Source organism: Haemaphysalis longicornis, unplaced genomic scaffold, assembly GCF_048455015.1.
Source record: "Haemaphysalis longicornis isolate Haplotype H1 unplaced genomic scaffold, Haemaphysalis longicornis Haplotype H1 scaffold_16, whole genome shotgun sequence".
Taxonomy (NCBI): domain Eukaryota; kingdom Metazoa; phylum Arthropoda; class Arachnida; order Ixodida; family Ixodidae; genus Haemaphysalis; species Haemaphysalis longicornis.
This window is the reverse complement of record NW_027526266.1, coordinates 21,730,689-21,874,095: the sequence shown is the minus strand read 5'-3', so window position 1 is coordinate 21,874,095 and position 143,407 is coordinate 21,730,689. Positions and strand designations below refer to the sequence as shown.

General features: G+C 48.8%; 3 protein-coding genes and 3 pseudogenes across 5 annotated transcripts; 5 read left to right on the top strand and 1 right to left on the bottom strand.

The window, feature by feature from the left end:
* The first annotated feature begins 1,001 nt into the window (after positions 1-1,001).
* Positions 1,002-4,943, top strand: LOC144166060 (uncharacterized). The gene is made up of 5 exons (XM_077695718.1): positions 1,002-1,129; positions 2,372-2,494; positions 2,974-3,124; positions 4,211-4,345; positions 4,860-4,943. The coding sequence occupies exons 1-5, from the start codon at positions 1,002-1,004 to the stop codon at positions 4,941-4,943; spliced, it is 621 nt and encodes a 206-aa protein (XP_077551844.1).
* A 356-nt stretch (positions 4,944-5,299) lies between these two features.
* On the top strand, positions 5,300-15,024 carry LOC144166059 (uncharacterized; annotated as a pseudogene).
* Positions 15,025-26,722: 11,698 nt separating this feature from the next.
* On the top strand, positions 26,723-38,910 carry LOC144166058 (uncharacterized; annotated as a pseudogene).
* On the top strand, positions 34,107-36,355 carry LOC144166177 (uncharacterized; annotated as a pseudogene).
* A 40,235-nt stretch (positions 38,911-79,145) lies between the features above and the next one.
* On the bottom strand, positions 79,146-100,248 carry LOC144166175 (uncharacterized). Of its 3 annotated transcripts, none has more exons than XM_077695775.1 (6): positions 100,173-100,248; positions 99,732-99,796; positions 95,722-96,067; positions 93,074-93,281; positions 89,867-89,993; positions 79,146-80,830 (listed from the first exon to the last, which is right to left on the bottom strand). In XM_077695775.1, exons 2-6 carry the CDS (start codon positions 99,792-99,794, stop codon positions 80,519-80,521), a joined length of 1,056 nt encoding a protein of 351 aa, XP_077551901.1. In that variant the 5' UTR covers positions 99,795-99,796; positions 100,173-100,248; the 3' UTR covers positions 79,146-80,518. The 3 variants fall into 3 exon arrangements, with proteins under 3 accessions (XP_077551901.1, XP_077551900.1, XP_077551902.1); XM_077695774.1 differs by having other exon boundaries at positions 79,146-80,833; positions 100,173-100,247; XM_077695776.1 differs by lacking the exon at positions 100,173-100,248 and adding an exon at positions 99,993-100,011 and having other exon boundaries at positions 79,146-80,833.
* A 668-nt stretch (positions 100,249-100,916) lies between these two features.
* LOC144166176 (sodium/calcium exchanger regulatory protein 1-like) lies at positions 100,917-139,208 on the top strand. Its single transcript, XM_077695777.1, has 4 exons — positions 100,917-101,079; positions 118,044-118,216; positions 137,303-137,401; positions 138,643-139,208. The coding sequence occupies exons 1-4, from the start codon at positions 101,007-101,009 to the stop codon at positions 138,691-138,693; spliced, it is 396 nt and encodes a 131-aa protein (XP_077551903.1). The 5' UTR covers positions 100,917-101,006; the 3' UTR covers positions 138,694-139,208.
* The last annotated feature ends 4,199 nt before the right edge of the window (positions 139,209-143,407 follow it).

Sequence of the window (143,407 nt, the reverse complement as noted above, 5' to 3'; positions counted from 1 at the left end):
CACCGAGCGGACGGCAGGAAACATTGAATAATACTTTTTATAATTTTTGGTTCAACAAGCTGCGGGTCACTCAGAAGCTCCAGGTTCATAGGAAGTCGCTTCAGCACGCTTTTGATACAAGCTAAAATGAACTTGCGGCACCTTTCCAACAGAAAAAACTTTGTCTGAATCTCTGAGCGAAGATTTTTCAAGACAGTCGAGAAAAAAAAAAACCTCCAAAGCCGCATGCCATGACATGCAATATGTGCTGCTTCCATTCCGTGCTCTCAGGCTCTGCATAGCCAGGCATTTAAACTCTCGCTATAAGCGCTTTCACAAAAGAAATCAATTCCTCATTTAGCCTGACAGGGTCTGGGTCCTCGCACTGAAAGAGCTTGTTCATTCGCTCGAATTAGTCAATGATCGGGCTTAGAAATAGAACAAAAAATGGCACCATCTCCACTCCGTAGATGATGGCGAGGGTGCGGAGTACGGGGACTCGAAATGACATCCAAGTTGCGCCCCGAGTGACATCCCATTTGCTCCCCGACCGTCATTCGATTTCAGCTGTGAGTTGCACCTGGATTATTCCCTAAATGTAACTGCAGATCACGGCTCAAATAGAATTTGTCTTGATTTTCGCTTGATGGTGGTGTGCGCACGCATGGACGCAGACGGACATTAGGAGGTCTTAAGGTACTGCGCACCGTTACAGGCGAGGGAGTAAGCCGTTTGAATCTCGCCTACTAACGCAGGGTCGTAGCCCAGTGGGTAAGACGACACAGGCTCGAATCCTGCCGATGCCTGTGTGATTTTTTGCGATTGTAAATGCTATGCGCACGGACGCAGATGGGCCAGATATGAAGACATCAGCGATACCGTCGCCACTGGCACAGGCCCTGGTTCAGCCCATGAAGAAACGAGAACGAAATCTCTGCAGTACGAATATCTTTTGTGCTGCATTGTACATGGACCACCGCTATCGCCTTCTTCTGAAGCCTGATGAAGAATATCAAGCGAGGATGCATCTGTGCAAAACCTGGAAGCGAATCACAGCCTTCACAGGCCTTCAGCAGAAGCAATGTAGCAGCTGCATTTCAGAGATCACCGCTGCACCCACTTCTGAAGAACCGGAGGACGCCCTCAAAGCGTAATGGAAAACGAAGGAAGCTGAGGCTGGCACTGAGTCGCGTTTGACAAGTGAGCCAGGATTATCGGACACGGTACTTTTGCTAGAAATGCTTGACAAAGAGCGGCGCCTTCCAAGAAGCACAAACATGTTGAAATTTTGGGAACAGCGCAAAGAGTGGCAACTGGCCCTTGGTGTGCCAGCCACACACGTCAGCGTGGAGAGGGCATTTTCGACACAAAAGTTTGTTTGGTCGTATCAGCGGTCTCGCTTGTCGGAGAGTACACTCAATGATCTGCTTATTCTGAAATCGTGCTCACTCCCTTAAGGATAAGGTGGGATTCAAATACGAGGAAAAATAAATACTACGTTTTTGTTGTTACTTTGCTTCGAAGTTTCTTGCAGAGTCCCTCTTAATCATATCGTAGTTTTGGGACGTAAACACCCAATTATGAAGTTCCTAATTAAATAATTGATCAATTATTAGTTTAAGATTTTATTAAGTACTCTATTACTGTTTATTTTATAAACGAACCATTACAAACCGTTTTTTTTTTCGTCCCGGAACAGAAACGGAACGGAACTTTTTTCTAAGGAACGAAACAAAAAAAGGAACGAAAAACATTTCATTCCGTTTTGACCTTGTGTGGGAAGGGCCAGGGCAGCCTAAGCTAGTCAGTCGGCGTTCATATGGCAGTACCTTGACGTCTCCTTTCCTACAATGTGGTTTGGAAGATAGTGACATAGGTAAATCCTATGCCTATGTTGCAAACGTTAAGATCTCTGTTTCTGATGTCCTAGTGTTCTCAAAAAATGACGAGCTGCTGTTTGGTGAGGTGGAGAGCATTGTACTTTGGCAAGACATCTTTTTTTGTTCTGCTGAAGACACCGCACAGTGCAGTATTCAGGCCTGAACTGCTTCTTTATCCGTGGCCACTGTTCGTGCACAAAAAAAGTGGGTGGTTATTTATATGTCACACCTAAATGTTTGCACGAGTCCCCACTGTAAATCTGACTTAGCTGTGCATGTTGGAGTCCAAACTGTAACGATGCAATATTCTTTTATTGCTTACCTACTGCAACTTTGTCCAAAACAGTCACAAAGTGATTGATTCTGTCAACGAAATGCTTACACGACTCACCGCACCCAGTAACTTTGTGCCCTCGGTGTGTTGCAAATTTGTATATCCATAATGCAAATTTATTATTTGCATTGTGTACACTGTGCGACTTTTGGAGATTAAAGCGTCTTCTTTGCCCTAGGTCTCAAAACTTGCCTCCATTCTCCGAGTGTGCGAGGCCAATTCTTGAAGGAAAAAACGTGCCTGAAAATCTCCGAAAAAAGCTTCACCCCCAGCTTCGGGCGGAAATCGCACTGTTCTTGGAGTAAGTTGTACATTCTATTCGTTTAGGCTTGAAGGAGCCGTTATATGTACAGCTTCAATAAATAGCACACATTGGGCGCTTAACTCTTGAGTGCTTTTGATAAATGATGCCATAGCTTGTTGAGCTGCCGTGTTGCATAGTCTCTTGAGATTCGGTACAAAACTTGCATTTCAAAGACATCTCATAAAATCTAGAAGCAACGAATTGCTAAGATTTTGGATGGATGTTCTCAAAAGGTTGTTGAGTCATAAAATAGGCCAAGGTAAATACAATTTAAGTTAATGACCCTTTCAACTGTACTTTGAATTTTAATGCGTAGCATTCTTTGCCGAGTACCCTCACAGCTAGGGCCGTGTAATGACCTGCATTTCTACAAAAATGCAGATTTTGCGGAAGTTCGCATCGCAAGCTAATCTACGTACTTTAGTGAGAATGTCTACAGATGTAATGGTTTTGTGTTTTTATGCAAATATTTGCAGTGAGAGTGACGTTATAACCAGCAGCAACACAGCTGAGTGCCGTTGCATGCACAAAGCACTTGGTGATGTACTTTTACAGAAGTATCCCCACTTCACTTGGGATGAACCCAGGCCAGGCAGTTGTTTGCAGCAGACACAGAGCCAGATTTATGTAAGTTGTACAACTAGGGTAATATAAAGGACATACCTGGTTAATATCAGGATAACAAAATTTGGGGCGAGGAATAAATGCGGATAGTGAACAATAGTGTAGTAAAAGTCCACGAGGAAAGCCTTTGTCATGGGAGTGACAAATAATCACTGAAATAAAGCAAGGTGGTCTGGCATTCATTGCCTTGGCCGGTTTTAGTTTACCAGTTGAATGCTTTTATGAAAATCTGAAAGCATAATTTTTCGGTGAGGGATGTGATGCAATGTCTTATACTTAGGGAAGTAGCCATGGGGGCTTTTTCTTTTTCCTCAAACATTTTTTCAGGCAGCGCGAAAGCAAGTTTTAGTGTTATGTTCGGAGACAATTTTCCCTTTTTACAACATATATCTCCTAAAAAAGTTTCTGGCTACGGCCTTGGCATGAAGCCTTCTTTTGTAATAACACTTTAGTTGTGTGCAGTAGCTCTCGTATTCTTAAGAGATGTGAAATGCTTCGTCCTACTATAGGTGTTCCATACTTGTTTGTTGCAGAGTGTTTTTATAAAAGCCCGTCTTTAGCAAGGAAGGTTAAAAAACACACAACGAAGAAACATGCCGAAACCGTTCCTGCTGAACCACTTCAACCACCAGTGGTGGTCACAAAGTTTTAGTGTTATGTTCGGAGACAATTTTCCCTTTTTACAACATATATCTCCTAAAAAAGTTTCTGGCTGCGGCCTTGGCATGAAGCCTTCTTTTGTAATAACACTTTAGTTGTGTGCAGTAGCTCTCGTATTCTTAAGAGATGTGAAATGCTTCGTCCTACTAGAGGTGTTCCATACTTGTTTGTTGCAGAGTGTTTTTTTAGAAGGCTGTCTCCAGCAAGGAAGGTTAAAAAAACACAGAACGAAGAAACATGCCAAAACCATTCCTGCTGAACCACTTCCACTACCAGTGGCGGTCACAAAGGAAAATGACCACTCCGAGTCGAAAGTTTGTTTTGTATTAATCTCATTAAGGTTAGAATTACTGTTGCATATGCATTTGCCTTACTCCAATGCATCTAGCTCGTAGAACATTTGTGTTACAAGTGTTTCATTCATTTCAGGTGTTAAGTTCATCCAGCATGAGCGGGATTACGTATGACATGAACCGAGTGAGAACCCTCCTGGAGATTACCATGGAAGACCGGCGCAGATCGCACACAGATCCATTGCCACAGTATTTTTTGGTGGAAGAAATTGTGAGTGCTGTGGAGAAGCGAAGAGCATGTAACCTATATAAAGGTACACATGCTGAAAGTTAAAATGTCGCACTGTGCATTGATCCCCTTCTACGTCGTGTGACAGAATGCCAATACATTCGCGGATTCCCTCTGCCGCAACAGGGTCAGGTTAAGACCACCACGTATGCCGCCCGGATGTCCCTGTATTTGCGGAGCGCAGACAGCTCCGTGGCGTTCCTACGGCTCCTCGGTGCCTACGGCGAGCTGTCCGGAGCCCAGCTAAATGGGCAAAAACAAAGCCATTCGCTTGGGTCGTTTGCATCGGGCCTGCCTGGTGGAGTGGAATGGGTGGACGGGGTGAGAGTGTTGGGCGTCATTTTCCACCCTTCTGGGGATGTTTCGAACAGGACTTGGACGGAACTCCTTGAGAATGCGGAGTGGTGCCTGTCCACTGCGGCGCAGTGTCAGCTGACGCTGTCAAAACGAGGCTATGTGATTAGGTCGTGTGCCTCGGCCGCGCTTTTTGACGCAGCTCGAGTGGCTATGCCCGCCAACAAGAGTGATGCGGCAGCTGACTACGAAGTTCGGGGCCTTCTTTTGGGCCAGCAAAACATAACGGGTGGCGCGCGAGTTCCAAAAAGTACGGGCGGCTTCGGTATTCCCTGTGTCCCCACTGTGTGCAGTATATTGGCACTGCAAGGTGTACTTAATGTGGTACATGATCGCGAGTTCTCACGGAGGGCTCCTGTCGAGTACTTTCTGAGGACGGCTGTTCTATTGCGAACGTGGCATCGGCCCCTCAGCCGAGCAGCCGCCTCTTTTTTACACGTCATCGGCACCTTCACGAAGCTGAGAGAGCAGCTGTCTGAATCGGAGATAACAGGAATGCAGCCAACTAAACATCTGTGAGCGACTGGCTGTCGGACAGCTTAGCGATGCACAGCTGGGGAAGACGAGGGGAGCCAGGTAGAAATGACTGACCTCTTCAGTGGTTCCCTCAGACGTGAGGGACTTTGGATGGAAGCAAGGCTGGATCGCCTGGCAGCATGGGGGGTGGCGCCCAACTCCCAGTGGCCCCAGTGCGGCCAGGTCGAAACTTTAAAACACGCTATGTACGATTGCCAGGTGGCAAAGACGTTCTGGCGTCTTTTGTGCAGGATGTTTTGCGTGAGGCTTGGCACTTGCACAAAGACGCGCGACGCTTTGGTAACCTTTCTGTTGCGTGTGGGAGCATTGGTCTTGTAAAGAAGGCGCGGCTATGCGTCCCTAACGGCGCGGCCCCAACGAGCCATGTACCCAATGCTCTGGAAAGTCCATGCCCGTCTGGCGGAGCACCTGGAGGCGGAGCTGTCTGCGCTGGGGGAGGAAGCTTTTCTCCGGCGCTGGTCGACCCGCTTTATCACGGTGCGAAACCAATGAGTGCACATAGAAATAGTGCCGTACTAACCAGTCAGTTGTGTTTCTTATTTGTCACTTGTGCTATTCAGCCTACACGATTGCAATGTAACATGCGGTTTTGTATATGAGCTGCTGTGTATCTTGACGTATGTTACCTTCGATGAACTAAAATTCTCTTCATCGCCTTTTACTAAAGATTACCATAGGGAGGGGAGCCTATAGGCCAATTTTCGGAGGCCTTGCCCGTTTGGGCGAGGCCTAATCCAGAAATCCACAAGCGGAACATGTTTCTCACCACCGGTGCGTCACCCCGGTGTTTCCTGCCCAGGGTGTGCGGGTGGGCGTATTAACGCCTTTGCCTACTTGCTCTGTAACCTACGGAAAAACCAAATTCAAAGCGATGGATGCGTGCACATGGTGTTCTGTACGCCTGCTGTGCGTTGTGCTATACAGGTCCCACTTCCCTTACACATGGTATAGCGAGTCTGGAGGATGGTAATTAAATTAATGTAGTTCTTTCACTGTGGAATTGAGCACGGATACCATAATCCGACAAAGCAAGAAAGGAGGGTCTTCCAAGCGCTACAGTCGAGCTCGCGGGTTGCGAGGAGAGCCTCAGAAGCAAAACATAACGTGCCTTTAACTTGGTCACTTAATAGCGCATAGCGAACGGAAATAACGCATAGCGAACTAAAATAGCGCATAGCGAAACTTTAGTATGCGGAGTCCCCTCAGCGTGTCGTTTACCTCTTCTGTGAAAGACAGATACACTTCTGTGGACCAGGTCAATGCAGGCAGGCTGGTTGACGAGCTACGAGAAAAGGACCCCGCAGGAAAATACTTTTTTCAGCCCTACAAAAACCAGAGACAGCATGAAACACTTGCACCAGAGATAAATGCCGACGAGGACGACATACTTGAGGGAATGGCAAATAAATGCGAACAAACATTGATGTTTTGTATGCAGACTGCATTCACGAAGATGGCCATGGAGAAGTACTCGGGTGATGTCTTGTGCCTGGATGCAACGAACAAAACAACAGACTATTCACTCCCCGTTTTTTCTTGTGGTAAAAACACCAACATGCTACGTGATTGTAGGTGTGTTCATTGTTCAATTCGAAACGTCAGAGTGCACTTCGGCAGCCCCAGAGATTTTCAAATCATGGTGCCCTAGTTTCAACCCAAAGTACTGGATGATCGATTATTCCAAAGCGGAAATGAATGCCATGAAGTCAACTTTTCCAAGAGGCAAGATAGCACTGTGCGATTTTCACAGACAGCAAGCTTGGGACCGGTGGCTCAGGAAAAAATAAAATGGCACTGACCGAGAGAGATCAGGCATTGTTGTATTTGCGTCAGTTGGCCAGAGCACACACTGCCGAAGAATTCACCGCAGCGGTCGCACAAATGAAGGGCAGCGACCTGTGGGCTACCAGCCCTGCCTTTCAAAGCTACGTAGAAGGCCACTGAGTGCGATGTGGGCAGCCTGCTTCAAGCCTGGTCTATGTGTTACAACCAACAACGGCACTGAGGCCCAAAACAAAATGCTCAAGGAGCGCTCTCTCAAGTCAGAAAGTGGCCGACGCAGCTTGACTGGCCTCATCCAGACCCTGAGGACATTTCTATCAGACAGGGAGCAGCACTTCCATAGAGAAAATTTGAAGGTTTCATCTGATTACAGGCTGTATCATGATGCAGTGCCAGAGTACTTGCATAACCGACCACGTAGTGTGGTGCTTCACATCACGAGCAGGCTTGCTGCGGCTAGTGACATCGACCAGAAGTCTGTGACGCCAGGACCCTGTCAAGGCACTTTCTATGTGAAAAGTTCTAGCTCTGAGGAAGTTTCTCATTGTGTAGGTTTTGCCACACCAAACTGCACCTGCCATGATTTTAGAAAGCACGGGCTTCCATGCAAGCATTTTTGTGCCATCTTTTTGTGTGATAAGGACTGGGGTTTCGATAAGCTTCCCGAATAGGGTTGCCACCTGACCGGTTTTGGACCGGCCCAGCCGGTTTTTCAGACAGCGGGCCGTTGCCGGTCTGTACCGAAAACCGGCCGACATTGGGCTGGTTTTTTGGCCATCGTGCCACGGTCATTTCTTTTCTGCCTTTTGTAAGCGCAAATACAGCAACTACGACAACAAATTTATGTGTCGACAAGCTGTGCAAAGACACGCCAGCAGAGCAAATGCACGGCCGAGCATGGAAGGGGACCAAAGGGAGGAACAACAACACAATGGAATGCCACCGGCGCGATAAGCCATTGTTACTCGTCAGTGCAGCACATTCAGAGCAATAGCCAAAACCTCAATCACCTTCAGGGCAAACGTTATGTTGCTTTCTCTGCAGGAAAACGCTACAATAAATGGAATTGCACGTCAATAACAAAAACATGGCGTCTTTTTTTCAACACAAATTCAACCTTCTATTTCCCCCCCCCCCTGAATTGCCGTTTTTTTCTTTGGGGAAAGGTGGCAACCCTATGCCCGAAGGGTATCGAAATGGACCTTTAATGGCTCTTGATGATCACGTCATGGCAGAAAGCCATGGGTCCGAGGAGCATGACACTGGTGATGCTAGCAATAATTACGTAGACACTGCAATCACCAGTGAGACTTCTGAAAGTGGGCCAGATTTGGAAAGGGCATCTTCTTCCAGTGTGGGCACAATCAAATCAAAAGTACTCGGGGAATTTGATAAAGCGAAAAATCTGGCTTACTACTGCACAGACCGCAAAGTTTTAGAGAATGTACTCGAACAGCTGCAAGAATGCTCTGCACAGCTTCAGTTGGGCACTCGAGCAAGTGAAGGCCTAAATCTGAGAGGCTCACCAACAAAAGGTTGTTCCGGAACAAAGCGCAGACATAGCCATCATAAAGAACCTGATGATGTGTCAGAACTGAAAACATCCACTCCAGCAAACAAAGAACACTGGAGATCCAAGGGGCGCGTCGGTAGCAAAGCTGAGATGCTGCGAAAAACATACAACAAAGCTCCGTAAGGTGAAAAATAATGTCTCTTACGGTGAAAAATAATGTCTCCATTTGTTTTAAATTAATAGCCAAGTGGAATGATGTCATGACTGCAGTGCTATGTACATTATTTCCTTGTGCAATTCTTTTATTGCTGCAGCTGATTTCCCAGAACAGTGTTTTCGTGAAACTGTTAGATATTTTTGTTTCTGTTATTGCTTCATTTTTTCTTCCGTGCTTTATTTTTAGCCACACCATTCAAGTTAGTTTTAGTCATTTCCATCTGTGGATTTTTAACTACTTCTGGTTTGTGAAACAAGTGATATGACTGTGTGCGCCTTTGCCTATCCAACTGTTCTAATTTATCTCACTGGTACAACCTAAGTATCTATCCTGCTTCAAAATGTGATTGGCATCCATCCTTCTATAAGAAAGGAGGAATTTTTACTAATAATTTACCTTCCCCTATTAATCGCTGCAGCATGCGTTCTTCTAACAGACATCCATCTAGTTATGTTGTACTTCTGAATGTGTTTTCATGAAATCATTGTGCTTTTTCTACAACGGGCAATCAATAAATGCAGCAGACGTCGCGACCTCCAAGGCACCACGAAGTCACGCACGGCACCACGGCATACTTCGCACCTTCTCTTTCCGTTTCAGTGTAGCTAGAACACTGTACTTTACGTCATGTTAGCCAATGGCATTGTTTTATGTTAGCACAGCCCACGGCGAATCCGCCGAACAAGGCCCGGTGCGCACAAACGCAATGCGTGCGTGCGCAAGAAAGAAACACGCAGCAAAAAAAAAAAAAGTTCGTGACGTCACACATAATGGCCATGCCTTCGCCCTCATGCGCCCGCCGAAAAACGTCTCCCTTCCGTCCGATAGTCCGCCATTTATTTCGCCTCAAAGGATTTTCAAAAATTCAAAAAGCTTCACAACCAAAAGTTGTCAAAACAGACCAAGCAAGTTGTCTGCAACGTGTACGCGCAAGTGAGACTGACGCAACCAGGGCCCGTTTGCCCGTAAGCATAAGTTCCCGATTAAGTTCCCGCTTACGAATAAGACGCCAATAAGTCGAAGTCGGCCACGGCAAATAAGCCAGTTGCCAGAAAACCCGACGGAAACGCTACCTTAACTGAGCGTTTGTATCAGTTTCGGGCAAACGACTTATTACCTACACAGCGCTAAAGTCGTAGTTGAGAACTTAATCCCACACTTATCGCGTTCGGGCAAACGGGCCCAGGAATCTCCGTCGTTTCCGCGTCTCGTTCGGTTAGCCAGCTTAGCGGCGTAAGCGAGCGTACGGTCGCACGGCTCAAGAATGAGGTTTCGCGTGGCACCCCGAAGTCCTCAAAGCGCAAAAGGCTTCGTTTGTCGACTGGGAAAGCGCCTGCAGTTACAGGAAAGACAAGAGTACAGCGGTACGACAGCTTCACCCGTGCTGCTCTCCGACGGAAAGTGCATCAGTACTTCATTCGCAACGAGGCACCAACTGCAGAAAAGATCCTCAGCGATGTGACCAGCAACCCCGACATGGGGCTGCCGAAGCTGAGTGCCAGAACGATGCATCGGCTTCTGAATGAGATTGGATTTGCTTTCGGAAGTGAAAACGTAACTCTGCGCTTCTGGAAAGGGATGACATCTTCGTGTGGCGGTGGAAATATCTGCGGACCATTCGAGAAATGCGAAAGCAGAAATGGTACGTGGTTACTGTTTCGATTTGGCGGACAGATAGACAAATGTCAATTCGGACGATTAAAATAACAAATTTCGTACGTAACATTATTTGACAGTTGAAATGTAACAAGAAAAAATAACTATGGAAGTTCTCGCACAGCCAAATATTTTATTGCTGAGAGTTACTTAACAACACCGCTGCGCATGCATACTGGCGTTCGCTTTATTTTTTTCATGGCGTTTTTCTGTATCCCTGCCTCTTGTTCGTATTTTGCATGCTATTCTGGTTCAGCAAGTGAAGGGACAAGTGTGCATCGACATGTTATTAGTATAATGTATGGATAGCGCTCACTGACTGGATTTCGTTAGCCATGCGGGTGGTGTACGTTCTGCGAACCTTTTTTATTTTGGTATTTTGCGGTGCCACCAAAAAACTAAACATACCTGCCTGCGTAGTAGAATGATGTTAGGTGCAAGCAATAAATGCCTTCTCTGTCTTAACTAACCCCTCTCCCCAAAGAAAAACTGACACGTATTCCTTTCATTTTCGCAGGACTATATACTACCTCAACGAGACTTGGGTCAATGCTGGGCACACCAAGGGCACGGTGTGGGAGGACACCAGTGTCATCCCGTAAAGACGCCTTTCGCAACAGTCTAACTACTGGGCTTCGTGCACCAAGTGGCAAAGGTGGTCGGCTCATCGTCCTTCATGCTGGAAGTGAGAAGGGCTTTGTGGACGGGGCATGTCTCATTTTCCATGTGTTAAAGAGTGCTTCCACTAACTACCACAGTGAAATGGATGGCCCACGTTTTGAGAAGTGGTTCGCAGAACAACTTCTACCCAACATTGAGCCACACAGTGTTATTGTCATGGACAATGCTCCGTACCAGTGCTCAGACCGAAAAGCTGCCCTCGACGTCGTGGCGCAAGGCCGACATTCAGTCTTGGTTGACTGCAAAAACCACCCCGTGGTGTGATGACCAGTTGAAGCCCAAGCTCCCTCGGCTGGTTAATGAGAACAAACACAAGTTTTTTGGATACCGGATTGAAGCCCTGGCCAGAGTTGCTGGTCATGACATTGTTCGGCTTCCTCCTTACCACTGTGATTTCAACCCTATTGAAACGGTGAGGAGCCAGGTTAAGGCATACATCGCTGCCAACAACACTTCATTGACTCTCGCTGAAGTTGAACGACTACTCAACGAAGCCATCGCCCTCGTGACTCGCAAAAACTGGGTCCGGGACTGCGCTCATGTGGAACGTCTTGAGAAAGAGGCCTGGGAGCGGGATGGTGCAATCGACACCAGAATCGACAACGTCATGATTCCGCTAGGTTCCGACTCCAGCAGCTCTAGTGACTGCAGTGACAGCGAAATGAGCAGTGTAGAGCAACTGTGATGAAACCGGTGTGCACTGACTTATGTGGTGCTGGTCGTGTGTGGCGAGTGACAAGCCGCTTTGTTTACGGTTCTGGTGACCGGAAGCTTGGAAGTACGCTCTGTTGGTTTATGTGGTGCTGCTTTTGTGTGGCAATTTATAGAACCCCCTATTTACCTTTCCAATGCCCAGCAGCTTGGAAGTACGCTTTGTTGGTTATGTGGTGCTGGCCTTGTGTGGCAAGTGACGAGGTACTTTGTTTTCCTTTCTGGTGGAGAAGCTTGGAAGTACGCTCTGTTGGTTTATGTGGTGCTGCTTGTGTGCAACAACTTACAGGACACCTTTTTTACCTGTTCTGATGCCCAGCTACTTAGGAGGCAGCTGCTGATACGTGTAGGCGAACGATTCATCCTCCTCCCATATCTTGCGTTTCCTTGTGTATTTTATTTTAGTGTCAGTGCTCTGTTTATATTTCGGACTTCTGCTCCCACTTACGTCGAGCTGGCGAACGTGCTCCCACGGTCGTCTCGTTGCTTGGCGTCCCGTGTGCCGTGTTTATGACCAACCGAGCAGCGGCGCCAAGACATCCGACACCGGCAGCTCAAGTGGTCTGGCTCCAGGGCGCGAGACGGACTGCGCCCAGGCAGTCGAGCGTTTGAGCGTCAGCGAGTGTGCGTGTGGTGAGACCTGAGTGGATCATTAGAAAGCGTATGTGAGCGAAAAGAACGGCGCCGCACAGGCACGTTTCTCAGTTTTGTACGAACCCAAGACAATAATTAAACAGTTTGTTTTTGCCCTCTCCCATAAATCATACGGAAGCTATTCTTCGATCGTCCGTCTTCAAGCAAGAAAACGACCTGAGTGAAAGTAATTCAAGAAAGTTAACATTTTTCAGAAGTGATATTGATCGGACTCCAAAATCGGCCAAGTCTACGCCTTGAAAAACAACCGGTGTCCCCGACAGCCTCCATCGAAGTGTCAGCAGCTAAAACGTTCTCGGCAACAAAGAACAACCGGCCATGGGTTGTGAGTTGACCAAGAACCCTTTTTACGAACTGAAAGACCTTAGAGCGAGCCGTTTGAGCGTGCTGTGTTAAGAGGTTTTTGTAGTGTGTGCGTATTTCTTAGTATGGGAGCCTGTTAGGTGTTTAGACCAGTGCGTTCAGTGTAAATTGTAATGAGTGTCGACTGAGCTAAGCTTTCACTTTTCAGCTTCAGTGCAAGAGCTAGGAGTGAGTGTGGGATGCTAATTGGGAGTTTTTCGCATGGTTATGTTACTCGAAGTGCGTTCGGAAGTGTGTCCGTTTTGAAAGAGAGCTTTGTTGCGCGAGTGATCACTTTTGTTAGCAACTGTTGTTAGTAGACGCGCAAGAGTTTTACACAGCCAGTTGAGTTTTTGTTTATTCTGGGATTTCAGGTTTTTAGACATTTGTTTGGGGTGAGAACTGTTTGAGACGACTGTTTAGAAGGTGTGACATGGCGGAAGACAGCGAGCAAACGTTCTTGGTGAGCGACCTCATGAAAGCAATAATCAAAAAAGATAAACTCATCCCAGAATTGCTCGTTGAGTGAAACTAAACAGCAGGTGCTGTGTCGACCTTTCAGGTAATGCCAGACCTCAGTAAGGCAATTCGCGACTTCACAGCTGAAGGTGATTCAGCTTTGGCAAGCGACTGGCTAGAAAATTTGAACAGGACGGCAACACTGCACAAGTGGCCGCCAGAGTTCAAATTAGAGATTGCAAACTCCCACTTGGCTGGACCGGCTTTGGATTGGTTCTGTAGCCGTCGTTTGAGGATAAAATCGTGAGAGGATTTTGAGACCCGCTTCCGACGCAGTTTTATCAGTCAAACGAATGCAGCAGAAAGGTACGAGAGGATGAAAGAACGTGTCCAGCAGAGGAATGAGACCACCACGGCGTACTTTCATACTAAGGTACGACTGTGCACCGAGGCGCGTCTCGCCTTTCTGGAGACCCGCGAGCAGGTCCTGGTAGGCTTGAGATCAAGCAGTTTGTGTTCCATGTTGATGGGTCGCACACATGGCGATGAAGACGACCTACTCCACGACATCGAGGAGTATGAGCGTGTGGATAGGCGATGACAAGAGCGCCTTGATGTTGCAAAGGCAAGCAAAAAGGAGGAGTTCGTGCATGGACAGGATCCGGGACAGACATACCGAAAAAAATCAACTGGGCCCCCGACCAAGGACACAAGACCGCCGCTCAAGAACGACAAAGGTGAGTTGAAGTGCTACAACTGTAACAACTACGGCCCCATTGCCAGAGACTGCGCTGAACCGAGGCGTGAGCTGAAATGCCTGCGGTGCAGAAAATCTGGGCACACACAACGCCACTGCAAGGAACAGACCATCCTGAAAACGGCCCACGACAGCATCATGGCTGGCCACTTGGGTGTGGAGAAAACGAAGGACCAGATACTGGAAGACTTTTTCTGGCCAGGTATCACAGCAGACAAGAAGAGGTTCGTCGCTTCGGCGCGGAGAAACCCCGGGACTGGGATCGCTACCTAGCTCCACTGCTCTTCGCGTACAGAGAAGCGCCGCAAGCAAATTCTCTCCCTTCGAGCTACTGTACGGCCGCCACATCTGAGGTCCCCTGTCCATCCTTAAGGAGATATGGAGTAACGAAAGTCTGGATGAGGAGACCAAAACTACATATCAACATGTTCTCGACCTTCGTAACAGGCTGGAAGAAACCTGTCGCGTAGCGCACGAAGAACTCGAGAAGGCAGGAGCCCGTTGTGCGAAGCTGTACAACCGAGACACGAGGAATCGACGATTCCAGACCGGAGACAAAGTCTTAGTCCTGCTCCCGACAGAACACAACAAGCTCCTTCTCCACCGGAAAGGACCATTCGAGGTGAAAGAAAGAAAAGGGGAAGCTGACTACGTCATCGAGACACCCAGTGGGCCCAAAATCTTTCACGCCAACCTGTTGAAGAAGTACGAAGAAAGGAAACCCAACCCCGAAAAGACGGTGTGCAACGCGATATGCGGCGTATCCAAACCGAGGGAAGAGAGCAACATACCGGTTCCGGACTTTGTTAAGACGGAAGGCATCGCTGACCTCAAACTTTCGCCACACCTTACAACAACGCAAAAGGCCCAAATTGAGGCAGAACTGAAGCAACATTCCAAGATTTTCTTGAATGTTCCGGGAAAAACTAATTTGGTTGAATGTCACCTGGAGCTCACCACCGACACCCCGGTTCATGTGAAACAATACCCACTGCCGTTCGCTACGGTGGAGAACATGGAGAAGGAAGTACAGGACATGAAGGCCCTGGAAATTGTAGAAAAATCGGTGTCCCCGTATAACTCCCAGGTGCTGCTAGTGAAAAAGCCCGACCACACCAATCGGTTTGTCATAGACTACCGAAAACTCAACATACTAGTCGCCTCTTCAGAACCAATGCCCCGAGCCGATGCCGTATTTGCGGCCGCAGGCGGCAAAAAGTACTTTTCCAAATTAGACTTTGTAAAGGGGTACTGGCAAATTCCTCTTTCGGAGGAGTCCAAACCCAAAACTGCCTTTTCCACAACGTCGGGACTTTATCAGCTCCGCTACATCCCATTCGGAATCAAAACCGCTCCCGCCGTCTTCGGCAAGCTGATGCGACGAATCGTCAACGGTGTCCCCGCTGTTAATCATTACTACGACGACGTGTTAATTGCCAACAGCACGTGAGAAGAGCACGTTGCATCACTCTGAGAACTTTTCAGCAGAATTGAAGCGGTTGGACTGACCGTACGCCCAAGCAAGTGTGACTTCGGGGCAACAGAGATCGACTTCCTCGGACATCGAATTGGACGAGGAGAACTAGCACCGCTGGAAAAGAACCTGGAAAAGATCCAGACAGCACCAGCACCGAAAACAAAACGACAAGTTCGCGCATTCCTCGGCCTAACAGGCTATTATCGCGAATTTATTCCAAACTCGTTCCTACGTACGAGTATACTGGATCTCACCACCACAGCACACGCACGCAGCCCGAGTCCTGCGTTCCCTCTGGGACTTCGCACGCGAGGCTGACATTCTGAGCCGGTCTTAATTTTACCCCCTCCTTTTACGCCCTACCATTCTTATAGGCCTCTGAGCCAGCCCTTTCCCTAATAAAGTTACATCTATCTATCTATTCCAAACTATGCCGAGATCAGCGCGCCGCTAGCCGAACTCACCAAAAAAGGGGAAAACAACATCATCAAGTGGAGTACCGCTCAAGAAGAAGCCTTCAAAGAGCTCAAACGGCGCATCTTAGCCCTCCTATAACCTAGACTCCCGGACTTCACAAAGACATTTGTGCTCCGCACTGACGCCTCTCAAACCAGGCTCGGCGCTGTGCTCATGCAACGCTGCGAGGGCACGCTTCACCCTATAGCATACGCCAGCAGGAAACTTGTGCCACGAGAGGTCTCTTACAGCACTATTGAAAGAGAATGTCTTGCCCTGGTTTGGGGAGTCCAAAAGTTCAACGCCTACTTGTACGGGCGGCCGTTCATCGTGCAAACCGATCACCAGCCGCTCCGTTACATTCAGCAAGCTAAACAGCTGAACAGTAGAGTCCTCCGCTGGAGTCTGCTTTTACAGGAATACCAGCTCACAGTTGAACATATTAAATGGAGCGAGAATGTGGGAGCAGACTACCTAAGCAGAGTGTAAACCCATGTATACCTGTAATTCTGTACTGCGAGTAGAATTTTTAGGTTGTAACTTCACAAGGCGGGGCGTGACCTTTGCATTCGCGGCTTCTATATTGTACCAAACACAAAGTTTGTAATATGTGCATTACTGATTGTACAGTACATTTGTTGTGTATGATTGGCGTTAACTAGTTGTGGCGTTCGTGAACTTTGCATGCGGTTGCTTCTTATTGTTTGTGAACAGCATATTAGTTATGGTTCTTATGAATTTCATTGTACCGGTGCATTGTAGGGATTTATGGGTACTAAATCAATTTGTACATAGGCTGTGTATTTAGGAGAAATCGGTGCCAAACCCATGTGATGTACGGAAACTATGTACGCGTCATTATGTGTTATCCAGAACCATTAGTCTGTACTTGATTTTGTGTTAGTACACACTGTTTTGCTCGCTAAGTGTGAACAACGCGTACGCACAACTTTGTAAGTTTTGGGAATATTATTGCAAAATATTCTGAAACTGGGGGCTGTGTCACAAACTTGAGCGTACAACGTCCAAAAATACCGTATAGCTTTTTCATATTATGGCACAGCGCCTAATTCTTGTTACAGTCGTCCGATTCATTCAGTTCGGTTCTATTCGCCCCGAGAAAACACTGGAACTCTCTCGAACAAAGCGGCGGTAACGCGGCCACTCACCGGCTCGCCGGCAAGAAAATACCAAAATAAAAGCTCTGCCGCTCAGCTTTCACCGAAGCTTCGAGTTCTTTCGAGGGGGCGAGCGTGGCTTTGCCAGTGCTAAGACACGCCGATGATTCCACAAGGGAGAAAGAGGGAAGTTGTGCGCTCGACAGCGGCTGACGCGTTGTGCCCTCTCTCTCCGCGCCGGCGCAGTTATAAACAGAGAATCCGCGCCGAAGCAAGTTAGCTACGTTTGGACGTCGTGATGTGACAACGGCACCTGCCAGTTTGTGCACCACACCATCGGCGACCCGCGCCCTGGAGGATTCCAACGTACTCTCGGGCCTCGAATCACCGTGATCGTCTCGGACAGCCTGACGCTTCACAGGTAGCCGAATCGCCTCCGACAGCGGTGCATCGTCCAAAACTGTTTGTTTTCTTTTTAGTTAACTGCTCTATTTTGTAATATCTATTTGTTAACGCTCCTGATTGTATAATTTTTGCCTAATTTGGAACTGTTTCTCGCATTTGTATTCCTTCTAGGTTACCTCTCGGTTACGTTATATGTCCTCGTGCTTGTACAGTGTTTTGCCTGTCCAAGTATAAGTATTTCTTTTGTTGTTTGTTCAAGGCTCTGACTCATTCTTACCGCTCTGGTCGGCGAAAGCCACACATCAGACGGCCACCCCCTTCGTCACCCGTGCCCTGTAGATTCGGTGGGGTTTTTTGCTCCCTTGAGTCGACTCCCCACACCTTCTAGCGGAGTCAAATTCACAGTGAGACACCGTCGTCTTTCGGAACGAATAGACAACATAGAGAGGCGGCAAAACGGCAACATAGACCAACTCGCTGCCCGGCTTGATGCACGACTCAACGAACTTGAACGATTCCTATATGAGAAGCTGGGGTCCCCGACCCCCGTCACAGTCAACTGCAACCCACACACGCCCCAACAGTCATCATGAACAGGTCCGCCCAAGCAAGACTCAAGATCTGGCACTGGAACGCCAACGGCCTCCAGTGCCGCAGGGCACTCCTACAACACCTACAGACCATGGACTCCCCGCCGGACATCATCATGGTGCAGGAAACTCACATGGAGCGGGTACCGGCACTCCCGGGTTACCGCATGCACACTACACCCCCCAGTGCTCGCACCAGCTCCAAGGGCGCTGCGCACGGAGTCTGCACCTTCATCAAGAAAGGCATCACCCACATTCCACATGACCGCTTCCTCGATCAAGACACGGCCCTCGAGCTAAGCGTGACCGAGGTGGTGGTCAGCAAGAAGACACAGGAAACATTATACCTGATCAACCTATACATCAACCCGCAGCACAGAAGTCAGCGCTTCCGAACGTTATTCAACAAGACCCTACGCAAGGCTTCGGGCCATCCAATACTCATAGCTGGCGATTTTAACGCCCACCACAAGGAGCTTGGGTACGGGCTTACCACGGCCAAGGGTAGGAACCTACTTGAAGAAGCCAGAAAAGCCGAATTCAGGCTCATCACCAATCCACAACAACCGTCCCGCATCGGCACCTCGACAGCCCGAGATACCACCCCCGACCTCGCCTTCGTCCATCTGCCAGACGACAGAGCGGCGAGCTGGAAAAACACGGGCCACAACCTTGGCAGCGACCACTATATCATTGAAGTCGAGATCCCCCTTCGAGTAACGGGAGCATCCGTGGCTAAACGTACTCATAAGATGATAGACTGGCACGCCTTTCGTCAGCAAGACGTCCCGCCGACCATCGACGACATCGAACGGTGGACGGAGTGCCTGGTAGACGCTGCAAAGCGAGTTACCACAGAGATTGTGACGGACGACTCCATACCAAGCATGGACCCTCGACTAGCACACATGATAGAGGCACGCCGATCCCTACAACGGAGGTGGAAAAAGTGCCGACACAATCGTAACTTACGCAAACGGATCGCCCGCCTCGGCCGCGAGATTGAACAATACAGCCGGCAGCTCTGCACCCAACAATGGCACGCAATTTGCAATGAGGCAGACGGTCAACTCCACGCGAGCCGAACGTGGAAGCTGCTCCGCCACCTCAGAGATGAGACACAGAGCAAATCGTACCAACAACACCGGCTGTCTCAGATTTTACACACGGCGTCCAAGACCCTAGGCACAGAGGAGATCCGTAAACGCCTAAACGACCGATACCTGCCCATCACCCCGAGCGTCGAGCACCTGAACTATCGGGGGACGGCCAACCCCGAGCTAGACGGCGACATAGAGGAGTGGGAGGTCCGCCGCGCAGTACAAGAACTCAACTGCAAGTCGGCGGCCGGGCCAGACCAAATACACAACAAGGCTCTCCGGAACCTAAATAATACTGCCATAACGGCCCGTACCAGATACTACAACGACTGCTGGCGCTCGGGCTCGCTACCCAAACAGTGGAAGACTGCCCGAACAATACTAATATTGAAGCCCAACAAGCCGCCTGGCATCGAAAACCTGCGCCAAATCTCTCTGACATCGTGCGCGGGTAAGGTGCTCGAGCATGTCCTTAACAACCGCTGGCAGAGCTACCTTGAAGATCACAACATTTACCCGGACACGATGCTTGGCTTCCGAGCGAAACTAAGTACGCAGGATGCCATGCTCCTCCTACAACACGACTTGCTCGAGTCCCCCAGCAGAACCGACTGCAGGGCAGTGCTCGGCCTCGACCTCAAAAGCGCATTTGATAACGTGCTTCACTCCGCTATCCTGGCACAGGTCAACCGACTAGGGCTGGGAGAGCGGACATACAACTACATCCGGGCATTCCTGTCTCACCGAACGGCACGCATCCATGTCGGCCATCTGCAACTGGACGAGAGGGAGCTGGGCAGCGTCGGCACGCCACAGGGGTCCATCATTTCCCCCTTCCTCTTCAACATCGTCATGATCCCGGTAGCCGAACGCCTCGCCCGACTGCCGAACGTCCATCACACGATGTACGCCGACGACATCACGCTCTGGGTGACCGGCGGCACCAACGGGCACATTGAAGAAGCACTGCAGGAAGCGATCTACGAGGTCGAGGACTGCTTGAAGAACACGGGTCTCCGCTGCTCCCCGCACAAATCGGAACTGCTCATACTACCGCCTCCTGGAAACCGAAAGAAAATAGCCGAGAGAGAAGCTCGCAACATAACCCTCCGCACCGAGGACGGCACGACAATACCACACGTCAGCAACCTCCGAGTGCTCGGCCTCCACATAGACTCAGGCGACACCAACCACACGGCCCTGGACAAAATGATAACGAAGATGGGCATTGCGACCCGTCTAATCAAGCGGGTCTCCACCCGCCGCGAAGGCATGCTGCAGTCGTTCGTGATGAGCCACGTCTCGTACGTCGGCGCATTTCACCGATGGCTGCAGCACGAGCGGGACAAAATTAATGCAGCCATACACAAATCAGTCAAGACCGCCCTGGGACTCCTATCATGCACGAGCAATCAGGCCCTGGCATCCCTCGGCGTACACAATACCCTGGAAGAGGTATGCGAAGCCCAGCGCACCGCACAGCTCGTCCGCCTCGGAACCACGAGAACGGGCCGCCAGATCCTACAGCAAGTCGGCCTCCGCCCACCGCTCGAGGAAGACACTGAAGAACACAGAAGGAAAATTCCCATTGCCATCGCCAGACAGCTGGTGGTCTCACCGCTCCCGCGCAATGTCCACCCGGACCGCAACAAGGAGCGAAGGCAAGCCAGAGCCCGCACGCTCGCGGAAACATACGACACAGATAACACAGCGGTGTACGTGGACGTCGCCCATATTCCGGACAAACCTCGCACTTTCGTGGCCACCGTGATCCGCGCCACAGATGGAAGCACAGCGAACACCTGCAGTCTCCGCGCACCCAATGCGGAGCAGGCAGAAGAAGCCGCCATCGCACTGGCGCTGCGAAGCGACCACAATACCACGACTATACTGAGCGACTCCCGGTCGGCCGTCGCCAACTTTGCCAAAAACAACATTGGGGAAACGGCGGCCCGCCTGCTCCCCGTACAGAAGTCCACAGCGACCACCATCAGATGGTTCCCGGCCCACGTCGGACCCATCGCCGGAGGCACGGCCAACCGTAACGAGAGGGCAGACACCGTCGCACGCGAGCTCACGCACCGTGCGGCGCCCCCCCTGCACCCCGACTGCGGAAGGTGTCGACCTCCAAACGGAACCACTGACCGCCTACGGCGACATCTTGCTGTGGTACAGAGAAGAACGCCGGACGCTGCCCCCGCCTCACCCGAGGCTAAGCAGACGCGAGGGTGTCCTCCTACACCAATTACAAACTCGTACGGTGTTGATGCCGGCCCTCGCTCGGCATGTGTGCCCAGACTTCTACATAAGTGATCGGTGCAGTGTGTGCGCGAATGGACCCGCAACTCTTGCCCACATCATGTGGGGTTGTGATGTGACGCCGAACAGTGCTGAGCCGGACTCACTGCCTCCGGAGGTAGTCAATCACATCAGCTCGCCGGACCCGTCGGTGCAGCTGCTCGCCGTCCAGCGGCTCGGGAACGCCCTGGCCCGGCAAGAGCGAACGGGGGGCCCTCCAATGGGAGCGGTCCCGCCTAGTAGCCGGGACCGGGCCACAGGCTCACACCCGAGGTCCACGTAACCGGACAGGTTACACAGATAGGGTGCGGTGAAGCCCTGCGTGGCCTGATCTGCACCTGCGTGCCGGACAAATGAAATAAAGTCCTGTTCTCTCTGTCTCTAGCAGCGCACCCGAGTAAGGAAACGGTGACAGAGGTCAGACACCCCCGAAAGGTAACAGCACACTCTCATGAAACGGAATTTACAGAAATGTTCACTGACATGAGGATGGGCAGTGTCACTTTGTCATGTTTGGGGTGCAATGTGTGGTACATCTATGTTGTTTTCACATTTATCATGAAGACATTACTGTACACCGTACTCAGTGACTGCGAATAACTGCTAAAAGAGCCAGAAATGTTTGTTTGGAAATACTTGGCTGCGTGGCTTTAGTGCTCAAGTGGGCTTGAAAGATGTTTGTTTGGAAATACTTGGCTGCGTGGCTTTAGTGCTCAAGTGGGCTTGAAAGATGGGGCCACGGTTTTAAAGGTTTACTCCTGTGACTGGCGTTCGTGTGCATGTTTGTGGTTGTGTGACTACTTGGAGTGGCTTCCAGATTTTGTCCGGCTGATTATGCAGGAAATAAATAAATGAAACAAAACACATTCTTTCTTCTGCTTCAATTTTTCACGTAGCACACATTATTCTTTCTGACTAATGCTCACGGTGTACCGATCTCAAGCTGTTTGCAATTGGCAGTGGCAGCCCCGAGTGTCGGAGTTTTACTGCTGGTTCTGGAATTGTGTGTGCAAATCCTGGCCATAGCCACAAAATTGTACATTTTTGCGAAATTTTGGAGCACTTTGGCAATGGTGGGGTGTCACGTCGCCGCCAAATGAAAATTGGTGAATTGGACGGGCAGCACCATCACTGGTGAACCCACGTTTTGGGCTTGGGAACAAGTAAGAGCACGGTGAGGCCAACATCAAATTTACAGCCATGAATACCAGTCAGCTATTTTTTAATGTAAAGCCAGCCATGCTCCCACAACATTGATGTAGGTATGTTGATGAGGAATGTTGGAATGTTGATGAGGAGTTAGCGGCTATACGCAGCCAACGCGAATTCTGTTGCCTGGTTTGGAAGCCAATTGCAATTTTGCTGACAGGCCCAGTTGCGGGGTTCTGGAGACTGCTTTTTTCAGCAAGTGAGCCAAGAAGTGTGCGAGTGATCACACGTTAAAAATGAAAAGGGGGTGGCTTAACCACCAATCGGAGAACGGCTCAACATATTGGCGTTTGGAAAAGTTAGCTAATGCAATGTACTGTACGATGTCAGTGACCACATCACTGGCAAAATGTTTAGTGACCAATTGTTTTTAAAGTTTACGACCAGCACTAACTGTGCAGGTGTTTAGACAGCGTTACGTTTTTCAGCCATCCAAGTGCTGACACGCCTTTATGCTGTAAATAGGCAACTCAGCCAGTGCAGTACGACTACTATCCTCAGGTATGAAACCTGCGAGACACGCCCAAGTAGCGAGTAGTGTAGCGAGACAAGCCCGAAAGCCTGCATGATGTTCATCAAAGATATTGGAATAGGAAGGAGTGGGGATTGAGCGCAGGATTCATGGGTTCTGCAGAGCAAGCTTCCCCTATTGGCGGTGAGCGCGAACACAGGCGGCGCTGCGAAGCGCGCCTCCGTGACGTCGGCTTAGGGATTCTCGCATTTGTCGTCTGCTTCACTCAGGCTCGCTCTCCCTGCGGTTTATAGCGCTCGGTTTTGCGTGTGCGTAAGAATTTGCGCGCCAGAATTTGCGTGTGCGTAACTTTTTGTCATAATAATAGGATTTAAATCGCATACACTAGCTCAAGGCGCGAGTCAAAATATAGTTTTGGATACCGTTACGGAAGAAACATTGCCGGCGTCGCCCCATTCCTTGCGAAGCCGGTCCTTTGCGGAGCGCGAAGATTCGGAGCTAGGCGTCAGCGTCTGTATTAAGTAATCTTTCGAAGAAAGGGAATAGCCAGCTGCTAGCAAGCGACAACAGCGAAAATACAAGACCAAAACAAACTGTAGGCCTTCAGGGATGTCGGCTTTGGCAGAAGGCATTGCGATTCCCGATAATCATATGCAAGGTAAAACAGTTTTTGTAACCTTGCCGAACGCTCGAAAGCATTGTATCACATCACTTTACGTTGTCCTGGCATGGCAGTATGCCAACATGCACTATGGGCTGCAATAACTGTCAGCTAAGTTCCAAATAACCCACTGTGTGTATAGGCTGGTTTTATACCAGGCTTCTAATCAGTATGGAGGTTTATTGAGCAAAACGAGTCACGTCTACGGTAAAGATAAAGTAACAACATGTTCGTCAGACCTTGAGGGACATTTCGTTAAATATCCCGCAGCTATATCTTCCCAATATTCGGATATGCGTTATAGGAAAACTGCACTCACGAGGAGGAGGAGTGGAGGGAGGAGGAGAAAACTTTATTTAACAATGAAATCGAGCTGATTAGTGGGCCGGGTCCTCAGTCCAGGACAAGATAGTAAGAGTAATTTTCTTCAATCCATAGAACGCCATCCTGAATAGAATCAGATTTTTTCGTTGCGCTTCGAAGGGTTGGAAAACCAAGAAAGAGCTGCTTGGAAATATTCATGTTTCTATTCTTGTAATATCTGCGCGTATACTGTTTATTGCGTTAGTTATCGAGTATATCATGCCTTCAACGCCGTAATCATGTTATCATTGTTCGGGTTTAGAGTCAACTCGTTATGATAACAATAGTTACGATAGAATTTCGGAGCACAAAAGCCGCCTTCGAGTACTCTGGACAACGTTGTCTGGGGTGCGATCAGGGTGGCGTAGCACAAACGTTCTCATTGTATTTGCATGTGAATAAACAACGCACGCTGCGGATATGCACCTTCTTGCATGGAGCCGTAACGAAAGCCAATTTGTGAAGAAGGGAATGTATGCTATACAACGTGAAGAAAATATCCACACTATATCTTTGTGAGCCTCCCAAACATCCCAAAACCTCCTAATAAGACGTTTGTGACGGTGCAGAAAAATTAGTAAGTTGGGCACAGAAAAAAAAAAACATTTATCTCATACAACTCAACAAAAACGAAAGAAAATGAAGGAAGCCATTTCATTTGCTGCTGTGCGATGCGCGTGTAGGGGCCCGTTGCTTGGTACGTAGCATTAGACTGTTGAGTTTTCATAAGAGCATCTCAAAAATACTGCAGGGGAGCTTACGCATTTTGAATACATATCGAGGAGCTCTGAGCGCTCATCCTCGCGAATAAGCTAGAAATGGCGAGCTACACACGATCTTCTCACCGATGCTCTGAAGAAAGTTGTTCTCTATCTCCTCGCATGTTGCAAATTTGTGGGAGATACAGCTTGAAATTATCTAGATGTGTCAGAAGATGGGAAAAATAATTGAATTACTAGAAGTATGCTTTTTAATGCACTAAATATCAACGCGGGCGATTTCTAGCACAGGCACTGCTGCCCCTCACAAGCGGAGTGTAGCAGACGACAGTGGCGCGAGTCCCTAAGCTGACGTCAGAGCCAGGGGGCGCCACTCAAACATCTCACCGCCAATACGCTTTCCGAGCTGCGGGTCACCGAAACTTCTTGGGGCCTGCCTAACTCAGTGCGATCCAAATATGATTTCACTTCGCGCCGCAGCGTGCGCGTGCTGCCCTAACGATATAGCGAGCCTGTGCTATGTAAGCACACTACACGTGCCAGTTGTGCTGCCCAGTTTTTGGCTAAAGAAGAGTTTAAATATCAGTGCCTGCCCTCAAAACTGCAGCGCTGACAAAATTGACGGCATTTCTGGGCGGTTCAGAGTTCGACGGTACCGTCCACGCTATAATATAGTAAGTCGGTCCGAGTTCTCCAGTAAAAGTGTGAAGGCTTTTTGCTTAGAATCAAATGTAACGTAGAGAAGGAGACGTCAATATGCCTGCATGATTGGTGATTGCAGTTCAGCACACTCAACCAAAGAGCTCATGCGAAGAAACGATCTCTAGCAAATGCGTATGCGTCACGCTGAAACCAAAACTAGTTTACTGGGAACTACTTTGGCGCAGTAACCTAAAGCAGTTCCCCCCCCCCCCGCGTAGCTTTGTTTCCATTGCCACAGAAAGTTGTCCCCGAGTATAGCGAGCTTTGTAATTGCGCCTAGTCGATGCATACACGACCACCCGCACTCGGCGCGAACACAAGTAAAAATCTACGGCTAGCATTTGGTCGTCCAAACCAAAGGTAAAAAAGGCCCTATTGTGCAAACTATCCCGCCAAAAGACGACCCCCACAACCCATGCGAGTCACTCAAACTTAAAAAGGCCTGTACTGAAAACTTCTCTCGAAACAATGAGATGTCACGAGGAGTTGTACTCCTGTACGAAAAGAATGCCAAAATTTGGTGCTCTAGCTTAGTGCCTGATTTCCCTTTGCTTGTCTGGCCTTCGAAATTCCTGAACATTCAGTGAGAAAATGCACCAGCATTAAAGAGACACTGAAGTGAATTTGTCAAGCTCCCGTTTATCGCTTGCACTGCGTAGACTGGCTCAAATTAACACACTTTTCGATCGTTTATCCGGTTGACAAGTCGGCAATTATTTTATGAAGCTCGAAAGAAGAAAAACTACCATGCACGGTCTGCGGCGGCCGCACCAACTAAACGCTGGGACGATGGGAGGAGGTGCACCGTGATTGGACGATGTCCAAGGTTAGCATTCAAACAACTTTCGTTTTCGATTCTGTAAAACAACATGCTTGACATCCGACGTTATCTGATGGGCATTCTCGATATCTCAGTAACTGTCATACCATGCCATGTTGTCGGCTGTAAAATGCCTAAGATAAGCCTCCCAGGACGGCTTGGAATCGTAGCAATCACTAGCCGAGGCCTACGCAGTGGATGAACGCCCTCCGCGTCCCCACAGATGCTCAAATGCCATGCGCTTTTGTTCCATATTTGGAGCTTGCCTCACTCATGCCTGTATAGTAAAAAGCATGTTCGCACCAGGCCACGATGGAAGAATACTTAGGTGAAAGGACGGCGCGCTCTCTGCACTCTGATGAGAGGAACAAACACCGTTCTAGTAACTCGGCACGACGAGAAAGGGCGTGCGAGATTGTGGACCAACCTTCGCCGCCTGTTCGCCGCCAACTAGCACTAGTTCTCGCACGCCTGCCAGCGCGCGTTTTAGCTGCTGACTCCTTCGCGGAGAAGTGCATTAATATTTGCTTTGTTTGTGTGCATTATGATCAGCCCAAAGCTTTATGCCGTTGCACGATGGTGAAGTGCTTTGTGCCTCTCTGCAACAGCGGCTACAAGTTGTGTGACACGAAGTATTCGCTCTTCAAACCTCCGAATGATGAAGCGGGACTGGAAGCGTGGAGGCGGGCGATACCGCGCAAAGACAGAGTGCTTCAGAAGAATGACCGTGTGCGTGAGTGACATTTTGCACCACATTTCATTCTCAGGACTTGGAGTGCTGAAGTTGACCGCCGGGTGCTCATGTCGGGTACGAGAAGGGCGGGTCTCGCGAAAGGTGCGGTGCCGACTATTTTCGAAGGGGCGCCGAAATACTTGTCGAAGAAAGTAAAGAGCCCTCGGAAGCCGGTACGGCGACAGCCTCGTGCTGTTGCTCCCCGCTGTACTGTTTCGAAGTCTACGAGCTCCTGCGAAGTTGAATCGGTGCGTTCTGGCGGTGCTGACGGAGCGCCAACGACTGATCGCGCTGCAACAAGCGTTGTCGACGGCTGCGGCTGTGAAGTGGAGAATATGGTCGCAGACGCAAGCAAGACCGTTCGAGATTTTATTCAACTCTGCTCCTAGCATGTGCCTTCCTGGACCATCGTGGGCAGCTCACCGAATCGATGTCAAGGGAATCAAGGACGTTCTATTCAATGACGCTTGTATTCGGTACAGTGGTGCGTCCAGTGCCGTGTTTACGAAGACGACACTGCATGTAAAACGCAACATGTCTGTTCAAGCATGTTTTGGGTAAGCCAGTTGAATGCAGCACTGTTGGAATCAATTCATTTGCCAGTTCAGTTTCCGAAGTAGACGCAATGTTAACTGCTGTTGATAACGTGAGTGTTTGTTGTGGAAAGCCTAGTTTGGAAAGTTTTCCTACTGTGCTTCCGGAGTGTGCCTCTGTCAATTGCCAAGGAAAATGGAGGCACAATAAGTGCCCATTAGTGACAACTGGAGGTGGTATATGTAGGACATGCAGCGGTCTCTCAGACACTCTTAGGATACATGCCGAGCGACAAGCTATGAGGATTAAACAGAAGCGCCCTTTGAAACGCATACGATTGCCACCACTCCGCAGAATTACATTGCCTGCGCAGCATGAAAGACTCGATGCCTTGCGCTTTTCCAGAACTGCGCTGCAACGCTCGCGAGCGAGGCTTTTGAAGCGCAACAAGCTTTTGACGAAACAGCTTGAGGAGAGCAAGAAGGAAATGATGAAAATACAAGATGAAGATGTCGCAGAGAAGTTGCAAGCTCTTGATATGCCACCAGCTCAGCTACTTCTTCTAAAGGAATGTATTTCTGCTGCCAAGTGCACGGCAAAAACAAACAGAAGATACACAGACGATTGGCTTCTACTGTGCCTTCTTCTAAATATACGAAGCCCTGCTACATATTCCTTCTTGCGAGGCAATAACATATTACCCCTTCCTTGTGTATCCACAATTAGGAAGTACATTAGTATGGTTGGCCTCAAACATGGATTTGATGAGGATTTTTTTTAAAGCTTTTAAGGTGAAAGTCTCCAAGAAAACGTCTTTCCAAAAGAGGGGAATGCTCATTTTTGACGAGATACATGTCAGAAAAGAGATAACGGAGAGCAGGGTGTTCAAAGCAATGAGCTTGCTGATCATGGTCTCGTATTTGCCTTTTCTCCTTTTGGCGAGAGCTACTTACAGCCAGTAGCTGTTTTTGCTTCGAAAGGACCAACAAAAAGCACTCTTCTTGCACAGCTACTCCTCCAGTGCATTGTGCACTTAGAGCGTGCTGGCGTTTTTGTTGATGGAATAGTGTGCGATGGTGCTTCAACCAACCGGGCTATGTGGAAACAGCTCGGGATCAGTGGTGCATTGGGGAATGTTGCTAATGCATTTGAGCATCCACTTGACGTGTCTAGAAAAGTGTATGTCCTGTCAGATGTTCCTCATCTCTTTGTCTGAACGACTACTTGTGTGAACGACTGCTTTGTAATTCATTGAGTCAAATGAATCGCTTTCTATTGGATGTTTTGAGCGTTTTGATGGACAATGCACAGTCAAATAAATAATTGCAGCCTTGTACTTATCTTCAGACACTAAAAACAAGTTCTAGTGAAGATGTTTTGTCCAAGACTGTGCATATCTCCTTGGTGGTTATGCAAAACAGCTGGCGCATCATTTTCTCTATCATTTGACATGTGGTCACTAAACTGCTTGACGCCATACTCGCAAGTAAGTTCACTAGGTGGACATAGTGAAGATAAGGGCAGTGGAAACACCTTGTTAAAATGGACGGAGCCTCATTGATGCTTTCGATTGTTTTCATTAGGATGGACACGAAAACTATAAAGCATTTTCGGTGATTCGTCGCCACACCACATGTTACGTAAATTAAACCGAAGCGCTTACTGTAGCTACGAACTATCACGCTCAGAATTTTGAAGGTCGCAAGTGATCAGTAATTTAGTCGCCTGAAATGTGTCAGGTTATGAGGAGTCTGCCGTGCTCTGGCGACCTCTAGCCACGCAACTAGACACGGTGTGACAGCAACGCAGCAATAAAAAGTTGTCAGTAAACATGGGTCCCTCAATATTTTTATCGTGGCTTGTACGTGCGGTTGTTTAACACAGCTTGAACAAGTGATGGAACACGCGGTTATTTCGCCTGTACCTGCATTCTTCAAACGGGACGTACAGAAGCCATTAGGGAACGTATCTATCATGCACGTAGGACGGCCGACAAAAGATATTGGAAAATATCAGCACGAGAGCCAGCGCGGAAACTCGTTCACCCGCCCTCCGCGCTCAGGCGCGACACCGGAACAGCCGCAGCGCTGAGGGCCACAGTTCGGCGCGCCACCGGCGGCACTTTTGAAAGCAGAGCGTTGCTGTGGCAGGGCTGGCGGCGTCGTTCGCTCACCTAAGTATTCTTCCATCGTGGTCGTGCCGAACTGCAACAGTGGCTACGCATCCTGCAAAGAAAAGGTAATTACCTTTAAAGTTCCCAGTGACCCAGTGCCATTGGAAGTGTGGGCTCGTGCTATTCCCAGGAAAGATTGGAAGCTTACTGGAAGCATGACTATGTTTGCGAAAAGCACTTCTCGGAAAGCGGCATAGAGAGGCGGCGGTATTACGGCGAGCTTGGTGCCGAAGTCCTTCTAGACAAACCTAAACGGCCTGTCCTGCCACCAGACGCTGTGCCGTCAATATTTCCGAACTGTCCCAACTACTTGTCTTCTGTTCGCAAAAAGAGAAAGACAACTCGACCCGTCGTGACGTGCGCGAAGCATTCCAAGACGGAGACCTCGGCTGTTCAAGATGCCAACATGCACGCTACTGGAGACGGTGAGGACAATGAGGTGGTGTGTCCTGTCACCTCCCACGTTGTTCATGAGCCCGCGGTCGGCAGCGCTAGCACCAGTGCTTCGAACTGTGAGGAAACAAGCAGCGGCATCTCCGGTGTTGCAACGAATGACAGACTCTGCGCCGTTACTGCTGGTGTTGCGGACGTGCATCCGCAAATCGAGACTCCGAAATTGAAGTCACCTGAGATGCGCTTGTTAGATAAGTTAGCAGGCAAACAAGAAATCCTCATGCCCAGCGTTGCTTAAAGCCGACAAGACATCGTAGAAGGAGCAGCCAGCATCTGCTTTGTAGAGATGAAGAAGCCATCACCAACGATCCCATTATTTGTAAACAAGTCTCAAATTCATTGTTTGCAAAGGGAGCATAAATGTGACGGAGTACGTCCTACAGCGCGAGGTCAACAGCATGGTAGTGAACGTTCCCACAGGTACCCAGCATGCTATTGACGTTACGCAAATGCTCGACACTTTCCACAAGAAACCTGTATGTCAGAGTGGTCCTGCACACGAAAAATTTCCTGAGATAACACTCGAATGCGGCTCCGTCGATGCGACTGGATTTTGGCGGCATAGAAGATGTTCCATTCTCCTTGATGGCCTAGAAGATCAATGCAGTGCGTGTAAGACGTTGTCCAACACATTACCGGTCTACAAAATTCGAAAGGAAAAGAGCAAGCGTGGCCTCCGCGATCGGCTGCCAGCGGCACACCGTTGCTCCGGCCGTCCCATTTGGCGCGGAAGCAAGGGGAGCGGTGTAATTTTGCTAACTCCGACACACACCGCGAGGCGGCGCCGTTAGCCTCAGGTTGAAGTGAGGCTCATCTGACCGACACTGACTGCGATTTCAGGTGTTCGTCAGTCTTCGTTGTCGAGTTTTCACTGCAGACAAACCTTGAGTATGCGCTCGATGTGTTTTCACTCATTCCTGCAAGCAGTACAAAGTTAAAGTACGTACGTTTTTTAAAAGGCACATGTTCGTTTTGCATGCAGCCGGTTTGGTAACGTGTAAGTCGAATGAGGCAGCCCAAACTCCTTTCGCATTTCGTGCAGATTGAATGCCAGTGTGCTGAATTCTTTTGTCACTTTTACGGCCTTTTCGCGAGCTATCACGGCGCTTTACCTTCTGATGCCTTGCAGGCTGTTTTGAAAAGTACTTGGCCACAGTGTGCGCGTGTTGTTTCACGTTCGCGTGCGCACGCGTGCATGTTACGTGTGTGTGTGCATGCGGGTGTGTGCATGTGTATATGGGTGGGTTCGCGGGCATGTTTGTGTGAGTGTGTGTGTGTGTAGGTTCGCACGTGCACGCGCGGGTGTGTGCATGCGTGTGTGTGTGCCTGTGTTTCTGGGTGTGTTCGCGCTGCGTGTCAATGTGTGTGTGTGTGTAGGTTTGCACGTGCGCGCGTGTGTATGTAGGTGGGTTCGTGGCGCGTGTTAATGCGTGTGTGTAGGTTCGCACGTGCGTATGTGGGTGAATTCGCGGTGCGTGTTCGTGTGTGTGTGTGTAGGTGCGCGCGCGTGCGTGCGTATGTGGGTGGGTTGGCGGCGCGTGTTAATGAGTGTGTGTGTGTAGGTTCGTACGTGCGCGTGCATGTGTGAATGTGTGTGCGCGTGCCCGCGCGTGTCTGTGAGACAGAGAGAGAGAGCAGCGTAGTATCGATAAGTGCTCGAGTTTTGTTTATAGGCAGGTGATTGTAATAGTCGAGAGCTCTAAGCTAGTCTTCCGCGTGAACGAAGCGATCGCGTGTATGAAGCGCCAATTTTTTCTTGAGTCTTGGTTTACTATGATGTAGATGTTCCAGGTGTGCTTAGTGGTCTTACGTAGCTACCGCAATATCGCTGCCTCATTATTTGCTGTGAATGAAAATTAAAAGTTTTTCTGGCGTGCATTACACACCACTATGCGCTCTGCTTCTGTATTTTTTTTCAGAAGAATGTATTGCAGCGTGCCTTTCTGCAAGTCGGACAGGAAAAGAAAGCTTGGAATAAGTTTTCATGAATTTCCTGTGAACGATGACCATCGACAAGCGTGGCTGAAGGCGATATCAAGAAAAGATTTTGTCCCAAATGACAAATCATCGAGCAGTGTCGGCTGCAGCCTTCATTTTACGGATTCAGACTACACTTCGGGGTCCACAAAGCTTCGCCGCCTCAAACGGGATGCTGTTCCGAGCATATTTTCGGGATACCCAACCTACACGCACCCACAAAAGCCACCAAAAAGGCGTAAATTAGAGTGAAAGGTACAGGACTTCCCTTCAGACAAAGAAAAGGCATCAAGTTTATCAAGTTGCCATGCCAAAATGACTGGTTCAGCCTGTGACAGTGGAACCACCACAGGCCATTCGTCAAATTCTGATTGCTCGTTGCCATCAGTCCCTGAAGGAAACACAGAGGCAAGTTTTCAAGGTGCGGGCCATGATGGAGGCCATCTGCCACAGTCTTCTGTAAGCCATGTGTCAATATTTAGCCCCAAGGCAGATCAGTTGGCTACAGGTGCGAAAACAAGTGCACAAGAGGCAGTTGGTGAACTGCAGCGGCCTACTACTAACTCAGTTGAATGTTCAGCGCAAACTTGTGATGACCTCCTTCCACGCAAGCAGTCAGATGTAAGGGCAATCAACAAAATGAGGGTGCAGTTGTTCAGAAAAGCAGATACTGTAAAGAGACTGCAGCGAGAAAACAGCCGCCTAAAAAAGAAGCTCAGTGGTTATGAGAACAACACCGTCCACTCGGCAATCAGAAAATGCTTGGAGAAGGTTGGCACGGCCCAGTTCTGCCTAGAAGATTGCTTAGTGGAGCAGATCACCAATGCAACAAAGCAACGACCCGCGTGGTCCCCAGACTTTGTACGGGAATGTGTACTATTGTACTACTTGTCCCCCAAGGCGTACCACTACATACGCAATCGAGGCTTGCTTAAACTGCCTTCGAAAAACACCCTTCTTCGGTATGTCGGAAAGTCGAACGGTGAAAGTGGGGTCACACCTCTAATGAAGGAACGTTTAAAGCAAGAGGTGGGCAACCTGGAAGAGCAAGCCCGGCTTTGCTCAATTATTGTAGATAAGATGGCCATAAGCTCCAAATACATTTACGATCGCAAAATGGATTGCTTTTTCGGGCAGCAAACTGCAAAAGAAAACAGTGCAGCAGCAGAGAACATCAGCAACATCATGCTTGCCAACAAGGTGCTATGTTTTGTTGCTACAGGATTGTCCACAGCATACAAGATACCTTGTGGCTTCTTCTTCACGACCCGTCTAAGTGGCAAGCTTTCGTACCAGCTTACAAAAGAGGTAATCTCTGAAGTCGAAAAGTGTGGTCTATGTGTCATCCGGATTGTCACAGATAATCACAAAATTAATGTTACGATGGCTCACTCAAGCCTGTTGTCACTCATCCATGTGACCCAGAAAGAAGCTTATTTGTGTCCTTCGACCAGTGCCATATTATAAAAAATGTGCGAAGCCTTCTGCTTGAGGGGGAGATGACAGACGGAAGCCAACCAATAACGAGACAGTTTGTCAAGCAGCTGTATGACCTACAAAAGAACGAGGTTGTCAAGCCAGTTTGCTTCCTCACGCAGAAGCACGTAGAACCAACGAACTTTGAGAAGATGCACATCGGCAGAGCGGTGCAGCTGTTTTCAGACGATGTCACCTCGGCACTTTCTTTTTTGAAGGAATGCCCGAGTCACCACCCTCAGGCAGAGAAGTTCAGGGATGCAGAGGCAACAATATTGTTCATGAAGATGATGCAAAAGTGGTTCGCCATCCACAATGTGGCCAACCAAACTGCGCATGTGCACATGAGACAGCCTGACCAGATGCACTTCTTTTGCGCGACTGACCAACGCCTGCAGTGGCTGGAAAAGGACTTCCCAGACTACCTCGAGGCTCTCAACAATGCCTGTAAAAGTAGTGGGAAGAAGTTTCTAAGTGCACAGACCTACGAAGCTATTTTGCTGACGAGCAAATCTACGGTTTTGTGTGTAAAGTTCCTTCTCGAGAGCGGTTTCTTTTATGTTTTGACGAGGGACCTCTCAAACGACCCTGTGGAGCTCCTCTTCAGTTCTCTACGGCAAATGGCCAGTGGCAATGACTGCCTGGATGCAAGAGCCGTGACGTTTAGCCTGGAGAGGATCTTGAGGACTGGCAACCTCTACCTCTGCCCATCCCAGTCTTCAAACGTCGAGAACGGGCAGGCTGTCTTGAGGTAGGTACGTGTGATCTGCACTTTATGCTTTAGGACAAGTGCTCATGGTTGGGCAGGTTGCCTTTGCTTCATAACAGGACCCCTATAATTTTTCACGGCCTCACACATCTCAGATAGCGCGCGTTGTGTGTAGCTACTACTGTTTTAGCCTGCCTACTGATGGAGATTGTAAAGTTTGGGCCACGTGAGCACCCAATGTCATCTGCTCATATAGACAATGTTTAAAGAGTATAGAGGGCTGCTGCTCACAAGTGGTTGCGTCTATTTTACGTGTTTTGCAGCATACATGGCGCTTCCATGAGCGTGACGTTCCCTGTACTGGATGTTCCAGCTGAAGCAACAGCACAAGCTGCCACACGTTTCGACTGAGACATCTTAAGTTGCCCTAGCCAGGTATGCCGCATCAAATGTTTTTGAAGACCTAATGCTTGCTTGCCTGACTGCTGTTCTTTTGCAGCCAGCAGCCTTTTCTCTAATACATATTTTGCACTTCTTTTTTTAGTTGCACTGCACCTCAAGATTTTGTGATGGAAATCGACGGGCTGTTTACGCCACTGAAGGCGCTGCCTTGTAAGTAGATGAGTAGAGGCTCATTGGAGTATTATTAAATGTAAGATAAGCCACCATCTTCATTTGCTTTATCTGAAGGCTATAAAGGCAGATTGTTAGCAATGCACCAAAATTAAAGTTGATGAGGGCTGGGTCGAAACACAATTAGTGCTGCATTTGCATTACACACAAGATCTGTCTTTTTGGGCTGTTTAAAGTTTGCTCCGTTTACTTTGCTCTCAAACACAATTTTTATGCTCTCGCTGGATGCTTTTTATTCTGGTGTTTCTTCTCATAATGGGTATTTTCTTTTTCGGTACAGCGGCCACCGTCAACCATAGTGAATGCTATACAGTGTAGCCCATTTATAACGAACCCACTTACAGCGATATAGCGGTTATAACGAAGTGATCTTGATTTCCCGTCCCAATTATAGCGGTCTTTTAATGGTCCAGATATAGCGAAAAAGCGGTTATAGCGAAGAAATTTCAGATTCCCGCTTACTTTGTTATAACCGGGCTGCACTGTACTCGGTTACAACTCAAGAATGGCACCACCTCATGTAGGGTATCACTCCGCCAAAGCACCGGACCCGTGCCGATCAGTGCGCACGCGTTTTGGAAGAGGTTTGCTATGAATGCGCGATATCGTCTGCCTTGTCTCACGCAGTTTGTTTGTCGTCACTGGAGTCGTTTACAAGCATATTAAGTCCACAAAATCACGGGAACGGCTCACGCCATATTCAAAATATTCCCAGTAATGCCCTACTTGCGCCGCACGGAGAAACATCCGGCTACGGTGATGAGGCACAGCGGCAACTTCCGGTGCCGTTCTTAAGTTGACACCGAGTATAGCATTGCTTACATAGCCGGGTTTGTGGCAAAAGCAGTCGAGGAGCGGAGAACATGTACCTTCTGCTCTTCCCTCCATCAATCAGGTGCATCCAGTCCTCTGCTAATGGTCAAGGGGTGGCCTAACTTTCCCAAAGCCTGAATTTGTCATGGTACTTGTGACCATTACGAAGGCTGTTGACATTGCCCTGCCGCACATAAAAAAGAGCAATGTGCGTCAGCAGCTGGGTGGACTGATTTTGCCTCATCTTGAACACTGCCCCCTTTTTGTATGCCCAGCAAGAGATGAGCATGGTGCGAGCACACTGTCAGTGGTCTTCGACAAGTTTATGAAGCCACTCTTGTCCAATGTCGGCGCGGCTGTGACAGACAGGGCAGCTCAGCAGCTCACCGGAAAAAGCTTGCATGTAAGCCACTGTACCGGAAAGGGCTCCGTGTGTAAAATTGCGCAACGCATGAAAAACATGGCGCAGACTATGTGCCTCTGTTTTTAGGTTGTTTCTGTAAACGAAGCCTCATGTATAAACTTGTATGCAAGTCACTACTCTGCAATGTGCTCCGTGTGTAAAATTGTGCAACGCATAAAAAACATGGTGCATACTATGTCCCTCTGTTTTTGGGTTGTTTCTGTAAATGAAGTCTCATGTATAAACTTGTATGCAAGTCACTACTCTGCAATGTGCTCCGTGTACAGAACTGCGCAATGCAAAAAAACATGCTGCAAACTGTCCTTTTTTTTTTCTTGCTGTAAATAAAGTATAACGTGTCCTGTAATGATTTTGTTTGTTCTCTTGCCCAGATGTAGCTTCGGTGCATTAGCCTCCAATGTTTTTGGCAACCACGGGAAAAATGTTCTGCTGAGTTCAAGGGCGCGGGTTCGATTCGCGGCCGCTTTTCTGCTGGAGGCAAAAGCGAAAGCGCCCGTGTGTTCCAGATTTCAGCGCTCGTTAAAAATCTCCAGGCGTATGGGTGTCAGTGGGAGGGGGGAGGGGGTGCAAAAGAGGCACTTGCTCCCCCCCTCACCCAAACCATTCTAACACTTTACCCCATGCCCTCTCCCTCTTCCTTCACGCAACAATAGATTTGCCCCCTCAAGGTAAAATCCTGCCGACGCCCATAACCAGGTGGTCACAATTAATCCGGAGCCCTCTACTACAGCGCGCCTCATCGCCTATGTAGCGTCGACGCGTTAAACCTCATAATCAATAAAAAATTGACGCCAGGCAACTTCAACGATAATAAGCATTGCAGGAAGTTTGTCTTACCCAACACTGGATTGCAAGAACGCTTTGTAAGACACCTATGCGCCGTGAAAGATTACACTTCACTTAACAATTTTTCTCTTGAATGAATGCAAACAAAAAAAGTGATATCGTTGGTACACACACAAAAAAAATCAATGCACTGCGCTCTTTCTATCACACGCTCTTTCACATACTAAAATAACAAATACAAGTTTTCCAGAAATAAAACAAGACGCCTTATCTTTTTAAATATGTGTGACCACAAAAATAAAAATTACTGACGTGCAATGAATTAACTTACGCTTCACAGCGGCCCTAGTCAACGTCAAAAAATTAAACGGCTAATAATTAATGGCACCTGTAACTACTTCTATCTACTGCATTGATGAGCGGTTCTAATTTTGTATTATACGTCTCACACAGGCTGCGAAGGCCGAGTTTTCCTCCTGTGCGCCCGCCCACGCCACGGAAAGCGACCTTAGGCCACGCCCCCTTTTCAACTTACGCTCACTCCGGACGATTGGGATGGCCGGAGCAACGGCGCGCCGCCGGCAGCCGATCGCGGAGGCCACGATGCAAGAAGCAGACACAAGTACGACTTTCCTTGAGTCCAGCAAAAAAAAAATTAAGATTGAAGCCTTGCGAAGGCATACTGCCTGCTACCGCTCAAAGAAACGACTTTTGGGGACGAAGAAAGCACTCGAAGCTGACCTAGTCAAATGCAAAGAGCAGCTGAAGGAAGTGAACGAGAACATCTTGGACGAGTTCATGCAAAAGGCATGCTTTCCAGAGACGCACAAGTATGCTCCTGAAGGAATGTGTAAAAGCTGCTAAAACTGTGTCGAAACAAGGAATGTGTTACAATCAAGACTGGTTGTTACTGCGCCTACTTCTACACATCCGGACGTCCTCCGGCTACAGATTTCTGCGCGACAATAACATTTTGCCTCTGCCTTGCGTGAAAACAATCAGAAAGTACCTCGCCATGGTTGGAATGCAATGTGGTTTTGATGCTGATTGCTTCGAAGCATTAAAAACAAAGCTGGACTCGAAAACTGACTTCGAGAGACATGGCATGCTTCTGTTTGACGAAATCGTGGTGAGGGAGAGGAAGAGTGTCAGCTCCAAAACGCTAACCTACACGGGTCTCGTGGACCACGGTGAGAAAGATCAGCAATGCTCCGAGCTGGCAAATCATGCGCTAGTCTTTATGTTTTGCCCATTTGGGGACAGTTATGCGCAGCCGATTGGTGTATTTGCATCAAAGGGAGCAACTAAAGCCACAGTACTAAGCCAGTTGGTTCTTCAAGCCATTGTCATGCTAGAAAACGCTGGCGCACAAGTTGATGGCATTGTCTGTGACGGAGCGGCAAGCAACTAATAGAAAAATGTGGACGCACCTGGGCGTCAGCGGCAAACTCGATGAGGCGAACAATTTTTTAGAGCACCCCTTAAGTGGGGAGCGCAAGGTATTCGTCTTTTCTGATGTGCCGCATCTATTCAAGTGCATCAGGAACAGGGTACTTAGGCAGCGCCTTGTCAAGGTGAATGGCCTGTGGGTGAAGTGGTCTTTGTACACAGCTGTGTATAAGACTGCAAGAACGTGGGAAGCTTAAAAGTTTGCCCAAAGATTACGGAACACCACATTTAACCGTCAAAAATGGAGCTCATGCGCGTAAAACTGCCAACGCAAGTCTTCAGCCGGTCGATGTCTTCGGGTCTCAAATTCTACGCTGACCGGGCGCCATTATGAAAGGAAGTTTTCTCACTCAAACAACTGCGGAAGGCCTTCGTGTCACGATGATTTCAACTCTCGAGCTAACAGAGTATCTGTTAAGCAAGTGCAATTTCAAGTACGTCCTGACGGCGAAATTCAATCAGGACCCCCCCTTGAGAGATTCTTCGGAAAGGCAAGACAAGCAGCGTGTGACAACGACCATCCGGGACATGCACACATTCCCGCAGTTGTACCGCATGCTTTCAGTCCTATAGCCTGCTAAAACCACCCAAATTCGGAAATTGTGAAGTGATTGAAGAAAAGTCAGCCCTTGACCTCCCAGAATTCCGGAAAATCTTTCAGAAAGCTGGTACTGACCCTTCACATCTCGCACAGCTGAAGGCAAAGTTAGATGGGCTTATCGAAACAGGAGACTGGGATGGCACTGTCGAGGATAACGAAACCACTGCCAAAGTCGCTGACGCGGTTCTGTATTATATCACAGGGTTCCTTGCTAAGCATGGAACTGCCACAACCCATAGCTACGGCCATCAACAACAGCATCAAGGGATCTGTAACAGTGTACTGGATACCTGGGCATGAAGGAATGGCAGGCAACGAAAAAGCTAATCAGCTGGCCCGAGAAGCCGCAGCCCGGGCTCCTGCCAATTTCGAACCAAATCAAATGCTCATGGTCCCAACAGCACCCAAATTGAAGGACTACTCCACGGGAAGGAGGGAACTTCCACAGCTCTCTGACACGCTCACAAGACACCAAGCAACCCTAATAAGACAAGCTCAAACAGACACCTTGGACACTCCAGCTAGACTACACAAGATATGGAGAGATCCTGACACACCACCCCCTACTTGCTCTACCTGTAACGTCATACTCGACCAAGATCACATAATCTGGAACTGCACAACCATACACAACACTACAAACACACCCAACAAAGGATGGCTGACCGCAACAAACACCACCGAAGAGCAAAGGCAACTGGCGGCGTACATAAGGCAGCGGCTTGAAGACGTCACCAGAGGTCCTCTGGAATGCGAGGACTAAACAGGCCTGCGTGCATATTTTTAATAAAAGCTTTTCTCTCTCTCTCTCCGGGAGGATGAAGGCGATGCTGCCCTGTGAACTCTGTGGGCAGTCACTTTCTTCCGTGGCACCAAAATTATCCCAAACATCCCTAACACTACACAAATCAAGAGGGGGTTTGACTCATCCCAATACACGGCTGTACGACCTGATTCGTTGTGCGGAAGACTTCTTCACGAAGAACATGGATGACTACGACGTCTTCTGGGGAACCACTCATCACGTCCTGAAAAATTTCAATCTAACGTTTCCGTGCCGTGAGCACAAAAATGACGCGGTAGCAAAAATCCTTCACTACTATGTGGGAATGCGCATGAGGCAGCACTGCGCAAGTGAAGCACGAAACAAGAAGAAATCATCCCAGCAGAAGAAGATGTCGAGGCTAGCAAATGACTGATGGTTGTGCTGAAAAATGTGGCTTTGCAAAGTTTTGCAAGCATGGTTCCTTTTTTGTTTCTTTTCTGTTGCTTACTATTGCACCATGGAGCAAGAACAAGACGTAAATTTTTCTCGTTGAGCCTCCTGTATAAACTTCATCCGTGCATAAAAAAACAATTGTAAAGTTGAGCACTTCCTTGCGTCTTTTTCGGCGGCGCGTGTTCATTATCCTTTCAGTTGGTGCTTGAATTTCTGGCATGAAACACGAGCTTCCGAAATGAAACTGTGGAGCCGTTGCTAAAAAGATTAGCAATGAGTTAGTGCTGTGATATCGCAGACTTCGAAAAGCAGGGTGTTAAATGATGAATCGGGACGCTCCGGAAAACTCCCTGCCTTCTCGCAGTGTTAGATAGCAGCAGCAGCAGCAAAAAAGAAAGGAATGAGTCGTTATGTTTGGAAATAGACGCACAGGACACAGCAGTAGGCGTAGTGCACAGTGCGCACTCTTTTTTTTACCAGCGTCCACGGAGCAAGAATACTTTCTCCATGACAGCGGCCCCCGAATCGTCAGACACCGGAAGCGATACTATCGCAGGTGGTCGCAGTTAACAGCAATGATCATAATCAATGCCTTCAACTATAGGAGGCAGGGCGGGGAAGTTAGGGCAGCCTAAATATGAACTAATGCCATAGAGGGTAAGAACCATTATTTACTGGAACTAATCATACTTAGCTTCTCAACTGTAGGTTTTGCGTTTTTAAAAAATCAAAGCCCTTTCGTCTTTCGGCAAAGATGTCTGGAACGCAAAGATTTTTCCTGCCGCAAACCGACCCGAATGAAAGTCTAGTCACGTGAAGTCGGCGTCGTCTGCCCATTACGGCAGCCGCCTATGTGCCGACTGACTTTGAACCGGTGAACCTCTTCGGAAAGCGCGCTGCGCGCATTTTCCCTTTGGCGCCCCGTGACAGAGGGCGCGTCGGTGCCGTGCCCAGCGCCGTGACTTTATCGCGCCGCCGGAGCAAGCCCTGTTGCGCCTCCTGAATAATTCTTGCTCCGTGGGTTCAGCACACTAAACCACAGAGCTCATGCGAAGAAACGAACTGTAGCAAATACGTATGCGTCACGCCAAAACCGAAACTAGTTTACTGGGAACTACTTTGGCACAGTAACACAAAGCAGTTCCTTCCCCCCCCCCCCCCCCTTTGCGTAGCTTTGTCTCCATTGCCACAAAAAGTTGTCCCCGAGTATAGTGATCTTTGTAATTGCGCCTAGTCGGTGCATACACGACGACCACCCGCACTCGGCGCAAACACAAGTAAAAATCTACGGCTAGCATTTGATCGTCCAAACCAAAGGTAAAAAAAGGCCCTAATGCACAAACTATCCCGCAAAAAGACGACCCCCCACACCCCATGCGAGAGAGTCACTCAAACTCAAAAAGGCCTGTACTGAAAACTTCTCTCGAAACAAAGAGATGTCGCGAGTTGTACTCCTGTAAGAAAAGAATGCCAAGATTCGGTGCTCCAGCTTAGTGCCCGATTTCACTTTGCTTGTCTGGCCTTCGAAATTCCTGAGCATTCAAAGTGAGAAAATGCACCATCATTAAAGGGACACTGAAGTGGATTTGTGAAGCTCCCGTTTTTGCGTGCACTGCGTAGACTGGCTGAAATGAACACACTTTTCATCATTTATCCGGCTGATAAGTCAGTAATTATTTTACAAAGCGCGAAAGAAAAAATACCATGCGCTGTTTGCAGCGGCCGCACCAACTGTGACGACGGGAGGAGACGCACCGTGATTGGACGATGTCCAAGGTTAGCATTCAAACAACTTTCGGTTTCGATTCTGTAAAACAACATGCTTGACATCCGACGGCATCGTTGGATGGGCATTCTCGATATCTCAGTAATCGTCGTCCCGAGCTTTAAATGCATAAGATAAGCCTCCCAGGACGGCTTGGAATCGTAGCAATCACTTGGAATCGTAGCAATCACTAGCCGAAACCTACGCAGTGGATGAACGCCCTCCGCATCCCCGCAGACGCTCAAATGCCATGCGCTTTTCCCCCATATTTGGAGCTTGCCTCGCTCATGCCTGTATCGTAAAAAGCATGTTCGCACCAGGCCAAGGGTCTGTTGATTCTGGCCTGTACCCACTGCTCGCAAGCAGTCGGTGCTTATAGCAACAGCACGCCAACGAGAACTCGCTAGCGCGTCAGTGTCAGCCTGCACGCGTCCTGTGAACTAGTTCGTGGAGCATTCTACGTTACGACCCAAAAATGGTGAACTCGGTATTGAAAACATCAGCTGAAAACGAAAAAGGCAACTTATAAAAAGAAAAAAGAATGTACCCTCAGGGATTCGAACTCGTGACTTGCAATAACATACCTAGCGCTTCAGACCACTCGGCCACAGGCGAGCGCTGCTGACCTTGGAAATATAAGGTATACAATGTATAACCAACTTACACTTTTATTTAGTTTTAGCATTTCAAGCAGATTAGGTGACTATTTGTTGTATTGCGCTCGTACAGTAGGCGTCCCCCAAATTTCCACAATATCTCACGTCTAGCAATTGCATTTCTTAGACAGAAAAGCGTTCGCAGATGTGTGGTCGTGCTGCTGACCGCAGTGCTTGTTCGCCCAGCGCGCAAAAAAGTGCTTCCTGCTCCCTAGTTTTACGCTGTACGGTAAAAGTTTCAGTTGATTTTATTTACTTAGTACCTATATTGACTTCGCTGACTCTTCTCCTGCCTTCAAGTGGCCTTGGATTTTCTACTAGCGTACCAGTCAGACAAGTGTCGCATGTGCGCTTGTGTGGAGCGACCTGGACTTGGAGCTTGATACAGTGTACAAACTAGCAAAGTAAAGAAAGGCACATCCTTCCATCCACGAACGTGTCTTGGCCTAGTTTCAACTGAGTGAACGAATTGCGCAATTCAACTGAGTGAACGAAAAAGACTAAACGCTGGGCCGACTGACTCTGTCGGAAGGTCGGCGAACCGTGCAGTAGTGTAGTCAATTGTCGGCTGATCTCCTCCTGACGTCACACGAAAACGCCACAGAAAATGGATGAGGGTGTAGAGAGGAGGACGGCATTTTCGAATTGATTTTTCTACTAAATAAATTCGCGTAAACGCCCTCAGAGTGGTCGAAACATGGCCTATGGACTCAGGACTACAACATGCGCTAGTAATCCCGCTATGTTTACAAATCACTTCAGTGTAAGTTTAAAATTATTAGTGGACTACTCGTAGTTGACGTTCTTTTCTTTCACAATGTGGTCTTGTCCGGTGGCTCAGACATGCATAATTTCTTACTCTTTTGATATTTCGAGTCCGCAGCCAAGAAACTCCCGTGGTTAATCCGGTCCAGGCTCTCGGGGTTCTTCGTCTCGTTGAGAAGGCCGGCGACTAAGCTGACTGGGTTTACCAGCCGTAGAACATTGGGGACGGTTGACACCTTCGCTGCCCCGGCCGGCTTGAGAACCTTCGTGGATTGGCTAGCTTTCGCCGCCTTGGTCTTGGCGCTCTTGCCAGCCTGAGCGTTTGTGCGAAGGGGCACTCCACGTGCTCGAAGTTGGCGGGTAGCGTCTGCTGGCTCTGGATCAGACGCCTCGGTTCGTTGCGATGTCAAGTCGCTGGAAGAGGACGTCAGGTCACCGAGAGATGACTCCGGGTTGACGCGCTGCTCATCGTTGTTCTCTGGGGTGCTGCCTGCGTTGGTGTCGGCAGCTCTGCAGACGGCCAGGGACGCCCCAGGTCATGCCCCGGGTGATACTGCCTCCTCCTCCTCCCCGTCAATGAACTCTCGAACTCGTCGATGACCAGCGCGTCTGACGACTCTGGCTACGGCTCGGGATCAGCAGGCTTTCCCACGCCGCCGGCCGGAGGTAGCTCAGGAAACTCACCAGCCGCTGCTACGGCATAGGAGCGTGACCTCAGGCAGTCAGACGACGCGTGCCGGCCCCCGCAACGACGGCACGAGGCGCTGCACTCGGCGCAGTCATGGCCGTAGTCCAGCCAACGGTGACATCACGGGGTCCGCACCGCGAGCACACGCGCTTGACCCCCTTATATTCGCACTGCACGCGGCAGCGCTTCACGATCATGAAGTTGGGTATGGACTTGATCATTTCAATTCTTCCTTGCCACGTGCCGGTGCCGACGTAATGGCGGACCCTAGAACGTCAGATCAATTTGCCGTACGGGGCTAGCAGGGCTAGCGCTGCTTAAGGTCACAGTCAGCTACGTACAGTTCTAGTCTGTACATCGTTACGTACAGGACTGGGGGTCCAACGCACGCGACGGCACACGGGACGCCGTTTAACATGACGGCTCCTCGCTCGTTCAGCTTTGCCGCTGCAGCAGCCGTCTTCACGGATGCGCAGAACTTGTAGTTACCCTGGTGTTGCACGGACTCCAGGCCGCGAGGCCCGCCGATTTCTTCAAATGAATCTGTGACGTCGTCAACGAAGGCATCTTTCGGTGCGGAGAAGAAGAAGCAGTGCGCCTTCCAGAGGCGGCTGCCACCCAGACGCCATGACTGCTCGGGCTTACAGGGGAGAGCAGATGGCGGCGTAGTCTTCACGGCCACGGCAGCCACGGCGCGAACTTCGGCGGTCGCCGCATCGGGAAGGGCAGCATGGCGTCGTCCGCGTGGAGTTGAAGGCGACAGACGAAAGAATGTTCCATCGTTTTGCGTAAACCGCCACACAAACGCGGCGAAAGCTGCCGCGTGCGACGGTCACGACGAACAGAGGTTATTTGTATGAAACTCTATGGTTACCACAGAACAGGGAGCATTGTGCCATCACAGAACAGGGATACCATGGAGGATCTTTCTTGCAGCCATGGAGCTTGCAGCCAATTTGAATTGAAGCGGCAGAGGCCCCCTGGTGGTGTTAAAAGCTACCTCAACCAACACGTAAAGGAGAAAATAGAATATTTGTAATAATAAGCGTACAAAATTACTGTATTATGTGTAATAGTTGTATTAAATGAAATGAAATGATTATTTACGTATACATCTGCCATTGACTGAACGGTTTTTTTTTTGTTAGGTCGCGGCGCGGGCTTTTTAAAGTTGGCTGCGTCTGCTGCAACCCGGGGCTTCCGAGCCGATTCCCGCCGAACTGGCTGCTGCGCCCCACGGAAGTGACGTACGTCAACAAAAAATGTGCGCAATTGCATTACACTGCAATTATTTTAATAGTATTGCATATATTTTTGGCAGTGACACACTAATATTATAACATAAATATTTATTTTTAGCCTGAGTTTATTGTATTTTAATATGACGTCACCTAGTTACCGGCACGTCATAAACATGCTTTGTAGATGTTTGCATTATACTTTTCTCTGCGAAACTTGAGTTTGTTACTGGTTTCGACACTCGCGTAGAAGAAGTTGTGTGAACAAAGCACTTTTTATAAATTCACAACGTGTTTTACGGATGACCTGCGGACGAGCGGCATGGAGAAGAGGCCGAATTCGATCGAAGAGCGAATTTTGGCCCCGTGCTGGCATACGTACTGGTAGAGTTCACTCTAGTACGGGCTTGTCTGTTCCGTGGTACGGCTGTTCCGAGTTTGTTCCGTTGGCCTGTTTCAAATATTCGGATTCGCGCAGTGCCGAGGCAAGCAAGAATGTACGAGCGTCAGCGTTGTGTGGAGTCGCTCACGAGTGGTGCGGTGCTGCGCTGTGTTTTCGTTTCATATGAGGTGTTCAGCTCCAAGCCTGTGTCTCGCGCTTGTATCGTCTGCACTAATTCACAGTCCTCAAAGTCCGATGACTATTCGTGGCAGCAACGCGAAGTGCTGGTCAGCGCTTGCGCAGAGCGCCATGTTTTCATGTCAAATACGTACGTATCAGAACCAAATGTTGCCCCAAAATGTGCAGTAAGGTACGAAGCACTGTGTTGCCTTCAAAACGTGACCGATGTGTGGTGCGTCGTAGTTTTCCAGAGGTTTATTGTTTGTGTGAGGCTGCTGGCGCCGCAGTCATCGATGCTATCATCACAGTCATCGTTATACACGGTGTTGTGTCGGTATCACAACGCGAGGCAAATATTTTGATACTGCTCCGCACTCGACTTGCAAGTGTCCAGATTCGTGTCGCAGCAGGAATGTATATGTGAATAATCTACAGCCCCATCAGTTAGCAATGGTGCGTCGCAGTGACAGCGAGTTCTCGTTCGTGCGCTTCAACTTGCCGTGATCCCTGTCGTTACAAGCGTGGCCAAAAAATGCGTCGGATATCTGTCGTGAGTTTCTGTGGCATTTTCCGTGTGTGTTGTGTTCGTGTGCTCCAAAATTTACGATGTCGCCCAACGTACGTGATCGTGCCCATTTATGACAGGCTAGGTGATGCGTCAGTGGCTTCAGCAATAACAGGTGCTACGTGCTGTGTTGAACTGTTATATCTACATTCTAAGCATACCATCTAGGTGACTCTGCGTAGCTGCTGTTTCTATTTGCTCTAACCTCATTTGCCTTGTTCATCTTTTTCGCAGGGTATTTTTATTTACGTGTGCATGCAGCATATTAGCACTAAATCAACCTTACACACTTACCTGTACATGGCATAACCCTCTTTGCAATCACGTGTGCATGTGCTACTGTTACCCTGCAGTATTTCGTCAACTACTGTGCATGCTAGCAAAGATTGTTTACATGTAGTTATGAACCATTGCTAATAGCCGGAATTTCCTTTAGTATTACTAACATACCTCTTTCTTTCTCACCTGCTGGCTTCGTGTTGCTTTTAGAAGGAATTGATGATTTAACGCTGCGTCTAAAGATATGTTGGACAAACTTGCAAAAAACGTAATACACGGGATATACCTGCTAAATTTCTCAGTGGCACAAAGCACGTACACTGATCGCACAGGCTAAAAGTATGTCTGACGTGCTCCACACTCTTCGTCTGCCCCTCAACGCAGTCTGCTTGATTTTTATCCAACTGGCAAAACCACTTCTGCTCACTGACGAGCCAGGGTCACTGTCACGCCCACTTCACAACATATGGTGAAAGCAGTCTGTTCTGATTTTTACCAAACAAACCAAACCACTTCCACTCACTGACTAGCCGTGAAGAGTCACTGCTAATAATTAATCGTTACTAATAATTTCAAAAATCCAGATGTAACTCTAGTGATGGTGAAGGCTGTAGTGGAAGTCTGAGGTGGGCGACTTTGACGGCGCTTGTGGGTTTCAGTGCACTTGGACTAAGAACGGCTCTCACGGGGTGGAAGCTCTAGCATCCTTCTGCTCGCAAATCCATAAAATATTTCTCTGTCTATTTGTTTAGTGCAATGCATAGTTGACGCCATTGAAAAACACCATCAGAGAAACATGAGAAAGCATTGCTTTTGCCTCTGTGGAATGAACCAAGGCGGACCCGCTAGGTATCTGCATCTAAGCATACACTGGGTGCTACTGCGCAGCCGACTGGTACCCGTTGGCAAACCTGCTTCCCACACAACAACGCAAACACATGCCTGTTGCATGCGGCCTTCGCGTATTTTGTTTGTCTGCGTGGAATGGAATGGCTGTGCCAGCAGGAAGCAGCAGGAAACAGTCGCCAGAAAAAATTTCCATCGGCAGACTCGCATACTTGAATGGCAACTGGCAGGCTCCATGGTTCGACACAGTGGTTAATTCCAGTGTGCCACCGATGCAACAAGTCTCTCCATAGTATCAGGAGATTCGAATATAGGTTAACAAGGGCGGTGCGACAACTGTCGTTGTGCTGAAAAATGCCGCAACAGAGGCTGTACTGTCCACAGATTTTTTGTTGCCACTCCCATCCCACTGAGTTTTGCCAGCTTCTACGTTTACCCCGTATCATTTCAATTTAACTGATGTTTGCTGGTGTTTGACAGATATGCACCAGTAAAGTGTATGCACCATGCACCAGTAAAGTGTGTCTGCCGTCTTTAGCGCTAAATTCATGTTCTCAAGGGGAAAGTGAGTTTAACGAGGTTGTGGACCTGAAAGCTGGCCGTGCTCATGTGGGTCGTAGCAGAAAAGTTGCAGCATGGTGTTGTGCTGTTTTTGCTATGTTGATGTTATAAAGCGCATGTGGTATTTATATGGGTCATAGGTCTCAAACAAGGCACTAGTTGGAAGTCGTTTCTGTCTCTTCCCTTTGTTACACTTGGTAGTCGTGCTCTTTGTTTGCGAGAATTGTTCAAAACTAGCTAGTGTAATTACAATTATAGAACTAATTTTCTGGGAAGGAAATGCTGCCTTGTGCCTACTAAAGGATATACCCTCTTTTGGCTACACCCATCGTAAGACAAGATAGCAACGCAGTACTCTACACAGCCCGTGCACAAGCTGCTGCCTTGCATTGGTCTGACCCACAAAATTGACAGGAACAGCTCCCCAGGACTGATCCCAAGCAAAGGTTCTGGCTTGCTCATGCCCCTCAACTGCACAGAAGTCAATGAAACCTTGCTACACAGGCTGCGGCTTAAAGTAGCATTGACCTGAAAGTATCTGCACACAATCGGACGCGAGGACAGCCCAGACTGCCTTCTGTGTAAGGCTGTACAGAGACAATTGATAATTTGCATAGTGTTTGACCAAGATATACCAGTGGGTGAAAAGACCTTGAAGCAGCCTTACTACGCTTGAATGCTTACCCTCTGTCTGAACGAAAGATTTTGGGCATGTGGGCTGACACGAAGAAGCAAGATCGAGCTGTCAAATCGCTGCTTGTCCTGTCTGGACTTTTGGGTCTAGGTGGTGAAATTTCACGAACTGCGAAACTTTTTTTTATGGTCGGTAAATATGTTATGCGAATTATACAGTGATGTAGTCTGTTTCTGCGCCCCATTGCATGTTATACATGCTTTAAGTGTACAAAGTTCATTGGTTGATTTCACTGTTATTTCTCATACCCTCAGTATTCACTACCTTCCTTGCCCCAGCGGGATTTAAGTAGCAGGCCCAAGTTCAGTTTCTCAGGCTGGCCTCTTCTCCTTTCAAAAATCTTTTACTCTCTCTACCTCTCTCTTGCCAGCATGCCAGGTGCTTGTAACGGTTTACTAGGATTCGCAACGATCAACATACGATAAAAATTACTTATGACTACTTTCATTGCTGAAGTTCACTGCGCTCAGTGTACTAGGGTGTTTGGCGCAGAATAGTAATTATGACTGCAGACAGCCTATAGACAACCTACAGTTCTTAAAGCCCACATTGAAATCTTGCCACACACTCGTACTTGCCTTCACTTCGATAAGGCTGTCACAAATTGGTTGATCAGCTGAACATGCTGGAAGGGATGTTTTTCTACACTCTGAATTAATGTTTGATCAACGTGCATACATTAAAGCATTTGGCATGGTTCTTCCTTTTTATCCCTTAACACCCAGTGCAACCAATGGGCTGGTCAAAGCTGTGGCTTGTCATATGTGTTTCGAGTACATAATGGTGCATTCTGCTTGTTGCCAAAGCCAACTGCAGAAGAGTTCTTAAGCCCTAATGCAGTGCTGGCAATGGTCTTTTGTGGGCTATAAAAGCAAAATGTACCGGTTGTCGATCAAATAAAGTGAGTCAATTTTAAATGTTTCTTCCCAATGCCTGATGTGTTTTCTTTTATGTTGTGTGTTTGCTTAGTCCTGTTGGGAACAGAAGGGCAGGTATGGCTCATGTGTTGGCCATGAGACTAATCAGCATTTGAAGGTTCATGGGACAGGTACAACTTGTACAGCTGTTGAGCGAACGGATATAACTATTACATTTTCGATTTTCTTGCAACATGTTACTAGCATACAACAATTACGATTTATAATTTAGCTGCAGTTTTTTTACGACAATACTGCTATTGTGCTCATTATAAAATTAATAATTGAATATTCAAGAACAGTTATACAATGTCAAAGGTGTTTCATTTAAATGTTGCTGGTGTTAAGACCCAAAAGATAAGTTTGTAGTATAGTGTTCTGAAGCAGCACCATGAATATGAGGCATGCCATGGTGGAGGGCAATGAATAAACTTATACCACCTGGAAGTGTTCAATCAACAACAAGATCACTTGCTCACGGACAGCTGTGTTTTCCGCCTCCTTCACAAAAACTGGTATGCCCGGGAAACCTGCTGCCTCGTGTTCAGTAGTGCAACACCTCAGCCCATGGGCTGCTACTTTGGATTGGTGTTTGTGTTGACATTAAATACATTTAATGCTCTTAAATTCCGCATAAATTTTTACGAGTGCCCTTCCGTGCGCATAGATTGACGGCCAGCAACAACAGCAGAGCTGTTGTTGCTGGCCGTAATGAGTGAAGTGAAGTGAAAGAGACTTTAATGATCGCCGTAATGTGTGCGGCGTCATCAGAAAACATCGTGTCATAGTTACTCGCGCCGTTTACCGCGCACGCGTTTTGCGATGAGCGTCCGGCATCGTCCTGGCTTGCTCGTGGCACTCGCAAAAATACCAAGGAAACAGTCACGTGCGTCCGCGGCACAAGGAAGAGCACAAGACTGCTCGCAGACGCCCAGCTCGCGAAGCCGGTTCTAGCGCGTGCCGACGCGTTCCACTCTTGGAGGAATGGGAAAGCCTGCGGACAATACGATCCGGGTCAGCCAGTCATGCATGCGGAAGATAGATGGATATGACGATGACTACTACTGCCACAGTGAGAAGCGACGACGGAACACATAAATAAACTGGTGTGTCATTCAGTGCTTACATAAAAAGAAATCCTCCAGCTTCGCCTTGTACACTTAGTGCAAGTTTCACCAATTTTAAAGACGAAGCTTGTGTAACATCAAACGCGAAAAGTGACCGTATATATACGTGGCCGTCGGCGGGGCCACCGCTGTATGGACTATAATGTACGACTTGAACTCATTTCGCCAGAGCAGCAGCCAAATCCTCTCACCACGTCGCTAAACCGGCACCTTGGCAGAATGGAACCTTGCTGCCACGTGCTGCCATGTGCATGTGGCAGCACGTATACGCGTAAACGGATGCGCACACATAGCTTTACTGCGGGGGAACTTCAGCGTGATGAGCATCCAGTCTACTTGTCAGAAAACGAAGGCCTGAGTGCTTCTTTCTTTTTGGGCAATAACAAACGTCACATGGTTGGCCGGTTCTTCAGCACTTGCAGTGGTGGGCTGTTGGACAGCTGCTGCTATATGACCCGAAGCTACACACTTACATGACGTTTGTATACGTAATTATGTGCAACAACGCTGTTATCAATTTGGTGTTGACAGGAGCTGTGGGCACAGTTTATGTGAAAGACCATTGTTGGCGCTACATTTGCTGCCCTTACCAGCGTGTGGTACAGAGCTGTGCTCTCGCTGTTTATTGATTACGAGCACAATTTTTACAACGGTGTGTGAAGTTGGTGAAATGAAGTACAGTGTATCTCCTGGATTGGTCGGTGCTTCCTGCTTTGGCGTGGTTCTTCCCAGGCCATCACTAACAAGGGTGGCAATGGGAAGCCAAAAGCCAAATTTTTGGACACTTTATGATCAGTACTTGTAGCACTGCAGTGTATCCCTTGCAACTTTGGAAGCTCGTAAAAGTTGGTACAACACGACCAAATATACAGAGTTGTAGGCATGACGAAATGAGGCATTAACAGTGTTTACTCCAGACATCTTTTTGTCACATCCAATAAACTTTAATTCAGGCCTCTTTTGTACCAGCTGTGCTGATTTCACCCCCCAAAATAAGGCACCTGCTGGTCTTTCTATGCACAGAAAGATATGGTGAGGTTGCAAAACATTTCAGGCTGCTGCGCCAGAACTATACGGACAAAAACGCTGGTGTTCAGCGGCGCGTACTAGAGTGCACTAAATAAGCTTATTTAGTGGAAGATCCAGTGAGCACCAGTAATCTAGGCCCAAGAGAACTCTTGTCAAATGAGGGCCTTTAAAGGTGTATTCCTTCCGCCTATTCTTCTCCCCACAAAAGCCACAGATTCTATGATCTAAATGGGAGCGCAAGCAGCCTTCGTGCAACACTATTTAGACCTTTGCCGGCAACCTCTTCAGCCAGTGCCCACGTTTGAGGACACAGACCCATTCTTCCCTATTGAGCCACAGCAGATCAAACCTAATGGCGTGAAATGGCGCGCGCACATACCTTTCAAAATAAATATAAAGAAAGAAGTGCGGACAATCCTCCGAATCATCCACTCGGAGTGGTTTTGCCTTGCCCGCAGGTGCGCCGTAGATAACACAACACCGAACGACAGCCGATGTACCAAGGAGGAGAGTTATCAGCCTGCACCACGACCGGCTTACGGCGCGTAAACAATGAAAAGCACAGCCGCCGGCACGGCCACTTTGCACGGCCGGCGTGGTATTTGGTACTAGTTTCGGCGATCAACAACAACGACCAAATCCAAGAAATAATAACAAAAAAACAGGTGACGTCACTTCCGTGGGGCGCTCCAGCCAGCTCCGATCGGGCGAGGCTGGAGCGCCCCGGGGGAAAGGATCCCCGGGGTGCAGCAGCCTTTGCCTTTAAAGTTTCCTGCGATTCTGGTAAAGTCAACGTTTACATACTCTTTATCTATAAACGTTGGGTGAAGTCCCTTAATTGGCATTGAACTTTTGCCTAGACATTTTTCTACCAACGTTAAATCTGCGTTATTTTGCTTATACAGGGTGATCAAAGTTAAGTCGACAGTTTTTTTTTTTTTTTTAATAGGCGCATAGATTTACGTGAAGGCCACCTCTACAGTGAGGTTATGCGCCCAGGGGGACACATAATTGGGAGGTAATTATTGATGAGGTGGCTTAAGTAACTAAAATTGATTAATGAACCTTTTAGTGGCTAAAGTAACCAGGCTTCTTTGTATTGGGAAGTTAGACGCAATCGCGTTTCTACGCAGTTGTAATTGGCAGAATTCGTCTAGCGCATCCGTACTCCGAGATGTCGAACTGCGAAGTTTAATTGCCGCTCGCATGATTACGCATGCAAGACACAGAAGACTGGCGCACAGCTCCTCCCTTTGTTCTGTGTTTCGATAGCGGCTCGGAATACTGCACATCGCGAACGCCAGCCAAGAATGAATGGGTGCCAGTTACCACTTTTGCCTATGCCTGCACCCCTTTGTCGAACTAAACACCCTACACAGCAGGCACGTCACAGAAGGGAGGAGTTTTGCGCCGGTGCAGACTGTCTTGCATGCGTAATCTTGCGAACGGCTATTAAACTTCGCCGTTTGAAATCTCGGACTACGGATGCGCTAGAAGAATTCTGCCAATTGATACTGCGTAGAAACATGATTGCGCCAAACTTTCCAATACACACATGCCTGCTTACTGTAGCCACTAAATAGTTAATAATAAGTTTTAGTTAATTAAGCCTCCGTATGAATAATTGCCTCTTAGTTATGTGTCCCCCTGGGCGCATAACCTCACTGTAGAGTTTGCACCCCGAACATCACATAGCCAGGAGAAAAAAACGGGCTGAAGCGCTCCACAAAATACACAGCAATAACCCAAATACCATCTATGTGGACGCAGCAGAATACAGGCACCATGATGCATACGCAGTCGCTATAACGGACCTCTCTAAAAGACTTCTAAACTCGGCAACTATACGAGCCACCCGCCCAGAAACGGCGGAAGAGGCGGCCATAGCCTTAGCCTTAATACGGAATCCCACCCCCAAGACAATCATTTCTGATTCAAAGACCGCAATTCAAAATTTCGCCACTGGCCGATTATCGCGAGTGGCACTCAAAATTCTGGGACAATGTCCACCCATATCCCCAGGCCAGACAATTCACTTGACCTGGGCACCCGCACATTCCGGCCTCGAGGGAAACGAGACGGCCCACGAACACGCCCGAGGGCTCACAATCCGGGCAGGGCCTAATCTCTATCCCTATCACGGGGCGCGGTCTGCGAGGGATCGCCTGGTCACATTTAATGAAATCACCACACACTACCGCCTCTCCCGCCGGATCTACCCACCGGCGGACCAGCAATTAGATAACCGCAAAGCTCATATTTGGCGTTTGCTACAAACGAACACTTTCCCCAACCCAGCCCGTCTTACCCACGTACACCCAAGTCTCTACCCCACTTCAGCCTGCCACCTATGCGGTGAACACGCCACCCTATCTCACATAATATAGGCATGCCCCCAGGATCCGTTCCCACTGATCACCACTGAGGAGCACTGGGAGGCCGCGCTCCGCAGCTCCGATCCGGACCTTCAGGTCCGGCTAATCGACAGGGCTGAGGAGGTCGCTGGTGAGTGGATGCCACCGGCTACAAGCGCGACCTGAATGGCATTAACCGAAATAAAGTTTTTCTGTCTGTCTGTCTGTCTGTCTTCACGTAAATCTAGGCCTTTTTTTTTTCGCCCTTGTTGACTTAACTTGATCACCCTGTATATTCTCAGGCGCTACAGTTGAGCCCGCTTCGAACACAGCGGGAAAAGGAAATCAGTTCGTTATATCCGCGTTTCGCTATATATGTGGGCACAAAATCTATGTATCCAAATGGTGACGGGAAACGAAGATTTGTTAGTTATAGCCGCTATTTCGTTTTTACCGGGTTCGCTATTTTTATATGGTTGGCACTCCTCGCAGCAACAAGAACGACGTCTGCTTCCGTGAACGCCGCCAGCCCTTTTCGCAGAAAGTAATTTTCATTAACAAATATAGCTTGCCGAGTGACTCAGCTGTGCGTTTTGCGAGCCATACAATGGACCTCTCCCGGGGTACGTCACGCGGCGGCCGTGACGTCACGGAAAGCGCACGTGCTGGGTGTGGCCGGGAGGGTGGTTGGCAAAACATTCGGACCGGCGCGCGGGGCGTATGCAGTGAGGCTGCATTAGACGCGCGCTGAAGTTGATTTTTAAGTGCGAATGCACTTCTTAAGCGAGCCTGAATCGTCCGCCGCCGTCGTCCGCATAGCAACAGCTGCGGGTTCGCGCGCTCCTCGTCTCCCTTAGCAACGGGGGGAGATGGGCGCGCGCTACTCTCCTCCTCCTCTCTCCGCTCAGTGACTGCGGGTGTTGGGCGCCTCCTCTCCACTTCGGGCGGGAGAGCTCTCGCTCGCGTAGCGGACGCTCCGCATTCCGACGCGTGAGGGCGCTCGTGTAGCCCTCGCCGTAACGGCGGGCGCTACTCTCCTCCTCCTCTCTCCGCTCAGTGACTGCGGGTGTTGGGCGCCTCCTCTCCACTTCGGGTGGGAGAGCTCTCGCTCGCGTAGCGGGCGCTCCGCATTCCGACGCGTGAGGGCGCTCGTGTAGCGGCCGCGTGGCGCGGGAGGGTATTAGGTTCTGTGGTATTAGTCGAGCGCGCGCCGTCGTCGAGAGCGGTCGCTGGTCCTGCATCTCGATAACGATGATGGCGGACCGGGCAACGGTACCAGCAATAACGAGTGAAATATCTTTCTTTGTAGTTGTGTGCGGGTGTGTAATTTCTCGACTACTCATTAAGATCACGATATCCACCGTAATCGCGCAATCAACAACCGTGCATTCGCACTTACACACTCTCCCCCTCGGGGAAGTGCGAGGGAATTTTTTTGTTTATGTGTTGGCTTTTCTGATGCCGGTGGGCTGCTGTGCTCTGGACGTCTGGGCTAAGCAAATCTTGCGAGCAGAATCAGCGGCATCAGACTTTTCAGAGTCCCCAAAGAGGTAAATTCGGCGTGTATTGTGGATGCGCGCAATGTGCCGAAGAGGCTGGCAGCCAAAGGAGCGACATGGTCTACTCTTGCTCATAACAAGATTTCCCATTCTCGAACTTCTGCTGTTCTCCAAAGCGCAGTCATACCGTCTACATTGGCAGTCCGTGCTGGTTCGTGCCATGAAATTATGCTGTTTATCAACCATCTGCTATCATGCAGCACCAGCAGAAATATGGTCAAGGAAAATAGTGCAGGGGGTAGGGAGCAGAGGGAAATTTTCTTGCTGCTAAATATTGTCATGTTTTGAGGAGGTAGAGTAGTGTATTAAAAACACACTGAATGCCTCACCTGCTTAGGCGACGCGAAATAAATGTTTCGACGAGGGATCCGCGATAGCCGCCAGATCGACAACGACAAGTTTGGTCTTATGGGGGATCTTGGTTGGTTGTAGGGTTTAACGCGCCGACGCAACGCAGGCGATGAGGCGCGCCGTAGTGGAGGGCTCCGGATTAATTTTGACCACCTGGGGATCTTTAAAGTGCGCCGAAATTTCGTACACACGGGCGTTTTTGCTTTTCGCCTCCATCAGAAAAGCGGCCGCCGCGGTCGGGAATCGAACCCGCGACCTCGTGCTCAGCAGCGCAACGCTTATGGGGGGATCTGTTCGAGACGAACGAAATTCTTTGCTTGTAAGTGCAATAAATTTTTACCTTGATCAATTATATTCTGTCTTGAGGATGCGGCAAAACAGAGATGCTTGCCGTGCTCACATGTAGCATCGTGCCTTCGGCGCGAGATGGGCCGCTCACGCGACTCGAAAAAAACTCGAAAAATGTGTTTGCCCTAAGCAAACAGACTCAGTGAATGTATTCTTTTGTTGCGGCCTCCCGACGCTGGCGTATGCAGCGGGCGTACAAGGACACTAACTTTAACTATCATATAATAATGACTACCGAAAATTATTTCAGTGCACTGTCGCAAGATAAGCACTAACCATATGTGGCTGCTATGTTACTCTCACAATGACGATGAACCATTTCGCGAATTCACTGGGGAAAAAGGTAACAAAACAATCGGTCAATCACGTAGAGAACGAGAACATCATCGCGATATTTTTATTGGTATAATTTTTGGCTTTTGCTCTTCGTATTTTTGTTTCGTTTCTGCTAATCTTACTTTTTAATTCTTTCATGCTTTACCTTTCCTTTTTCCCCTCGACATGAAATCGTGTGTCCGCCACTGTCTACGGGCGACGCAAAGGGACCAAGAACAGGGAGCGTATACATACGCTGCCTGAGGCACCGCGCTTAGCTTAAAGGGTCCTGAAATACCTTCCGCCGATGCATGGATGTACATGCACCCAAATAAAGCAATGTATTTGCAATCTCCTCCCGCAAGAATTTTGTTAAAGCGATGAGTATTAGCTGAGAAATCGTAAATCAAAAACCGCGCATTATCGTCGCTCCGAGTTTCCTCCTCCTTTCGACTTACCCTCCGCTGTTGACGGAGCGCGAGCCTTGCCTCCCATGATGCTGCGCTCCGCAGCGGTGACGTACTTCCGCTATTGCGCTGCTCAGACTGTCGTCTGCTACGGGCAAGCTTTGTTGACACCATGAATCCCGCACGCACTCCGCTCAAGGCTGGAAAAGCGAACGAAAAATCTGGCCGCATGTATGCGGCGGCCTGGCCTTGCCCTTTCGCGGTGTACAGCCGGTAAAATGTTTGTCTATAACAGCGATTTCAACTTCAACCAGCTACATCCGAAAACTGCCGAAACATACTCGTTCCAAACGAGTCGGAGGCAAAAGCGAAGGGCTAAGACTTCAGAATTCCGCAGTAGTTTTATTCAAATTCCGCTCCGGCGGGGCAGGATAGGGCTGAGAGTACAAACGCTGTGTTATAGACAAGCCTTTTACCGGCTGTACGTTGCTGGCGGCACATGACTTTTTATCGGCGGCGAACTCGCAGCCGCACGGGGAGGGTCGTGCGCTCGTTCCCTTGATGCACCGCGCACTGTTTATCCAAAAAGCGCCGTATCAGATGTGGCCCCGCTGGTGCCGGGTCTTATTTTGCGGCGGTGGTAATTCCTGCCGGCGGCATGTGAAAAAGACATTTTGAACCGATACAGAACCCGTGCACAAAACGCTCCAATCATGTGACCAGTTCAGCTTGGGGCGACGCGTGGTGGAGAGCGGCAACGTTGGCAAAACATTCTCCGCCGCGGCTCTGAGCTTTCTAGCGCTCGAGCGAGCGCCATTTCTTTGACAATCTCAAACATCGGTTTTCTTGGCAACAAGGCACAAACCGCTCCAGAAGTCAGTTACGGTTCCGTGATCCCGGTTCAGCCTGGGTCCCCACCTCGCGACATGTGGGCACTGCAGGCGTACCACCCACTCCTATTGGGAAGTGCGAGATGCGTTTGGCATTACAGGAGGCGATGGTGTATGTGTTGTGGACGCCTTTGTTTCGCGATGAAATGCGACGTTGTGCTTCTGCGGGTGGATAGTTCTTCCCATGGTCTGGATAACCTTTCTCGAGTGACGTACGACTCAACCTCGCATGGCGTATGTGCAGTGTGCGTGGCTAAAAGCCATCGGCTTGTGCGCCAGAGTTAAGTGACTTGCTGTTCGTCCCCGCAAACCGCGCGCGAGGTGAGTACCGAATTTACGACGGGCAGGAGGCAACCCATCCTCTGTCAATCGTGGTTCAGACTTTCAACGCATGTTGTGACGTTGTATTCGTTAGAAACGCATCTCTGGATTGTTTTGAAGCTGAATAAAATGTATGCGTCGAACCCGGGCATTCGGCTCAGGGCGTTCTCTGCGATTGCACGAAAGAAGTGCCACGGGGCTTGAACGCTTTCTTTATGGAACGTACTCAGGTAAGAGAATATCCATGTCGTGTTATGGCCGTGTTGCATTCAATACAAACGGTTAAGCGTTTGTTTTACACTTGTTTCGGTTGTCGTAAAATGCCCAAGCACTCCGGCACTCCGCTGGCAGATCAGCCGGCGAGCCGACGCTGAGCAGACGACTCATCTCTTTGCCGGAAGTGCGTGAAAAAGCCGCCCAATAGCAGGATGTCTAGCTCATGACGAACATCTGGGAATCGATGATGTAGACATGTGAAGATGGCGGCGTCCAAAAACACGAAGGAAAGGGTGAGAAAAAAACGACAAACTTTGCAACAAAAGTGTGAGCTTTCCGCTGCGCGTAAAAGAGTAATACTTGGCACAGAGGACGTTGACGACCCAATCTAACGGTTGCGCTAGTTCATTTAGTGTGCTCAAAATGCCTTTCAGGGCCCCTTTAAGCAGACCTCGAAATCAACAATGAATTAGCTTTCCTTGGCATGTGTCCGAACACAAAGAATCTTAAAAAAAACATTCTTGGAATGCGTCGCAAGAGCACCAACCTTCAGAATGACTCGTTTAGGCTGTTCTGTCGCGCACTGATTATCCGAAAGCGTCGCCCTTCAGTTGACCTTACGGTAAACGAAAGTGTTGCGGAGGTTGTAGATGCGGAAAGCTACATGGAGGTGCGACGGCCATAGCTAGGATAGCTAGACCCCCTCCTGCAATTTAGGCGGCCAGTGACGGCCCGAACCAACGGCACATCGTTCCTTTCGGGCGCCGTGCGGCCAGGCCGAGCCGTCGGCGCAGGCGCTTTCTGCCAACCGCCACCGCACTTCGCGGCCGCCAGCAGGCGCCACCCGTCGCGCACGTGCGCTTCGTGACGTCACGGTGTTTACATACAGGGAGAGGTCCATTTGCTGCTTGATATGTGCTAAAAGAAATGTTTCATGCGTGCCCGCCTTTCTTGCTTTGTCGGCTACATTAATTTGATTACCATCCTTAAGCCCCGCTATAACATGTCGAAGGGGAACTGAACGCAACGCACAGCAGGCGTACGACGCTCCGAGTGCACGCATGCTAACTTTGAAATTGGTTGCAAGCACCCATCGCGCTGAAATTTGTTCTGATTTTGGACTTCGAGATTAGGCCTCGCCCAAACGGGCAGGCCTCCCAAAAATTCGTGAGTTACACAAATGCTCTGCATTTAAAATTGGCCACCAAGTATGCTTCATACGACGCCCTTCAACGTGGTGTCTTTAGAAGCAACAGTGGATACTTGAGGTTTATACAGGAATGCAGAATAGTAACTACGTAAATGCACACATGCTACATGCAATTTTATTTTATATTTTATTCGGCATAAGGGTTTAATTACAATATTTATATAGCGACGAATTTGTATTATTAAACGCGTATTTGTTATAATACAGTAGTCTTACGTTCCAACGAACTCGAAAGGACGCAATAAGTTGTTCGTATTATCAGAAAGTCGTCTTAAGCGGATGTTTTTTGCATTGTGGACGTTACAAGAGAGCAGAAATGTTGTTCGTCTTAACCGAGTTCGTCTTAATTGGAGTCCGCTGTGTTCGCATCAAAAAACTCATATGCTAGCGCCGATTAGCCTAGCCAAAGCCAGCGCATATCGAGACACGAATTGTCGGATCAGGTGTTCGTGGCTAGGATGAGGTAAATGCGCCGAATGTCTGGCGCTTTACGTTTGCATTTATTTATCTCGATCGTAGATGTGGCGACGACGTTTCTCGCTTCCGACGGCGCGTTTCGACGAGCGGCGTGCGGCACCACCGCTCACCGCCCGTTTCAATTTGGCGCCGCGGCGCCCTGGAAGCAGACGACGCGCCTCCGTTGCTATAGCGACGGGGCGCATGCGCAGAGAGCAGTGGAAGTGCGAAACATCCCCCTCGCGAGGGGCACGATCAAATGCAGAGCATTTCCGGGGGCGCACGACGTTAAGTTGTTTGCGTTAGGTTAATGTTGTTGCACTTGTGGCAACTGCTGACGAGAGAGCGCTCGTCAACAGTAATTTGAATGAGTCAACGATATAAGGCGCGTTCGTAGCCTCCCATTCTGTGTCGGCTTTGTGGCGCAGTGGGTAGAGCACCATGTACATTGCGTTCCGCCCGCAGGGTCGAGGGATCGAAACCGGGCGCCGGATAGTATTTTCTTTTATATAGTGTAGGGGGAAGGGTGCGGACTACGACTACGGACGTCAACGCGGGTGACATCGTGAGTTACTGAAATGCTCTGCATTTAATATACATCCCGGGTTACCCGGGTTTATGCGGTCAACGTTTGGCGTGGGATTGCTGGCTGCATCTCGTTTACAACGGCAGTACCATGACTGGCGCGTCGGGCGTGGGCCATTGTGCGGGCGTGGTGATGTGGTTTTCGGCATACGTTCGCCCACCCTTTTGACTGATGTTTTGTGTGTCTATTTTGATTGTTCATATCTGCATTTGTGTCCCCCTTCTGGTGCAGTCGCGCACATGAGGGCGAGCCCTATCAACCCGAAGTGCCTTGCTCCGCGTCAAGCTGCCACGCTAATCAGTTGTTTGTTCGCTTGTTTGTGAGTGTTTTTGCTGGAAGTAAGCCGGGTGAATAAGTGAGAACGCTGATCATTAACTCAACGAGCTGTCGAGGGCTACCGTCGTGTTAGCTCAATCGAGCGGCCGCGCCGAGGTGGACTGTCTCTACTTTGACGAACTCACAGTAGGCTACGCGTAAAAACCGCGCCGTCGCCTACATGAACGCAAAAACAATACTCTACCGGCAAAAACACAAACGCGCCCAGTTCTCACTGCTCAAACTCGCTAATCTCAACCGTAGCAGCCGGACTCGCTACCTTTTTTTGCTGGAATGCGCCAGGGGAAGTGAAATTTCCCTCTCAACTACAACGGTGACTAGGAATGGGCAATGCTGCTCTCTTAAAGGGACACTGAAGTGAATTTGTCAAGCTTCCGTTTTTGCTTGCATTGCATAGACCGGCTCAAATTGGCACTTTTCATCGTTTGTCCGGTTGACAAGTCGGCAATTATTTTACAAAGCGCGAAAGAAGAAAAACTACCATGCGCGGTTTGCGGCGGCCGCACCAACTAAAGGCTGTGACGACGGGAGGAGACGCACCGTGATTGGACGATGTCCAAGGTTAGCATTCAAACAAGTTTCGGTTTCGGTTTTGTAAAAACACATGCTTTACATCCGACAGCATCGTTGGATGGGCATTCTCGATGTCTCAGTGATCGTTGTACCGCGCTTATGCCATGTGTCGGCTGTTAAATGCATAAGCCTCCCAGGACGGCTTGGAATCGTAGCAATCACTAGCCGAGGCATACGCAGTGGACGAACCCTCTCCACGTCCCCGCAGACGCTCAAATGCCATGCGCGTTTCCTCCATATTTGGAGCTTGCCTCACTCATGCCTGTATCGTAAAAAGCGTGTTCGCACCAGCGTGTTTCCGTCTCCAAAACGCTGTAACGCCAAAACTTCCGGTGACGTCACACAAAAATAAAAAACAAAAAACAAATACGCAAAAGCCGTTTATGCATTAAGTAGTAATAATGATAATCATAAAAAGTAAAAATATTGCTGCGCGTGTAAGCATTTGCATCGAAACGTTTCACGCATTACCGAAAGTGGGGCGGATGCGCCACGAGCGCCTACTAGTAGTACAAAGCACCCGTAAAAAAAAAAAGAAACAATGGCGTTTTTTGATGTGTGCGATTTGTCCACGAAGTTTGTGTAGGAACTGTTACGAATGTAGTGCATCATAAGGCTCTAAAGTCGTCTGCGCCGTGTGTGTCTTGCCAAGTCGTCATTTGTACGTGAGGAAGTCGTGGTGGGCTGTTTTTACTCGGAGCGTCGTCACCTATCTCCTGCCGAGAACGTCCTGGCTTCATTTGTTGCTGGTGTGTTGTGTGTCTGTGTAAAATCTCCCTGATGGAATTTGAGTGGCTCTGTTCTACGACAGCAGTGGTGACAAGCTACAAGGGTTCTTTTTCTGGCTGTGAACATGGGCTCACCCGACGTTAAACGTGAGGCCTACGTAGCTGGTGTTACAACTCACATTCTAGTTCACTCTACTGACAACGGAAGGTATCCTTTACGGAGTGGTTTCGCAGGTTGCTCTGGGTGGTAGTACAATCGGAGCAACGATGCGTTTTTATCCTGTACACAATCGTCTGAGACTGCGTATCTTACAAACAAAGCAGGTGGCGCGACGGGGTATCCAAAATGGAGGACGGGACGATGATCGGGACGTCGCGCAAGCGCGCGCGTCTGGAGGAAAAAGCCGATCCGGGCCCATTAGTGTCTCTTCACACCATCTTTTCCCTTGCCGATGAGACACGAAGGTGCTTTGCCGAAGGCGAAGCAGTCTCTAACGCCAGTCACTCGGTGTTTTGCGGCATCAGGGAGGCAACCGATGTCATGCTGAGCATCGAGGGATTGTGCCTGCAATCGTGACCAGCCAACCGCACTGCGTGAACGTTTGTTGGCACTGCAGGTTCTATAAAGGATGCTACACTTCCATCCATGCTCGCAAAATTGTTCAAGCACACCTTACGAATATTTATTAGGCGCCAAGCAGAGCTCGGTAGACGCAACCGAGGATTCAGCTTTTGTTATTGCCACTTGCGCCATTGTGTCGGGTTAAGTGCGAATAATGCGAGTAAATTATAATTTTGTTGGCTGTTTTTACAAGAAAAGATCCAACGGCGTTTATGCAGGTTACAGGTAATAATAACAATACCGAAACTAAATATCAAACGCTGAAGCCTCTACGGCAGGGCCTGTTACATCAGCTGTGCTGTGTTTTCAGCGCGCTGTCGGAAACTACGATGCCTCAGTAACAAGTTTATTTATTTATTACAAATACCTACATCGTCCACTCCTGTGGGGGGTTTGATAAAGAAAAAAAGCAGTAAATTCAAAACAGCAATCACACATAATGCTAAAAAGAGAACGAAGCGCAAACAACCCAACAAAGCACAAAATGCAACTGGAATGCAGCATTTATTAAAATAAACCAGCACGATAATGAAAGAACAATGACGTTCTCCTATTAGTTCTTGGCTTCACTTTCTTCTCGTGCGTGCGCATAGGAATGTTATGTGGCGGCACGTCGCCTTTCTTCAACGACGGTTTCAGTGGCTGCCGAGCATCTATTAATAAACGACAGACTCAACTTGCACGAGAAAGACACCATCAATAACGAGAGAGCGAACTAAACTTACGGATATTGCTCCAGAAGAAGTCAGCTTTCTGGAAGTGACTACTGCAAACCCCATTGTGTGGCTGACACCTAATGCGGAGCATAGTTATTCAAACCTTTCAGGCTTTTTTATCTCTAGGAAAGGCATAAACACTGGCTTTTCCCGGTACTGAGCGATTTCTATACTGCGGTGCACAGCACATTCGATTGCTTTTTGGTTTTGCGGTCTCAATCCCCACGTTTCCGAACGCTCCGCCTGCCTTCGCCCGGGACGCCGATCATCTACAAACAGCTTCGGAAAAAAGGCGCGCGGCGGCGCCACCGTTGCTGGAAAGTGCGAATAGAGTGTTTCATGACTGCTATGGACTATGGTTGTTCGTAAGCATAAGTAGTTATGTCGGCTGTACAGATACACTGCACTGCACATCGTGTGTGTGTGTGTGTGTGTGTGCGCGCGCGTGTGTGCGCGCGTACGCATATTACAGAGGTGGTACCACATGTTGGCATCGACGGATAATATGGCGGCACCTGGTGCTTCTGCGGGCCACTACATCTTTCCCTCCCGGGGAACAAACAATCATTAGACTAGACAGTCCTGTCTGAACAAATCACAAATACGGTCACCGTTTCTGTGCAGAAATCACCAATACAGTAACTGTCTGTATGAGCCCTGACAGCTGTCGAATCACTGCACGTAATCTTGGAAGTGCACTGGAGGTCTGCGATTTCTCCTGGGCCGGTCAGGTGGTGGCCCTGGCATTGAGTCCGTTTCCCTCTACCGGTTTTCTGCACTCCTCAATGCCAGAGCCTGGAGCCAGACTTTGTGGCTGCGAACCTTGCGGCTGTGGTGGGCTCGGTGGAACATGTGGTGGTACAGCGCGTGAAGACTCAAGTTGACCTGCGGATGAACTCGCAGATTGTGTTTGTGGCGGACCCCCAGGTGCAGTGATCCAAGTCTTCAATGGTGCAGCTCTACTTTGGTAGTCCGTCAACGGGGGCATGTTGTACGTGCAAGAGTGGTCCTTAGTTTCTTGCCCTGGTGATGCCTCTTTTGGTACCGCCGATAGCTGTGAAGCGTTCCAAGTTCTACCGTCTTCCACATAGAAGGACCAGCGGCCAATTTTTTTGAGGATCTTTAATAGTGGTCCATAACTTGGAGCCAGGAACAGGTTCAGGAACTGGTTTCTTCACTCGTATGTAGGTGCCAACTTGGAACTTGGGGACTCTTGCAGCTCGCTGTTGTTCAGCGTATTCCTTACTTTTTCGTTCACACTCTGCGACTCTTTTTCCGAGCGGACTCATCTCCCGTGAAGGATTTGTGCTGAAGTTAGCTGTTAGCTGACCAATGACGTCCAAAGAAGTTCTCATGTGTCGGCCATGTAGAAGAACGGCCGGGGAGAGACCGGTGGTGCTGCGAGGGGTGGCTCTGTATACTCCCAAGTACTCAGTCACAGTTTCCTTCACTGGACGCTGCTCCAGCAGAGCCGGTTGAATGTATGACTTCAGTACACGATCAAATCTCAACGAGATCACTTGCCTGTGGGTTGTACACGGCAGAAAAGATGTGGTTGATTCCACGGTCTTCAAGGAAGGACTCAAATTCCCTTGATGTGAAGTCGACCGTGAACAGACACTATTTCAGTAGGGTAACCCTCACGTACGAAGAGTGCTAGAAGCAACTTCGTCACCGTGTGAGTGGTAACGTCAGTGCAAAAAGCCACTTCTGGCCATTTTGAAAAATAATCAACTACTGAAATGGCAAATCGGTAGTCTCCAGGTGCACGCTGAAAAGGAGCAACAACGTCAATAGCTATCTTGTCTCAAGGTTTGTCAGGAAGAGGAATTGGCTGAAGTGGTGTGGGTGAGATCTTGGCACTTTTTTCCGCGTGCTGACAAATGGAACTGCGGATAGCTGTTTCATCATGTTTGCCTAACCCTGGCCATCATACTTCTCTCATAGGCATTGTTTGGTTTTCACGATACGAGGGTGGGATTTGTGAACCAGCTGGACAAAAGTCGCTGTGAGTTTGACAGGAACTACGATGCGCTTAGTACGGAAGAGCATGCCATCAACTGCTGTCAACTCCTTTTGGACTTCATAGTATGGAGTCAGCTTAGGTGCCCGATTCTTGCGGGGCGGCCACGATGTCTGCACGTAATGGGAAACTTCTCGGAGAGTGTTATCCTCCACTGTCGCTTGTCTCAGTTCATCGATGTACAGACGTCACCAGAGACTATTTCTTCAGACTCGCGGGGTTTCGTGGTGGGCGGTGACAACTTGTTTGAGTGCTGTGGATGCATTTTGGGGCCTTGTGTCAACGTTTTACTTGGTTTGTGTCAATGTTTGGCCATAGTAAGGCAGTGTAATTCTGTGCCACAATCTGGAGACCAAAAGCTTGTACGGCATCAATACCCAGAAGTGATGTTCCACCTTTGGTAATGTGGAAGGTCACTACAGCTGTTTCCGATTTGTGCACAGTGAGGGCAGGGAACTGTCTTCCACGCCCGCGACGCAAACTTCGACAGTACTGTTGAAAGTGACCTCGAGGTGGCCACACGTGAAGCAGGTTCAACCGCTGGCTACGGAGGTAGACAGTTGTCAGTTTTGTGCGCCGCAATTTCCACACGCGGCTCTGTTTCCGGAGTACGGGATGACAGCGCCACTACATAGGACACTACAGTAGTATTCTTTACAAATTTATGAAAAAGGAACCAAAGACATTGCTGGATTTGGACCCCGTCATTGCAGAAATCTGAAAGTATGTGGCCCCGCGGCATTACTTGATGTGTTTTTGATAAATTGATTTTAAAAATCCACATACACGCAGTGTTTTATTATGCCTGCTACGCGGCTGGTTCGTTGTTCCCGTTGCTAATGAAGGTGGCATCAAAGGGGCCGACTAAGGGTGTACTGATCTCAAATTGCTGTTATTTTGTTGGCAGTGTTGGATTCTGTCTGAAGTGTTGTCAGCTATTAAAGTTATTTTGGAATTGTGCAGTGCATTTCTGAGGAATGAACCCAGCAATTTATCTTTCCTTTATTTTTCTTCAGAGTTTATAGAATGACCTTCGTGAGCAATAAAAATGTGCTTTTGAAATTGTGCTTCATAGTGATGGCTGGAGTTTCATGATTACATTTTGGTGCTTGTGCAGTTTAACAGTAGAGTATAAATTTTTCCAAAGGAGTTTACAAAGTGTATTGGCAAACAGTCAGGTGTCCAGCGTCCCCTTACAACGATAGAGCCATTATTCTACCAAGTGGGACAATTTTTTCAGAGACTTCCCATAAATATAATGTTTGGTTAGATTCAACACCTCTTCCATACACTTGGAAGTTATTATTGTTCTAGCAACTATGACGAGTTGGAGGGGCTTCAGAGTGCTGTGTCACTGATTTTCAAGCATGCACAGTTGCATCTGATTATGCAGCTGCGGTAAGAATAGAAAATGATGCGGCATATCAGAATATTTCAGGACCTAAGTGCTTCATGTTGCTGCATTTCAAGAATATTCTGGCTGTACAGCTGCAGTAAAAATAGGAACCAGTTGCCCAGCAGGTTGCAATGGTTTGATGTCAGTCCTTCGAGGTGCTAATGTTGCTCCTTTGCAGAGGTGGGCTGTTGCTTCTGACTAGAAGGCTACGGCAAGAATTGCAGACTTATGTAGTACGCGGGAATGGATTCATGTGAGGCCCTCGGGCTGTAAAGCCGCTGCTTCTCAAGCGCACCTCTTGTTTACAGCCATGAAGCCGCAGTGAGAGAACATGCCAGAGACTGTGAAGTTGGTGCTTCTCATGAACACAAGTGTAATTTTTGTATAGGACCCACACCTCCACCATGACCTTTGCCAGCTCTCCCAGTATTGGCGTTTTCAATGTGCGTGCACAGCCTGGACAGCTTTCATGGTGCGGAAAACACTACTCGAACACTGCGCCATGAAATAATTTTCTTTGTGTTGTGCGACGGCTTATGAAGATACGGCATCACTTTCACCTTGTTTTCATCGGGCCTCTGCACTTTCGTTTTGCCTTTTAAACTTGATACGGAGGCAGTCTGCAACCGCCTTAAGCACTGGTGTCAGAAAACCCTCTGCAGAAAACCCTATGAGTCTGGCGGTCAATGTGTTCCTGGATTACGTGGACACAACTTTTCTGCAGTGCACTGCAGAAACGAAACGTGGCTATGCCTCATCAGCGATGGCTCAGAGGTACTGCACTCGCCTCATATGGGGGAAGTACTGGGTTCGAATCTGCACACCGCCGGGCACCCACTGGTTTCTTTAATGGGTACAGGTGTCCCTGGTCAAGTGCGGACCTTTGAAAGGATAACTCGCGCCTGGAAAGCTGCCTTTACCCGTGCGAGGGGCTTCCGACCTTTGTCAATCTGGTGGGGCCTCGGCCTTCTACAACACCGCATTGCCGATGGGAGGAAGAGTCTGGCGGCATGTCCTACCACAGGCGGTTACTGAGTAGAGTGTGCAGCGTAGCTGTGGAAGTCGCCATGTGCATTCGTGTGCCTTGGTGGTGCCGGGCACCTATTGAGAAAATAGGTACAAGCCTGGTGCTCGGCCCTTGTTACCACTAGAAGATGCTCCTGGCGTGTGACTACACTTGAAAAGTTGACCCAGCTTGTACAGGAAATCACCTCTATGCAATGAGGTGGCTGGAAAGTGCAATTTTTTTTTTTTTGGTTTGTGTCCCCACACGATTGATCAAATCAATATAAGAAAAAGGGACTGCTAGCTCACATCTTCACCTCAAAAATTGCAATTAATGGGACAAAAAGTCTACGCAAATTGTAGCGAAAACTGGAAAGCGGCAATAAAGTACATAAGTAGTTTACTGAAACACTGGCACTGTCGCCAGTTACTGAAATTTTAGACATTGGAGCTGAGCTGGTGGTAGATAGTGGCATTGGAGCTGTAGAGAATAAGTGAAAAAAGTTTTGTCAGTTGCACCTGCATGATTTCGGTGACACAGGTTTTGGGAATTACATTCTCAGATGTAGGCTATAATTTATATTTTACGCACCTGCAATGCAGCCTACTAGGGAATGGTGCTATGAGATGCCCCATACCCTACACTGAACCAACAAAGTGACGTGACTCTGGTCTCTGAACCACTGTTAGATGGTACAGACAATAAACAAAACCGTTCGCGAATGACAGTCAACAGGTGCAGTTTAATTTTAACGCTCTCTTTATCTACTTTTGCTGCTAACCTTCCAATTTTGACACATACGCGTTCTGGGGAAATAGAAATTTCGAGAAATGTGAGCACGGCCCCTGCAAAAATGGTCCCAACTCAGATGCTGCAGTATTATTCCAATATTATTCCTGCGATTATATCACCGTTTGTTAGCGGGCTGAGAAAGAAATCGTGCAATGTACTTTCCGCCCTTGCATTTCAGAAATACAATACCCAGAACTACAACTTTTTCGGAGGCTGTGTTTTTGTTCGTGAACTTCGATTTCGAGAAAGCCCTTGCTTATATCGTTCCGTCCAGGCGGAACGCCAAACAGCGTTCCCGGCTCACAACTCTGTGTGCATTTTTACCATACCGCTACCGCTCACTGTTAATTAGTAAATACCCTCAATAAAAACATCGCTAATTACAGCTTCGGCGACGGGCCTCGGGGCAAGCAACCGCACTGAAATGGTCCATGTGAAAAGCTTGGCATACTGCTGAAAAACAATGCGATCACAACCATTGTCACTCGAGAATGTAAACACAAGCAGCGCGCCATCGCCTCCTGTACGATGATCGCGCTCGCACGCTGTTTATTAGTATTATTTTTTTTATAACTGCTACAGACACACAACACACCAGCAACAAATGAAGCCAGGACGTTCTCGGCAGGAGATAGGTGACGACGCTCCGAGTAAAAACAGCCCACCACGACTTCCTCACGTACAAATGACGACTTGGCAAGACACACACGGCGCAGACGACTTTAGAGCCTTATCGGCCTTATGATGCACTACATTCGTAACAGTTCCTACACAAACTTCATGGACAAATCGCATAATGATCGCACACGCACACATCAAAAGACGCCATTGTTTCTTTTTCTTTTCTTTTTTTTACGGGTGCTTTGTACCACTAGTAGGCGCTCGTGGCGCATCCGCCACGAGCGGAGGACCAGACAGCTGACCAAGCGGTACGGAAAGTCGGTAGGGGAAAGCGGGGTTTACACAACAGTTAAAAAGCAGGTAAAGGCAGCAGAGGCGACGAAGTGGGCACAGAGAATGGAAGCGAAAAAAACCCTGGAGACTTATAGGGCAGAGAAACGGGAAATTAAGAAGGAGGGATTCTATGGCAATACGAGAGGCAGTGCGTTGCTCTTCGAGGCACGGGCAGGGTGCCTGAGAACCCGGGCATACACGGGTAGCTACAGGCAGCAGGATGAAACGTGTGCATGCTGCGGCAGTGATCGGGAAACTATCATGGAGGAAGAAATGGAAACTATGGACCATATTGTCAGGAGCTGCACTAGGGTCCTAGCTGCACAGAGATACGGCCACCGCGGGGTGAGACGGAAACGACGCTGGCGGAGGCTTTGGGATTTGGGGCGAGGGGGAACCTCAACCTCAAAGCCATAGAGGTGACGAAGAGGCGACTGGAGTGGTGGTGGAGGAAAAGTAGGGAAGGGATGGGTACGCAGGCGGAGTAATCATGCGGACGAGAATGTAGAACAGCGAGGGGAGAAAAAAGGGGGGTGGGGGCGATGAGTTTAAAACAGAAAAGAGGGAGAGATGGGAGGGAGGAAGCAAATCTATAGGTTAGCTGGGAGTAGGGCAAGTAAACGTAATAAAACAGGCAAGTCGGTTGCTGACAACCGACGCCCCGATTCAAAGGGAAAGCCACTAATCATCATCATCATCATCACCCCACTTTCGTTAATGCGTGAAACGTTTCGATGCAAATGCTTACACGCGCAGCAATATTTTTACTTTTTATGATTATCCTTATTACTACTTAATGCATAGACAGCTTCTGCGTATTTGTTTTTTGTTTTTTATTTTTGTGTGACGTCACCGGAAGTTTTGGCGGAAACACGCTTCGCACCAGGCCAAGGGTCGGTTGATTCTGGCCTGTGCCCACTGCCCGCAAGTAGTCGGTGCTTGTGGCAACAGCCCGCCAACGAGAACTCGCTAGCACGCCTGCGCGCGTTCTTTGAACTAGTTCGTGGAGCAGCGAACGTTACGGCCTAAAAAACGTCAACCCAGTAAAGAAAACATCGGCCGAAAACGAAAAAGTCAACTGATAAAAAAGGAATGCCCCCGTGGGGTCAAACTCGTGACTTGCAAAACACTTGCAGAATCAAACCTAGCGCTCCAGACCACTCGGCCACGGGCGAGCGCTGCTAAATTTGGAAATATAAGGTATATAATGTATAACCAGTTTACACTTTTATTTAGTTTTAGCATTTCAAGCAGCTTATGTGACTATTTCTTGTATTGCGCTCGTGTAAGCGTCCCCCAAACTTCCACAATATCTCACGTCTAGCAAGACGGAAAAGCGTTCGCAGATGGGTAGTCGTGTGGCTGAGTGCTGTGCTTGTTCGCCCAGTGCAACAAAGTTCTTCCTGCAGCGTAGTTTTGCGCTGTACGGTAAAAGTATCAGTTTATTTTATTTCCGTAGTACCTATATTGACTTCGCCGACTCTTCTCCCGCCTTCAAGTGGCCTTATGTTTTCCTACTGGCGTACCAGTCAGCGAAGCGTACGTCGCATGTGCGCTTGTGCAGTGGTTGTGTGAAGCTACCTTGACTTAGAGCTAGATACAGTGTACAAACTAACCCAGTAAAGAAAGGCACATTCTTCCATTGACAAACGTGTCCTGGCTTCGTTTCAACTGAGTGAACAAACTGCGAAGACCCGTCGGCGGCCAGCGGACGAAACGCTGGGCAGACTGACTCTGTCGGAAGGCCGACGAGCCGTGCAGTAGCGCAGCCATTTGCCAGCTCATCTCCTGCTGACGTCACACGAAAACGCCGCAGAAAATTGGGGAGGGTGCAGAGAGGAGGACAGCATTTTCGAATTGATTTTTCTACTCAATAAATTCGCGTAAACGCGCTCAGAGTGGTCGAAACAGAGCCTAGGGACTCTGGACTACAATTAGCGCTCGTAATCCCGCAATGTTTACAAATCACTTCGGTGTCCCTTTAAGAGAGAGAGAGAGAGAGAGAGAGAGAAACGAACTCCGACCAACAGCTTCGGGCTTTGCTTAAAGAAACAGAATTTCTCCTAGTGAAAAATGCTGGGGCCCTACTAAGCAAGGTTTACCTCAACAACTGTTATGAACTCCACCGGCAATGACCAGTCTGCCGACAATTAAACTAACTCATCTCCCAACCGACCACAAACTGCTGTGCAGTGTTGGAAAAAGAGGCATCCACCACCGCCAATTTAAGTGGAGCTCTTATATGCAGTTCTCTATGGATCCCCGTGGCCTGAACTGTATCCAGACTATCACTCGAACAAGCTGTGAGTGGAAATTTAATAAAGCTTCTCTCTCTCTCTCTCTCTCTCTCTCTCTCTCTCTCTCTCTCTCTCTCTCTCTCTCTCTCTCTCTCTCTCTCTCTCTCTCTCTCTCTCTCTCTCTCTCTCAAAACATGCATATTGAAGTGCACGTTATAATGACTGAGCCAAAAAATTCGAGGTGCTCGTCAAACCAGGCTCGTAATGTTTAGTGTGAGAGCAAGTTGCATCTATCCCAGCAGGGTTAAGGGCAGCATACTTGAGCTGAAGTTCTGGAGGCATTCCTGTCAACTTTGGTGTATGCAAGGCTCGTACCATAATGGCACTCATGCCGCCCAGCTTCAATAAGTGCGCTGGCAGCAATGAACCACTCCAGAATTGTAGTGCTTGGCGCGTTTCTGTAGCCACTCGTAGTCGCAACATTTGCAGACAAGTTTGTAATTTTCCAAGTACATTTGAAGATGTACTGGCCTGACCTTCTTGCAGGGCTTTCATAAGGCTAATGTTATCTGTGCTACGAAAGCTATCTTGAGAAGCAAGCGAGCGTACAGTTTGAATAATTCAAAGCTCAGGCCTGCTCAAAATGTGCAAGAACCTGAATGTTGTGGTGCAGCGTGTGTTGCGCAACGCGCAAATGAATTGTGAAAAATTTGCACAAGCGCCACGTGCCACGTTTCTGCAATTCATGAGTGTGCAAAACACGGCTGTAACTGGTGCACGCCGAGCTGAGCTTACTGCACTTCTGTGAAGATGCACGGTAGCATTTTGTTCCAACATTTGCCTTCATCTGACACTCTTTTCGTGTGCTGTTGAACCTCATTATAATGAACACTGATATAGCGAACTATCGGCTCTAGCGAACTAAATACGAATTTGGTTGGTCACGCTTCATTTCAACGACACTTATTCTTTTATAATGAAAATGAAGCTGTGAGAGCTGTGCACACTATCGGATATGACAAAGAAATATTTGACCAGTAGGCTGAGAAGCTACTTGAAAAACTCCCGCCGTCCGAAACTGCAGAAGTAGAAAAGGCCCCTTTGTTCGTGGACTCTGGAAAGCTTCATCCTGCTGAGTGCTGTGAATGGTCACCAGACAATAGCCACCAAAATAGAAACTGAGGCCTGTTTTGTCAAATGAACTTTGTTCTGTTGTAATTTTACGTTTCTTGTTCTGGTTCACTGAGCTTGAAATTACACAAGGAAAAAGATAAGGGTTACCTTGTTTATAGAAGGCTCGAAGATTAAAATAATGTGTATTTGTATCAAGAATTTTCGCAGGAGCCAGATTACCGACTGGTTTGAACCGTTTTTAACGCTGCTGTTACAACGAATATCGAATATAAAGAGCAAAATTACTGTCTCGATAGTACTTTGTTATAGCGAGGTTCGACTGTAGCAAGAAATGGTTAGTTGGCCTGTTCCTGCCTCTCCAAGTACAAGCCATGCATCTTAGTCATTCTGAGTGCCTGCGAAGGAGAGCTGTTACCGAAAAAACTGCCCCTGGTACACGTACCACTCGACCCCGAGTAGTTGAAATTTAGGGTAGCATTTCGGCTGGCGTACCCGCAAATTTTCCCGCCATTTTTCTCGCGGGGCTACCATGGTTGCCAGACCAGGAATGCCCTCCCCGCTAAAAGAGCGGCTGCAGGTGGTCGCCAGTTTCAGTCCGCTCTGGTTACAAACCCCTGCGCGCTCGCGCCGCGGGCTCTGGCTCGGGCCCGGGTGCGGATCTGTCAGTCCGCTCTGGTTGCAAACCCTTGCTCGCTCGCGCCGTGGCTGCTCGCTCCCGCCACGGCTCGGGCTCTGGCCCGGATTCGTTCTTTTTTTTTTTTTCGCTTCGTCCCTAGGGGAGGTACTACAAACGTATGGGGCCCGTAAAGGCCGCGAGAAAAGGCCGTAAAGGCCGCGGGAAATTGCGGGAAAATTGGGTGAGATTGCGGGAAAACCCAGGCCAGAGCCCGAGCCGCGGAGCGAGCGAGCAGGGGTTTGCAACCAGAGCGGACTGACAGATCCGCGGCCTTTACGGGCCCCAATACGTTTGTAGTACCTCCCCTGGGGACAAAGCGGGAAAAAAAAAACGAACCCGGGCCCGCGCCAGAGCCCGCGGCGCGAGCGCGCAGGGGTTTGTAACGAGAGCGGACTGACAGATCCGTGACCATAAACTGGCGACCACCTGCAGCCGCTCTTTTAGCGGGGAGGGCATTCGTGGTCTGGCAACCATAGTAGCTCCGCGAGAAAAATGGCGGTAAAATTTGCGGGTACGCCAGCCGAAATGCTACCAAATTTAGTTGCTCACGTGTCGTAGATAATACTACTAGTATTACCATTTATTAACTTGTGAATGAAAGCAAGCATCTTTTGAAAGTACCAAAGGCTTGGACTTTTAGGCAAGTGCCCTTACCTTCAAGAGGCATTGCTCTGTACTGCTTGAGAAGAAACAATACAGCACAGTTGTATTTGTACATGAAATGGTGTGAAACTTGCAAGCCCAGGAGGGTTATTTACTGAAGCAAATTTTCCACATAAGTAAATCTTGAAACGTGTGTACAAATATGTGAACGAACAAAAATTTGTGCCCCAGCAACGAATGTTAATGCTTTTGCACGCAAGAACAAACCTTCCGCAAAAGAAGAAAAAGTTATCCACGAAACAGAAAATGTGGAAGTTGCCTTTGCGTGAAATGTCACATTAGCTTGTAAACCTGAAGAAAGCTTTATTGCCAGTTGTAGCACACAGACCCATGTAGCTCAAAATTTGACAAATAGAGAATAAGTTTTAATTGAAACGAAAAAGGCTTCTTATTCTGAAGGCGGTATCTAGACTGCCATGTGACGGTACGATAAGCACTCCACTAAAGCAATGTCCACCGCCTTTTCGCAATAAAATTGTCCTGTCTGACACTATGCCGCCGCTCTCTCTAAGTAATTTAACGTAACCTAACATACCGTACCACACCCTCACAAACAGACAGCACTCACTCAAAACACCGAAAACTAGCCCGAGCCACAGAAATTACTATTTAAAGTAAAGATGTAAATAAAAAATAAAGGCAAAAGCCGGACTCAAACCACCATCCTTATTGGTATCAGGAACCCAAGACGGAACCTCTACACCCCAACGGCACACACTCTAGCTGGTGCCAGCTTAGTCTTGTTTTGTCAATTTGCAGAAAATTCTGTGCGGCTAACCGATCATATATCAGTTGGCTATCTTGCGGATACACTTAAACCTGGATATAACGTACAAAGTTGACAAAAAGTCGCACTTTTTCGTTACATGTAGGTTTCGAATTAAAGCTCGCGGGAATGAAGCAGAAACGAAACCAATGCTTGTTCAAGGATATATTTCACACTGAAAAACTGCGTGATTCTCACTTGCTGCTACTACACGGCCCCCAAATTCAGAAATATAACTAAGTACTATCACTTTTGCTTGTTGATACTTGTCGGTGCCTTGACGCGTTTGAAGAACCAAATAATGTTGAAAGGGTGCCTTTTCGCGAACTTCATGCTTTTTTTCTGCAGTTAAAATTGTTGAAGGGATGCTAGCTGGGACACTGTACCGGGCGGTGACGTTCTTCTTTCTCGCCGGCAGAGACGGCATTTAAAATTGCCAGCTTGTCTTGAAAAGAAATCTTCGTATTCAGGCAGCAGAACTCATCATCCACGAACCCACACCACATATCAGGGGACACACACGACTACACACTGACAGGCAGGCCTAGCACCCAACCGACACCGCACTCACACGTGAAAACACCCGAGGGATTGTGGTGCGGTCGAAATTCGCTAAATTAGTGCATTTCTCGAGCCGATTTTTCAGAAAAAATTAGATTTTCAGATTTTTCAGAAACCTTGACTCATCAGGGTAGCGAATTTGTTGCATCCAGGTTAACCGTCGCAACTCCTTCGTCACATAGAGGTCACAAACACATGGGCTTCAATGAAGGTGGAAATGGGGAATTGAAAAACTTTGTTAAATCCAGGAATTTCTTACATATATAGGTTCGTTACATCCAGGTTTAAGTGCACCATATCCTTGCTTTGCTCAGTGTACCATTGCAATGTCGCATGAATTGTCTGTCGATTGTAGTGTCAACAAGGCAAATGTAATATACTATTTACCGGTGAATTATTCGATCACCATTTGCACCTGTGCACTTGTGTGACTGTCTTCACATAAAACATAAAGCAAAATGGATTCACTTGCCTCACATTGTTTAAATTGATAAAACATATCAGAAAGAAAAAATTGACTTAATGTCATGTCACCATCCCACACTTGCAAAGTTCGTTGAATTGAGCAATGGAAAGTTTTGGAGAGCGCCATAGGTTGCGCCAATCTTCTAAGGTATCGGCTGCGACTTGCAGGTAACGTTAAATGCCCACTCAGCCCCCCGTGTAGAGCAATGCTGGCAGAAAGCCCTACCCTACAAATGCATTTGTCTGACCAACTAGTATGTAGGAGACCTCCCTTTGTAGAAGGGATAGGAACTTTTATCAAATGATGGGCAACACAATCTCTCACACCTGTCTTTCATCCTAGAACATATCGACTTCTATAAGGTTGGTTATAGACTCTATTGGGTTTAGGTTTGCTTAGATGATATTACGTTACTTTAAAGCAGGCTTTTTAAGTAGGTGATGCGACAGAGCGTCCTGCAGGCAGACTCTCCCAGAGGAGGGGGGGAGGGAGGAAAAAAGTTTATATTTTTTTAGTGGTTAGGTGGCACTACACCGAAGTCTTGTGCCGGTGTGCAACAGTTCCAGACAGGGTCAGCAGGGGTGGGACCCTCGGCCCAGGGCTCCAACGGCCTCTGCTGCTTTGCGTGCCCTCTGAATCAGACCGATCTGGCCTTCGCAGCAGTCCCTGGCCACCAGTGCCTCCCATTGCCCAGCATTATAATTTCCGATTTTGGCAACAGCCATTGTGCTTGGGCGATCCCACGTGGTGTGGTAGAGGGTGGGTTTTTCTTGATGGCACAATGAGCATGCGTCTGCGTATCGAGTCGGATAAATTTTACTTAGCACGTCCAGGTTTGGGAACGTGCCTGCCTGCAGCTGTCTCCACTCGGTGGCTGCTGGCCTCGTCAGGGATGTGTGGCGGAGGGTACCTCTCCCTGATACCCCTGCAGTATGCCAATCGGGCCTGAGTGTTCTGGGGGACTGGCAAGGGTTCCTCGAGGTCGGAATCACCGGGTGCTCGGTTGGTAGTATAGCCCCGAGCTACCCTGTCCGCCTCTATCCCCAAGCACGCCGGGGCCCACAGGATCCTGTGTTCAATCTTACATGGATGCTCAGGGTAGGTGGCACACCCAGCGCCACCTACCAATTCTCTTGGAAAAACCCCTTCTAGTTTACTTGGGCAATTGCTAAAAGATTAGATTAAATTGCAGGGTTTAAGTGCCAAAGCTATGTATGGCCTAGGAATATAATTGGGGTTTCGGAGTGAACGGCCAGGGTTGGAGCCAGATAACGGGTACATTTTTTTCTCAGGCCACCGATATTTTTTCACTCTAGAATGTCTTCTTAGATCAGTTGTACAAATTCCTTCCAAAAATAAGAGTTGTGCTACGGCTTAGGTTGGTTTAAGGGCTGCGCATGGCTTACTAACGTTCTGCATCGCACTGGAAGTGCTGGCTAGCTCGCACCTCCCTGGGAACGGAACATTGCGCGACAGCAGCCTTTGGAAGCTCATAGCTACTAGTCTACCAACTGCAACTTAACCACGACATGCCACGTACAACCAGCAACGACAGCAGCAGTGAAAAGCTCATATACGACTCGCGATTCCCATTGGCAGAGATGTTAATGCACCTGTCCATGCATTACCTTCCACAAGTTGTGAATTGGAGCTCACAAATTTGCATAACTTAGGTGTTCCCAAAACATTTATGCCCTGGTAGGCAACAAAATCCACAAGTCACAATACTAAGTCCCCCCCCCCCCCTACCGGGGGTTCAATGAGAGTCCCTGAGCGTCAATTACATTTAAGTACATGGTTCTCTAATGACATCCAGCCTCGTCTACTCTCCACAAGTTGCATCTCCAATTACACTTATAGCGTCTGCACCTCGACTATGACACCCCCAATCACTGCCACCCAGACATGGGCCAACTGCTAATGCGAACCATCTCTCCCGCCATAAACACCCTCGTTATTTATACTGAAATATTCAGGATGCAGCAGCCTTCTCTCAAAAGCATGAACAGCAGCTTAATTCCAAGTCGCCATTCTTGTGCAGTCTCCCCACACGCTTGGCTCTGGACGTCACACCCCACAATTTCCTTTTTTTTTGCATTTGGTTTGATTCACACTTTCTAAACCTGTTCATGAACTGTTATGCTACTTGGCTTTGCCGAGCAGGTACTGAAAAGCAACAGAATGAAGCCGCACAAACCCTTATTAATAACTTCGGGTGACACCCAGCTGCTGTGCAACAAACCTTGCCTAGAAAGTGTTCAGGTAAGATGTTTCCCTGAAGGTTCTTAAATGGTCACAGTGAGTACATGGGCTAGACTTGGGCAGTGGTCATTGCAGGTCACTGCAGTGTGCGGTGTTCAAGTTCAACAAGACAGGAATGCACAAATCGATAGTTTCTTTAAACAACGCGAAAAAAAAAAAAAGGTTTTATTGCGCTTTTCAGCGAACAGAGACAAAAGCAAACATGGGAATGAGAACTGTTGTGATGTGCATGTTGTGCAATGTTCTATTTACAGTCGTAAAAAGTGACAACGTTTCGAGTAGTGGTTGCTTGACCAGAATGACGCTCGTGCCAATACATGGCCTGGGAGGCCATTACAATTTACAGGAGGCAAACGCTTATACAACAGCAACACGGCACTGCTTGACCACTTCCTTTCAAACAGTGTCCCAAAAAAAAAAAAAAAAAACCCTTCGTTTTCAAGGATACTCATCTTTCTAAAGACAACCTGCCTTCAACTTATAAATCAGAAAGAAAAAGGAACCCTTCCGAAATCTTTGGATAAGGAAAACCTGAGCACTTGCAGTATGAGAAATACCAAGTATTTTTGCAACAGTACTCACACAGGTAAACAGACAGTCAGAACTTCAAAAGCTCACAGGCCAAACAAAAATCGGTAAGTTGTTACCTCAAACTTCATTCTTTTTTTTTTCTAACTCCACAAGACAAACGGGTGCTTTCAGCAATGGTGTTACAAACAGCACTTGCATCCGTGTTTCACACTCATTGACATCGCTTCATCACACGATGAGTGGTAGATTCCAGCCAATCTTGCATATCGAATACTGTAGGCCTTGCCATCACGAAAGCGAGAATTCCGGCTGTTTTTTTAGCAAGTGTCAGCACCAAAACCTGTCACCACCCTGCACTTCAACCAAGCAAAACACTGGTTACACAAGCAAGTTTCCCTCTGTGTGCCTGCGTTTTTGCCAAACCTTACTGTACAGAAAGAAAATTATCAACAGCACACAGTGCCACTTTGCCTCGCAAAGCAGCCCGCTGAAAAAAAACTGAGCTAAAGCTAAAACGTCTCCCCCAAAGTCTTGTCCCGCACGTTCTCACACAGCAAACTGAAGACCAACGTCTCGTTTGCTTCGACTCCCCACCAAACGTTTGACGACATCTTGCTCGGCCAGGAGGCACCAACGTATCCAAAGAGACTACAGCAGTTTTCCTCGCAAGTCAATCGGCGCAACCAACAGCACTGCCTCTCGCTTTGTCGACACAGCCCTGCACCGAGCCCGGAACAGGATCAGAGCCAAAATGACTCCCTAAGCACGCGAGAACTTTACAAAACAATTAGGACGCATAGTTCCCACCTCCTTTCACCACCTAGAGGAGGAAAGAAGTCGAGGCTCTCCTCTCGCACACACACGAATGACCACGTCAGAGAAAGAACCCCGTCCTGAAGTCAAGTCCCTGCCCAGAACAGGCTCTGGGTCCACATGATTTCACTGCTGCAAACGCCACCCCCTTCCACACCCCCTTCACTTGGGGTGGAGGCTGGCGGCCTGCTGCTGGTAGTAGGCGGCCACCTGGGAGCTGTAGCCGAGGCCGACGCCCCGGTGCGTGTGGGTGGAGACGCGGGCCGCCTCGTACTGCTGGTCCAGGTCGTGGAAGAGCTTCTCCTGCTGCTTGAGGAGCGGGTTGGCGGCGGGGTCCGGCTTGTCCGTGGGCGGCGGCGGGTCCCCCCGGATGCCCATCAGCTTGCGGAACTTGGCCGTCACCTTGCCGTCCTGGTCCTCGGCAAAGGTCATGCGCTCCCACACCTTGGCGCACGTCGAGCTCGGCTGCTGCTGCTGCTGCACACAGAGAGGGGGGAGGGAGAGAGGATTAACACGTCTCTCGACTAACGCAAAGGATGTGAGCTGGAACACGTCAGCAGGATCTACTCCGAAGAGCAAAACGGTCAGGTGGATCACAATCCCTGAACTGATTTCTCAACTAACGCAAAGGATATCAGCTAGAACATGTCATCAGGATCTACTCTGAAGAGCGAAATGATCAGTTGGATCATGATCCCTGAACTGAACGCCAAAAAAATCAATGTTACAGCTACCTGCCTTGTCTACCCAAAGTAATATTCCACTCTGAAGAGGTTTACAGTCTCCTCATTGACACGCTGTTCTGCTGGTTTGCGATAGCTGCTGAGCCTGACATATTCAGTACAAGTGTACAGCATGGCGCACACGACTCCAAGTTTGAAACATGGCATGTGTGTCTGATCAGCACCTGTGAAGGGAACCCTCAGACTGATTCCACTAATGTCATACACTTCTCAGCTACTGCTACACACAACAGCAGGCAACTATACTTGGGTACAACTTAGGAGCTGCAACGGAAGTTGCCACTCTGCCTCATCACCACAGCCGGATGTTACTCCGCACGGCGCAAGTAGCGCGTTACTAGAAATGTTTTGAACATGGCACGAGCCAGTTCCATGATTTTTCGGACTTAATATGTTTATAAACTACTGCCGCAATGACAAACAATGTGACAAAAGGCAGGCGATAGTATGCATTCACAGCAATCTCCTTTGAAAATGTGTATGCCCGTCGACATCCAGTTCGTCACTTAGGCGGAGTGATACCGTACATGACCTATTGCTGCTGTTAACTTATGTAAAAGTAAAACACAAGGAATTGCGACACTGCCTGAATGTGGAAGCTACAAAGTGAAAATTAATTCAGATTACATTGTTTTTTTTTAATAAGGGGAGGGGGGTCTTTGGGCAATTTTTTTTATTTTTAGTGCCAGCTTGATGAAAATTGGCAGGCTTGAGCAGTTTTTTATGCTGATTTCAAATATGTAATTGGTTTTAACATAGCAGAATTTGTTGAAGAAATACAGTGATTTGAAATGAATTTATTGAGGCATTTCTTACGGGGGTTTAGAGCTATTTCGCTTTATCAAGCTCAAAGATGAATTATATGGACATAATGCCAAAGGTCCACTCTGCCAGGCTATGCTATTTTTATTCATTTCAAAAGCTTTCGCAAAGTATGAAAGAAGTGAACATTTTATACAAATTATTTCGTCATTACTCAATTTTGCTTATAGGTGAACAGCGTCAGGGTGATAAAAATAGCATAGCCTGCTAGATCAATTCAATACGGATACAATGATACCAGCCTTGTCATCCTAGTGCAAGAGCAACATGACAAAACCCCCCGTAAGGCGGAGCACGGTCTCGCAAAAAACGAAACTGAGAAAAATGCATTTGAAGTTTCCGATCATGGTAACTTTTGTTACAGCACAGCTACAATAACAAAAATGGCATCACTGTGTAGCTCAGTTCTTCATGAAGAAAAGCACACTAAATATGTGCCTGTACCACAAAAATAAGCGTAAAACATTCAGCGTAAAGCCTAGCATAATCTCTGAAAACGGTTGAGAAAAAAGTAAATTTTCTACTAATTCTTGACAACCTCGGCCGACTGGGCCTTGGGAAACGGGTATACAACTACGTAAGTAACTTCCTATGCGAACGCACAGCTACTCTAGCTGTAGGGGGACTCCAATCAGATGTGAACAAGCTTGGGAGCAGGGGAACTCCACAGGGTTCAGTCCTTTCCCCGTTTCTTTTCAACGTAGCCATGATGGGGATTCCCGAAATACAGCAAAAGATCGATGGTCTTAACACAGCCCTTATGCGGACGATGTCACGCTTTGGGTCAGCGGAGGCAGTGACGGGCAAATTCAGGACATCTTGCAACAAGGCATTGAGGCGGTGGAGCGGTACGTAAGTCCCAGGGGCCTCAGTTGCTCCTCGCAAAAGTCAGAATTGTTGCTCTACAGGCCCACTAGTAGGGGTAGACGTACCGACCCGAACACCCCGGTTGTGAATATTTTCGCGAATGGAACGCAGCCCATCCCCACAGTGTCCAGTATACGGGTTCTCGGTCTCCGAATACAGGCCAATGGACACAACTCGGAAACCGTCCTCGCGCTCCAAAAAAGCGTGCGTCAGACTACCCGACTCATATCGCGAATCGCTAACCGGCATCACGGTATGAAGGAGCACAACCTTGTTCGATTAGTTGAAGCCTTCGTCCTCGGTAGGATAACCTACGTCACCCCTTTTCTACACCTCAAAAAGGACGAAGAACTCAAAATTGACGCCCTTATTAGACGGGCCTACAAGCAGGCCCTCGGCATCCCGATCACTGCTCCGACCGAACGTTTCGAGGCGCTGGGGCTTCACAATACCCTTAGCGAACTAATAGAGGCTCAACGGCTGGCTCAACGGGAACGGCTTAGCCACAGCCAGACGGGTCGAAATATTCTCGGCTCCCTGGGCATCAACCACCTGCGAACAGGCACTCACAAGATACCCTTGGCTCCCGAAGTGCGCGATCAAATTCACATCCCACCGTTCCCTAAAAATATGCACCCGGTTCACAATCAGGAACGCAGGCAGGCAAGGGCGAAAGCCCTGCACAAACGATTCGGAAATTCGGAGGACGTGCTGTACGTGGACGCGGCCGACTATCCGGGTCGCAATGCTATGGCAATTGCAATAGTCAATCACCAGGGCAATTCCATCAGCTCCGGGTCGGTCCGCACGAGCGAGCCGGAGGTGGGCGAAGAGGCGGCCATTGCCCTGGCAATGACGGCATCCGCAAAAATCAAATACGTGGTGAGCGACTCAAAGTCTGCTATTATAAATTACGCAAGGGGGCGCATCTCCCCAGAGGCATCTGCAATTCTAAGGATTGGGCTAAACAAAATTCAGCGTTCGGGCAAGATATGTCTAATATGGGCACCTGCACACTCTGGCCTGGCTGGGAATGAATGCGCGCACGACGCCGCTCGAGGATTTTCTGACCGAGCTGGTGACGACAATAACGCTCGTTCACTTCGCTGTTCGGGTAGGGATCGCCTTGTGTCCTACAGGGACATAACTAATCATTACAGGCTAGAGCGGACCCGCTTCCCCCGGCTCATCCTACCCTCAGAAAATGGCAATCCGTGGCTTGGAGACTTCTACAAACCAACTCGTATCCCAGCCCGGTTGTGTACAGTCACTGTTGCCCTGGGCAATATTCTGACAAGTGCCACCGGTGTAAGGACAGGGCAGACTTAGCCCACATGCTGTGGGCTTGTCCACAGGCGACAACGTTAGGTCGCAACATCGCTACTGTAGAGCAATGGGAGACCGCATTGCTCAGCTCCGACCCAGCTGATCAAGTCTGGGCCATTCAGCTGGCCGAAGACGCTGCTAGAGCCCAAGGGCTCTTGGCCGACGTCTAGGACTACTGGCTGTTATGCATTAAGGGGGGACGTGGGGATCGGAGTGAACTTTTTTGTTTTTTGGCGTAGAGTGATGAAATTCGGCAAGCACATTGGAAAGCACTCCAAATGGTGAAATTTAAAATTTCATGATGATACCTTCAGTAGTTCTTGTGTTACAGAGGTTTACATGTTGCCCGCTCGTGGAAAGCCTAGCAAGGTATTGACACATGCTAGGAAGTTCTGAATACTTCTCAATTATAGTCAAAAGAACACTACAGGGCAAGACAGTCTTCAAATTTTTTTTACACCCTTCATTTTTTTTACAGACAAGAATAATTTCACTTGTAACCTATAGGACATAATTGACCTAGCCATAAATTCCACATTAAAAAATAACGAGGCCCTAAAATGAAAATCCAAGACTGTCTCGCCCTGCAGAACTCTTCAAGGATCGAAATAAAACAGACAGGGTCAAAATCTGCCCAGTGATTGCCATGCTATTCTTTCCACGAGCAACGAAGAACTCGTAAAATGCACTTTTGAGAAAACGGCTCTTAAAGTTTACGATGATGTCACAATTTTCAAACTGCAGCAGCAGCATAGTCCTTGCTGTCGTTGCTTGGGGACAACCTCGCATACCTTTGCCCTTTGATTTGGTGCACCTGGGATGCCTTCCTGGCTCATTGGAGGTTTCTATGTGTAGGCCTTTAGATGGCAGAAGCACCAGTTTTACGCAGAGTGTACCAAAAAGTTTACTATGGGCTACTAGGGTACCTATATTTTACTTCATGTATGCCTAATGCATAGCTGTCTCCAAAATGAACAGTAAGGCATGGTTTTTTTTTATTAATGTGCCAGCAGACTTTCAGCTTATTTCTGGGTGTCATAACCTTGATGAAGCTACAGCTTAGTACATGAGGCTGTTCAGTGTCAAAAATTATATCAGGGCATCACACACATAAGATGAGCTATTTGAAGGCAGAATATACATTTGTTTTACATAATTACAACATTAATATTATAAGAATACCATGCTCTCCTTCAGGCGAAAAAAGCATTGCAAAATTGACATTATAATTGCAAACATTGCAAAAATAGAAAAAAATAGTGACATTAATATTTTTTAAACGCTGTAACATTATGGCATCTTCTCTAATTAATTTAATACTGAAAATATAATTGTGTAATCCCAGACTTCGTTGTACGAACTAGTTTAGAGCCACGGAAGAAGTTTCTCAAATAAGCTGGGTAACGTGGTTCATTGCACCCCCCCCCTCCCCTACAATCCCCGACGCGCACGTTCACCACGATCGTAATTTAGGTAACCTCACTATGTTTAGCAACTTTACTTTTGCCATTAAATTACACTTTGCGTACATCAATTATTACTACTCGCGCGCAATAGCAACCGATCCCGCTATCGGCCGCTGCCCGAACACGTCGCGCCAATGCAGCGCGCGCCGCAACTTCTGGCGAGCCGGTCATTCCATTCCTGAAGCTCGCGAGCTCGCTGTGAAACACAGCAATAACTAAGCGTTTTATAACACGGCAATGCGTCCAAAAGTTCACTTCACGAACACCAATTGTACACGGACGCACCGAGTTTCCCACTCAAGGACGCACCACGGCGATGTCGCGGGCACGTTTTCGATGCGTCTTTCGAGCCGCGCACTTCCCTATCTGGCGCACGATCTCAAGCATTATCGCCGCGATAACGATAGCGTCACTGTACGGAATCGCAGAGCATGAAACCACTGAACGGGAACCGAGCCGACCGCGAAACCGAGGAAAACATTAGCGACACGGAGTGCGTGCGAACTGCGCGTCAGCCGAATCGCCCGGCGGCCATCTTGTTGTGGCCATGGCGGCACCCAATCCGGAGAGCCGTCTTAGCTAACGCGGCCGGAGAGCCAATCGCGTGTTAGATTCTATCGGTTGCTTCGTTTCACCGTCTCTCATTTTCCGCCGTTTGTGAGTTTGTGAATGAGCGACAATGAAAGCAGCGACAGGAAATCGGAAGTTGAAGACTCTGCCAATCTAACGCGACCAAGATGGCGGCGCCCGATGCCGTCGTTCCGGAGATACAGCGCTGCGAAAATTGCCGTTTTTTTCGTCATTTTGCGGAAATAATTTGTCACCTCAGCTGACGTAAATATTTTTCTTTGGCACTTCGCGATCGTTTTCGACGGGGAAACTTTGCAGGCGCATAGAATATAAAACGTGCAATCCGAAAATGTGACTTCCGAAAAAACGATTTTTTGGTCACTTTTCGCCATCTGATCCCCGCGTCCCCCCTTAAAGTTTTCACTCACTCACTCACTCTACTAATAAACTTCAGAAACCAGATTTACTATTTCCCAGTTTATTCCAGTGCCTCTGAAAACTACATACAAGCCCACTCATCACATACTGCAGTCTCTTCTGCTACCTGTAATGCTAAAGCACAGCAGCCAATGAAAAAGTGACATTATTCCGTTATGCTTTTCAAAACTAAAGCAAAGACGTAGGTGAATTGCAATTTTCTAATCAACGCTAGGGCTGTACAAATAGCATCACCTGCTATAGCAATTCAATACGGATGCAATGATACCAGTCTTATCATCATAGCTCAACTGCAAGATAAAAAAACACGCCGTAAGGGGGAGAGGGATCCCTCAAAACTAAAAACTGCAGGGCTGTAGCTGGATATTGCAATTTTGTGATCAACACTAGGGTTGTACAAATACCATCACCTGCTAGAGCAATTCAATACGAATGCAATGATACCAGTCTTATCATCATAGCTCAACTGCAAGATAAAATAGAGCCCGTAAGGGAGAGAGGGATATCTCAAAACAAAAAAACTGCACGGCCGTAGCTGGATATTGCAATTTTGTGATCAATACTAGGGTTGTACAAATACCATCACCTGCTAGAGCAATTCAATACGAATGCAATGATTATCACGAATTTATCACGTCCAAGTCCACGAAGACAAATTCCGTGCCACTTTCCGAGCTTTCGCTCGCTGGTTCTCTGTCTAAAAGTTTGAACTTGCGCTCAATCGCCGACTGCGACGCCAAACGCTTCTTCACATCCTCCGCATGTTTAGCACGCCCGGCAGATTCACCAGCGGCGTAATACACGGTGTCGATGCGGTCCTGATTGGCACTCGAGGAGCCGGAAGACGGTTCGCTGACGCCTGAAGCACTGCAACTTGCCATGGCCAGAGATTCCGAAAATCTGTCTCAGACGCAACAGGCGATGTCGTCCCCATGTTCCACGCGCGTTTCTGCTGCTTCCCGCACGCTTGACGCGTAATTTTTTTGATGCGAACATCTCCCGGTATTGTAGCACGAAAAAGAACATGTTGCACCAAATTACAGCAGCAGAGAGAAAAAGACACGATGAGATAAACTACCGTGGAGGCGAACGCGAGGAAAGAAAAACAAAAATACAAACTCAAAAGGCGCCGGGTTCGCCGCGCCGCCCAATCAGAGACGCAATACAAGGGGCTCGTCTCTCGCGCGCGCGCGCGGTCTGGCCTATCAGGGACTCGTAAGTGACCTTTCGAAAAACGGCGAGAGCGAAGGCCCTTGCCATGCTATGCCATTTTGAGATATCGCAAAATACGCACAAAAAAACGACCTTCAAAACGCGTCCAAGATGGCTGCCGCCAGTCGTCTCCTTCGCGCATGGCGCGCGTGCGAAGTTCAAGCATTTCTTTCTCGATTTTCGACAATTTGGGGTCGCCGTCATATTTACAAAGTTGATTTTTGGACCCTTTTCGATCGAATTCAGCAGTGAAACTTTTAGCTTCTTGAAGTTACAAAGGCTTAAAAAATTTATTTTTCTCAAAACACGTTTTTTCGCGATTTTTGGCCATTCTAACCTGCGTCCCCCCTTAACTCTTTCGCTACCGCGCCTATCAAAATCGATCAATTTGATCGATACTTTTGGGAGCGCCTTTTCATAACGTTCCAGGCGTTTCTCGAACAAGTAAATCTGTTCCGGAGTTAGATCAGAAAATGGCCTTTCAAAATCAGTTTTGTTTTCATTTTTGCAACGGAAACGTGATTTTTGACACGCTTTTGAATCACCTGGGTGTGAAAAAGGGGTGTGGTCATCGCGCGTCACGGCTACCAACGAAGAATGCGTGCAACTCGTAATTGCTCTGCACCGGTGCTTGTTTTTTGCTATCAGGGCCTGAATGGGGAACTAGCAAACGATTTGCAATCGTCAGGTTCGCGCTCTGACAGTAATAATCCCAGAAATCGGCTGAAAATGTCAAGCAGTGCCTGTTTGCAAAGCTACTTTATGACTTTAGGCAGTTTTATTGCCTTTGCGCACGTTGTTCTAAGTACTGTGGTAGTTCTACTTACCCCAGGACCATTCGCAAACAGTTTACAACAGTTTCGGTTTCGTTCCTGCATCGCGAAATTCATATTTAGCGCTACTACGCAGTTACCCAACTTCAAAGCTACCTGCCATGGTGCCTGAAGCGTCCGCGACTGATCCTCGAACAAAGCACGGCGCTCCTGATTTCCCCCACCCCAACCCGATTTCTGCGATAAGAACTTCAGATGCAAGTCAAAAGGTCACACCCAGTCGCCAGATATCTGTTCCACCGAGGGCAGCGCTTCAAACCGGCCTTACACTGCCAGCTGTTCGCCTTCCAGTTTTGTTTCCATGCGAGGGTATATCCGGGTGTCTAATGTTGCTGCTTAGTTGAACTGTCTATTCGGACGAAGTCTCTGGTTTTTGTACTGTTTTTGAAAAATGTTAGGTGGCGCTGCATCAGAGGAGGCTCGTTGTGCTGATCTTTTTCAGTGCGCAACTGCTACTCGACCAAAGACCGCAGGGCACGATTCTAGCTCATCGTACCTCATTTTTGCGAGCAAGGCTACAATTGCGAGTAAGAAGATGATAATAAAGCTCAGCTTTATGTTTTCAGAGATAACTGACCGTGAACGACAACAAGCATCAGCCACGGCGTTCAGTTTTCAACTTCATGCATGTTTTTTTCGCATCGCTTGCTATTCCCAAATATTGTGCTCGCTGTAAATGCAAAGTCAGCCATTGACAAGATGTTTTTACGTTATGTGGGGGCAAATTGGTGCCTCCGATACCGTCAAACCGCCAAATTTATTCCAGGGAACCACCCGAAATTGCACAATTTGAATTAGAGGTTGGGCTTCACCGCATGACAGGAGCACCGTGCGTGCTAACATTTTTTTTTTATACCTGACAAACTGTTCCGCACAAGTCGACATTTTTTCTAGGGCGTGTTTTTGAAATGTTTTCCTACAAAATGTATATTCTAATTTTTTTCTACTACCGGTGGTTTGATATACACAACTCCTTTATTATCAATTTTTTCGACAACTTGACAAAAATTTTGGTTTTGATATTTTTTTAACAACTATGATTTATAAAAACCTTTAAAAAAGTGGTATTAGTATTGGAAATGCCGTTAAATAATCTGCATTTTGTGCTCCTGCAATCGGTGCCTAACCAATTTTTTAGCAGGAAAAAAAATGTTTTCTTGGACCCCTAAAATTAGTCAATTTTCCGGCGGTAGCGAAAGAGTTATTGAGTAGAGTAAATAGACCCCCGCTCACCTTGTCGGCTGGGGCCTCAGGGGGGGTGCTTCCCGTCCCCTCGGCCTGCGGCTTCTTCCAGAGCAGCTTGCGCTTCTGCATCTGCTCAGAGTACTTCAGCGCGTTCACCTGCGTCGGGTTGTAGTAGCTGCACGGAGAAGAGACAGCACCGCTTGAGAATGCAGCCACACACACACACTTCCCGTCCACACTGCTCAAACCAGTCACTTGGCACCGGATAACCTGCAGGGTACCTTTGTTAAACATTTTCGCAGTTTAACACACGACTACTCGTAACTCTCCCAACCCTCTCCCAACATTCCATTCCCGTACCCCAGGTGTTTTGTGCCAGACTTCTTCAATATATACCCATTGCGAAACTCCACTTTGGAACCTAGGCGGTTCGAGCAATCTATGTGTAATGGCAGAGCACATAGGGGTCAAAAACTGATTCGTGCTAACATTTACTTCACATACAACACAACTTGATAAAACAAGAAGTTTCCTTTTCAAATTTGGAAACAGTCGTTTCTCCACTACCACTTACGCCAAACAGCCACAAGAACTTGAGTGTGCTCAGTTTTCTGCAGACAGATGGCAGGCTAGTCGACCCGCCCTGTCTGCCCTCAGAGAGGGAGCCAACACTGGACTTGGTTTCTGGCATGCCTATAAGGAGTTTCACAACTCGCGATATTGAGCAACTGTTTCAGTGCAACATCAACTCTTCCTCTTAGCAAAGCCCCAGTTGAAAATGTTTGTGCTACAACACTGTCCAAGAACACTGTATGATAAAGTTAAAATAAAATGGACCACAAAAGGGGTAGGACAAGGATACACAAGTAGACGGGACACTATCAAACCAGCCAGTGTGTCAACAAGCAGGCCCATCAGCACAACTTCCCGCACACTTCACAGAGTGACTGCCTGCCTGCGGTGGTGGGCCCCAGAAGAGGAACTGTGGCGCGTGAACTTTCGGAGGCTCCTCACACAAAAAAGGAGGGGCACAGATCGTGTCAGTCAAACGTCAAGTGTAGCGTGTTCGTGGGAGAGCGAGTTGAGGCTATCGTGGCATAACTAGAACATGTAGCAGGTTTTTCAGATATTGCACTGTACCGGCACTTACACGCCATTGCATTTTTTTTTCCTTCAAAGTGAACTAGTCAGTAGCTAGCGCTCGTCCCGTCTACTTGTGTTTCCTCTTTCCCACCCTTTTATCTTGGCTACAAATCAACCGGCTTGCCAAAGCATTCTGCAACACATGATGCATGATGCTTGAACCGCACCCATCACTTGTCAGAGCAAGCATGAAGGCAAGCCAGGTTACCTCATTCGGAAGATAAACCCTTTCAGCCCTGGAATCCTTGTTTCGTGCAAAAATTGTTTGTCTGCATGTTTTCGTACCGTTTTAGACCTCGGAAGAGTAGAAACAGAAAATTGAGCTGATATTGCAAGTGTATTACTTACGAAGTTACAGACATGACAAATAATTAAGTCATTAAACAATTAAAATTTTCCTTAGAGTAGAAACAAAATTTTCTTGCTTCCCTGAAGGCTACGGCATCCTCGGCCTTCAGGAAAAAAATAAGGCTAGTAGTGCAAGCATCTACTGATTTATGGACATTTTGACAAACCAGGATTTTCAACTTCTTTACCCGCGCCATCGTTGCTCCCAGAGTCCACTGGAGCTGCTTCTTTTTCACGGCTTCCAGACACGCAAAAACGCAACACTGCTGATGTCTACAGTGGAAACCCGATAATACGACTTTCAAGGGACTGCACGAAAGTGCCATGTGAATGGGGTACTGTATGATCAGGGTATGGGTAAATGCAAGCCTAGCAGACGCTCTTGTGCGACAAGTTGGCTAGAAACTTATTCAAGCTGCTATATTTAGGGCATTCTCGCTTAATTTGTGAACCCTTAGCTAGAATACCAACTTCCTAAAAGTAAGGAACGGCTATTTTGTGCCCCCTTCTCCTTTGCGGCATCTGCGCTTGTCCGCCAGCCTTGCGCGTGCGATGTAAGCTGGGAAGGCTGACACACCTGAGCGAATTGAGGGGAAAAAGCGAGGGCGTGGAACTGTTAAGGTCAAGCCAAACGGACCAAAGTACGAGGCGGGATTTGGAAAAACGTAAGAAAAGCAACGAACGGAGCAACATGGCTTTCAAAGACACTGATAAGCAGAGATCAGGCGGCATGAATGGTACAAGCCAGAAAGAAAGGACCGCGGGGCAATGCAGAGGTTGAAACAACGCGTTGGGGAAGAGAGAGCACCGTGAGAAGAACAAATGCATTGAGCATGTGAGGAAAGCGAGTTTTCGGTCATTGCCGTGGGGTTGCAGCGTATGTGTTTCCACGTTTGTCGGCTTGATGGGAGCTTCAAATTCACGGTCTGCCATCCACTTAGACTTCTCGTGATTGGCGCATTGCCGCTCTGCTGCTGCACGGGGTCGTCAAGAGGTTAATGGGGAACTCCCGCCCACCAGTACATGCCTGCTTGCTTGCACCGGTTCGGCAAGTGGTCAGGCTGGCCTGCGGTCCTTTCCACATCAAGCAGCGTCAAACAGGGTGAAGATTAAAGAAAAGTGGGGCCGAGGCGGCGAAGTGGAATTAGAGGTGGGAAAAAGCTGGCTTATCCCCACCAGCGTCTGTCGCATAAAGTGGACTGCATGCCCCCGAGCAATTTATAATGGAGGTTTTTAATGCACTGTTGATTTGATTGATTGTAGGGTTTAACGCGTCGATGCTACACAGGCAATGAGGCGTGCCGTCGGCTCCGAATTAATTTTGACCACCTGGGGACCTTTAATATGCGCCAAAATCTTGAACACACAGGCGTTTTTGCTTTTCGCCTCCATCAGAAAAGCGGCCGCCGTGGCCAGGAATCTAACCCCTGTCCTCAGGCCACAGCCACAGAGCCACCCACTGCGGCGGGTTTTTTCAGTGCGTTATTTCTACGGGGAGTTCGCCGGGACCCCAGCGATCTGTTGCACAAAGCGGGTTATTGTAAAACCGGGCGAAAATGTATCGGGGTTCCACTGTATTGCCAGAGACATCCTTAAATTCTTGCCCAGAAAACTATCACTTTTAGTTTTGTGCTTCACTTCACTTTTAGTTTTTAGCCTTCAGGATATTTTGTGTTGTGTCGTCCACTGACGACAGCAGGGCCGAAAGGGTTCAAGAAGGTGTGTGCAAACACCACCCCTCGAGCGAAAGGAGGAGGCCCCCACCTGGGCAGTGCGCCAGTGATGGTCAGTGGAGGTGGGGCGCTCAGCGCTTCCACGGGCATCAGTCCCGAGCGAATGGCCGCCGCCCGGGCCGCCGCCAGGGCAGCTGACACTCCGGCAGGGGGCATTGCAGAGGCCACAGACATCGGAGTCACAGAACTGGCCACGCTCGTGACTAGCGCTGGCGAAGGGACAGCTGCCGCCGTGAGAGCTGGGCCGAGATGGGGGAAAAAAAAAAAGCAGCGAGTTCAGTTCTTAGTACATCACTGGGAGTGGAAGAGTGGCATAGCAGTTGCACCTGCAATTCCTGCAACTGGGCATCGATAGCACAAGTGTCTTGTCCAGGCATCAACCTCTCCCACTACAAAAACTTTTTTGGGCAACTCCTGCTGGGCAATTCCTGCAATTCCTGGGCAATTCCTGCAACTGGGCAATTCCTGCAACTGGGCATCGATAGCACAAGTGTCTTGTCCAGGCATCAACCTCTCCCACTACAAAAACTTTTTTGAACGCACGCATTACACCCTGCAAGCCCTGCTTACTTTCATCGTTACACCAGGTTTCAGCAGAGGGACACTTCAAAATTATTTCTCCCATCCCTCACCCCACTTGTAGACAAAATCTCCACTTGGCCTTTTGCGAGCCACCATCCGTCCACACAGCCGGTAACAGAGGGACAAGTTCATAACTACACACGCCTCACCTGCAGTCTATTCCTCAGAACATGTCACCAGGAAATTTTAGCTATTTTTCTAGCTCATAAATACATTTTAACAGCAATGCCCTTTAAGCTGGTGGTTGGGCCGTCAAATGTGCACAGGAAAACCTTGCCAAGCACATAACCACACCTTTGCCTCACCGCGCTCGAGTGGGACTCGTGTCGCCACCTGTTGAGGGGGTGATGCAACTGGTACAAGCGCCACTTTGGAAAGGCGTAGCGGGATGGCTCGCTCTATTGCTTGCTGTGACGAGTGGTGCAGTTTTGATGGTGCAAAGAGAAGAATGGATGCCAGAATGAAAGAAGCCAAAAGGCTGCGAAGAGGTAACGTCAACCCACCTCTTAATTAGCGTCCCACATGCCAAACTACACAAGCCGAACGGCGGCCACCAAATGAGTTCAAAAAATTTGAGCAAACGCTCATCCCACTGCGCCCTCTGCTACTCTGGGAGCTTCACCACAAAGCTTACATTTTACGTACTTCAATGACCGACTGTTCACTGCTCTTTGGGGGGCTAACGACAACACCATGAAGAAAACCTGACCGAGTCCTGAAGCATAACCACACAGAAAACGTGGCCGTCTCTCCAGGCATAAACTTCGCCACACCAAGAATATTCTAGGCGGGGCTACCAACTTCACTGTTTGCCCAGTCTTTGCACAGCTAGTGCAAAGATGCCCCATCACCATCACCATCACCACCACCCCGCTCAGGTCCAATGCAGGACGAAGGCCTCTCCCAATGACCTTTAACCGCTCGTGTCCTGCGCTGCTCAAGTCCGCAGTTTACCTCCAAATTTCTCTATTTCATCCCTCCATCATGTTATTGGCCTTCCCCTTCTTCCAGACCCATCTCTTGATATCCACTCGGTTACCCTAATTGTCCAGCGCTTCTCGGTTCGTCTAACTACAGGGTCAGCCCAAGTCCATTTCCTTTTCTTTATTTAAACAACGATACCATCAACTCTAGTTTCTTTTCTGATCCAGATAGCTGGTTTCATGTCCCTGAGTGTTAGTCCTAACATCATTTATTCCATGGCCCACTGAGCCAACCCAAGTTTGCTTTCTGGTTGTTTAGTAAGGCGCCAACTTTCAGCTCAGTATGCTATCACCATCAGTATGCACTGGTAGATTTTTCTTCTAAGCGGCAGGGGTAGCTTACTTTTCATTATTTCAGAGTGCTTACCGAGTGCTTCCCAACTCACACCTACTCTGCGCCAAATTTCTCTCTCATGGTTGGGGTCAGCACTAACCACCTGTCCGAGGTAGTTCTATTCTTTTACTTCTAGCAATTCGTTTCTTGAGCTAAAATGTGTGTTTTTGGCATGCTTATTCTTTATTACTTTAGAATTAGTCGTATTTTTTTTTAGTATCACGGTCATGCTTTTTGATAGCAGTTCTGCAAGCATTGTTCGGATATGTTCTGCAGTCTCACTCAGCAAGACTATGTTGTCCGCAAACCTCAAATGGCACAAGTATTCCCCGCTTATCCTTAATCCTTTGTTTTCCCAGTCGAGCTTTCAAAGTACCCCCTCCAGACATGCCGTGAATAGTTTTGGAGAAATGGTATCTTGCTGTCTTACTCCCGTTCGGATCAGAGATTTACTGCTTTGCTTGTGGACAGTATGCTTGCCCTAAGCTGACTTAATGTTTTTTTTTCTTCCTCTTTTTTTTTTCTTTCAGAGGACTTGCGAGAAAAAAAATGTATGGTCCAGTAAGAAAGCATCACCCAAACTCATACCAAATACGGTATATACTGGGACCAGCTTTCACACTGCACCTGCTGCAATAACACCACAACCAGGAACGCATAAATGTGGCAACTTCAGACTGATCGCACATCGCAGCTCAAGACGAAACAACTGTGGTTAACTTGGAATAGTCACAATCTGAACGGGGCAACCAATCCGCATTCAATGTGACCAACACCCACCTGCCACTTGCACTGATCCGGCGGCCATCGATGCAGCCCGAGTGGCCGCAGCCTCGGACGCTCCGGCAAAAGCTTTCCTCTGGGCCGGTGCCCGGTCTTCATCCCGGCTTTGGCTTCCGCTCCGGCTCCGGCTCCTCCTGTGGCTCCGCGAACGGGAATGGCTGCGATCCCGGCGAGACGAGCGCTCCCGGCTGCGACTGCGGTTGTGCCGGCGGTGGGAGCGCGAGCTCTTCTTGCTGCGGGAGCCGCCACGGTCCCGGCTGCGGCTCCTCGACCGGCTGCGGCTGTCCGAGTGGCTTCGGTGGCTCCTGCTCTTTCGGCTGCCACGCCTCGAGTTGTCAGTGTCCTGGGAAAGAGAGGCATCTAACATGGGGATAAAGGCAGGCGTGTGTCACTATGGGTACCACGGCCAACAGTTTCGATGGGGGCACGGACTGTCTAGCACAAGGCAGCGTTCTAGCCCCTCTCCCTTTTCCCCCCAAATAAAATGAAGACGCCCACATCCCCGACGGGTAAGGCAGTGCAACCAAGAGGCATTATGAATGGAAAGACGGCTCGAGTGGTGCGGTGCACATTCAGCCAGTAAAACGAAAGGCTTACGTGGACATAAACCTGTGGTGTGGCACAAAGAAGCCGAATTCAAAAATCATTGCTCGATTCCAAGTGGTCGGAAACAAATAAAGGCTCCTTTGCAGAAAAGATGCAGTGGAATTCTGCTTTGACGAAACGTGCTATGTCACACGTCGAAGAGAAAATATTCGTTAGCACTGCTGGACACACTCCCCGACTGCCTCAACCAGGCCACATGGACGGCGTTGAAGGTGCGCATTCTCATACCTTACAGGTGGTGCCACACTAGCTCCTCCACACACTTTTTAAGCACCTAATGCCTCTTTTTAGACAACGGCTTGCAACTGCTGAAGCAAAAGCTGCAGAAATGTACGTCCCTTTACTGTCGCTATCGAAAATGCCGACGAATCAGCCGATAAGCCTCTACAAGGACCGCTCTCCAGCAGGTTCATAGCATTGACATCACCCATAGGCAAAGCTTGCAACAGCGACACATTTTAAAGGCCACTGCTCTATGCACCGTGGCAGCCCTCATCCACTTGCACGCAGAACTCCATGCAAAAATATGACCTGTAGCTGTCCCAACCTCGTCGCTATAGATAAAGCTACAAGTGAGGTTTGCTCCTGGTCTCGTGCACATTACCTATACCCTCCCAGTGATTGATACCTCATACTCAAAACCACATTTTTTTGGTGCCATCATTTAAGCAGTTCATACCTTTTTTTTTTTGGTACCCATAGCTTGGAAGACAAGCAAGTCGGCCAGGTATGCAAGCAGCTGTTAATCGAGCTCGAATGGTCAACGGTGGCTACCACAGCTGGGAGACAAAGTTCGACGAACTCTCTACAGGCACCACAAGCCCCATGCCTGCCGTATGCATGAGAAATGGCGGCCACACAACGATGATACGTTCCCGGCACAGAGCCAAGTCACTGTTACAAACCGATTTCCCCAGCTGCCGTCTCCCTTGGATTGCAGCTGTAACGCCTTCACTAGAAAAGCTTCACTCCAAGCGCCTACACAAAGGCATCCCCCGTGTTCAATTGAAGTTTCTTTTAATGACCGAGGCCAGATTTCACGGCACTGCGGTCACAGCTTGTGTGGATCCGCTGTTTCTCCGTCCTTTTCAACGGCAAACAAAAAGAAATTACGATTTTCAGGCTTTCGAATAGCATGAAGCATCATGCTATAATACAGTTTAGCTCTTTAGATCCCACTAAGTCGAGTTTATAAGACACGAATGCTGTCTCATTTAAAAGCTGCGTTGCATAAAGGTTAATCATGCAAGTGCAACTAACTGCACATCTTCCAAATCACTATTTCAGGCCAGCTGTAACAATTGCGCGAAAGTATTTTGCTGAAGCTCTACCCTTGCTAAAACTTTTTACTATGAAAGGCTACATATATTAAGGTGAAGCAACAGAGATGGGTGTGTTGTAGAGCATTGGTGCATTTACAATCCAGTAAAACAATGTTTGGGCATGGTTTTCAACACAAACGCCCGGCTTTTAAGTAGCCTGCTTTAGTGTCTGTCCTTGTCTAGAGAAACTGTGTGCTACTGTTAGTAATTAATCACGCGGTACCCTCAAAATTAATGTTGAAACACTTATGCCTGTGCTCCACTGTTATTTCAAACCCACAGAGACAAACATCATGGACTCAAACTTCAAATGGCGTGCTCCACCACAATTGCAAGCGCGGTTGAAAAATTTTAGCATTCATTTGCCATGTTGGAGTTGTGCTACTGCAATCATTGTTAAACTATCAAATACCCCTAAAGAAAGTGCCTGGAAACGTAATTTGACTTTTTTTTTTTTTCGCAAACTGCAAATCCCTTCTGCAATGTTTTCACTTTGGCTGCACTCTATTATTGTTTAGTTCTAACGGCCATGTGTACACATGTACTCTCATATTACACCTAAGTTTTACCCGTGTCACACATACACGAAAAATGACATTAAGTGTTTAAGGCCTTAAGATACCGAATGACATTATTTGGGTGTGCCGTGCTACACGCGATAATGCATAGGCATTAAATGTGTTAGGCATAAAGGTGACAACGACCAAAAAAAAAAAGAAATGCACTCATGTCATAGAAGCCCTTAACGTAGAGAAACGTCTACCAAGAGTTAAAAATTCTTTTTGTGATAGACAACGTTGTGAGAAATAGCATTTTCTAAAAAAATTGTGTGAGCCCTTTCTAAAAGTGGCTTTAGCAGCTGCCATCACTTGGCAGCAGTAGCCAAATCCGAAAAATTCAAAACAACAAGTAACACAATGTTTTGCCTTTTGCCACTAGCGAACTTCGCCACCAAGAGTGCACAAAAAATAGTCTTATTTCGACGTTCAGCTACATCGCCGCGTAAACACTCTAGGCCTGAGAGTTTCGTTGGTTTTATTTGGTGGTCGTTGCGTTTGAGAGTAGGGAGATTTAAGACATTCGTGAAGGCGAATGAGTAGTGCGGAAGTCTTTAAAACAACAGTTACATTAGAGCGAATGGCATTAGATTTTTGCTTGTAGCAGCGAATTGACAACATTAAAACTTCAGGCATTACGCACTTGATGAAATTTTTCGTGTACATGTGGCACGGGTATTAAGGAGCAAACACAGTCCTGCTCACAAGTCTTATTTCATATGGGAAAACGTTAATCTGAACATGCAGTGGCCCCACTATGTCCCACTGGACAATGCTTTCCCCAATGTAAATCCTTTAAGCAAGCTCTTCCTGTCCCTAAGTTGCTGCGTGTGCAAACCAGTTTGAACGGAAGCATGAAATGTGACGACAAAGGTAGATGGTAAGATGATAAAAGGCTACAAAGAAGGATATGAAGAGTACTGGTTACCATGAGTGGCGCTACGTACCTTCGCCCCTCTAGGCTCGAAGATGTCAGCCGCCTGTGGTCGACAGTATGACGGTGCCAATCTCAAGATGTTTCTTGGGTAGCAATGGTCATACAAGACGTGTTAATACCCCGGGAAAGAAAACATCACGACGGATATCTCTTTTTTTAAACTTCGTTCTCAAAACATTTCCGCGGGCAAAAAACCAACTCCACACTCTAAGCGGGAGACCATTGCACAAACGCACGCCACGGCGTGTTGTTGAAACAGCTATTCACACCAATATCGCGATGAAAAAAATCTGGCAGGCCGCGCCTTTGCTAGGACTGCTTGCGCATTAAAACACTCGGCAGTCGTACAATAGTTTCAGAGCTCCTGCTCTCTTTTTTTTTTACTTAAACGGAAGCGAAAACGAGCGGTCAACAACACGCAAGACAAACACGATGCTTTCAAAATAGCCGAGACGCGGCGCCTCAACTTCGCGGGGTAAACTAAAACCAAGTCCTTCGAAGAAGTGCAAGTAACATGAGAAAAACAGGCAGATAAAGGCAGGCAGAAATCAAGGGAGATGGAGGTCCGTGAGGAGAGAAGCCTACCGTCCTGTTGTAGGAACTGGGTGGCGACGATCGGTCCGACTTCGAAGGAGAGTTGCGCGTCATTGCTGGAAACAGAAAGAGAAATAACAAAGAATTAACCTCGTAGCGGACAAACACACGAAGCCTCTCGCATGATTCAATTAGAAAAAAACGCGAGAGAAGTAAGCAGTACTAAAAAATATTGGACAAACACACGAAGCCTTTCGCAAGATGCAGTAAGAGAAAACGCGAGAGAAGCAAGCAGTACTAAAAAATATTGACCTAACAGAGAGCGCAGTGAAAACGGCCCGGACCAGATTAGGCTTAACACTTCCTATGTAATCGTCTCTACACTCGTAGTGAGAGGGTTAACAATAAGCATAGCAACAAAAACGAGCATCAGTGCCCTAATATGCGTCTAAAGACACCAACAAAATGCTTTCACGGAAGCCGAATTCTTACCGTTAGCGATTCTCAGTGCACCTCGAACAGCCTGAAACCTGCGCCAGCGATACTTGCGAGAACGCAAAGATAAAGAACAAAGCAAGCGACGACGCTCCAAAGAGCCCTCTTTTGTCATATTAAATAAAGATATTCTAAAATTTGAAATTACTTAAGATAAAGGTTAATTTTATTCGTTATTGAAATATGTATCATTTTATGTATTTTAACAAAAATCGTTTACTTCTTATGTCTCTTCCTAAAAACCAGACGGCGCTCAGAGCGTCAGCGCTGTCCAACGCCTTTCTTTTTGTTTTCGCGTTATTTTTGTCTAGTGACCTCTCCTTAACTAATCAGTCAAGTGCAATTTATCAACCAGTTGAAATTTGATCCTGACAGCGCTTTGCTTCCAAAGCTAGGCGTCTTGCTCACACGGAGAAAATTTTGTTTTCCTTTGTGTATGTTTGCTGACGGGGAGTTGCTTTTAGTGCCCGCGTGCAATTAGCGACAATCAAGCAGACGCAACAGAAAAGGGCAAAAAAGCTGGAGAGTGGGAACGACCCAGCGCTAGGACATTGTGAAAGATAAGTCCGAAGAAGAGGACGCTTGAAGCAGCGGTTCTCTTCCGTCCAACATTTCTCCCTTCCCGTGTGCGCGCGTGATTTGTTCGCTCTCTCATCTTCCAATTTGCGCGCGCAGTTTCCCTTTCTCAACTTCCCCTCCCGCCGTCTGGTGGTGAGCGAGGGTTGGCGGCGATCATCATCAAAAAGCCATTCTTGCCGGTCGTCGTGAGCCAGTCAGTCACTCGTCGTCACATCCCCCGCCAGTGCGTCGTCGGCTTATTCCGCAGGAATCATGGCAGCAGCGTTTATCGGCAAGTGGAAGCTCTCCGAGAGCGAGAACTTCGACGAGTTCCTCAAGGCGCTCGGTAAGTTCTGCCTGCCTGCCACACCGCAATCTGTCGTCGTGCGTTCGCCTTTTAGAGAGGGGGTTACAAAAAAAAAAAAAAAAAACGACAAAAAAAGAGAAATAACTAGGGGGGTTATTTTCGTAGCCGCGTATAGTTTCTTTCCTACGATCGTCGGTGCTATCATAGAACGGAACAGCGACCGGATCACGCCACCGCCGGCGTCTCACGTGCCCGGTGCGCTGTCGATCGTGCCACGCGATGCCGGTAAGACGAATGTCGCCTCGAATACTAGCAACAAAAAAACAAAACTACGCGGCGAGATCTTTAACCCTATGCTGTGTGTGGCTAGATGGGTACCGTTCGTTGTTCACGTAAGTTAAATATTCAAATCGTCGTCGCCTACGTGTCTGCCGGCTTGTGAGCCGTACCGGCATCTTTGCCGGCGTGCGCCGACTCGGGAACGGCGTCTTTTTCCCCTCTGCGAAATCAATCGATCGGGGAGGCGGGAAAACGCGAATCACGCGATACCGGCGCTTTCTCCAGCGCCGCTTCCAAGCGGCACAAGCTCACTGGGCCATCTGTAACGGCTCTGTGCAGTCTTGTGCACTTATTTTCTTTTTCGTCCAGTCTGCGGAACCTGTTTTGCTGGACGCAGGGATCGTTCCAACCGGGCGGTGGTCGTTAGCTCCGGTAATCGAAAGGGCTTTCGCCGCCTTTCGGGCGCGTCGGGCATGGCCGTAGGCTGGCTGCACACGCCGCAGTTCCCATATGCGTTGAACGTGGCAGCCCCGGCCGTCTCGGTATCGCCGCCGCGGTGATGGTTGACGCCGGCTGCCATCACGCCCCCCACCGCGCTGCGGCTGATTTCCGCCCCCGTTGTGCTTGTCGTTGTCGCAGCCTGCTGTGAGGTCGGACGGGAACCGGCTTGAACTTCTGTGCAGCAGTCTATGCTATCAATGGCCTCCCGAAACAATTTTATGTATACTGCATCTGCCTTTTCATCAGTACAAAATCGATTGTTAGCGGTGTCCTCGACTTCTGTACTTTTTAGTGTACACAAAGTTCAAGCTGATTCCCATCCGAATATGTGCCAAGTGGCACTGATCAGTCATTTTACAGGTGTAGACGCGGCGGCCCTCAAGAAGTAGCATAAGTGGCAAAAAAATGTGAAAGGACACCCAGCAGGCATTCGCCGGCCGCACAGACCCCGCCCTTGGCCTTCTGTTGATGATCAGGCCAATGCCTGTACGCAGGTCCGACGTAGAAAAGGCCGCATACGTCAAGCGACTTCTCATGGAAGGTCGCGAGCGTTTGGCGGTTGTTGGTGCGTCTTGATAAACTATAGCTAGGGTAGATATCTGCCGCTGTTGAGAAGTAGTTCTGGAAGTGGATGAAGATCGCGATTTTATAACCGTCTACTCCATGCACGTGCCCTAGCGCCACATTCGATGGACTACACTTAGCGTGTGATTTGATCGGAAGTCGTTCCTTCCAGTCTGCTGCCGCATCGTGATCATTGCGGCTATCGAGCCACCGGCGCAATTCACCGGAACCCTCGTCCGTTACATTTTTTTTTTTCTAGTCGGCACGCTGGTCGTTCACGATTTAGGACAGCCAAATGCGAACCCCCGACCCGGCATCTTATTTGCTTGCTCGTGTATTTTCTGCGCTTCTCTTTGGCTGCTTTAGTCGACAGCCACGTACCGCCGGCTGCTGTCTGGTTGTGCCTGGAATCATCACTCTGTTGGGCCCAATAGCCATCGGGGGGTTATTGTTTAACGTTCGCTGCACTCCAGTCGGCCCGGGGGTCGCAGATAAAGCCCCTCCGGAAAAAAATTGGCCGCGTATCTGCTCCTTTCGTTGCAAATGTCGTCAAAAGACGATAGTCTTTGTAGACATTTCCCAAGGAAATGCCCCCCCTTCCCCCTTTGCTTTCCCGTTCACCTTTTATGCTGTTTCTGCACCGTCGCGCTCATCCCAAGGTAAACACACTAAAGCCCGTTCTACATGGAGCGAATTTCGCCTGCGAATCCGCTGGAACGAACATTCGCACTTGCGAAGTTCGCAATACCTGGAATTGTCGTCTACATGGGGCCTGCGAACGCCGCGATTTTCGCATTTCAGATGCGCCTTGTTTGCAGACTGAATTAAGTTTGCCACCAGCAAAGGTGTTGTGATTTTAACAATGGTGGTTTTATTTTACTTTCTTGGCAAGTTGTTTCTGCCTGGTTTGCGGTAAATATAAGTTTATTTGCGGTTTTATATAAGAATCGCCAATTCTTTATCAATATAAGCACACACAGCAGAGAAGACAAACGTTTTGGTGTGCCCGCGTTTTTGTCGCGCTCATACAAGCAACGCCATCTGGTTTCCAAGCGTGCAAGTGGTGCCGAGCTGTGCTCCTATTGGCCGCAGGTACGGCCCCTCTACGCCGCACACGCCGCACGAGCGGCGTTTGCTCGACCGCTTCAAATGTTTGGCACTTTGCCGCAGCAACGAAAAAAAGGTGGTTTTGCCGCTCGAGCGGCGCCGCATCAGCGAATTCGCAGGCGAAATCGCTCCATGTAGTACGGGCTTAAAGGTTTGCGCAAGGCGATTTGAATTTACCGCGTTTCACTGCTACAGGCCGGGTTCCTCGATGCCAGCGCTGCAGTACGGCGGAGACGCGCGTGAATGGAGGCGGCCGACTACAAGGTTTAGAACCGCGTGGCCGTGCTCCACGTGCGTTCCAAGCAGAACGTGGAACCAAGCTAGTGCAACCTTTCGTTGCTGTTGCCGCGTGATTTTTCATATGCCGCCAGGAGAGGAGGCGGCGGTTTTCTGCAGTAGATGTAGAATATCATTTGCTATCGAAAAACCAAGCATCCATGAATTTTAATAAAGGAACACTGCAAATATCCCTTGTGTACTAATTTCCTGTCTTATATTTGCGTAACGTCTTGTTCTTGTTCAACAAAGTTGACAAGTATGAACATATAAACCAGGCTTAGACGTTTACATTTAGCTGTGAGTATATAAGACTATTGCGCAGTAAGCAGTTTACTTTGGCCGGGTGGCTGAATTGAGTAACAGACAGACATACAGAGACCAAAATTTCTGGGTTTACGTAGCCCAAGAAAGACTATCGTCTTTAAAAATGTTGAGCCCATGACGCCGTGTTCTCATTGAAAAAGTCTTCTAACGAAGCACCTGGGGCGAGGAGCGTGATGCCCGTGAGCGTAGTGGCTCGTCCATGGAGAGACCCTCGCCGGCGCCCTCCCGAGCTCGCAAGCGGTCGCTGCTGGCGTGGAGTGGGTCCGGTGTAGATTAGTCGGCGCGTTCAAGGACGTCCAGGTGCCGTTGTTCCACCGCGGCTTCACGTGCTGCTTCCACAAGTAGGGTGTGTTGCCGTTTCTGGCTTCCACGTGCTTTACCGGATGCTTGTGGGTGCTAGCGCCCTTTCTTTGGCCATTATTGTCGCCGGAAACTTCAACGCGTAACAAAACGATAGTTGGAACGGCCGAATAGATTGTGCGCCCCGTATTGATCTGATAACTGGGCACTGCGCTTGCGGTAGTTGTCATTGCCCGGCATCGGTGTCCGCTGTCTTCAGTTCGAAGCCTTGGCGTAAGTGCACAGGAAAAAAAAAAAAAAAAAAAAAAAATCGGCGAAGAGGGTGAAGGGAGTGGGTGGAGAAATCTGTCACAACCGTAAGTGCACTAGTAGCGCCATGGAGGAAAGAGTACCGCATGGTTAGCGCAGACCCCCCATCGCATCAATCGAGATGATCGCCCGCAACTTTTCTCTTCCTTAGTTACAAGCGCCTCTGCTTTTAAGAAAACCCCCCCTAATTTCATTTTCTGCTGGGGCTGCGAACGGGCTGGCATGTTGCTGAACGGACCGCGTGATGTTAGTGTGTTGTCGGCAAAAAAAAAAGGGGGGGGGGGGGGGGTCTTTGACTGTCCAGAGAGGTGTGGCCACACGGCTCATTTATAGTTCCGTAACTTCGTTTAGCTCAAAATAGCTGCGAAAGCGCGGAGGCGAACCGTGCACAAGGGTCACCCGTATCAACTAACCGAAACTCGCGCTCATTTCTCGCAAGGTGTGTCGGTTGTCAGCTCCGGTCTCAATTGCTGCAGTCAAACGACGAATGCAACACAGGCGCCAACAATAGGGACCAGAACACGTGGAATTGGCGGCTATGCTCGGTAAACGTCAAATGATGGCGTACTGCCACTATGTCTACACAGGGTTATTGCACTTAACGAGTGTAGGAAGAATGCGATAATTTCGTTGCATTAAAGGGGTTTCGCGAGAGTGGGGCCGTGTTCATATTTTTCTGTTCGCGCTTACCTTGTCCTTTACTTCGTGTGCGCATGCGCAGTGCGCGAGAAAAAAAGATAAACTGTACATATTCGCTTGTCATTTCCTTAGCGAGTAAACGTTAAACGAGTATTTCTAAATTCAAAATTTCAGGCCCATTTGCAGGCAGATTTGCAGATAGCTACGCTTGCATTCAATGCCCCAAGCACATTCTTTCCAAGCGTCGAACTGAGATGCGCCATTGGCGGTGTGGCGGCCCTTAGTGTCTCTCGTCTATAACTGTTTTACTTACACGTGACGACGCAACCGGGTACTGCCGGCTGCTTTCCGCTGCGGATGTTACGAAACTGTCAGCGTTTTTATCTATAATTAGTGTTCGACGCTGAGATTTTCGCAACGTCCACCGCTTTCTTGCATCATACAAAACCAGGTGGCGGGGAACCGGCGGAAATACCACCTTGGTCACGTGTGCCAATCGTTTAAATGGAGAGGGAAGCGGCTGGTTAGTCTCTGTGTGGCACTGAAGTATTGAAGGCGTGCGCGATTCCTGAAAAAGAAACGCATACTCAATAACAATAGGTTCAGCGTGTTTTGATCCGACCACGACGACTTGAAACAGTCCAAGGTCTTATGATAGCTACTTTTCCCCTAACCTTAAAACGGTGTTTCTGTCACGCCTGCGATTGCCTGCCTGCGGGGCTTTAAAGTCGGCGACGCGTCGTTTAATTTGGGTGAAAAGCGTTAGGGCTTCGTTCCGCACGGTGTACTGTAGGCGATCCAGTAGACACAATACTAATCAGTTTCTGTCCGCCATTCACCATCGCTGTCAGCTCAATTAAAGCTAAAACTGTTGCATTCACATCAGGCGTAGGCTTTTAACAGCGAAGCTGTTTAGGGGTTCGCAGTGTCCGTTGATGATGCCCGTCACGTCAGGCAAACGCATCCCACTGGGCCAACAGATGGCGCCGCCGTCTCGACGGCCGTCCAGTGCGCGATCTCGGCTCGTGCACCGGGGTGCGCGGCGCGCGTCCACTCCCTACTATATGCACCGATAAACTACAAGACCTCCGTGGGTGAGCTGTACAGGCATGGACAAATGAAATCCGAACAAGACAATATCAAACAGAACACACAGAATTGAAAAATACCGTCCGTGGAGCTCCAATAATGGCGCACAATTGTTCCATTTAGACAACCATGTTTTCCAACTTTGTTACTGCAATTATGCCACGCACCAATTTGGCTTGCATAACCGCTGCGGTGGCTCAGTGGCTAAGGCGTTGCGCTGCGGAGCACGACGTCGCGGGTTCGATTCCCGGCCGTGGCGGCCGCTTTTTTGATGGAGGAGAAAAGCAAAAACGCCCGTGTGTACGAGATTTCGGCGCACGTTAAAGATCCCCTGGTGGTCAAAATTAATCCGGAGCCCTCCACTACGGCGCGCCTCATCGCCTGCGTTGCGTCGGCGCGTTAAACCCTACAATCAAAATAATTTGGCTTGCGTGGAAAGAAATCGCGCTATTTGTGTGCTCTGGTTAGTATTTTCGTGATCACGTTTTATACGTATTTTCGTGTTCACGTGTTATATGTCCATGAGTGTACACACCGCGGCGACTGGCGTTGAGTCAGCTGCGCCGTTTCAGCAGATTTCACAAGCGAGGAAATGGCTATAGTTTGTGTATTGGCAGGGCTCGGCAGTAGGCGTGTTCTTCAGTAGGCCGAACGCCTACACTTCTGCAGGCGCTACTATTCCGACGTCACTCACTATACCGACGCCACCTTTACTTCCTCAGTGACGTCACGCTGTGAAGCAGGCCTTCTTAAGAGCGGAACATCACGGGGAGCTCCGGCACCCGCAGCGACTGCCGTCAAAATGGCGGAGGCTACAAAATCGTAAGCACCCCACGTGTCAGTGCGAGCAGCTGCCTGCCAGTCTCCAAAAAAATGAAAATCAGCCGCGTGCACTCTTGGAGATCGATGCCCCTGACAACCATTTTCTCTCCCATCAAGTCCTCGCTGATACAAAAACTCCTTTTTTTAAACGCAGAGCATTTCAGTAACTCACGATGTCACCCGCGTTGACGTCCGTAGTCGTAGTCCGCACCCCTCCCCCTACACTATATAAAAAAAAATACTATCCGGCGCCTGGTTTCGATCCCTCGACCCTGCGGGCGGAACGCAATGTACATGGTGCTCTACCCACTGCGCCACAAAGCCGACACAGAATGGGAGGCTACGAACGCGCCTTATATCCTTGACTCATTCAAACTACGTCAAGAAGCTGCTGATACAACGCATTCACTACCACCAACTCCCCAAACACTAAACGTTAACGCAATACACCCACCCCCTATGCGACGCATTTACTCGAGTCCCCCTCGCGGGGAAATGGGCCCAATTTTTACGGACACGCGAGTGCCCAACTTTAAACAATATTGGTGGAAATGCTATGATGCGGATGCCGGAGGTTCGTCTGCGTAACAGCGAGTTCAACTACGTTACCACTGAAAACTGCTGAAACAAACTTGTTGAAAAATGTTCGAGACTTCTAAACGGCGCCGGAGTTTTCTTCAAGTCCCGCTCGGGCGAGGCGGGATCAGGCTGTAAGTACCGAAACTTCTAGGCACGTTGTGCCCGACAGCGGGCCTTCGTACTCGTATACGCCATGCGAACGTGGCACAGAAAGCGAATACGCCGCTTGGTAGCGCGTGCCCTCCGTCTCTCGGGCGGCGGATGCAGGAAGTCCGATTTCCCGCGCCGGACACCCCGCTCCACCTACTCACCCCCGTGTGACGCAAGTTCGCCATGCAACGGGCGACGGAATGAATGGGTAGACCGCGACGAGAGCGTGACGGCAGTAGCTGCAGCAGCAACAGAAGCAGCGGCGGTACGGCGGTTTGCGGAACGCCTTTCTTCGCCCTTGCGCAACAACAACCCTGCAGGGGGCTTGCGCGGCGGTCATTAACCGGCCCCCCCTTTCCCTCCTGTCGTTCGTCGTGTTTTGAGTGTGCACAGTCGCGCATTGCCCACATTCCTGCCGAGGCGTGCCGTATTTGCGCGTCTGCTATCCGCCGACGTGGCCCCGTTTCGGCGGGTTGCACCCCCCGCCAGGCCTTCCTCAACGCTGTCCCCTTGTGCAAGCGCGCGGGCCCCTTGTGGCGCACTCCTAATTGAGCTGAGCGGAAACGCGAATTAGTGGTGGGAAGAGAAACGGCTCGGAGGAACCACCAGTGCGCACTTGCGTGGCGGCAGTCGGTCCGTTTGCGAAGATCGAGAGCTGCTGCGCGTCTGTTTAGGATCGTTCGTCGCTTTCGTTTTCTCCAAGCCGTCGCATTCCGGGTTTGCCGAGAGTAGTCTTTCGGGTGGAGGATTGGGGGTGCATTGCGCGTGACTGTTGACGCGACGGCAATAAATGGCGCACTCAATGAAAAAGGGCTGGCGGCTCTGGCGTTGTCTGTACCAGCGAAACGGTACCTGAAACGGTACATGTGACCCTGTAGCGCGTGCCTTTAAAACAAGACGCAAAGGGAAAATCCGCGCGCCTCCGCCGAGACACCGCCTGGGCATGTGCAGCGGCAGCCACTCTGACTTCAGCACGCGTAGCGCTCAGTTTGTCACTGTGGAACCTCTGCTCCCCTCGACCAGAGGCGCAGCAGTCACCGGTTAGACGGGGCGCTCTGGCGGAGGAGGGGCGTTTTTGGTTCGGCATTAACGCTTTGGCATTCACAACTGGTAAGCCATCCTCTTCAAGCATCCTCCGAATATTTTTGTACTGGCGACAGTCTTTTGCGCGGTCAAGCATTTCGGTCTTCCTCCTAGCGTTAAGAGGCGTAGGTGGAAGCAATTGTTCTGGGGAAAAAAAAATCGTTTTATTTGCCAGTCGTAACATTTCAGGCCAGGCGACTGTATACCGGCTCCTGTGGAGGGCGACCTCCTATAAGACCAAGTCATTTACGCATAAGGATTGTCACCGGCCGGTGCTAGCTCTCCTCAGCAAAGGGTATACAGCGGTCAGCAGGAGTGCCTGAAGAAGATCCCAGCTCACAACGGCTCACCACGGCTCAAGGGCGCAACCAGTCATCTTATAAGGCCAGGGGTTCCTTGCAGAAGGGTTGCGGGTGGCAGAGCCCCGTGTTATATATCTTTGCGAAAGCGTGGCGTTGGGCTACTCGGCAGGTGTTACAGTAAGTGCACGGCGACGTGCGGCACGTGAGCGCGATTATGAATTCTCACCCGAGGCAGTGCGCGGCTGGCCTGCTTGGCAGCAACGCGTGTGTTTAGATGTGTGGGGCGATGAACGATAGGGAAGCGCATATATATCTATAAATAAATGCTGCACATCGTGCAGGCGAATTAGGCAGGTTCTAGCACTGAATATCGACGCATTCTTCTCGCACTGCTCCACTGTCCGTGCGCGGTCATCGTTTCAAAGTGTCTCCCGCCTTTACTCAGGCGTATAGAGGGGCAGGATTACGATTTCTCCAGAAGCTCGAACTGTATAGTTCGAGATCTATGCATAAATACGCGTGGCAGGCTTCACCGTGGCATGTTCGGTTTTCTTTTTTTTTTTTTTTTTTTTTTGTGCGTGTCTCGGAAAACGGTGCCATTACCTCCTCCGACTGCCCAAGTGTCTGTCAGCCCCACAGCATCCGGCTTCAGCACGCGCGGGTTGGGCATGCAAAGAACGTGCAGCACTTTTCCTACTGCACCTTCGTCCCCAGTCACCTGGGCTACCGTCGGCGCACCGGTATGCCGCATGAGCCGAAATGTGTACACTGCTCTAGGCTCGTCCTCATTTGTAAACATTTGCTCTCGTATTAACACTCACGGGGCCGAGGCATCACCCACGCAATGCCTTGGGGCAACGAACTCGAGCGCGTTTAATTTTGCGCGTGCGCTTCGCCTTCCATTTCCTCATCGTCTGTTGGCGTTGCTGTCGCGTGTTCACTCGCTCGTCGCACCTGCGCTCCGGGTGTCGCGGCCGCAGCCTAATTCATCAAGCCCGTCAGATATGATCTGTCTAGCGCCGTCAAGTTGCAGCCGCCCTCCATTGAACTCGCCGCCTCGCGCCCTCCCGCTTCGGGCCACTGAGGCGGCGGGTGTTCGATATGTCGCTGCTGCAGCTGCGGTAATTGTAACGTGTGGTTGTATATATTGGCATCCAGAGTTTAATTCCCAGAAGGGCTGATTAGATGTTTTCGGTATTTGGCGGTGTTTGACAACGGAAAGGAGGAAAATGGGTTGACCTGTTAACTCGTTGAGCCAGTTCTGACGGCTCCGTGACTTCGTCCTGGCTTGCCGAATTCCCAGCTCCCCGTTCGATCGCTGTAGTCACCATCGAAACAATAAAATTCACCCTAAGGTATGTGTTAACATGTTCGAATCCTTACTCTTTTCTGCACGGCGAGTACCGGTGCTGTGTAGCGGCGTGGTCTTTAGCAGCAGCAACAAGCACTACGGGCGGTTGCCTGCACACAATGCTTATTGTCCGTCGCCGAGCCACTGTCGTCCAACACCTCTACGCACGTGTACTACGTCGGCGCTTCTGCGTGCGTATAAACAAGGCCGCGCGCGCAGTCAGTGCGTATACGCTAAGTTTAGACTGCCGAGGCACTGACATTCGCCGACTGGCGTGCGATGACGTCAGATCCGCGAGGCGCGCGCCTTCATGACAGGTACGCGGGGCCCGTAACTACCGAGGTAAAGTCTGGCGCTTTTTGACACGCGGCATCCGTGTGGTCGCCTGGGATGATCTAAGCTTTCGCGCCTGTTTGCCACGCCAGATATCTGCCGCCTTCCATGCTGGAGGGGCACGCCACGCCTCGTGCTGCACATAGTCTACTTCCTTCTTCCGGAAGCGGCTCTCCAGCGGTCCCTTTTCCTTGTGGAATAAATAGTTAATGTTTTGATTTTAGTGTATATGCGCTGAAACCCGGAATGTTCGCGCACCGTTCTCTATTGAACTCTAGCGAGACCCCCGGGACGGCGCGTGCTATTGCCGGGGCAGTGCCCGCAACCGACACATTGCGCAGTTCTCCATGGCGAAATTTTCGAATTTAGCACGGATATTCGAAAAGACGAAGTATCGAATACAGATGTGTCTGTGGGTATAGTTTTTTTTTTTTTACTCTTCCAATGCGACTTTGAACAGAGGAGGAAAAATGCACTAGACTAACCGGCTTATGTTGTTTTGCACGTCGGCGACGCGTGACGGCGGCATGATTCAGTCTCAGGCGATTTAGTCATCTCGAGCTGGGTAGCATTTCGGCTGGCGTACCCGCAAATTTTCCCGCCATTTTTTCGCGGGGCTACCATGGTTGCCAGACCAGGACTGCCCTCTCTTGATTAGCTGGCATCATCCATAAATGCCGCGGATCTGTAAAAGGACTGGCCGCGGATCTGTAAGCCCGTTCTGGTTACAAACCCCTGCTCACTCGTGCCGTGGGCTCGGGCTCGAGCCTGGTTTTTTTTCGCTTCGTCCCCACGGGAGCTACTACAAACGTATAGGGCCCGTAAAGGGAGTCCGTAAAGGGGAGGGCAGTCCTGGTCTGGCAACCATGGACGAAAAAAAAACCCGGGCCCGAGCCCGCGGCGCAAGCGCGCAGGGGTTTGTATATCCAGAGCGGGCTGACAGATCCCCGGTCTTTATGGATGATGCGAGCTAATCAACAGAGGGCAGTCCTGGTCTGGCAACCACGGTAGCCCCGCGAAAAAATGGCGGGAAAATTTGCGGGTACGCCAGCCGAAATGCTACCGCGGGTTCGATTCCCTGCCGCAGCGGCCGCTTTCTTGACGGTGAAAAGCGAAAACACCCGTGTGTTCGAGATTCCGACGCGCGTTAAAGATCCCCAGGTGGTCGAATTTAATCCGGAGCTCTCCTCTACGGCGTGCCTCATCCCTTGTGCAGCGTCGGCGCGTTAAACCTCATAATCAATCAATTTAGCAGCCAGCTACAGGGCGGGTTAAGCAACTCTGTATTGGGCCTGTGTTGGGCCTACATCAAATAATCGCCTATTTCGAGTGTCGGATGCCTGAATCGAATACGGATCGAACACTGAGGAGTAGTTTGTATTCGTATTCGAAAGTACGAATATTCTCGCTTTTTCGCCGGAATAGTATCTCCGAGGCCAGTCCCTAAGTGTGGTTATGAACGTCGATCTCCCACGTTGGACAGGGAAAGTAGCAGAAAAAGAAATTCCCACCCGAACAAGCGCATCCCAACCCGCCGAGGTCCCGTCCTTGTGCGGGCTGCTCCGAGGCAGCTGAGTTGCCGCTTGCGCAGCTGGTGGCTGTCATTAACCACGTTTTGGCGTTGGGTGTTTTCTCTGCTACGCTGAACCGAGTGAATGGTGTTTCCATCATGGGGCTTCCACGGGCCCCCTCGTGGGTGCGTCTTGCTCGCGCTTTGTGGTCGCCAATGAATTCGAAGGGCGTGCTATAACTACTTACTCGATCTTTAACTTTCGGTTCAAATGAACTCCGATCGCCTCGTTGAAGAAGCTTTTAAGACAAAATACAACCTGGTTTATTTTGATGGAACTGGCTTTTGATAACTCGCACAGCTTCTTCCAGCCAATAAAAAAAGAGAAATGCGTTCTTTAAGCAGAAAAAAAAAAATCGCAACTCAAATTTCGCGCGACACGCCGGCGGCAGCGCGTACCAAAGGGAAACACAAAAAACAGTTATCGGTATGTTAACTAAACGTTAGCATTCAAGCGATGCGATTGAGCGGAACTAGATTCTCACCACAATGGCGCAGTGATGTTTCTTGGATCTGCGGCCGCCATTCGTACAAACAGGCCCTGTGACGTCATAAAGACCTAGCTGGTCTTTATGACGTCACTGCTTCATTTGTGTTATTTTTTGTGCTATCAAGGTTATTTGTTTGAAGTTTGCCCTGAAATTGGTATCGTTGGAGCAATGCAGTATGTTTATTCAACCACGCTTGCGGTATTCACGATCCCTCAGTGCCGAGCGGTCGTAGGTAAGTTGTCGTTATATGTCGCGCTTTCTGAATTATCCAGCACATGGCCTGGCGAATTACGCGAATTTTAAGTGGTCACTGTCTCGCACTTCGGATTAACCCGAAGTTTCTCCTTCGTCGGGGGTTTTTCTGCTTCCGCGTCGAACGTGACTCGCGTACACTTCGTCCTCGGCTTCGTCCTTGCGGCGGTGCCCCTTGCATTGTCTCATGCCGATCGGAACGTAAGACGACGCCCCCCACTCTGTCGCCGTCACCGATACCGCCAACGAGACAAGGAGGCCTACGTGACGTTCGCACGGCCGGGACGGCTCAACAGCCGCATCCGCGGGAGGCTTCGGTTACCGCCTAGCGCAGGGTTCTATAAAAAGACCGCAGAAAGCGCGCGCGAATTCGTATACGACTAGGTTATATAGTTACGTTAAAAGCGTTATGCTGTGGGTATTTCAGTATCTGTACAAGGGCGGCATTCTCGAGTTTTGTCTCTTTTGCGTCCCTTTCAAAAGTGTCCTTTTTGGCGAGCCCTGATTGGCTAAAAGCAAACAACCGGAAGTGACGTAACTCAAGCGCGGCAAACCAACTGCCAACGTCCATTGCTTAACCGGAAGTACGTCACGATGAAAGGGACTCAAAAGGGACGTTTTCAAAAGGGACAGTTACGAGAATACCGCCCCAGGATGGAGAAACACGGCGCCAGTCTTGCATCCTAGAGTTCTTGGTGTTGATGGTCCCTCACAAGTTGTGAGTTAACTCACAACGGCCTCTCTCAATGGAGAGAGGCTGTCTGTGGTGCAGGTTGTGAGTCACAAGCTACGCCACAGGCAGTCTATATCTGTTCCCTTCCCGAGGGGCTAACAAGTCTTGTGACAATACGTGTATTTATATACCTGTAGGTATAGCCGTACTGAATTCGGCGAACACTCTGACGTAAGAAAGCGTAGGCTATCTCTGTCACTAAAAGAACATTGCACAACCACTGCTTGCAATCGGTGATGATTTAGAAGCGGAAACTTGGTACTTGCTAACAACCTTGAAAGCAAGCTTAGTATTTGGTCGTTTCGACGACCTATGGAAACGATGTGAGCAACGCTTAGATGGGAAACGGCCGTATTGGACTAGGGAGCATGCACTCTTGGGAAAGACATCCTAGCTCAAATTGAGGGGAATGTGGGATTAGGCTGGATGCGTAATGCAGAGAACTGACGACACCGGTGGACCACTGGGGTAATGGGAGTGAAAGCTGAGACGGGTAAGACACAGGGAACTTGATGGACTGGTGACTGAAGGAAATTAGTGGCAAAGAATGAATTCCGACAGCCAATTTATGGATGGGAGCGGTCGAAGACTCCTTCATCCTGCAGTGTGCATAAAAGCTGTCTAATGTCATAAAACTGCCTAACGCACAGGTTCATCATCATCATCATCATCATCATCATCACCAGCCTATCTACGCCCACTGCAGGGCAAAGGCCTCTCCTATTCATAGGTCGGCGTACTCACTCGTGAGTACACTCATTTGTACTCATTTGTACTCAAACTCACGAGTGAGTACGATGATGAGTGATCACACACCCAGAAAAAAACAGTGAGTATGATGACGAGTGAGTACAGGGGTAAGTCCACTACTCATGAGTAAAGTACTCATGAGTACACTACTCATGAGTATGAGTACTCATGAGTACAGTATTCATGAGTATGAGTACTCATGAGTTTGAGTACTAATGAATATCAGTACTCATGAGTACACAGCACTCGTGAGTACACAGCACTCGTGAGTACACAGCACTCATGAGTACAATACTCGTGATTACTGTTTTTGCGAGTGCTTGCACTCTTGAGTATATGCACTCCTGAGTACAGTAGTGCAAACAGTAGTGCAAACAAGAAAACGGACGACAAAAGCTGCCACCCGAAGACACACAGAAAAACGCAGTTTACGGCCACGGCTGCACCGACAACCCCCGAGCTCCCCTGAGCCCGACCCGGCCTGAGAACAAGAGGAGACGCCAGACGCAACGCGAGTGCTTACGTTCCATTTCGCTTTCTCACATGTACTTGCCTTCGCGCAGTAAGTCGCTCAACGACAGTGCACCGCGTCAGACGTTTTCTTCCTCTGTCCTGATTTATATGTAACCTGTGTTTTTTTAATCAATTAAACAATTTATTTTTTCTACTTAGTCTTTCATTCGAGCTACGACCTAGCTAACAGTGCAGATAAGTTGATTATTCGTGAGTAATACAAATTGAGTACTCATGAGTACAGATTGAGTACTCATGAGTGCAGAATGAGTAGTACTCATGAGTGAAAAATGAGTAGTACTCATGAGTAGTACTCACGAGCAGTAGTACTCATTGAGTACTCATGAGTACGAATACTCGTGAGGACAAATGAGTTTGAGTACAAGTGAGTACGATTACAAATGAGTATTTGATGAGTGAGTACGAGTGATTTTGTAAACAGACGAAGTTTTTGAGTCTGAGTTTGATTGAGTACAGCGTGAATGAAAAAAAATGTGATTGAGTTTGCGTGAGTTCTTTCTGTTTTGCCGACCTATGCTCCTATTATTCTCCAATTACCCCAGTCAGCCTCCATTTAACGAAGTCACCGAAAACCGGCAACTGTTTCGTTAACTCTGGAAACCCGTAAACTCGTTAAGCTTACGGGAAACTGCACGAAAAATCCGAATTAGTTTATTAAATCTGCAGATGCGTAAAATCGAGGTTTAGCGGTAACGTGTGTCGGCTTCTGGTGTTACTGTAGCTTTCATCCGGTCTCGCCACTGTCCATGACGCCAATCATGACATATCTGATGAGGCTTTCCTCATCACCGCGTACATTGTTAAAGCGACGCGTCGTCACGCACGCACGCACGAATGGGTATCTGGTTAGCGACATCAACTGCAGCGCAGCGCCGCCATTGCGTCACGTTTTCTGGCAGCACATTTCGCGAATTGGCGATTATCGCATACTTCGCTGCCCCTAGCGTGAGTGCGTTGATACAAAGCGCACAAATCACCTTTCTTTGTTGAGCTTGTCGCCGTCGCCTTGTATGCACAATCCCTTAGTGTTCGCGCTGTCGGGTACCCTTATCTAAGTAAAGGTTGTTGTCACTTGCCCATTTGCATTTTCGACGGCGCATTCGCACCCACTTCACCCTGCTCACGAGACGCTCGTTCGGAGAAAACGCTTTATCGGGGGAACTTTAGCAACGCCGCCTGTAAACATTGCCTGTTGCTTCAGCCGATAGTGGCCACACAGCCGCAGTAATGGCGGATCGGTTGCTGGGAGCGAGAGTAGCGCATGCGCAAAGCGCTACCTGGAAAAGGCCTATTGTCAGTTCCGACTTATAAAAACCACAGTCAGGGGTCGATTCCTTTCTTCGCTCGGATATCGTTGCGCGTTAAAAAAAGAAAAAAAACACGAACTGACTACAATGTTGGCAACCGTTTTTTTTTTTCCTTTTTACTCGCCACGCTGGTTCGTTTTGTCTCTTTGCCTTGCAATGGTTCCGTAGTTTCCTCGTGACGACGCCAACGCCCTGTTCCCCTTCAGAATTATCCGTTGCTTGAGGCAAGCACAACAGATAAGGCCTTAGTTGTACTCCCCCGTCGATAAATATAGCGGGGGAAAGCAACTGCAGACGCTCATAGTAGCTTAGTGCATCGGTCATTGTCGCTACCTCGTCGCCAGCTGAGATAAAGCGCGCACACTGATCGTATCAACGAAAGTGCCGCCGCTGGTGGCGGCCAGCTCGCTACCGTATATTTCCGCCAACTACCCGCAGCAACAAAGTTCGGGCAGCACGAATGCCGGAACATCAGTGTAGAGTTTCTACCGTAACCGGATGTTTACAACTGGTATATGGAGATTGTTGCCGGCAAAATAGCCGACAAGCCGCGCGTTATGACTGCGCCCGGTACACAAGTGGTATCGTCTTCTCGGATACCACTCGGATAAGAGCAGTTTTTGTGGGAGGGCAGATTCACTACCTCTTGAAAATGTCAGTTTGCTTTCCTTGCCCCTGTGGCGCCCTCCGTTCGAGGCCATTCCGTCGCATAACGCTGTTCTCACGCTGGAGCAGCGTAAACCACGGTTTTCCAAATCTGCTTGTTTAGCCAGTGCACGCGCTGCCGAATATTTTCTCAAGAATAACAAACCGTCGCCGCTCTGAAATGTGCTGTAGAATTTTTCGCAATGCTTCATAGGTTAGGGTCACTCGGCTTAAATACCGCCTTGGCTGCCTGATTGGGCTCTTTTTTTTTTTTTTTGGGTGGAGGAGAAGGGGGTGAGGGGAGGGTTGCGAACTTTCAAACGCTTGCGCATCTCCGCGTTCAGCGCATGCGCGTTGACTCGGCGCAGCAGCACAATATCCCACCAGCGGATCTCGGTACTCTAAAACGCTGTCTTGTCGAAAGTCTCCTGCTTTTGTATTTGCATCCGTCGGCCGCTATTTCTACCACATCCCATCCACGTGCGCGGCATTTGCATAATGAGAAATAAACGCGCTGGTCGATCTACGAGTACCTGCGGTGCTCACGCGAGCAGTTTGCTAGTCATCTGGCGGCACCACTCGTATCCCCGAATTCAACTATTGCTAACGACAGACAATTCCCCCCGTGTGTGCGTTTTTCTTCCCAACCCCCGAATCACGTCGTACATACCCCCTTGCTTATTATTCTTCCTCTTTGCTCATCCGCGCAGGCGTCGGACTGGCGTGGCGCAAGCTCGGCCAGACGTCCAAGCCGACGGTGGAGATCAAGGCGGAGGGCGACGACTGGTCCATCAAGACTCACACCATGCTCAAGACCACCGAGCTCAAGTTCACGCTGGGCAAGGAGTTCGACGAGAACCGCATGGACGGCACCACCGTCAAGGTACACACAGCGTTGCGCTCGCCTTTTAAAGCAAAGCTTTACTACTCCAGTCCAGCGGTTTCGCCGTGGATGCGCAAGTTCACCTTTTGACCCCATTCACACCCCCTGCTACACACCCCTCGAAGCGCGACTCGCCGGGCCTGGTTTCGTTGCTGCGCACAAAGCCCCGTTTTCAGTCGTTCTGCTCAACTAGAGGTTGCAGCCGCTGCGGCCGCTCAGTGGATCGGCGGCCGACCAACCCCGCCGCCTCCCGCGCATGCCCCGCTGGGTAGTCTCTGGCTGCGTGACTCGTCTTGCGCCGCGTTTGCCGTGAATGAAAGTGATGCGGGCCTCCTTCTGTGAGCGTTGCACGGGACCCAACGGCTATGAGCCATGCTCGACAACACAGCTGCATCTAGCCTTAACCAAGCGAAACCAAGACTGAACCAGACTAAGCCAAGCTTTTTCTTTGCATACCTAACGTTAGCTGAGCTAAGTCGCAGCCATTTTTTTTTCTTGTTCTTTTTTCGGACGGTTGTGCTTAAAGACGCCAATCTCTACTACTCGGACGTTCGAAGTCGTCTTGTTAGGGTCGCTTACTTCCTGCTCGCTTTTCCGTTAAGCATTCCCAAGAGTATCGACATCGGTAACTTTCTCCCCGTATATTTACAATTCCGTAGCCTAAAGTTGACGAAGAGGCATGTGCAGGATGGAACGTAAACTCCCAAAATAAGGTGAACCGCCGTAGAACCTAGTTGGCCTGCCGGTATCTAGTAGTTTAAATCGGTTAACTGTGTAAGGTAACTTACGAGGAAGTCTTTTCATTCGTCGGTGCTTACCTCACCTTTATTTTTTTTTTCCAGCACCCGGCCGGTGCTTTGCAGCGAAAATCCCCCTCTCCATCTTTATTGTTTTTGTGTCCGAACGTTCAGGGGTGTCATTTTAAAGACCGCGGGTGTCATTAGGTCGGTAGAGTGCACAATTCGGAGAGTACCGCATGTGCGGTCCACCCTGCTAGGGGTGATTGTGTCGCGGATCGCTGCACACAGCTGTTTCACGCGTCGCGTCGCGCGCTTTCGGCCGGTGTACTGCGGGGCCGACCCGCTGCGGTCGTAATCGGACTCCGGCAAAACATTGGTCGGCGGCGGAACTGTGTGCAGTGCGTCGTGCATTTCTGGCTATTCCCGGAAGAGACGTGTCCCGTTTGCTTTTGAAATGTACGCCGGACACCGCCGTTCATGAATGACTAAAAAATAACAAAACAAAGAAACAAAAAAAATACGATCGTTTTGACTAGGGAGTGTAGTATTTTTTTTTTCAGGAGCATCGGTTATCGCAATCCCTTCGCATCGTTCATTAGTTCTTCGCGGTGTTGTTGTCACAACAAATAGTTTCTTTCATCTTATCTTTCTGTTTGAATCATATTTTTTCCCGTATTGCTGCCACGATAACGTAAACCGAACAAACGACTTGGGGTTACTCGTAAATCCAACTTAACCCATCTGTAAAAAAAAAAAAAATCCAAGCTTCTGGTTTAAAATTTGTTCCCTATTCATTTTATCGAGTGCTCAATTTGTTTGGTACAGCGTAAAAAAAAAAATTGGGGCAATACTACAATGGTTGTGGCCCTTTATAGCGTCTGGGAAGCGGGCGGTACTTAGCAAATCGCTTATAAGGTAAGCGTTAACATTGTTTCCTGCGACGGGAAGGGGATATGACAAACATTTGCAGGATTCCGCTTGCATAAACTATTCAGTATCATGGAAGCGGCGTTTTTTTTTCTCTGCCTTTCTAAATAACGGGCGTGTAACTTCGGAGATGATCGTGACAGTCCCGTCAGGACCTTCAGGGGAGAGGGGCGAAACTCCTTTCCTTGTATCTATAATCCATTTGGCTATGGCCATGGCTGGGCCTTGGATACATTTTTCTTTTTTTTTGTAATCGGCTTCACTCGCTGCCCGCTTCGATGAATAGACAGTGCATTCAACGAGGTAAACAATGTATCAAAGCGTCTCCGCACTCGTGTTTTGCCAACATTTCGGCAATTAACCTTTAGAAACTATTCCCGCACGCTTGCTGGTTGGGCGAGGTGCCTCTCGGTTTTTCCCCCGACTCGCTATTTATTCCTGGCCGCAGCAGACGCTTGAGGCTGCGTATTTATAGCCGCTTAATGACGTTCGCGCATTCATACCGTGCAGTGCCGGGTCACTGGCAGCGCGCGGTTTTGGCTGCTCCCTCGTTGCGTCAAGTGGCGGGAGTGTGGCAAGGAAATCCCCATTTCCTGTGTGCTTCCTCCGTTAGTTTCGTCAGCTGCGACATTAGCTCTGAAAGTTTCAGCAATGGATGCCCGCCCGCCGTGACTCTCCGTGTTGCAATATGGCTTTCTGCCTCGTTTAGCAAAAGATGGATCACTGCGACCCTTATCCCCCTCCCCTCGTGCTTTGACGCATACTGGCGCTGCGGTCGCATGCGGGGCCAGCAGCCTGGTGTTGACAATGGGAGAAGCTTCTTTTCGCAAGTACTACCGCTATGATAGCTAATATGCCGCTGAGCTTGGTTCCATTGTATCTGTCCGCCCAGCGCCGTGGCTCAGCGGCTAAGGCGTTGTGCTGCTGAGCTTAAAGGAGCCATGAAGAGAAAATACAACTTCGTTTAATTTGAAAGAACTAGGATTCAGTATCTCACTCAGCTCCATTACAGCCACAAAAGATGTTTTGTTAACGAAAGAAAAGCGAGAAGTATTTAAAAACTTTTAAATTTGGCGCCACAGTGACGTGTTATGAGCAAGAATGACGTCATACGGGCCAACAATAGAACATAATTTTCAGTGCGTTAGCTGCACGTTAGCGTTCAAGTGATGCGGTCAAATGGAACTAGAGGGCCCATTACAGACGTCCAATCATGTGTCGTCGCGACACGTGAGTTAGGCGGCCGCCAATCGCACAAACAAGGTTCCATGACGTCACAGAAAAGTTGCGTGAAATTGGCTAGGGGGTCGCGACTGCTTCACACATTCTCTTTAATACCTCCGTTATTTGTTCGAAGATTGCGGTGATATTGGTATCATTGTTATCGGGACTAAGCAGTCTTTCTAATAAACCCAACTTCTATTTTGTCTTCATGGCTCCTTTATGGACGCGGGTTCCATCCCCGCCGCGGCGACTGCTTTTCATATGGAGGTCAAAAGCGACAACGCCCGTGTGTAGAGATTTCGGCGCACTTTGTTATGGTACCAGGTGGGCGAAATTAAGCCGGAACCCTCCACTACGGGGCATCTCAGAGCCCATATGTAGCTTCGCCGCGTTAAACCTTATAATAAATGTACTCATTTCACTAAGGACGTCCCTCGTGGTCGCGGATATATGTTGTGTGGCTTGGCTTTTGCACCGGGTAGCGTACTTACGCGCGAAAAGGGCCCTTCCGCATTTAACGAGCGGCCAAGGCGTAATATCACCCGCCGCGGTGGCTCAGTGGCTAAGGCGTGGCGCTGCTGAGCACGAGGTCGCGGGTTCGATTCCCTGCCGCGGCGGCCGCTTTTCTGATGGAGGCGAAAAGCAAAAACGCCCGTGTGTACGAGATTTCGGCGCACGTTAAAGATCCCCAGGTGGTCAAAATTAATCCGGAGCCCTCCACTACGGCGCGCCTCATCGCCTGCGTTGCGTCGGCGCGTTAAACCACTCAATCAATCATCAAGGCGTAATATCGAGCAGCCGGTTTCGATCGCATGCCGCCACGGCGGTTACTTAGATGGTTACGAAACGGACGAGATTTAAGTATCCCCGTTTTAAGATTTAAATGGACGTTTAAATGTATCCCTGTAGGCAATCCAACCTTGGTACGTAGCCCTCACCTAGGCTCGCTTTATGGCCCCGGTGCAGCTTGGGCGCCCGGTTTACGAATTTGATTTGAGCTTCGGTTGCTTGCGTCATTCCATGCGCGTTCGAGACAAGAGTAACTTCTACTGCGAATTCGCTGTTAATTTCTCGCCTGAAACATTACCTCGGCCTACTGTCGGAACCAGCTTCACTTTTAATTAACTTCCCATAGGTTATCGCGACCTTAAGTCTCTCTCGCAAACTAGTCCGTGACGTCACGGGGGCAGTGCGAGAAAGTGGATAGCGAATCGCCCCTTTTTCATCTTTTTTTCAGGCCGGATCATTAAAGGGCCATGCAGACAAAACTCAAGTTTGGCTCATTCGGAAGATTGCTTCGTTAGAATCACACTGGCACCACTTTCAACGTAAACTTCGCTCAAATAAGCTATATAATCAGGAAAAAAAGGGAATGGCCGTGCGACCCACTAGCTCATTTCCTGCAACAGAACCTACGACGCCTATGCACGGCCGTGCGATTGGCTGAGGCCGGCAAAAGAAACGCAAGTTGCTAGGCAGGGCTTATAAGCTTGCAGAACGAGATATTTTTGATTAAGTGTAATGCATACTCATTTTATAGCAGTAGTAGGGGGGGGGGGCGAACAACGGAAGTTACGAAAGTACACGTACACGTAGGAGTACCAGTGCGTACTGCTGTTGGTACTGCGGGAACTATGCTTGTTATAGCTGCACAGCAGTGCGGCGCTTCGGGTTCTCTCGCACGACACTGACAGATTGGCGTAAGGGACATTGTCTTGCGTGACCCTGTTTATCGAGCATACCCAATGTTTCACGAAACGATTACTTCCAACCGCAACAACAGCAAGTCAGATATACTAAATAAGGTCAGAAACAAAGCGAGGGGTGGCAGCAGCCCTGCGCAGTATGGTGGCTACATCTAGGAGTACTAACGGTAAACAGGACGTTCCGGAGTCCGCTGCGGACTTTAGTCCGCACTAAAGTTCGCGCGCTAAAGCTTGCTTGAAGATATGTTCATGTTGCGTCGTCGCAGACATCACGAAACATAGGATTTGGCGGGAGAATCAAAATTTCAACTTGCCTAAATTGATTAATTTCTCGGGGAATAAAGCATCGTGTGCTGCCTGAAAAGCGCTGATGGGGGCACTATAAAACATATCTTTCGAATAAGACACTTCTATTGTAGTCCATAAGACACGGCCCCTTTAAGTGCCTCAATGGACTAGAAACGGGCGTTGTTTTTGTTCTGTACAGAAAAAATCACAATGTGGGAACAGTAATTGAAAAAAAAAGGGCATTTGAAATAGCATGGGAAATTGGGAATTTCAACCGTGTTCGTTACCACCACTACGTGGGGGCGTGGCCGGCAGCAGAACGAAAGTGAGCCCAGTGCATGCTGACGTCGTATTGCGTGATACGGGAGCGTAACGGCACGAGAGTATAACATGTGCACCCCAGCCACGGAGAATTGATTCTGAGGAAACTTTGGCGGGACGTTCGGGCAATCGGCTCGTCGAAGCAGTTTGCGCCAGAAGAGGAAGAAACGCGAAGAGACGCAAACACGATTACGGAGTAAAGGAGTCGACAGACCAGCGAGGGAAGCCTTAATTACCTTCGTCTTCAAAGCGCGTAAGCAAACTTAAGTGCCTAGAGGAATCGTTCGCCTCGCTTAATGGCTTGAAGTTCGCGTTAAATTGTCACGGTTGGTATTCGGACGTGGCAGACTTTCCAATGAACCGTACTTGCATTTTTCTCTTCTCGGTCTCTTGAGTATCTTGTCTGACCCGCACTCTCTACCGGTCACCGAGCGCGAAACAGTAAATGGCGAAACTTTCATTCCTTTCCAAGCTGTTGAACCTCGGCAGCCCCGTTGCTCGTCCTCCCATGCACGTTATCCGGTGGCGTGGTACCGTGGTCGGAAATCGTCGTTGCACACGCCTGATCACTGGCCGTGCGTGGCAGGCTGCAGCTGTGTCGCAAGTTCGCGTCGCTTTGTGCGCGAGTGTCACCGCTTGTGGCGGCCGCGATGAAGTTATGACCGTCTGGCACCGCCGTGCGCCAGTCACCATGTGGCTATGTGTCTGTCGTGCATCCTGGCAACCTGAGGGGCGAAATGCGCTCATTCAAGGCTAACTGGGAGTTCGGGGTGGCCGCTTATAAGCCTGCTTTTCTGGACATGTCGTCGGAATACTGTGCCGCCCTTGCCACGGAACTCTTCTCCTCTCCCTCTCTCACCCAACGCGCTATTCCCTTCCTTTCATGGACGTTTGCGTAGATCAGTTTTTCCACTCCTTAACGCTCGCCGTGCTTGCGCGCTATATGTTGGGACATTTCGTGTCTGTTGGGCTTGACACAGCTCGACGCAGGATCTTTTGATTATAATTTCGCCTCTTGGGCAGGGTTTGCAACGCTTTTTGTTCCTTATTTGGTATCGTAAAAACAAATCCGACGTGTATTCACAGAAAAAGGCCGGTGCTTTCGGTTATTTACTTGAATGTTACCCCAAATATGCCCGAGGATTTCTTTGCGCTCTCGGGGGCTTGAGCTCTCGGCGTCTCCTGTCGTCGTCCTCGTCTCCTGTAGTCACGGTACTAACACTGGGCCACTCGTTTTCTATCGCTTCGCGCTAGAACGCTTGGTGCCGTGTGGTTGAATCAACTGACGCAGACCAAAATTATCGCGTTTAGATAACCCAAGAAAGACTCGTTTTTAAAACACAATGGCGGATGGGGCAACGAACGTGATCGCATTCGTGATTGCAAGTCTGCGCAACTGGTACCAACTCTCCTGATTTCGAGCTCATTGCTTCGTGGTTGTGGCGTTCACTAATCGTGACGATGGGAAATTCGGCGTTCCGAAAATGTCCCTCTGAAAGCGTCCCGACAGCTTTCGCGATGCCGAACGATGCAGCGTTCCACCAGGCAACAACAAAACAAAGTGGATCAAGGGAATAAGCCTTTTGAGTAGACCCATGGGGGGCGAATTGGTGGTACGTGTACCTCTCATCTGGCATCCTTTTATTATTTTTTGTTCACCTCCCCTTGTATCGGCCGGTTTTGTTCGATTTCAGCGGCAGTCGATTAAGGAGCGAACCGAGGCCACCGAGGGGCTCTCGTAACAATCTGCGCCGGTTCCGCTCCTCCTCGAGCTCTTTTTCCAGCGTCACCAGCAACGAAGCAGTACCCGAGCCCGTTTTCTCCTTTGTGCTCGCGCGACCACCATCCCTTCTTCAACCACCCCGAGAGGCGACAACGCCGGGCTCCGTTTCGTCATCGCGCCGCCGCCTCCCCCCATTCTTCACTGGGTACATTGTGGCGTCGTCATCGTCATCCGGTCTATATATCCTCCCCCGAACAACGCTGCCGGCAGCGCGCATTCCATCGTCGGGGCCAAACACAATGGCTGGCCCCCATAGTTTCTTTTCGCCCTGTCACGGGCGGCTCTTTGAGCTCCAATCTCCGCTCGCTGCGGATCGCCCGGCTTACGTAAGCTTTCCCGAGCGGGACGGTGCGGTGACTGGTTGCGGCGGCGGCCTGGGGCTGGGAACGTGCTCTCCGGAACCCTCCTGGGGCGGTATTCTCGTAACTGTCCCTTTTGAAAACGTCCCTTTTGCGTCCCTTTCATCGTGACGTACTTCCGGTTAAGTAGTGGCCTTTGATTCAAATACCGTAACTGTTCTTGCAAACGCATTTTAAAGAACTGAAACCGTATCAGAGTATCTTTTATGTGTTCATTGTTCCGCGAGCGAACCAACAATTAGGCGACGAAAAATCGTCTGCTCCGAATCGTCTGCTCCGAGTAGCCACGGCTCATAGCTCCGCCGTGCTTGCATGGCGTCACATCCGAGTATTCGCTTTTAGCCAATCAGGGCTCGCCCAAAAGGGACATTTTTGAAAGGGACACAAAAGGGACAAAACACGGGAATACCGCCCCTGGTCGTCGTCACCCCCCCCCCTTTAAAACTAAAAAAAAAAACAAAAAAAAAACAACACTTCAGACGTTCATAAGAAACTTCCCAGGCCTTTCGTAGTTTTCAAGCCGTCGCGGAGTAGGGAGAAAGGAAGGAAGGAGGGAGAAGGGCCAAGGAGGAAAACGAGGAAGATTGGATTGGATTGGATTGGATTGAATTGAAAGGATGGATCAAATTACCTAACTGTTTCAAATGAACGTCAATAAGCAGTCCTGCGTTAATTTTTTTTTCTTCGTGTTCTCACCGGGCATTGGTCGTGCAGCGATAGACGCGAGAAGAATGATCATCAAGGTTGCTGCACTGGTAAAAAGGAACTGTTCATGAATACCATGCTAGCACGCTGCGGTTGTTCTCTAACCCCTTCCGCAATGTGGGAGCACCGTTTACGAAATTGGTCGTTTTGTTCAGCAAAGAAGACAGACAAATACCTGTTGTAGCGATTTATTCGTGAACTTTTTTTTTTCGTCGAACAAACGCCGAAAGAACTGCAAAAGCTTCCATCTTCCAGTTAAGACGACTCATCGAAGATTTTAAACATTTCATGTGTTATCGGCTTATACGATAACGCAGGACAACGAATTGTGCGCAATCTCCCCCAGGTGCATGGTCCTGGCAGCGTACTCGTGCTGCCGTATGATTGAAAAATAGAGCGCGACTTCGACAACGACACAAAGGAAGAACGACGGGACAAGAAGAAGAAGAAAACTTTATTTTTGCAAGGATCCCCTAGTCCGGACCTCCCGGGATAGCCGACAGGGCCTTCTCTGCGCGTTCAATGAGTGTTCTTTGCACTTCCGCGCTAGAGTCGGCCAGCCTTCTTTCCTATGAAGTGGGGGTAGGATTGGGTATGGGGGAAAGGTTAGGGTTCTGTGTGCATGTCCAGAGAGTGTGACAAGCGTTCTTCATTTGTGTCGTTGTCCAAGTGGCGCTCTATTTTTCAATCATAATGAACCAACTTGCCCCACAGCTGTGTTTAACGAAGTTCCGTCTGCCGTATTTCGGGGGTGAGTAGATTATTACATGGACTTGACAGCCTGTACGTATAGCTGCTGCTTCTCTCGTTGCGTCGTGCCGTTTCCCACACCATGTGTGTTCTTCGTCAGTACCACTGTTCTATTGTAGTCAAATCTTCCCGAAGGGAGGAAGTACGGACACAACCGTTTTCTACTACCCTATTTACGACGAGGGGAGTAAAAGAGATAGCGCACGCATACGACCACGTAAAGCGGAATCATGTCTAATCTGAAGGCGCATCGGGCAAGTTGAGCAAGTGGTCGTGAAGACCACGAAAGGTGTTCCCGGGAGGGGGCTTTCCCTCGAATTTCTTAGTAAGAAACTCTATGGGGGCTTTCATTCGCGATCGTTTTAATGCCGAGATACCGAGTAGCTCCTCGCTAAATTTAGATGCGCGCGTTCCGCCGGCCATAGGCGGCAGTCGCATGGTTCCCCGGGGCGCTGCGCTAATCTTTACAACGCGTTCGTATTTATGCCCTTCGCCGCTTTACGCTTATGCGATAGTAAAGGTGCTCGCTCAATATCTTAGCACTAGATAAGAAAGCATTGCTGCGGTGGTGGTTCGTCAGCCTAGGCCTGTTCCATTGGCGCAGGTAGCTTCGCGCGCGCGGAGACGTTAACGCTTATATCCACCCGACCATCAGACATGCAACCTGGTGGGAGTAAACAAATTTGTGCCAATTTCAACTGCCCGGGAAAGTTTTCTTTCCCAGAAAAAAATGGAAAATGTTGGAATTAGTTCTCGCCATTTGTGGGGAGCGTGTTGACCCATATGCAGTAAAAAAAAAATCACGCCACATCCACGGAATGAATAAGTGGGGCGAAGCTCGAGAGGGGGAGATCATCGGTAACCGTAACTCTCCCGTGAAAGTTCGCCCATTACATCATTCAGAAAGACGTAAGACTGTGTGCGTACATTGTACAAATCAACTTTTATTTTCGGAGTCGATGCTTCCAGGCCCAGACCTGGTGAAAGACCCCGCGCCATCGAGGACTACCCCGCACCTCAACCACAATTTGTCACGTAGGATGGGACACAACGGTAAAGAAATCTTTTATTTAGGGCGAACTTGTGCCCGAACAAGACGAGAGGAAACGAGCAAAGGTCCTTGCGTCTCGTTCGATCTCCGAGAACGACTGCCTGCGTTCGTGGCGTGATCTCTTGCGTGATCTCCCCCTCGCAGTGCACGTGCGCTCGCGCCTCCGTTGGCGAACACGGACAAGCTCGAGCTCCCAGTGCCGAGTTTGCGCTGCCGGTTGCAGCCGGTTCTTGCGCGTGCAACGCGGCCCACTTTGCGACATCTCCGAAAGCATGCGGCGGTCACGTACCACGAGACACAAGGGATGGACAGACCCATGACTTAAGGAGCTTCGCCCCTAAAACAGAACTCGACAGCAGCAGCGCCTCGCAGCACGGCAAGCGATTGTGAAGCTTTCCAATGCCATCGAAATCGTAGTGGAGCACGGCGGATTCCGAATGGCATTCGAAGCCCCCCATTTGAGTCAAATGACATTTGGTTCAAATGACATTCAGACCCCAGTGTAGCCAGAATATTAGATACAGGAGTTGGAAATGAAGTTTCAGGGTTTCTTTAAGTGCCTATAAATAGCGATTTAGCGCATCGATGGTCTCGAATTAAGTGCCATCGTCGTGTGGTACTGACCATGCACTTGTGGCCTGCTCTTTTTTTCTTTTTCAGGGATTGTAGGTGCACTGAATTCGACAGCAGGGAGAGGGGGTCGTCCCCGCGAGTATTTCCTGATGAAGGGGGGGGGGGGAGCAGCGAAATATATGAACTCTCCCACCACATAGCATCAGGAAAGAGCAGCGGCAGAACGCGTAGGAGACGGATCGAAGACATTCGAAAGCGGTTGAAGCAGAGGGCAAAGCGTCTCCGGCGGCAGGATTGCAGAGCCCTTCGACAACTTAAGGTGAAGCCAGGCGGCTCAGGCGTTCAGCTGGACAACCACGATTTCTCATTCACAACAACGTGCTTAAAGGAGCCATGAAGAGAAAATACAACTTCGTTTAGTTTGAAAGAACTAGGATTCAGTATCTCACTCAGCTCCATTAGAGCCACTAAAGATGTTTTTTAACGAAAAAAAAGCAAGAAGTATTTAAAAACTTTCAAATTTTGCGCCACAGTGACGTGTTATGAGCAAGAATGACTTCATACGGGCCAACAATAAAATATAATTTTCAGTGCGTTAACTGCCCGTTAGCATTCAAGTGATGCGGTCAAATGGAACTAGAGGCCCCATTACAGACGTCCAGTCATGTGTCGTCGCGACAGGTCAGTTAGGTGGCCGCGAATCGCACAAACAAGGTTCCGTGACGTCATAGAAAAGTTGCGGGAAATTGACTAGGGGGTCGCGACTGCTTCACACGTTTTCTTTAATATCTCCGTTATTTTTTCGAAGATTGCGATGATATTGGTATCATTGTTATCGGGACTAAGCAGTCTTTCTAATAAACCCAACTTGTATTTTGTCTTCATGGCTCCTTTAAGTGCGTTCGGATTTGTTTTCTGGTGTCCGGTTTGAAGAAGCCCAGCAGTTCTGTGAGCGAATCATAAAAAGGCAGCAGTGGTCATCCCTCTATTTACTATAATGTAGTTCCTCCTCCCGTCTCGCCGATAGGAATCGCAATCCTTCCCTTTCAATATCACCTGCTCTTCATTGAGATGCGGATTGGTAAGACGGGCTTACTGATTTTCCATGTGCGTGAATGACAAGGACACGGGATTCCGTCGAACGTACAGCTCCGCCGTAAAATGGCGTGCAAACTCAATTCGTTTTATTTGTTTATTTCGGTAATACTGCCGACCTTTGAAGCAAGGTCCTTGGCAGGAGTGAGCGATACAGTATACAGATGACACAAGATAGATGAACATGTATCACTGGGGTACGGCCAGCGAACCATAGAGCACCTCATACAAAATCAAGCCGGGGAGAAGCAAAATTTCACAACAGGACTGCACAACACAAGAGATAAGCAAGAACAAATGCGTCGTTGTCTTCAACGACAAGATAACACACTGACCACATAATTCGCTTTTGAAATAGCATTTTAGAAACCGGCGCAGGACAAGTAGTAGGCGTTGCGGCGCCGTGCGCGCACGACATGATAGTCCAGGAAAAGAACGAACGAGGGGGTGTAAATCAAGAGTTATTTTTTAACGCTGATAGAAAAGGTTCAAGGGACGCACATTCTACAATGTCTGCTCTTGGCCTATTCCACTCACGAATGGTTCTCGGTTTTTGTTCGGTGGCTGAAGTTCTTGTTTTTTTTTTCGTTGTTTGTTTGTTTCGGCCTTGGGGCAACGCTGAAACCACGCTTTCTTTCCCCCCTACTTTATTTATCTTTTTTTTTTTTTTCAGGACCTCCGGTGGGCACATAGAAGTCGTGTTTTTTCCACCTTAGCTACGAGTTAACGAGCTTGTTAGCACACGGCGAAGAGCTCACTTCTGGCCCCGCGTCTTTCTTTGACACTGAAAATATTCGGTGCGAAGTCCGAACGCGTACTTCCGCAATAGCTCATTTCATTGCTTGAGGTATCTCTCCCGTTTGGAGAAGGGGGTGGGAGGTATCCGCAATTGGAATCTGAGTGGGTCGTTGGAGTACCGTTTCAGACGATTCTTGCAACGGTTCCTTATGCATGTGACGGCGCAGGAGGGGCTGCGGAGTCCGGACTTTGCGCTTCGGTCCCACCTGGTCTCTGCACGTCCTCGCCATCAGTTATCACCGAATGTGTACCGCCCTGTCCGTGCCGTGTTTGCACGATTTTAACGCGCACCTTTTTTTTTATGAAACTAGGCGTTCAAAAACACGCGCGCATTACAATCTGACTCAACTCTCAAAAACATCGAAACCGACACCAACTCGAAACTGAAACGAAGCAGCTCAGTGAACGTTGGCCAGCCGCATTGCCATCGGTATCAGCCAACCGTGTGCTGATTTATGCTCAGTTGGACATTTTTAGCAAGGCCGTGTCTAGAGTGCCGTCCGACGGTATCATAAGCACTCCACTATATCGACGTCCACCGGCGTTTTCTAACAAAATTGCCGTGGGTGGCACTACATCGCTCTAGATAATGCAAAGCTAGCCCACCTAACCTAAACATAGCATAAAATGACCTAACGCACAAGAAGAAAGCATTTAAAACACCCAAACTAACCTAAGCCATGAAAATTATTGTTGGAGGTAAAGATGAAAAAACTGGCGCCGCATCTTTTCAAAGTGCTACGAGTTGTGCCACGCCTCCGCCAGATGGCGCCACGGGTCCCGCGACTGAGAGAAGACGCAGTGAAACATCCCCCTCGCGAGGGGCACGATCAAATGCAGAGCATTTCCGGGGGCGCACGGCGTTAATTAGTTTGCGTTACGTTAATGTTGTTGCACTTGTGGCAACTGCTGACGAGAGAGCGCTCGTCAGCAGTAATTTGAATGAGTCAACGATATAAGGCGCGTTGGTAGAGCCCATTCTGTGTCGGCTTTGTGGCGCAGTGGGTAGAGCACCATGTACATTGCGTTCCGCCCGCAGGGTCGAGGGATCGAAACCGGGCGCCGGATAGTATTTTTTTTTATATAGTAGGGACAACGACGGTGCGGACTACGGACGTCAACGCGGGTGACATCGTGAGTTACTGAAATGCTCTGCATTTTAAACAAAAGCAAATGGTTTCGAACCACCGTCCTTGGGACCAAGAAGCTAAGACGGATCCTCTACACTACAACGACCGAGGCTTGGGCCGGTGGTAGCTTAGTCTTAAATATTCAAATGCCGTCGGTCGGCACTCTAGACACTGGGTTTTAGCAATTTCGAGGCGTCACTTCATGGCGTCTGTGCATGGTTAATGGCAATAATACATCTGCGTGGTTGAATCTGCGCCAAGTTGTTTTTGTTGTGTTCCGGGTGTGGATTTCTGCTGCGGGTTACATTCGAGGACGCGTTACAATCGCGTAAATACGGAACCTCCCCCTTGTGGGCGTCTCCCAGTTATCCGCCAGGAACAAAGCTTCTCTGTTTTGTCTGTGTAGGGTGTACTTTTAGCGCATGGCCCCTCGACCCTGTGAAGGTCGTTGCTTTTGTCAATCCCTGGTGAGCGCGTGCTCGTGAAGTCGGCGTGGTGGGCGTCTTCCGATAACGCTGTTTCTGCCGGCCGTTCACCCGCGACGGCTTTCATTATCGGCAGGCGACGAGCGACTGTCACGCAACTTTTCCCCCTAAGTACAAAAGAGGTTGCGCCTTCCAGTACAAGGGCTACAAATATTTTAATTGTGGTGCTTTTGAGTGCAGCGTCGCTTTGCTTCTCACATTTTTCGCTGTGGTACTAGATAATCTGTGCGTTATGGATTGGGTTTGCAGACAGCCGCTATCTAGTCTAGCGGCTCGCACTAGAATAATGGTACTGCACCAAGATTTTTACTTCGTGTGGCGATTGTGTGCCCACACCTTTTACTTGATTTCCTCGTGGTCTATGTGCTCTTTTCTTTATTTTTCGGCGCGGAAAAAAATCGTCGAACTGGACCCTGAATTTTTCGCGAGAATGGCAGCTTTATTTCTGCTGGTTCAACTGGTCTTATCAAAGTGCTGCTGCAGCAATCTTGGCGTGCGCGTGTGTGCGAGCGCTCATGGAGAGGTAACATGACGGAGAAAACTGTACCAACAAACATTGCGCACGCACTTGCTGGTTCTCTGGTTCTCGAACACTCTTAACAAAAAAAAGCTCGTAAAGGGGCAGTAACGGCTGTATTTACTAACTTCTTACGGAGTTTACTACCCCCCAGAACGGTACGTAGGTCGTGCCACTAAGTGTGAAAACCGTTACTAGTCTAGACCGTACACTTAGTAACTTCTGCTGGTTTGATACTAACATTGCCGAAGTAACATTATATGAATTTTTGAACATAAGTATAGCTCTGTTTCCACACGAAATCGCAATTTAAAAGTTTTTGCAAATCCACAGGATGACTTGTATATGTTCACATTAAAAGGCATAATTCTAAAATTATCGCTAAAATATTTGATTTTTACAAGCCCACCGACTCTCTCAGGGTACTTTCCGCTGCCAGCTATAAAAGCAAGAGCAGATGTATTTCTAAGGTAACTAAGTAATACTCGCTCTCCTCGCGTATCCCATTGGCTTTCTTGCTCAATTCATTTGTTGATTGTCCACGTGTGCTATGTGGTTGATTAATGTGTCCATGTCGCGCTGTGCACTCAGCAGATCCACATTGTTACGCATAGCTTTTTGCTAGGTTATGCATGACCAGTTAGTAAAAGCAACTAAGTACCTAGTCAATACTGGGACAAGTAACTGATTAGTGTTCTGTTAGTAAGTGCGCCGACCCTTTTTTTAAGAGTGAACGTTTTCTTTAATCGCATGCACGCGTAGTGAACTGCCAGATATGGCCTGGGGTGTGAGGGCTTTGACGCTGTATAGCTCTCTCAGGTGCGGCGAATGAACGACTAAGCGTGCGTGCAGTGTACGTTAGTCTTTCAATTCTTCCTCTTAACCTTCAAAACTACTTCTCTCCTGTCGGCCCCTGAAACCTCGCTTACCTTTTCCTGCTACCAGGAATCGGGGAGCGAAAGGCAAACAAACATTTGTCCCTTTCAGCTAAACGCCGCCTCAATGGCGCGCAAATTCTCTGGCGGAAACAACGTGGCGTGCCAGGTGCTGATGTGGCGTCTCTCTAGCGGTTTCGGTCACCCGTATAATGCTGGCGGCAGCGTCATAACGTTGTCCTCCTCTTCCTTCTCCTCCTCCTGATGCGTGTACACATTTATCCGCCACCGTGTATACATCGTGGCTGTGTAATGCGTCGGTTTGCCTTTTCCTTGTCCCGTTCCGTTGGCTACCTTCGCGTGCCGTCGACAGCGGCTCGAGTAACAGCCGCGTCGTTGGTTCGTCCTGGCCGTCGTCTTTCCGTTAACAGCCCGCTGGCGACTCGGCGTGGACTGGCGATGCCCTTGTATACGCCCTTGCCTCGAAAGTGGAGAGGTGCTGGCAGCTCTTTGCCTAAACGATTTTCCGCCGGTGAAGTTAACGTTTCTGCTCGGGTGCGTGCGTGCGCGCGAATAGTGAACGCGAGGCTCCAACACACTCGTACTATGACCAACTGGAATGCGCTAAACCTAACTGTATTCCGATTCAGCGCAGAGTTTAAACTAGACTTCGAAACGCCGCTATCGTGTCAGCAGTGGCAGGAATGATTATTTTCGGTGGGCGGAATAATTGGCAGTTACCTAAACATAGTGTGTATACAGCAGACCGTTTACGTTGCAAAACCACTCGCTTTCGAGTACGGGTAAATCTTGGAATAGGGAGCAATTGGCTGCTCGGTGCATGTTCAAACGAGAGGAAATGGCGCGAAAAATGCGACACGAAAAAGACAGCGCCGTGATTGCGTCTATTAAGTCTCGCCCCATTTTAGGGCTGTTTCCTCGCGTTAGACTAAACCTTATTAGCGGAAAGCTAGTACGGCTATCTCTAAACTGTGAAGCATTTGAGGAAGGACCCCGAATACTGCGAACGTATTATTCAGCACGCTGGACAGTTCGCACCTCTCCGAAGGAAAAGTAGAGCTCCCGTTGCACGAAAATTCGCCTTGATCCCGCTCGCTTCGTAACTTGTATTACGTGTCGAAAGTCCTTGTGGTGTACTCGAGGGAGTCGACAAACAGGCGCGTGGTATCTTCGCTGATGTTCCTTCGAGTAACTTTCCTTCATTTTTTTTTCTTTTTAAAGAACCTTTCCGTGACATGGGATCTAAATGAAGTGGTAGAGGAACATCCATGATCGTAAATGATGGGCTCAGTGTCTTAGCGTTTGCGCTGCCGTGCACGGTGTCGGAGGCTGGATTCCCAGCATTATCTGTTTTTAAGGCAAAAGCCACGTAAAACGCGAAAAGTGACCGTCGGCGTCAGCGTGAGAGAGAGAGAGAGAAACTCTTTATTAAAGAGGAAAGTGCAGAGAGGTTTGCCGACATCAGATCGCCGGCATGCTACTCTGCGGGGAAAGGAGGAGAGGGAAAAAGGTAGTAGGTGTAGTGAAGAAAAAGAGAGTAGTAGTAGTGAAAAAAAAATATGATCCTTCTTCAGGGTATTGAGTTCAAAGGCTCTTGAGATGGAGGAACGACTACAACAATTTCGTGGACACACCAATGTCCTGGAGGAATTCGAATAGCGCGGACAAGATTTTGCGCTGAGCGGAGGGAGAGGGCCATGGTCCAAGTACCAATCTTGTGAATGGTTCCACAATGACCGCCGCTGTAAAGAGAAAATAAGTACACACTTTGGTTTTGGTGGGATTTAGCCCCCGGATTCAAGGAGCAGGGGAAAAGTGCGCTAACTACAGCTCCTACCGGCACTCAAGGTGCGCGTGACAGCACGTGAGTAGGACAGGTGCACGTCGAGGAGAGCTCTGATTGGCGGGGGGGGGGGGGGGGGGGGGCAGCCAGTCTGGGTGATTCCCGTCAAAAGACGACGAAACAAAAGCGAAGACGCAACCACTGTGCAGCAGTGAAGTCTTTGATAATGCCTATCTTTCGCCTTCAAATCACGTGAGCATACTCAAGTGGCCGAGGCATTCTTTTAGAACTGCTTCCCGGTGTACAAGCCTTTGCCAGGAGCTCAAGATAGCTAAGCTAATCCGTTGGCCTCACCGGCTGATAAGCGTCGGCGCCCACCAAAGTTCGTTTTTAGTTCCCTTCGCATGCCATCGCCGTTGCAGTACAACGTCGGTTTGCCGTCGCCGTTGCGTGCGGTTGGGGAAGAGGCCCGGCCGAGTGGCTGCCCGGTAATCTGTGCACTCTCCGTATCAGCGCCAGGCCACGTTCGCGCGTCTGGCGGGAACGCTAGCACCCGGATGTCATCTGTCCGCGCACGCGGCTCTTGAAACTTGAGTGGCCTTTCCTCTTCGGACTTCACGTGCTGCTGTGAGGCGGCACTCGTCACGTCTCTCGTGTCTCCCGCGAGTGATAGGTGCCGGCTCGCCCTGCAACGCCCCCAAGAAGGAGAACGTGCCGAGAAAAGAACAATTGCTTGGGCGGTGGCGAAGCGATCGGGCGTGATGACCATTGTTTAAAAGTGCGCGTCGCGCCGTCTAATCTGGAACTTGTGCCTTCTTAGTGTGCGATTGACCGTCTTTCATGGCTTCTTCCTATTACTTGCTTCTTACACCTTATCAGCTCCCAGTAGCGGAAAATACTCATTGAAGGTGGGCAGATTGTTCGCGCTCGGTGTTTTAGCGCCCACCGCGTTTATCAGATGAATGGAGCTCAGTCGAAGCTTCAAGTGGATCTCTTAAAGACGAATTCAGTAACCTTGGTTTCTTTTCTTTTTTATTTGCGTTCTGTGAAGTCAAATACGACCACAGCTTTGAAGTCAGACTGAAGTGTTTTATGTCAGAAATGCTGTGAAAGCACCCTTATGTCTCAAGTTCATGATGTAGTGCGGTCGCACTTGAACGTCAAATTTTTGCTTTGGATTTCGTTATGGCGCAGAAACTTTTGTCATGCCCTATAAACGTTTATAGGACATACAAAATTTTATAATAATGAATTGCAGCCTACCATTGTGCCTGAAGAATAAAGTGTATGACAGCTGCATCTGACCGGTACGGGGCAGAAACTTGGAGGCTCGCTAAGAGGGTTCAACTTACATTGAGGACGACTCGGAGAGCACTGCAACGGAGGAGGATATATGTGTAACATTAAGGGACAAGAAGAGAGCGGAGTGGGTAAGGGAACAAACGCGTGTTCAGGACATATTAGAAGTTAAGAAGAAATGGACGTGGGCAGGGCATGTAATGCGAAGGCAAGATAACCGTTGGTCATTAAGGGCAGCGGAGTGGATCCCTAGAGAAGGCAGGCGTGACAGGGGGCGGCAAAAAGTTAGGTGGGTCGATGATATCAAGAAGTTTGCGGGGATAAATTGGTCGCAGTTAGCACAGCACAGCAATTGAAGATCTATGAGGCCTTTTCCTTGCAGTGGGTGTATGATGATAATGATACAATTCGGACGCCCTTCAAAGGTAGCACAACCTTTACAACATGATGGTGTCTTTGATCGGATGTGACAGTATACTCCTTTCCCCAGTCTCTCCGATGACCCTAGATAACTCTTCTCAATATTGGGAACAGTGGACGACAGTTGCGGCTGTTACGGCGTTCCGTCTACTTAGCAGTAGTTGAAGCGGTGCGCCCTCTTTTACAGAGACTTACCCTTGCCCCCGTTTTCTATCTCCTTCCTCTGCTCCCCGCAGTCCCTGGTGACCATGGACGGCAACAAGCTTGTCCAGAAGCAGTTTGGTGACAAGGAGGTCACCATCACCCGCGAGATCAAGGACGGCCACCTCGAAGTGGTGAGTGAGTGAGCGTGCGGGCTCGCTCCGCTCATACGGGTCTACTTCGTAGGCGCCGCGACGCTTGCATCAATAGCGACCGCTGCCAAAAAAACCAGCAATCGTCAAATTAGCTGTCGTCAAACCAAGTCTGTCATATGACTGCCGCCTAAGTTTTGCTGCTGTGAAACTTAGTCATCGCGGCGTCGAAAATCAACATTCTCGCACCTTATTTGCAAACACTAAGCGGATATAACACGCTGCTTATGGTCCGAGTGGTCCCCCGATTGCCGCTGTCAAGGAGGGGGCTTTTATGTCGAGTTCCCGCCCGTAGCTGCGCGGAGAGTCAGGCCGAACCTCGAATTCAACAAAAACACATTTGTGCACACTGCTGGGAAATATATTATTGAGGGTACAGGCATGCTATGTTATGTAGGCAGAATGATAATTATAACAAAGCAGTATTGGGACAGTAACTTACTGTTACAACGAATATCGGATATAACGAACTAGAGCTAAAAATCTGTTCAAACCGATTTTTAGCCTTGTCCATCTAATTTTCGAACCTAGTATCAACAAGGTAACCCTTATCTCTCTCCATGCGGCATTTCTAGCTTCATGATGCAGAACATGAAACGGGGAATTACCATAATAAGGGCCATTTGACAAAAAAGGCCAGCGTTCCTATTTTATCAAGGAAGGATATGATCTTTGTATGGCGGCTATTCACAGCACTCAGCAAGATGAAGTTTTGCAGTGTCCACGAACAGAGGGGCGTTTACTACTTGTGCGGTTTCGGACGCTAGGAGTTTAGGAGTTTTTCTAGGTAGCTTCTCGGCCTACTGGTCAAATATTTCTTCATTGTATCCGATAGTAGCCGCGGCTTTCAGTTTCACTTTCTTTATAAAAGAATAAGTGTCATAAAAATGAAACGTGACCAACCAAAGTTCGTGTTTAGTTCGATATAGCCGATAATTCGCTTTATCAGTCTTCGTTATAACGACGTTCAACTGTACTACTAACTCACAAACATCTTTTGGCAACATGGCGAGTTCGGCATCATGAGCCGTTTTGTCGAGTTCGAAGTCACGCTTGGGGAACCTAGTTAACGACGTTCCGCTGCTTTATATGGCGTGTTTCAAACGCCAGCTGCCGCTGTCAATCGAAATGCGCTGGTATTTATATATAGTTTTAGATTAATTGTGGGTTCCTTCTTGTTATCGTCCCGCTTACTCATTACCTCGTCGCTTTCTCGCCCCCAGACCTGCGCCCTGGAAGGCGTGACCGCTGTGCGCAAGTACCTGAAGGAGTGAGTTCGGATCTCACGCGCTCCCGCCGCCGCATCGGGGGCCCGCCCGGACGCCGAGGGCCGAGCCCTCCGCCGTTCGGGGACGGACCGTCGTTGCCCGGCGTCGGCCGCCTACCGCGCCCTGGGCGCGGAGGGACCACAACGAAGTCAGTGTGCGCCCGTGACAATGAGCCCGAGTTGGCCGCGCCCGAATCAAGTTTCTGCCCAAAGACTTTTTTTCACTATTACGCTTCCCACCTCGTGTTTCTTCCTCCCCTGCTGTACCTGTGTATAGGTGGTTCCATGTATCGGATTGAAAAATGACCCTTTCGAATTCCTTGTTGGCAATTTAGTGTGGAAACAGTACCCAATTGATTATCTACTTTAATTATCTTGCTGTTCTTGGCATTCCAATGTATTGGCGTGGAATTGGTCGCCGACAAAGTAGTCAGTAGTGTTCCCGCCGTGGCTTTGTACCCGACGAGATGTTTTTTTTACGGTGGTATTTTCAAAAGAACAAATAAACTTTTCTTCCTTTTTTGTACGAGTCCCTCTCTCTCCGCGCTCGCAGGACGTGAGCGGAATTCAGCTTGTGGCGGCCGTGGTACGTATGCTGTTCACCCGTTCATTTATGTCGATCGAAGGTCGGTAAACAGTGCTCGCTGATTGAAAAGATAAGCTTGAAGGAAGGTTGAAGTGGACTGGCATTGCGGGCACTGTCCGTCTGTGTGTCCCGCGCACACCTGCAACGTAGACAAAGCTGCACCAGGACTGGGCAGTCTGGACCATCATTGAAGAGCTCTGGAATCAGCTCTTTCAAAAGAACTGGTATTTTGCGACCGTGAAAAAACATTACCATTCCTTCCTAAAGAAAATTGAGAGAAGCGCGAAAGGTTTCTTGTAGGGGTGTGCGAATATCAATTTTTTCGAATATGAATCGAATACGAATATCTATTTTCGAATATCGAATCGAATATCGAATAATTAAGCGGGGACGTGGCTTTCAAAACCAACTTTTTTATTTCTTTGTGGATTTTGATAATTCTGAATTTATTGCTGGCTTCGTTTGCGCGTCTGTATTTTTCTGCCGTTCGGGCATATGAATGAACGAAGATAAAAAAAAAAATGGCTTGGACCGGAAAGGATCGCTTGGCCGATCCAATGGAACCAAAATGGCCGCGCCCGCTGGCACCGTTGCGGAGATACAGTACTCCAACAATTGCCGTTTTTTTTTTTTTTGCGCTGACATTTTTCACACTGCAGCCCGGAAAAATATTTTTATGCCACTTTGCGATGGTTTTAGGAGGGAAAACTTCCCAAACGCACAGGATAGAAAATATAGATACCGAATATGTTCCTTTCAAAAATACGATGTTTTGTCATTTTTTATGAAGTTGAAAGCCGTGTCCCCCCCATTCAAATCAATCCAAATATTCGATAATAGCCGATTATCCGAACCCTTTCGAATATTCGAAATGTTTCGAATACGTAGTTTTCGAAGCGAATACGATGACATATTTAATGTTCGAGTATTATTCGAAATTTTCGAATATTCGCACACCCCTAGTTTCTCGCAACAAAACTGCGTCAAAAGCGAGTAAAACTTTGGTTACCAATCGATTGTCAAACCTTCAAAGACCCAAATTGCAAACGAAGAACGCGTGCGACAATGTTTAGAGCACCAAGTAAACGCATCTATACAAGAACGATCTAAGCGTATACCGACAAGTGGTTTGTGAGATAAAAGTATACTGCTGCACTCCTCCTTTATGATGGATGCGTGTATTGTCTTCTCCGGAGCCGTTACTTTTTCCCGATCTGACAGTGCGTTCTGACCGTTCTGACAGTGCGAGCCCGGTTTCACGCATGCGCCGTGTGTCCAGACATCTTGTCAGCTTTCCGGTCGACCAACCGGTCTATAGGGAAATGCATTTTTGACTGAACGCCACCATTCCCACTACGAAGGCTTTCGCTGTAATATCAGCCAGTTCTGTACCGCTGTTAATTTTAGGCCGCGCTACGGGGGCCCGCCGCTTGCTGTTACCTTATTTCGGTTGCTTGCTTGCTTGTGCCGGCCGGGCTGATGTGTACGTAGTGTACGAAGCAGCGCTGCGGGGAGTGTTTTCACTCTTGTGTTCTTGAGGGGGAATGGGCCCGGAACAACCAGGAAAGAGGTCGGGCACCGCCACGCGTATTTGACGAACCTGTTCGCCAAGACGTATCCCAGGTTTGTCTGTTTTTCGTGTCGTACTAGAAGAATGGAATAGCTAGTCGAAAACGTCTTGGCGGGATAAAACAGGGCTGAATAATACCAAACTGCTTATTTCTGACGAGAATGCGTATAATTTAGATAAGAGACCGTCGCAAAAACCAGTGGGGATGTAACCGATGCGTGAAAACCCACGGCTCTACTTCTAGGGCAGTGAGGCTTAACCGCTGACGCCTGTTTAGTAGTTGCAGCTCCACCCTCGAGGATCAGCGTCAGCTGGTCGTGAGGGCTGTTGACGTGGCCCGTGCTCAAGGTGTCCTGGACTGAGGAAGCCAACCCGAAGAGTCTAAGAATCCATTCTTTTTTCTCTGGATTAGAGAGTTCATTCTCGAGATAATTGCGTTCCAAGTGAAACTACGTGGCGCTATTGAGGTGCGTCTAAACGGAGTTTTGTCAAACGCGGCAGCGGCTCGGGAGCGATTCTCACGCGAGACGAATGTTTTGACCTCTTTCTGTAACTCGTAAAGTAGACCGTCGTCTGCCAGGTGGCGCGATCAACGGGGCCATCTTGGCATGATTGATTCGCCAATCCTTCGATACTCTCTCCACATTTTAAATAGTGGATTAGGTGTCCCACCCAGACACACTTTTGGCTGAAAACCTTTAGCCGTTAAAAGCTAGTGGTGCCATATTTGCACGATCTGCGCACGCTTCCTGCCCATAAACGATCGCTTTTTCCCACGCATAGAAATGGTACCCGGTGGTCCGCTAGCACCGATCAGAGTACAACAGTATACCTTTAGCTCTTAATCCACGTATCAGCGTATACATTTACCGTACTTACCCGATTCTAACGCGCACTTTTTATCCGGAAAAATAGGTCGAAAAATCGCATGCGCGTTAGAATCGGATGCGAAAGCGAAACTGCCGAAACAGGAAATTTCGTCCCACCCATCGCCATCTCAAGATGGCGCCAAAGCTTTTAGCAACGATTTTTCGGACGCAGGAAGCATAGCATAGGTGCCTAGGCTTTTCTATCGGCGTTCACACAAATCGTCAAATCGTTCCACTTGCGCGCTTGATAACAGCAATGGCAGCAGCGGCTCTCACGAGTTCAAAACGAGTGGTCGGCTGAAGCGTGCCCCTCTGGAGAAGCTCGCGGGATGGGCGTGCGAGGCGTGGGCCACGATCCCATCGACCATGGTTAAACATTAATCGTTCAGAAGTGTGGCATTGCGAACGCGCTTGACGGCACCAAGGACGAGATGTTGTGGTCAGCGGAGAGCGACGAGGAGGGAGATGTGTGAGATTACTTCGAGAAAGAAATCGCCCGTTTTTCTCGCATTCCTTTTTCTTGCTCACAAAGTTCCGTGCGTGTTACAAGCGGAGGTGCAAGTTTTTCGGGTTTTTTTTTCCAGAAAAATCGGGTGCGCGTTAGAATCGGGTAATTACGGTATATCGTTCATAGATGTGTTTACTTAGAACGCAAAAAATCGTCGCATGGGCTCGTTGTTCGATCGTTTTGCGATTTGGGTCTTTGAAGCTTTGACAACCGATTGAACGCACTTGCGGCGAAGGTTTTGAAGCACTAGTGACGCAGTTTTGAAGTTGGAGAGCTTACGCACTGGTGGTTTTTCGTGGGAGGGGGGGAGGGGGCGAAATTTAGAACACCACTGGGGAGAAGGGCATGTTTGAAACGTAGATGTAAAGGCGAATTCGCATGGTATTAAAATAAATTGAATGTGAATAAAATTGCATAGGAACAAATGAAGGGGAATAAGTACTTCGTTCTCTTTATAGGGGCACTAAATGAAAGTGTAAACATTAAGCAAACACATCGTTGGGCAAGCTGGCACATATTATTATGAAAAACACGCCATATATGGAAGAAGCACGACAGGACTAGCTCTCACGCAAAAATATTTATTGGAAGGGTCGTCACATGTAATCGTCGCTTACATCAGGGTGGATTGTGAACATTGTCTAGTTACGTGACGAGATTTAGTTAACGAAAGCGTGGGGCATGGATTTTTTTTGTCCGTTTAAGCACATTTTTTTAACGAAAAAAAATGCGTTCAAAAGTGCCGATGCCCTCGGTATACATTGTTTCCGTCCATTGGCTGACGTCGGCTGTGACCACACAAGTCCGCGGGGTAAATTTAACTAATGTTGGCACGAGGAAGTTTAGCGCGAACAGACATTAAGTGTATATCAACTGCGAAATAAGGGAAAATCAATTTTTTACCGCTGGGATAGCATTGAACACTCATTGGAACTGTCCGATAAATTACGGTAGTTTGGTGCTTCGGCCGTAAACGGCCCATATAGGTATAGCACTCCCTTCCCTCTTGTATTGCCCATTAGATTAACGATCGAAGGCTCTAGATTTTGGTTAAGCACACTTGATCAAATTTACTTCGGTGTCTCTTTTAAGGCAAAACAAAGGATATAACTGTTCCAAACTGATGAACAAACAATTTGCCATCCCTTCCTAAAGAAAGTTGAGAGAGAGAGAGAGAGAGAAGAAACT

What these genes read in the sequence shown, in the direction of transcription:
- LOC144166175 (XM_077695774.1), bottom strand. Translation starts at nt 99,794, where the DNA reads ATGACGCGCAACTCTCCTTCGAAGTCGGACCGATCGTCGCCACCCAGT. An exon ending in CCAGTTCCTACAACAGGACG is followed by an intron (nt 96,068 to 99,731) that starts GTAGGCTTCTCT and finishes TCTCTTTCCCAG; the next exon opens with GACACTGACAACTCGAGGCG. An exon ending in CGGATCAGTGCAAGTGGCAG is followed by an intron (nt 93,282 to 95,721) that starts GTGGGTGTTGGT and finishes ATCTCGGCCCAG; the next exon opens with CTCTCACGGCGGCAGCTGTC.
- LOC144166176 (XM_077695777.1), top strand. Translation starts at nt 101,007, where the DNA reads ATGGCAGCAGCGTTTATCGGCAAGTGGAAGCTCTCCGAGAGCGAGAAC. An exon ending in CGAGTTCCTCAAGGCGCTCG is followed by an intron (nt 101,080 to 118,043) that starts GTAAGTTCTGCC and finishes TCATCCGCGCAG; the next exon opens with GCGTCGGACTGGCGTGGCGC. An exon ending in TGGACGGCACCACCGTCAAG is followed by an intron (nt 118,217 to 137,302) that starts GTACACACAGCG and finishes TGCTCCCCGCAG; the next exon opens with TCCCTGGTGACCATGGACGG.
- LOC144166060 (XM_077695718.1), top strand. Translation starts at nt 1,002, where the DNA reads ATGCATCTGTGCAAAACCTGGAAGCGAATCACAGCCTTCACAGGCCTT. An exon ending in CCGGAGGACGCCCTCAAAGC is followed by an intron (nt 1,130 to 2,371) that starts GTAATGGAAAAC and finishes TCTTTGCCCTAG; the next exon opens with GTCTCAAAACTTGCCTCCAT. An exon ending in ATTTTTTGGTGGAAGAAATT is followed by an intron (nt 4,346 to 4,859) that starts GTGAGTGCTGTG and finishes TTTTTGACGCAG; the next exon opens with CTCGAGTGGCTATGCCCGCC.